The following is a 143,150-nucleotide window of genomic DNA, read 5'->3' as shown; positions in this document are numbered from 1 at the left end:
AGTTGGGACGAGGTGGTGCCGTATGTTATTTTTACGTACAATACGGACATGAAAGAAACAACGCCCATCACGCCATTTCGACTTGTGTAGGGAAGCGCAGTTCAGAGCATGGTTCACTCCTTGCTCCCGTGTCCAGAAGATGAACAGCTTGCCTCAGACGCCCAGCAATATGTCATCCGCGCTGCGCAAGCCTACCAGCTCTTTCACCTGCACATCGAACGGCAGCAGAGCTCTGACGCGCGCCGCTTCAACCTCCGCCACCGTAACAATCACTATTAACATGGTGACCAAGTCTTTGTGTGTGCACCAGACCGCCGCCAAGGTTTGTTAGAAAAGCTCCTTTCGCGCTAATTTGGTCCTTATCAAGTGCTACGCTGTGTCATTGACGTCACCTATGATGTCCTCCCAGACGCCGCTGCCCAAACGAAAAGTCGACAGCCCCACTCCGACAAGGCGCGCATTATGCGGCATAAGCCATACTATGAACTTTAACGTACTGCCGCCGCTGGAACGTTATCTTCTTTTCCCGCTCTTGTTTTTCGTAGTGTTCTTTCCCGCTTTTTGTTTTTCTGAAGAGGAGAGTAAGGCCACTTAGCATTGGCAGGTGGCGCTTTTATGAACGAGATAGGATGAAGCAGAGTGTGTCGCGCTTGCGCGCGTGTGCCGTTCCAACGCTCGGGGCTAGACCCCTGGCTTGCAGTTGTGTACTTTCGTGTCCAGCCACCTGGTCACAGAGTACGCGAGAATGTCTATCTTTAAACGCAGCAAACTATAAAGACTTAAATATTGCTTGAGGTGAAACGTTAGTTAAAGGTTCCTGAAACGACATAGTTTTGTTTTTGCATCTTTAGTGACCTAAGGAAATGCAAAAGCTTCCATATTGTCCTAATAATTAGGTCACATAAAAGAACAATGCAATTGCAGTTTTCTAAACATACAGCCGTAATTGCATTTCGTTTGGCGTATAATTAAAATTTTTTGTGAGTTCAATTTGCACCCTCTAACTTAAACTTCTATAAGTAACTGCATCACGAAAAACTTTCTCGTTAAATATACTTTCACACAAGACTTTCTCACAATTGCCAACGCGCCCAATCTTATTAAAAAAATGTACTGTGGTCGATTTTTAATCATTGGACGTCTCGCATGGAATAGCCTTGCGCAATTTAACTTCCCGTAAAAAAACGTTATGGAATGCTATGAACGCAGTCGTTTCCAGGTGGAACCGGCGAGGTAGCCTTAGGATAGCCCCTATTACTAGCCAAAACGAAAGAAGGCAATATATACCAAGCACAACATGACAACGTGCTCTGCCGTGTTATGTGCCACGATTCCTGCGCTCACATTTGCGGCTGCATGAAGCGCAACCAGATGCGTGCTTCCTGCTGCCACAATATTTTAGCTTTACTGCTCACGCGAAATAACTTTTGTGGCCGTTGACAGCGCGTTGACCGCAGCCGCTGGCGCGTATCTCTATCTGGGCAGGAAGGGAAATCAGTAGCACCTAAACTGCCATAGGGATTTATAGATCGTTTTACTGAGAGCAGGCAGGAGAGGAGGAAAATACTCTCTAACCAGATTCCTTGCACCGGCACATTGCTGCCACTACCCAGTGGGCTGTGCATTCGCACGCTTCTATGCATAGCAGAGCGGCCTTGCACCTCAATATATTGTCGATTGCGAGACTTAAATACCATTATTAGCGCCCCGTTTAGTGGTAATGATATCGCTACAGAAATGCGTGATCGTGGACTGCACTAACAAAGAAATAGCAAGATGATTGCCGAGAACGTATACAGGAAGCATGCGTCGACAGTCCGAGTTCGGCTGTGATATGTCTCTGCTTCGCCGCTTTCCAGGCTCATCATCATCAGCAGCCTGAACATACCCACTGCAGGGCGAAGGCCTCTCCCATATTTCTCCATTTAACCCGGTTCTGTGCTACCTGCATCCACTTGGCCCCTGCGAACTTCTTAATCTCATCCGCCCACCTAACTTTCTGCCGCCCCCTGCTACGCTTTCCTTCCTTTGGAATCCAGTTTGTTACCCTAAGCGACCATCGGTTATCCTCTCTTGGCACTACATGTCCTGCCCATGTCCATTTCTTCCTAATTGCTACTAGAATGTCGGTAACTTGGGTTATTTCTATGACCAACTCTGCACGCTTCCTATCTCTTAATGTTACCCCTACCATTTTTCGTTCCATAGCCCTCTGGGCTAAGTAGAACTTAAGTAGAACTCTCTTGGTTAGCCTCCACGTTTCAGCTTCATAGGTGAGTACAGGTAAGATGCAACTGTTGTATACTTTCCGCTTGAGTGATACCGGCAAGTTGCTAGTCATAATCAGCGAGTGCTTGCCAAATGCGCTCCATCCCAATCTTATTCTTCTTCTTATTTCCTTTTCATGCTCCGGATCTGAGGTTACTACCTGTCCTAAGTAGACATATTCTTCTACTACATAAACTACTTTGCTACCTAATGTAATCTGCTATTCCTTCCCGAGGCTGTTAAACATTACCTCAGTCTTCTGCATATTGATTTTCAAGCCTACCTCTGTACTTTTCCTGTCTAGGTCAGCAATCAATATTTGACTTCATCCCCCGAGTTGCTTAGCAAGGCAATGTTATCAGCAAATCGCAGATTACAGAGGTATTCTCCATCTACCCTTATTCCTAACTGCTCCCCTTCCAAGTCTCTGAATACTTCCTCTAAGCAAGCTGTGAATAGTACTGGCGAGATTGTGTCTCCTTGCCTAACACCTTTCTTTATTGGAATTTTGTTACTTTCTTTATGCAGAACTGTGGTTGCTCTGCAACCACTATATATATCTTCCAGCACTTTCACGTACGGCTCATCTACCCCCTGATTTCGCAATGCCTGCATCACCGCCGAGGTTTCAACTGAGTCAAATGCTTTTTCCTAATCAATGAATGCTATGTAGAAGGACTGGTTATATTCCGCGCATTTTTCTATCACCTGATTGATGGTATGGATATGATCGATAGTAGAGTACCGTTTCCGAAACCCTGCTTGATCCTTTGCTTGATTGAAGTCTAAGGTTGTCCTGATTCTATTAGCGATTACCTTAGTAAATACCTTATACATAACAGACAGTAAGCTGATTGGTCTGTAATTTTTAAGGTCCTTAGAGTCCCCTTTCTTGTGAATGAGGATAATGTTTGCATTCTTCCATGGTTCCGGTACCGTTGATGACACCAGGCACTGCGTATACAAGCTGGCCAGTTTTTCTAGCACGATATCTCCCCCGTCCTTCAGCAAGTCTGTAGTTATCTGATCCTATTCAGCTAATTACCCCCTTTTCATAGTTTCTAATGCTTTCTTGACCTCGTCCTTCGTAACTGGTGGAACGTCTGACTGTTTTTTCCTGCCGCCAATCTCATTACGGTCCTGGCTACTTTAGCTACTGCAGAGATCTGTATAGAACTCCTCGGCTACTTTGACTATCTTCTCCATATTCGTGATGACGTTGCCTGCTTGTCCCTCATCGCATACATCTGGTTTTTGCCTATGCCCAATTTCTTCTTTACCGCTTTAAGGCTTCTCCCGTTCTTTACAGCATGCTCAATTTTCTCCATGTTATACTTCCTTATATCGACCACCTTGCGCTTATTGATTATCTTTGATATCTCGGCCAATTCGATCTGGTCTGTTCTTTTGGAAGCTGTCATTCTCTGGCGTTTCTTAATCAAATATTTCGTCTCTTTAGACAGCTTACCGGTATCCTCTCTATCTATCCTACTGCCTACTTCTACCGCGCTATTATCTAATGTCGCTGTCCTCGGTTAGAGCTGAGTACCTATTCTGTAGCGAGATCCTGAGCTCTTCTACCCTCCCCCTCACCGCTAATTCGTTGATGGGTTTATTTCTTAGTAGTCTGCCGCATTCCCGCTTCAGGTTTAGTCAAATTCGGGACCTCACCATCCTGTGGTCACTGCACCGCACTTTCCCGATTACCTCTATATCTTGCATAATGGCGGGGGTTGAACACATTATGAAGTCGATTTCATTTTTAGTCTCCCCGTTAGGACTTTTCCATGTCCATTTCCGGTTCTTCCGTTTGTTGAAGAAGGTATTCATGACTCGTAAGTTATCACGCTCTGCAAACTCAGCTAGTAACTCGCTCCTGCTATTCCTAGAACCGATGCTGTAGTCACCTAATGCCTAGTCTCCTGCCTGCTTTTTCCCTACCTTCGCATTGAAGTCGCCCATTAGTACAGTATACTGCGTCTTTTCTTTTCGCATTGCCGATTCTACATCTTCGTAGAAGCTTTCAATGTCTGGTCATCATAACTACATGTAGGTGCATAGCCCTGTACAACCTTCAGTTTATACCGCTTATTAAGCCTAATTACGATGCCTGCCACCCTCTCATTGATGCTTTTGAATTCATCTATATTTGCTGCCATATACTTATTGACAAGGAAACCTACTCCTAGTTGTCGCCTCTCTGGTTAACCTCAATAACACAGTACATGCCCATCCTTCTGTACAGTATATGCCTCATTCGGCCTCCCAATCTCACTAAGCCCTATGACATCCCATTTCGCACCCTCTAGTTCCTCTAATGTCACTGCCAAACTAGCTTCACTAGCTAGGGTTCTAGCATTAAACTTTGCCAGGGTCAGTTTCCAATGGCGGTCTGTCCAGCGGAGCCAGGAATTGTGAGCACCCCCTGCTGCGTCACAGGTCTGACCGCCGCCGTGGTCAGTTGTTCCGCAGCCACTGGTGACTGAGGGCCGGGGTTTCGTGGAGCTTATCATGAGAGGTTGTGGCCAATTACTGCTCCAGGGTGGCCAACTCCTGTTCTGGTGAGGGAGTGCGTTGCCGGAGGTGTTAACCGGCATCAGGTCGCACCCCAAACCTGTTTTTACAATTCCATCGACACGCGGATTTTTTTTTTTTAATCCGGTAGAGAATGGCACGGCACCGGGACTTGAACCCCGGTCCTCTTGCATGCGAGGCGGATGTTCTACCGCTACCGCTGCGTTCCAGTCTATGCTGATTTAATTTGCCTATGTTCATTTTATGTAAGCCAGATAGACTTCGTACCAATGACGGACACACGAATATGACGTCCATTTCACTTCCTTCGCCGTAGTAACCACGCGCGCCGGGCAAGCCGTGCCACCCGCAAGCCCTCCGCGACAGCGATATACGCGGTGGATCACTTCCGCCTACGCAAGAAGAGTGTGCTAAAATCTGTTCTTCACTTAAACAATAAGCCGACAGCAAAAAAAAAAAAAACAATATATATATATATATATATATATCTCATGCGAATGTCTTACCCACACTATGTTATTGATAATTGCAATACAAATAAGTTACGCAACACATTGCCGCTGGTGCGGCGTGCGGCTCATCGTCTGCACGCTGGCTCCGCTGCTAATGCGTCACCGAAATTTACATTATTCTTTTACTGATCAAATGAGATCGGTAGTAAGGCAGTTTCATGAGAGACCATTTACTCTAGCGCTGAGCAATTACAAATTGCGCCGTCGGATGTGCCTTCGATGCAAACAGTTTAGTCCTAGCGACGACTGCGCAGTAGCGCTCGACGAGTGTGCCGTAATCCGCCACGCCCGCGGGCGGCGCCGCTCTCGTAAGCGCTGCTGTATATGTGCTGCGAATTTGTCGTCTTTGTTCAGGGTGCAGCTGAGTGCGCACGTTTTTCGACGTTTTGCTCAAAAATACGTCGTGCAAACGATGCTGCTACGACGTACGCGAGGGGGGTATACGATGTTGCGCCGCTGGACGAACACCAATGCTGCATAAAAACGTCGACGGATGGTACTTTAGACACTACTTCTTTAATGTGCTTGTCTTGAAGCGCGGCTTAACTTGAAAGTATACATTTTTGAAGCAGAACAGCATGATCGTATATCGAAATGGGTCGTACTTCACGTTAAATCAATGCGGCGATAACTGGAGAGCGTCTTTCGTAGTATCTGCATTCCGCTTTCAGTAGCTGCCCGTACGATTCATTCGCTGTGTGTTTGTGTGTACAGTTACCATTGCAATGATAAAACATCATTGAAAATACATTTATTGTGAAAGATCCAACAGATATATCCTCACTGCAGAAGTGGAGCGCAGTCCTTCGCAGTCACCCCGACCGCTAGTGCTATTTCCAACAGCTGCCGCCATGCCAAAAGGATGGCATACGGTTTGCTGGCGCGCTCAAAGAAAGCACAAATAGCACCAAAGTGTCGGATAGCTTTCACGAGCACCGCGAAACAGCCCTTTTGCACTGCCGCACCGCAGCACGCACAGCACAGCCCAAGATGGCGTCAAGAAGAGCCGCTGTGGACTTTCCCAGTTAGGCTCATACGGGGCGCCACCATGAAACTAAAATGGCTGCGCCCAGGCATCGAAACTAAAAAGGTCTATATATTCTCAGTGCAGGGGGTCCGGAACCGCAGATCCGGACTATGAAAAGGAAATAACAAGAAGAATAAGATTGGGATGGAGCGTATTTGGCAAGCACTCGCAGAATATGTCTAGCAGCTTACCGGTATCGCTCAAGAGGGAAGTATACAACAGTTGCATCTTGCCTGTACTCAGCTACGGAGCTGAAACGTGGAGGCTAACCAAGAGGGTTCTACTTAAGTTGAGGACAATTCAGAGGGCTATGGAACAAAAAATGGTAGGGATGACATTAAGAGTTAGGAAGCTTGCAGAGTGAGTCAGAGAAAGAACTCAAGTTACCGACATTCTAGTAGAAATTAAGAAGACAAAATGGGCAAGGGCAAGACATGTAGTGCGAAGAGAGGATAGCCGATGGTCGCTTAGGGTAACAAACTGGATTCCAAGGGAAGGAAAGGGTAGCAGGGGTGGCAGAAAGTTAGGTGGGCGGATGAGGATAGGAAGTTCGCATGGGTCGAGTGGATGCAGCTAGCACAGAACCGGGTTAATTGGAGAAATATGGGAGAGGCCTTCGCCCTGCAGTGAGTATAATCAGGCTGATGATGATGCTGATGAGTGCAGGTGGATTGTACAGGTGGGCGGACGTTATGTACAGTGTTTGTCAAAAGTGTATAGCCCAAGAGGGTGTGCTTCTGAGGTTCTTCGTGCAGCTGGAAATGCATTTACAATGGTTCGAATCTCTTGAAGGTAAGAGGATTTTTTGAACTCTACCCTTTCCAATGCGAACTACCTTTACAGGTGTGAAATCAGCGCCGCTAGTGCTCAGAAGGAGATCCCCTGGGCTCAAAACTTTTCACAAAGACTGTACGTAACAAACTTCGCTGTTAAACAAACACAATTGACTATAAATATAAGTGCGAATTTCGGAAGATCTTGAGTGCATGATTATGAGCCGAAATTTAAAGCCGTCATATTCGACGTTCAGTTGAAATTTATTTTTCAATTTAAGTATGCTCGAAACATGAGAATGTCGTGAATACTCAGTATGAAGGTTAGTTGACTTTTCTGCTAAGATAATTGGCAAAACGCTGTCAATAATCAAAGTATCATCGCCCAAAATCCCCTTTCCTACATCATCTTCTTCATCAAATAATCAAATTTACTAGCATATGGGCCGTAAAAAACGCTAAGGACGCTATTTTGTAAATGTGCGCTGGGAGAACGCCAAATCAACACGATTTAAAAGGCGTATTTCTGACATTCAATAGTTCGCACGGTACTGCCATATAGGCATACCTTCGGGGTTGCCAGCCCTCACCTTTTTGGTAACTGTGCTAAGGCCGGTCTCGATGGAGAGGGCACTTCTCTTCTCTTACGGCCTCTCCAATAGGGTACGTTTTCACCGCCCGCTGCGCCTCGGTGGGGTCACCACCGCACCACTGCTGCTCCTCCACTACAGCCGTTTACGCGCAAGGGAAACGCGCGCTCGCTTTTAGCTTCGCCCCACGTCAGTTGCAACCGCCAGGTCCTGACATTTCGGCCCTTATGGTTTATACAAATGCCGTAATCAGCATCGAACATTTATCGTGTACGAAGAATAAAATACAGTCAACAATCCGCTCCCGCTAGCGCGCGTCTTCGTCAGTGCGGCCGTGCACGGTCGAATGAAGCTTCAGGTACACTTCAACATTTTTTGCCCCTAAGTTTTGTACAAAGATAAACTTACTAGGCTATGCAATGTGCTTTTGAATGTTTTAAGCAGGTGTAGCGCGACCTGACATGAGTGCATGGTGAACCGTTGGGTGGAGATTCTGTCAATCGCTACCATTTTCGTTTAGATCAAATGAGGCACCGGTCTCAGATTCAGAGTAAGGAACAAAATTTACTCATATCGTAAAAATTTCACTTGTCTAGTGGAGTGAGCTGTTCTAGCTTCGTTCAAAACATATCGGTCGGTTGAAAGACCGAAGATGTATACGTAGTCTCGCGACTACTTCTAATCAAGGAAATGGGCATAAACAGTAAAGTAGAATTCAAAGGAGCGGCAAACAATAAAAACATTGTCCTTAAAAGTTACACACTGCACTAAATATTCATCAATTCATCAAAATTCGATCTGCGTCTAAAAAATTCAGTCTCAAATCCTTCCTGCACGGCTTGTGCACACAAAAAGTTGACCTCTCGTTCTCCTCTGTCCTTTTCCTGGTATAATTGGTTTTGAAGAAGAATTCTGAGAAAATTTTCAAATATCAAAGAAGCGGACCTAATAACCTAGCTGTTATCAATTCTTTTCGGGCAACTCAGTGTTGAATTCTCAAATGCTGATTGAATCAGGACCTTAAGTACTTCGAGAACATTTGTGTGTAATAATAATAATAATAAAAAAATAATAATAATAATAATATTATTTTTAATAATAAGTCCACGACAGCTTTTTTTTTTAAAAAAAAAAAGCTTGTTCAATAGGGCAACAAGTTCTGATTTTGGATAATGCAGTCGATTAGGATATTGTCCTCGTTGAAAAGTGTACTACATGGGGCTGCTTCTTTCGCTAGTTTCAAGAAGAATAGCGCAAACGTCACACCCGAAGTTGAATAACTAAACGATATATCCCGCGACGTAAGGTAAACGGGAATATGTGACAGTAGGAAATGGGATGGTAGGAAATGTCATCATTTCCTTCTGTGCCTTGATTTTGCTCTCAGATGAAACGTCCATCTTGACAATGTAGTCAGTGCCGCTAGCTGTTACGGCCCTCGCATCTAGCATATGTCGTTCCGTTCCGCACATTAACCTTACTTTCCCGAAGAGAGCCAGAGGGGGTCGCTATATAGGGCTTGAAATGAGTCTTCTGTGAGAGGGTCCTTTTTAAAGCTTTAGAGGTTTCTTGCATTCTTTCGATATAGCAGGTGAACTCATTTCTAAGTCACTGCATCGAGTATCACCTTCATCATTTATTGGCCTCTTTTTACCACTTCGAGCACAAGTGGTGTCATGATTGTTAAACAATTTTGATTGTTTTCATAATAAGCCTAATATCATGTAAAAAGTTCATTAAAACAGCATTTATTTGCAAAATTGAAATAATGTTTATAATACCACACAATGGCTCATATATGAATTTTAATAACATTTAAAACTCAACCCTACAAGGTTTACTTTGACTGTTCTACTAATACTTTATATCCTGCAAGAATTTTGCAATTTATAATGAATTATTATGAAATTATTTTCATCTTCAGTGCTACATGGATAGTTTCGCATCCAGCGCTGAACGACGGTTTTGCTGTTGCAGACGAGTTGTATGTTAGCCTTGAAGAAGCTCCTATATGATCACTGCTTATTCAGTTTTTTTTTCTGTTTCTATTCTTGTACAGGATTGGGAAAAATTCGGATTAAAATGGACAAAAGTAGCTACCATGCCGCAATGTATGTCATGCTTGTCGAACGTTTGCTGAACGACAGTGTCTTTTATATCCATTCACGTGTGCAGTACGCTGACGACATGCCGCTGCAGCATCTACCTTTTGTGTTCTTTCATTTCGGGCCTGCACTCACCACGCAACTCGCGAGCGACAGCTCGAAACCAGGCAAAAGCCACCCGCCGCCGCTGAAACAGACGCGGAGCGAACAGTGAGCAGGTCGCGCCCCTTGCGGCGGCGGAGAGCGTAACTCAAGGTGAAAAGTTCCCATTGTTCCTACGCCGATTGAGAAGGCCGTAAGAAAGAGCGCGCTCTCCCTCAAGAACGGCCGTGGCTGTGCTTGCTGAACTGAAGTAATTAGCAAGTACTTTATTCTGGTCAAGAATTCTGTTGCGGACGTAATGTCTATTTTCAAGAAAGGCATCAGTGACACGAAGCTCATAGCATTTGCAAGAGAAAAATGTAAACGTATAAACCTTACCATATGAATGACGTCATGCAGCTGTTGTTCTACTGATGATACTTGCTGTACCCACTAGCTTAGACCAAAGGCTAAGAATAATCTATTAAGACCAGGTGGTAGACATCAGTTGCATATTGCTGGAAGCCACTTTGCGTAGCACAGGCATTTATTGTTTTCTTTGCGAGTAGGTAATTAAGGCGATTTGCTCGAAGTAAACTAATATTCAGTTTAGACAATAAATGGAGTTTACAACGTCGCAGAACATCTTCAGAAACCCTTTTCAATATTTGCCTAAAGGAGAACACTAGTGTACCCTTTTGTCTCTCTCGTCTCCAGAGGAGCTCCGCGATATGTAGATAAAAAACTGTTACTGGCCAATTCGCGCGCAGAAATAAGGCAGTGTGGAGTAAGAGTGCGGGCTAGTTAATGATCCATTATGTATGTATACCATCGGAAAACAGCAAGACAGCAAAGCCAAAAACTTCACTACGAGGGTCGTAGCCGAGCTTCGCGTGAGCTGATGCACAGAGTTGGCCAGTACACCCGCATTGAGCTCTCACTTCAACCAAAGCGTGCCACACCCCGGATCCTGAAACGCTCTTCATATCTCCGCTTGTCTACCGTGAGGATGATAGCGGGATGCAGCAAGTAACAGATACTACGATTGGCACGCAATTTCAAAGTACCAAAGTCTAAAATACTTAAGTCACTCAATTAGGGTGACATCAAGATTGTGATGTCCCCCATCTGCCGTCAGCAATGAGGACCAAGCGGGAACGAGTGCGCTCTAACGCCGCCGGGCGGCGCTTCTTGCCTTCCGCGTGTGAAAGATGCAGCGCCTTTCCTTTTCAGTACACGAATTATAGAACGCCGGTGAACTTAGACGCGCTCGACATGGAAGCGAAGGAGAGTTTAGGTGCTTGCGAATGACGCAGAAGACTGGAGAAATTAAATTTCTCTGATCCCGAGATAGTCACTGCTTTTCGCTACGTATATCCCGCATAGCAGAGATAAGTCATCTGTATTTTTTTTTGCGCTTGCATGCATATATAATGAAATAAGGCGGCTCTCAGTAATGATTTCAATGAAGGAAACAACTTGCAGCCATGAGGGATGGCCCCCTTGCAGATTAAGGGTAATATGCTATCGTTGGTTTTATTGCGTCGGCCCTTTGGTGCGTATGAAGGCGCGGGTTATAGCGCATGAGCAGCACTTTTCAATGGATATAAAGAATAAAAAGGCAAGAATATCAATGATTGAAGCATTATTTGCCAGTTGTAAATAAAAAAGTAAATAGAGATGCTTTCGATGGTGCGAAGAAACCGTCGCCAGACTATTGTTTACCGCTGCACTTAGCTGTCGAGTCAGTGCCGCAATCGTATTCTCTGGCAACCTGAATTTTTCAGGAAACAAATTGTACACGGGAGGGTTGTTTGTCTCAAATAAAGAAGTGTGGTTTTTGCAGGTACTTTTAAGCATAGCAATTACATTTATTTTTTAAAGGCAATCATCATCATCAACATCATCATCATCAGCCTGATTATACCCACTGCAGGGCGAAGGCCTCTCCTATATTTCGCTAGTTAACCCGGTTCTGTGCTAGCTGCATCCACTTGACAACTGTGAACTTCTTAACCTCATCCGCCCACCTAACTTTCTGCCGCCACCTGCTACGCTTTAATGCTCTTGGAATCCAGTTAGTTACCCTAAGCGACCATCGGCTATCCTCTCTTGGCCCTATATGTCCTGCCAATGCCCATTTCTTCTTAATTTCCACTAGAATGTCGATAAATTGAGTTATTTCTCGGACCCACTCTGCACGCTTCCTATCTCTTAATGTTACCCCTGCCAGTTTTCGTTCCATAGCTCTCTGGGGTGTCCTCAACTTAAGTAGAATTACCTAAGCCTAAGAAAGGCAATATTTAGCACCTTATTTCATTATTGTCATTAAACATTCCGAAAATCTTTTCTTAGGGGTTCAAGGGAACAGCAGGCATGTAACTGGCTTCTTTAGCCTGCCCCTGAAATCTTATATATAAGCATTTGATAAAATTAGCTGGAACTCCATTATTAGTGTTAAAATGGTACACCCCGTATTTCAATCGACTGCAGATATCATCCAATGGCTACAACGTTAACGTCTGTACTGATCACGCTACTCACCCTTATGATAATTGCTTAAGTGAGAGCCTTTGATCACCTTTATTAAGCTGGAAAAACAATACTCTGGATATGAACTAGAAGCAGATTTTTCTTTCTTATGTTTCCTAGGATGCCTGAGGAGGCAAAGCATAGCCATTAGTGAGGTCCTGTCCATTTAGGTCGTGACAACAGTCAAAAGATGGCTTGTCATAGCTAAGGAATGGAACGGCGGGTACAACGTGCAAGGAAAAGCGTCATCTTCAATTCATCCTAGAAGTTGAAAATCAGAATAGGTCGCTGTGACTCCTCACAAACTAATATGTTGTGAGAAAAGTAACATTTTTAACAGATTGCTTTTAGGCTTGTTTGGATTATTTAGGAAAATCTAATCAAACGTGCGTTTTGAATCTGCCTTTGCGGGTGTGCACTCTTTTTTTGAGATATATACGTATGGGTTGCTTTTCCCCTTCCCGAAGGCAATCGCCGTTATATATGGTTGATGCCACCAAAATGAAGTCCACTTGAAGCAAAGACGTGCATCTAAATATACTGCCGCAATAGCAACCTTCAAGCACAATCAAACTGCATACGTTGCATGAGTAAAGCGCGGGCTATGAAAGAGTATAGCGCTGAACAGGTCTGGGTAAACCACCGGGAAGCGAGTACTGCCGACATGGGCAGGCTGCAGTCGTGGTTGGGCCATGCGTGGTTAAGCCACGGTCCATGCAGGACCCGACTGCTGCAGTATGCTGGTTATTTCGGCTGTACTCGTCTTCCCGAGGTGGATTTCCAACGATCTGCCGTTCCATAGCCACTGTCAATCCCTGATCTCGAGTCTAGCTGACCGACCGAGCTCGGGCCGTTATGTTTTAGTTGGCAATACTGGCAAGGGTCCAGCGCGGGCCCAATAAAGCTTGCCGCTTGAGTAGGCACAACACAGAGACCTATAGAACGGAAAATGGTATGCCTACCTTTTAGAGATAGTAACGCAGAGCGTTGCCCACAATAATAACTCATATTATTCGCATTCTATTGGAAATCAAGAATAATAGTGAGACATGGGCAAGAGATGTAATGCGATGAATGGATAACTGATTGTCGCTAAGGGCAACAAACTGAATTCCAATAGAGGAAAAGCATAGAAGTTGCGGCTGAAAGTTTGGTAGTCGGATGAGGATAACAAGTCTGCATAGGCGAAGTGTATGCAGCTAGCACAAGATAGGGTTGATTCAATGACAGGATTTCGCCCAGCAGTGGGTGTAACCGGGCTCATGATGCTGATGCAACGTTAGGAACTAATCGGCAATGTGCGCCAAAAGATGGGGGCGAGCGAGCTGTCTATATCCAGCAGATAGACTATAAATCGGACAAACATAAAAAACTATAACTATGCGATCATAATTATTCACCGAATGGCGGTGCACAGGGACTCTGATTTTGTTAAGCGATAAGGCATCAAATATAGTGCGCCACAGCTGAACTATAGAACCCTGCAGTGGCTGTTTCTCCTGGCTGGAAAAGCGAGAGCGTAATTGCATCTGTGAAAACTTCATACTTTTTAAGGCTCAGTCATCGGCTCCTATATAAATTATTGGCTGAGCTGATTTATTGACTAAGCAACACAGGATGTTTGGGTTTGCAGGTAGTTCCACATTTGTACTTTTCTTTTTCGCGCTTGTGTGATCTTAGTCTAATTACTTGTTAGGGGAACCGAAAGACGGATAATTTCAGCCGCAGTAATGTTTGGTTGCTTATCGCCTACAGAAGCGTAACTTACCGTAGACATATCGCTGATATTTTTCGTAGTTATGGCGTATATCACACTCCTCAGGAGACCTCACAGTTGCCCTTAGGAGGAAACTTGGCCTCTGTAGCACCGCGGTTTCTCGATCTCAGTGCTTTCGATTAATGATCTGGTTGAAGCGTGGCCGAGCGGTGGAGGTAACATAGTGAAACAGAGCAGCAGAGGTTCACCGCATACCTCCTCGTGAGTGAGACAGAATAATGATAACAAAAATTCATGATACTATGCAAAACTTAGTGTGCCACTCAAATACGCTGGCGGAGCATACTTTACGTGGCACTAAGCTAATTTCTAACGCAGGCTCAGGTGAATAATGCTCTTTTAATGTACGAATAGTTCTCAGCGAGCATTCGAAAACGCCGCTGATAATGTGAGCTCACAAACCGAAAGTTGCGAAATCGCAGACGAATGAGAGGTAATAGCGAGGCGTAGGTAAGCGTTAGCAGAGGAGAAACCCAGGCAGGGCCACGAGTGCAGTCAGGAGGAGGGGCAAAGGTGAATAGGATAAACGGCAAGAGCAGCCGGTTTGAGGGGAAAAAAAGATAATCGTGCAGAGGCAGCAGGATTTATCTACAGTGCCGGCCTGCCAGTTAATCTACCGTTTTATTCATGAGAGCATGGGGCCTGGGCGAGAGGCCATGACTTTAATATTGGTGTATCGCCGAGTGATATCTTTTGCTTTGCCCTGTAACTACCTTTTATGCTTCTCTTTATATCGCTTCATCCATCTTTCCATGGTGATTCAGCTGATATGGTGGTCGACTACTCAACCGAAGGACGGGGTATCGTATCCCGGCCACGGCGGGAGCTCGATAGCGATGATAACACAAAAGCATGGCACACGTATACTGTGCGATTTCAGTGCACATCAGAGTACCTCAATTGACCGAAATTTCTAGAGTCCTCCACTACGGCTCCTCTTATGGCCTGAGATGCTTTGCTACAATAAACCCTACAGGTCAAACTATTTTCCCCTGTAAACAAAAAGCTGCAGGCTCGCTAGCATACGTGTTTACAGGAAAAGAATAAAGGTAAATTTCGATTACCTATATTAACGACATCACGGATGCCAGATGAAAAAAGAGGGGGTTTAACCACTTAAAGGTACAGAGTCAAATGTCGAGCCTTAACGTAAATCGTAGGAGCATCGGAATCATGACACGACTCACCTGGTTTAAATCACCCAAGAACAACAGGCAGTGGCAGGCTTGGCATACTTATCCGAAAGGATTGCCTAAGAAGCCTTGGTGGAAGCGGGAAGTGATAGTCTTGCTGGTGGCGTGTTTTCGAGCTTAGGCTGCTGGCTTTCAGCGTAACTGAACCTAGTTTACAGAGTGGGAGCTCGACTAAGCGTGCTTACTGAGTGTGTGAAGTAGATTATCTCCTTCAGGGCTGTCTACAAACGTTAACGACACTACCCCTAAGCCTAGACGACGCGAAATACAGATCGAAGGGGTGAGCCTGGAGGGAAAGGGCAAGCAGGGGACTCGAAGGCTGCGAGGCATTGTTTGGTTTGGTTTGGTTTGTGGAGTTTAACGTCCCAAAGCGACTCAGGCTATGAGAGACGCCGTAGTGGAGGACTCTGGAAAATTTCGACCACCTGGGGTCCTTTAACGTGCACTGACATCGCACAGTACACAGGGCGTCTTGCTTTTCGCCTTTGATCAAAAGCGGCCGCTGAGGCCGGTATTCGATCCCGCGTCCATGAGCACAGTAGTTTAGCGCCGTAACCACTGCACCACCCTGGCGGGGATGTGTGGCATTGTGTCAATGTTGTATATATGGAGGATGTATGTACTGGAGTTTCAAGAAGAAAAAGAAGCAAGTCAGCGAAGTAGAACTAGCAAAGCAGAAGCGGTCGCTTCGCTTCCACGCCGCACGTTTGAATGCACGGGCTCCTCATGTCGTACCCGAGGCCAAATTGTGGCTCAGGGATTTTTTTCGGTTAGCAATGGGCGGTTCAATACCTACCGGAGCTGTGGTATTATTTACCTCCTTTAATATGCGTTTTTATCATTTTATTCTACGGTGGCATAAAAATACACTACATACTTCTTGATAAATTATCTTTAGGGCTAGCTGCAAAAAACGGCCTCAAATTCTTGTTGCTCTTTTGAACTAAATTCGCAGTCTTGAGGAAATCGGAACAAATGAGCATCCCCTTCTTAGGCTTCTCGAAATCCAGCAGAGGAGGCACCGTTAATACTGCCGCTTTCGATGACACAATGTAAGACTTGCGCTAAGAGCAGTGGAAGAGCTTCGGCACTCTTATTTGTAAGCAGCTCTCATGCCAAGCTCGCTTGAAACAAAAAGATGGAGCCGTAAAAATAATAAACAACAAGGTTATGAGCCAACAGTCTGGAGAACAATCGCGGCATAAAGGCCTCCGCCATATACTATTTGAAATGAAGGCAAAACTTGTCAGACCAATTTATTTCTCAATAACTAGGAAATGCGGACGAAAGTTTTGTTGAGAGCTATGTCAGATATTTAATTATATTACGACTTGTTTTGCTCTCACGATAACTGAGCGGACATAGTTTTCTCTTTTGTTGGGCCCAGGAGGCAATGAGTTATTTATGGTTGATAAGCATTTATATCATCGCCATAATATTTTAAGAAGCAAATGTACAAAGGGCATCTTGAAATTATTTTTCAGGGAATCATGAATTCATGCCTTATGTTTAGCAAAAGCGAGTGAATTACATTCCAGGTATTTTTCAGAAAAAGGACACAATGTGTACTCCTCATGTGAACAACAATATATAAAGTAAACTACTATAAAGACATAATACTCGAAGCTAAATAAAGTATTATGCCCGTGAATATTTTTGAAGGCCGAACTCAACCAAATTATATTAGAAACGAATACAAAAACTACTTGAAGGGTGGTAATGTATTTTTGAGATCAATTGAAAAACTCGCGTGTGGTTAGAAATTCCAACTTCTGATGGCCACACGAGAAGCATATTGCTTATATGTACTTGAATTGAATTTTTTTGTTTCTTTTACAACCCAAGAATTTAGAGCGTTTTCCTTAAAAACAATATTCAATATTACATTAATTAAAATGTCCGAATAACGCTGCATAATCTGCACTGGAGCCTAAGCTTCAGTGCTGAAGTGTTTTTCTCGAGGTGTGTGAGCGGGATACCGCAAGCGACAGATGCTATGCCTTCCCTTTTCTGTAAATCAATTATAGAACGCCGGTGAACATTGATGCGTTTAACGGAATGCTGACTGTATTCGAGGAGGGTCACGCGATGTACCATGTTTGGGGCAGGTCTAAGGTACTCGTAGTTCTCCACTGCAGATTCTGCAGCGCTCTCCGAATTTTGCACATTGCTGTTTGTTGATTATATCTACTTCAGTTCAGTTCAGTTCAGGCGTTCAGTCGCGTCCGACTCTTCGTGACCCTATGGACCATGTCACGCCACGCTTTCCGGTCTCTCACTATCTTCTTAACATCACATAGCTTCATCTGCAATGCCTCGAGAATGCCATCTAACCATCGCGTTCGCTGCCTACCCCTTCTCCGGCGACCCTCAACCTTTCCCAACATCAAATCTTTCTCCAGCGACTCCTCTCTTCTCATCAGATGACCAAAGTAGCTGAGCTTTAACTTTAGAATTTGACCCTCCATTGAGCAGTCAGGGTTTATGGCCGACAATATCGACTGATTTGATCTTCTGGCAGTCCAAGGAACTCTTAAGAGTCTTCGCCAGCACCACAATTCAAACGCGTCAATTCTTCGGCGGTCAGCCTTTTTCACAGTCCAACTCTCGCATCCATACATCACAACTGGAAAGACCATAGCACGGGTTATACGGATCTTGGTTGGCAGACTAATGTCTCTGCTCTTTACTAGGCGGTCAAGGCTAACCATTGCTCTCTTTCCCAGAAGCAGGCGTCTCCTAATTTCATGGCTGCAGTCTCCTTCCGAGGTAATCTTGGCGCCCAAGAACAGAAAATCTGTCACAGCTTCCACTTCTTGTCCATTGATGTTCCAGGACTTGATAGGGCAAGACGCCAATGTCTTCGTCTTTTTAATGTTCAGTTTAAGCCCAAACTTCTCACTCTCTTCTTGTACACGCATCAGAAGTCTCTTGAGTTCCACTTCACTTTCTGCCATTAAAGTGGTATCATCCGCATATCTAAGGTTGTTGATACGTTTTCCAGCAATCTTCACTCCAGCTGAAGACTCGTCCAGACCGGCCTTCCTCATGATGCACTCTGCATATAGATTAAATAGGCAGGGCGACAGTATGCAGCCTTGCCTCACCCCTTTCTCAATCGGAAACCAATCAGTAAGACCATGCCCAGTTCTGACTGTGGCCTCTTGCCCTTCATAAAGGTTCCTGAGGAGACAGATGAGGTGAATTGGAACTCCCATCTCTTGGAGAGCTTGCCACAATCTGCTGTGATCTACGCAGTCAAACGCTTTCGCATAATCAATAAAGCAGAAGTAAATGGGTTTCTGGAACTCTCTTGCTTTTTCCATGATCCAGCGAAGGTTGGCAATTTGGTCTCTAGTTCCTCTGCCCTTGCGAAACCCAGCTTGCACGTCCGGAAGCTCCCGATCCACATACTGCTGCAGCCTACCTTGCAGGATTTTTAACATCACCTTGCTAGCATGCGAAATAAGCGCGATCGTGCGGTAATAGGAACAATCTTTGGCACTGCCTTTCTTTGGAATGGGGATGTAAACTGACCTCCTCCAATCCTGTGGCCACTGCAGGGTTGCCCAAATCTTTTGACATAATGTATGCAGTGTGTTAACAGCGTCGTGGTTGAGGTTTTGAAGCAACTCAGCTGGAATACCATCAATTCCGCTAGCTTTGTTCTTAGCAAGGCTGGCTAAGGCCCATTCAACTTCACTCTTCAGGATGCCCGGCTCGAGATCAGTAATCACAACCGTCCTATGTTGGGTTTGCACATCCGGGTCCTTCTTGTACAGTTCTTCTGTGTATTCCTGCCACCTCTTCTTTATCTCTGAGGCTTCAGTGAGGTCCTTGCCTAGTTTGTACTTTATCACGCCCAGCTTAGCACAGAAGCTTCCTTTGATATCTTTGATTGTCTTATACAGAGCTCTTGCGTTCCTTAATTGGCTGTTGTCCTCAACTGCTTGACACTGTATGTTCAGGAAGGCATTCTTATCTCTCCTTGCTATTTTCTGAAAATCCGCATTGAGAGCCTTGTATCTTTCTCTTTCCCCCATACCTTTTGCCATCCTCCTTTCCTCAGCTATTTGCAAAGCCTCTTCAGATAACCAATTTGCTTTTTTGCATTTCTTTTGCTTTGGAACTACCTTAGTAGCAACTTCTTGTATTATATCACGAACATCATTCCACATCTCTTCGGGCCCTTTGTCTTCTAGATCTAATTCTTGAAATCGATTCCTCGCTTCCACAGCATATTCTAATGGAATCTGATCCAGATCATACCTGAAAGGCCTTCTAGTTTTCTGCGTTTTCCTCAATCGAAGCTTAATTTTGGCAACAAGAAGCTGATGATCGGTGCCACAATCGGCCCCAGGCCTTGTTTTTACTGCTTGTATAGCGCTTCTCCATCTCTGCCGGCAAATAATATATACGAACTGATTCCTGTACAGACCGTCCGGTGAAATCCATGTGTACAGGCGCCTCTTGTGCTGTTGAAAATGAGTATTCGCTATGGTCAGGTTGTTTTCTTGACAGAACTCTACTAGCCTCTGCCCAGCTTCATTTGGCTCACCTAGACCGAACTTGCCTGTAATTCCGGATATTTCTTCACTCCCGACCTTAGCATTCCAGTCTCCTATGAGAAAAACGACGTCTGATGATGGGGTGCGGTCTAAAAGGCATTGTAGGTCCGCATAAAATCTCTCAACGTCAGCTTCGTCAGCAGCAGTGGTCGGTGCATAGACTTGGATAACTGTTATGTTTAAAGGGTGACCTTGGATCCGAAGTGAAAGCATTCGGTCGTTTTTGGGGTTGTACCCTAGCACTGCTTTGCTCATTCTTCTGTTTACTATGAGAGCGACCCCATTCCTTCTCTTGGATTCGTGCCCACAATAAAAGACATAATGGTCGCCGGAGTTAAATTCTCCCATTCCGGTCCATTTGAGCTCGCTGATACCCAAGATATCAATGTTCAATCTGTCCATTTCTCGCTTGACGATATCCAGTTTACCTTGCGCCATAGATCTCACATTCCATGTTGCTATGTGATATATCTCCTTGCAACATCGGACTTTCCGGTCGCTTCCCGACACATCCACAACTGAACGTCCTTTTGGCTTTAGCCCAGCTGCTTCATTCGTCCTGGAGCTACTAGGAATCGCCCTTTGTTCATCCCCAGTAACATGTGGGACGCCTTCCAACCTGGGGGGCTCATCTTCCGGCGCCATATCGATAATGGTATTGTGACTGGCCATAGGGTTTTCTTGGCAGGAAATACTGGAGTGGGTTGCCATTACCTTCTCCAGTGAATCATATTTTGTCAGAACTCTCTGCCGTGACCTGTCTATCTTGGGTGGCCCTACACAGCAGAGCTCACGACTTCATCGAGTTTCGCAAGCCCCTCCGCCACGACAAGGCAGTGATCCATGAAGGGGTGCATATCTACTTATGCACTTTCTAACCATTGCTGCCTTTTTTGCATTCAAATCACACCCCTTCAAGCTTGTTCACATTCAAAAATTGTATATTTCCCTACACCGAAAGGCGAGTAACACGTGACCAATTTGGAGATCGCCATTACCCCTCCCAGTAATTTCGACATCCGACTCGATTAATTGGTTTTAAATATTTACGTAATTAGCCAACATGCACCAAATAATTTTTTCAGAAAGTTTTTTAGCTCTTTTATAGCTCTTTCTTATAGCCCTATCGTTCGAACGTGATCGTGACGACAATTATGATGACACGAAACAGCCGACTTACCTACTTATTGCTTACGCAATAATAACTGTTATTTGTGTATACGTACCAGTCTCATGTTCCGCATGCTCTGTCTCTTCACCATTATCCCAATCATCTGCACAAAATTACACATTTCGAGCAAAGTTAATAGGGTCCCAAAGAAGGCGGAGTAACCTGAGATTTGAAAAAATATATATATTTTGGAGGACTGGTGATATAAAGGAAATAATAATTATTATATTGAAATATTGAAAGAATTTTCAACAGGCCCAAAAGATGCTTTGGTAAAGTGTGGTTATCTCACTGATGCCACTTATCAAAGAGGAAAAAAGCACTTCTATTCTGAACGCAAAAGGTTAACTTCTCTGAAAGAAAACGAAGAATGGAAAAATGATGTTCATAAAATGCCTCCAGTGCACGCTGTGAACGTGGTTGGACAGCAGACAGATCAAACGACACCCAGTTATCCTTTGTGACGTCACTTGAAAATTCATACTAGTTGTCCTACATTTTTTTTTCTAGCCACAATAGTATCGAATGAACTGAATGAATTGGTAGACCAGACTTCCCTTTATGTATGAAACTGTGGTGACATCACGTTGTGACTTGAATTCTTTTGGGTACTTTTGCAACCCTAATCTTTAGTACGCAACCCTAATCTTTACACGAAAACGCACGCAGAGAGAATTAAGGTGCTTCTGATTGTTCACAGGCGCGGTTATAATACATTAGGGGTTTGCACTTTCCGCCAGGCATTCGAATGACGTCAGTCCCTTGATAAGGCCTGGCGGCAGCGACACAAGCATTCCCTTAGAAAGTAAAGCTATACAGCCCGAATTGGATCTTTAAACTGACGTTAAGGCCTAATGAGCTTTACCTACGCCTTTTTATTCTAATTGGCCTAAAGCCTGGAGGTTCTAACCCAATTTTGACTTTTGAAGCTAGAGCTTTATAGGCCGCTAAGTAGCATTTCTGCTGTGGCGGTGGCCACGCCGTGACGGTGGCCGAGCCGTGGTCGCACCGCTCCTACATCATACCTGGCGAGCTACATTAGTGGTGTAGTAGTAATTACTGATGGCTAACTAGTCACCAACAAGCGCTAGTAATGGCTAACTAGTCACTAAACACTACCAACCAATGCACTAGTTTCTAACTAGTAGTAATTAGTCAGTAGTAATGACAATGACTAAATATGACGCCATCACATGGTGAATTCGTCTGCGGTGATGTCATGACCGGCTGTGCCGGTATCATGACGTCGCATTCGGTCATGACGGTATGACTGCTGATGATGTGACCGGCTGCTTCATCACTGCACATAGAAGCAAACTCAGTGAAGCAGATATCAGCGGCGTTCTAAATTGGTTTACAGGAAAAAAAATCGCAATGTCTGTCGTCATTCTCAGCGGACACCTTAAACAGTCGTAATGAAAAAGAGGAAGGTGGGAGTGAAAACAAGAGAGAAAGAGGTGACGGTAGTGTAGGGTTTCGGGCCCCCGCGCTACAGTCGCTTTCGCCTTATCGCACTTTAGTGCTCCAAATGCCCCTTATGACATACATAAAGCTGTTTCTCGTTGCTGAATATGAATTACTACACCAAAATCAGCCAGGGAAACGTACCTCTCACTGCGTATATCCTGGGATAGCTAAGCTAAGACACTACCAATGATTTTGCTCTTCTGAAATTCGCGCTGTTTGGACGTTTCCGTGACTATATTGAAGTCCACACTATTTTGACGCAACACTTGGTTCTTACCACTAAAGCACACCTTTCTTTATTTTAGTACCACCTCCGCACCTTTCTTATGATGAGGTTCAGTTCGCAATTGAGAAGTGGGACCCATACATGCGCCTTTCCTTACCTTAATAAAATTACAAGAAACGCAGTGCTAGCCGTTGCCGTCTACTGAGAATGCGTGTAGGCGACAAGATAGATCCTCCATTGCTGCGCCCCGCCATGGTGGTGCTGTGGTAAGGATGCCGGACTACTGTGCCTGAGTAGGCGGGTTCGAACCCGACCACCGGCGCCTCCATCGAAGTGAAACGCAGATGCTTCCTCGTGCTGTATGATGTCAGCGCACGTTAAAAATCCCCGAGAGGTCGAAATTACTATTTACCTCCCCACTACTATCACCTCTTTTTCGCTCTTTGCTTTCGGTCCCAACTTTCTCCCTTGGAACGCAGATAAGGTGTCCACAGAAATAAGTGTGGCAGATACTGCACTTTTCCCTTCCTGTGAACCTTTTATTGTATTATTCTTGAGGTCTTTTTCCCTCGATAAATCTTTAGACTCGAACCTACGTATTCTTTCAATGGGCTAGCAAGGCTACATCGGTATGAGATTTGAGAACAGTGCGTGTGGTCCTCTCGCAGGTTCAGGAAGAGGGAAAAAAGGCGGAAGTTAAACCGTGGCTAGAAAATACCTAAACTTCCGAAAGCTCTGCTAAGAATTGTTCTGCAACTCCGCATGGTAGAACAGTGTTGAAAAAGCTGGGCCCGCTTGCACAAAACAATCTTAAGACTGTCTTAGCTAAGTCGAGACTTAACTGGAGTCTAAAGAATAGGCCACTAGCATGGCCGCTTAAGACTGGAGTCAAGACTGGGCTTCACTCCTGACTTGAATAAGTCGCTTGTATGATTACGACTCTAGTGCTGTCTTGGTTAAGACGCAAGGACGCCAGGTGTCTAAATAGAGAAATTAGGGAAATACAAGGATGCGCTGGCACTGTCTCTGCTATAAGATGTGCACATTCCGTCAATTTTGCGTTGTGTAAAACCCGTGCCATTGCTTTTTGCGGCTTAAGATTGTGTTACGAGGAAAAATGCCCCAAGTGGTTGCTGAGGTCGTTCTGGGAAGCCACTCTGGTGAACCTGAACCCGAAGCGTTCGACGTTCAGAACACGAGCCGTCTTAAATAAGCTTGGTCTTTCGAAAGACACCATTTAAGTCTGGACTTAGCTCGGACTTTATCGTGCAAGCCGGCCCTGGTTACTGAACCGGAGTTTCTGGGGTCGATCCCATGTGGCGGGTACCTGTTTTTTCTTGGAAAGCAAAGCAGCGCACTTCAAAACATAGACACAGAAAGGGAACAACAACACATTTTGCTTTCCAAGATGAGTTACAAACTAGCCAGTTCCTTCACCCCGTTTTTTAAGGTCCGTTTTTTACGTTCAGTGAAGCATTGCTCAGTGACCTCTTTCTATTATTTTTCTTCCACCACTGTTCTGTTGATTCTATTTTTGTTTAGTAGGACACAAGTAATATTCACCTTAGAGACTGTAAAATATATGGTCCAGAGATTAAAATGCCTATCTCGCTATGTACCAAAACACTTTAACTGTATTGCGACGCATTCCCGTTGAAACGGGGTTACACAAAAAAAAGCATTTTCGTGTCTGCAGCAAATGTTTTATGCTGTCGTGTTTAAACAGAAAATGAGAGCATTGCTTCATTAATTACAAAGATGCTATGCAATTCCGTGATATCTTAAGGGAAATTGACGAAGAGATTTCATTTACGCCACATTTGATAAGATATCTGCATGCGCCGTCATTGTTGATAACTCTTTAAGCATTATTTTAATAGGAATATACAACCTTTGAAAAATGCGCATTATGAACTGAAATTCCGGGACAACTGTGTATTCAAATCGTCCCCTCATTTATATAATAATTCAGGTGAGGGAGCTTTTTTCCTAGACAGAGTTCAAAGCAGAATGCTACTTCCCCTCTGTGCCATGCTCTGCACGACTTAGTTTTTAGAGCATTGTTACTTCTTTTCTCGCGTTTTGAATTGTGTTGATATGATATTGTTTTCCTCAAAGTTTGTACAGAATTTCTGTTTATAGGACATTGTTTCATTCTAATTATAGCGACGTTTAAAAAGGCGGTCTGATTTCTATGCTTTGATGCCCGGGCCAGAGAATGTGATCTGTTTGCTGTGGCGCGGGTTAGAAAAACAGTAACACTAATATTTAAGTATATATAGGCCACACCTGCGCACCTAAATGAGCGAAACGCGGTGCTGACATGCTCTATCCACAATGTTTATCCGCGGCACTCACTCATCAGGCTAGGAATGGTATCGCATACACCCACTCGTTAAGTTTAATATCACACAATTTGCTTTGGTCCACTTCGTCGTCGCAGGCCGCTTTTCGGCGACTATTAGTTTTGTACGTGCTTTGTATGATATAAGTTCCCTACTTTCCTTCCTGTCATCTTTTTTCGCGACTTGTCCGGTGTTGCCCACTTATAGCAGCTAAGCTGCGGACATTTCCGGTTTAATGCAATAATCACATGTCATTTAAATGCTTTTAAGACAGAAAGTGTAGTGGCGTCAGACTTTGTCTCATAAAATCTACCGATCAGCAAAATGAGTTGAGGTTTATTAAACCTACGTAACAAAGTCAATCATGGCTGCTTGCTCTGCGTTTGTTTACAGCACTACCTGGCTGTGTGCATGCATGTCTCAACACTTTCTTTCATTAAGTTGGAATGTAACCAGAATTAACACAATATATTACTGCTGTAGCTTGCAATGCTCATTGATGGAGATCGCAGACAACGAATTATCTCGGTGAAAATGTAGTTTTAGTGGCTGCTCAGCCTGAGCGCCAGCTGAAAGCTGCAACGGCCATGTAGGAAATGGCGGCTAAGCGCATCTAACATTTTAGCTTGACCGAATTGTAAACAGAAAATATAAATAGCTAATCGGAATATTTGAAAAGCATTTGCACTGACCTCAAAAGAGTTCTTTGCTTTCCCTGCTTTTTCATATGTACGCATCTGTCATAGCAGGAGACAATGTGTTAACCGTGGACTCGTAAAGAATACGTTCCTTTTCACCCCCGTCCCAGATACGTGGTAGAGCACTCCGCTATAGAGGCAGTAGTTACTCAGTTTTAAATGTGTGAAGAAAATCTTTTCGACAGATATTATCTACCTACGATATTAATGCTTTTTTAGTACGCATGCAGATTTTTGAAGCAGCGGTGCTTTCGATCGCAAAATACAATGAAACTGGTTCACTCCAGATATACATCCAGTGATACTCATTTTTGTGAAAACAATGCAGCGACAAATACGTTTGCCCTACGGTCAGGAATCATGGTTCAGATCGCGGTCCCGCGTAATTTTTCATCGGAACAAAAAATGCGCACGCAGACCGCGATGAATATACAGGATTGGGCTGCAACCTGATCCCGGAGGACATATCCGGAAGCGCATACAAGTGCAGCAAATGGCCACAACCTTCAATGAATAATCAAGCAAACCCCCTCGTATTAATCTCGAGTGGCAGTGGCCCTACTGACCACAGCGGCGGCCAGACTTGTACCGCAGCGGATGGTGCTAAGAATGCGGATGTGGAGAGGTCGCCATTAAAACCTCAGCCTCCCAATGCCTAATGCTAGAACTAAGGCTAAATATACTTGTATAGCAGTGCGTTTCGAGGAACTAGTGGGCATGAAATGGGATATTATAGGGATTATTCAGATCATTAGGCCTAAGTAGGAATCATCAACATCATCAAACTAAACTATGCTCACTGCAGGGCGAAGGCCTCTTTTATATTCCTCTAATAGGCCCGGTCGCGCTCTAGCTGCATCAAATTGACTCCTCCAAACCTCATAACCTCATCTGCCAACCTGATTTCTTCCACCCCTTGCTCCTTTCCTTCTTTTGGTGCCAAATTTGTTACTATTTTGGACAATCTATTATCCATCACTCGCGTTACGTGCCTTGTCCCTGCCCATTTCTTCTTAATATCGACTAAAATCTCATTAACTCAAGGTTTTTTCTTACCCACTATGCAGGCTTCCTATCTAGTAATGTTACAGCAAACTTTTTCTTTCATGCCTATCTGCGTTGTCATAAACTTAAATAGAACCCTTTGCGTTATCTTTCACATTTCAGCCCCATAGGTAAGTACAGGTAACATGCAACTGTTTAATTTGCTCACGAGACACACCGTTAAGCTGCTATTAATATTCTGTGGGTACGTGACAATTACCCAAATGCGCTCCATTCAATCTTATTCTAGTTGTTTTCCTTTCATGATTCATATCTAATTTTACCACTTGTCCAATGTAGACCTATTCACTAAATAGTTCGGGTCCTGTATTACCTATTTTAAAGTTTTGTTCTTTCCCGAGGCTTTTCAGTACTAGCTTAGTTTTCTGCATATAAATGTTTATGCCTCCCTGTCTGCTTTTATTCTGTAGGTCATGAATCATTCTTTGTAATCCAACTCCTCACGTACTTAGCCGAGCATTACCATCAAAGAATCGCAGGTAACTGAGAAATTCGCCATCAGCCCCTATCTTTTACTGCTCCAATTTAAAGTCTCTAAATACTTCCTCCGAGCAAGCTGTGAATAGTACTGGAGAGATCGTGTATCCTTCTCTAATACCCTATCCTTAACACCGCATACGAACCCCGCCCACCCTGTCTGTTGGGATGGAGGTTTTCATACTTCCGCGTCTGTTTATCCAAACTTTCATTTGCTAATATAATTTGCCGGTGTCGTCCATACCTATCCTAACACCTACTTCTACCGCGCACTCAGTAATTACATATGTGCATGTATTGCTTATCGCTCCTAAAGTAAAGTCGTTTTCCTCTGTTAAAGCTGAGAATTCTGGAATGAATTCCTAACTTCTACCTTGCCTTTTATCGCTAATTCTTTGGTGGACTTTTGCCTGAATATTCAGTTTTGATATCTCTTCAAATTCTAGACTAATTGGCGCCTCGCTATCCTGCGGTAACTACATTGCGCCTTTAGGCAAGCGCTAAATGCTGTGCAACGCCAGGTTAATACAAAGTAAGAAGTCAATTGCATATGATTTCATTGCTAATTGAGATTGAGTAGCCCTGAAAATGCCAACTTCTAACTCTGAGGGCAACACGTTGGCCGGCCTGAATCGGGCAGGCCTCTGAGAACCCGCCTATAGGTACTATTCGTGTATTCGTGGGGTTAACTGACATAAATAATAAAAGTTCATCACGAAAAGCCCAAGTAGCACACATTACTTGGCCCACCTGGGTCCCGTATAGGCAAGTTGGGCTTGGGCAACCACAATAACACCCATGAGGGCCCCCTTTAGGGATCAAGCGGGCAAGCCCAAATTGGGCTTGCCCCTGCTTTTTCCATCTGGGCATCATATAGGCGCGGAAAGGGCTAACTGGTTACATATTCCACATCTGGCCCTCAAGGGTCCCGCTTGGGAAATTTTAGGACCGATGCAAATAAAATTTTGGCTCTGTGTAGGAAAAGCCTGGGCTAATCTAATTGGGGCTGCCCACTCAAAAGCCGAATAGGTCCCGCATGGGCCGCGGCGGGGCTAAATACGGGTATGCCCGCACATTGCCTACATGGGACCCTTGAGGGTTACTTGAGGGAAGGTCAGACGAAAATATGGAATTCATGCAGAAAATTTCTGGGCTGCCCCAAATAGGGCTGCCCACCAAAAACCTAGATAATTTTCGCATGGCCGTTAGCGGGGCAGGCAAGTACTCTTTTCCGCTTCTGCCCGCATCGGTCTCTTGCGGGGCAATTTAGGGCAGATGCGATGCAAATGTGGGCCTAAAGCAAATATATGACGGGCTAGTCCGATTGGGGCTGCCCACGCAAAAACCGAATAGGTCCCACATGGTTTGCGGCTGGGCTGAGAAGAGAGCACACCACCACGCTGCCCACACGGGTATTTCTTGGGGTACTTGCGGGAAAATGCAACACATATTCCTAGTCCAAGCGGTAAAAATAAGGTCAGCCCAATTGGGGCGGCCCATGAAAGGTCGCAGTGGGCCCCAAATTGACCGTAGGCGGGCATACCGCCCTGAAACGTCTCCACCCTATCTTTAAGGCACCATTTTATTTATGTAAATCATGTTATACCGGCCACTAATTGCCTCTTCTGGGGGTTTCACATAACTGTCCTAAGCATATCTATGCAATGAATAAAGACTATCTATGTTTACTCTACAAACTACGTTAATTATGCAGTATCGACAGAAAATATGCAACAGTAACTGTTCCGCTTTACGAGTATGTACTGAACGACCTCCAAATGATTCCTACGGCATTACTATTCTGCACGCAGCACCGAAATAAATATTCAGACCAACATGTTGGGTGATGTGGGCCAGCCCATATTATTGTAGTGTTGGGAATAAATTTATCTCATGTTACTGAGTGTAGCATGCAAGCAAAAAATAAGTGCTTAATGTTTCACACTTGATTATTGGAATTTGGGCAGCCCTGAAAATGCCCGATTCAACCCATGAGGGCAGCACGTGGGGTAACTGGCTTTCGCAGATCCCGCGCCTGTACAATTCAGGTATTGGAGGGATTAATCGACCTAAAAATTAAAACCTTGACCAATGGATGTCACTGCCTGCACAAACGGGGGACCCATTAATGGTTCTGGTGTCCTGCCAACATTTGTCTACCTGGGCTGAATGCGGGCAGCCCTATTTGGGCTGAATGCAGGCAGCCCCATTTGGGATGCCCACGCGGATACAGTTTGGGACCGATCGCGGCGAAATTGGGCAGCCCACGCGGGGCCCTTCTGGGTACGTGTTGCAAATCCCGCATGGGGCCCGTATGGGCTGCCCTCACGGATCCAACGCGGGCCCCCACATCATAGCCCACTTTGTGCTACTTGGGAGGGCTCATAAGTGATTTTATTAAGCTCCTCACTATGGCTAACCAGGTCGAATAGGGGCAGGCCTGTTTGGTCTGCACACAAAGGTACGAACTGGGACCGATCTGGACTTATTTGCGGATCCTATGAAGAGTCCTTTTGGACAAGAGTTAAAAATTCAGCCTGGACGTCGCAAGGGTTGCCCACATGGGTCCCGTATTGTCGGCTACCATAGATCTAGTATGAATCTCCACTTCATGTTATTCGGGGAGGTTTATAATAGGGGGCCCTAATTGTCCCTGTGGTACGATGAATTCGCCAACATAAATGAGTCATCATCATCATCATCCGCCTGACTATACCCACCTCAGGGCGGAGGCCTCTTCCATTTTTCTCCAATTAATACGGTTCTGTGCTAGCTGCATCCACTAGACCCCTGAGAACTTCTTAACCTCAACCACCCACCTAACTTTTTACCGCCCCCTGCTACGCTTTCTTCCCTTAGAAGGAAATCTACACCTACACCTACAGGAACACCTACATAAATGAGTAGATGTTTAGAAATCTCAGAATAACGGCTTGAGGGGCTAGTTGGTGCTGCTTCATATTCAGATATGTGGCGCAAAAAACACAAGAAGAGGAGGCGTGGTGAAGAGGAAGTGTTTTCAAATTCTAATTACGGTTGGTAGTGTGCGCGTGTGTTGTGTATCTTCTCTTGTGTTTGTGTTTTTTGTGCCACGTATCTGAATATGGAGGTGTTTAGAATCTTACTTCTGTGTAATAAGCGGTATAAACCGATGGTTGTATGGGCCAACGCGCCTACATCTAGTAATGATGATGAGGCAGCTGAAAGCTTGTACGAAGATGTAGATTCGACACTGGTTAAAGTAGAAAGAGAGCACAGTGTATTGATCTCTTTTACATACTATAGCTTGTACATTTGCGCCATTAAAATAGTTTGTGTCAGCGATGCAAATAGCACTTTCTTGGATCCAGGGGAATTATAATGGTTTTATTATATGTAATAGGAATGAAATAGGATCTAGTATTGAGCATTTTCGCACACCAGTGCATATAATGGCGTTGCAAGAAGGGACGCCGTTGATAATCTTGCACTGCACTCTGGCTGGAGAGTAGCATTTACTAAGACTGAGGGGAGAGTCTCGTATGCTATAGAATTTTGATTTGCGTAGTGAGATTTTGAATACAGCCCAAGCATAAAAATTTAGCTTTTTCTGCGGTTGATTATTTTTTTTATGAGACATAAAGGCTGCTTGTCATAAACAGCCAGCACGTGTCAGATGCGCTCTATCGCAATCTTATTTTACTTTTTTTTCTTTTCATGTCCGCGGTAAGCGGTTACCTGTCCTTAGAAGACATATTCACTAAAGGTTTCAGGGCGTAGCTATCTATTGGAAACTACTGTTCATTCCAAGGATATTGAACACTACATTAGTCTTCGGCGCAAGGAATCTAGCGTTTGCTTCTCCGAAGATGTGCCCCCTCGAACGCACTCGCCCGAAGACACCGTCAAGAATTTGCTAAGTCAGAAAACGCTGCCTACAATTTCCGGCACCATGGTCTCAAAGCTTGCAACAAAACCTATACGTTTGATCATAAAAGCAAGAATGTGATGCAACAGAAGCAAGATATAACTGCATAAGCTATGTATGAAATTTCGGCAACATATCTTTCCATTGTTACTAGCATCAGTTGCCTCCTGCCGAAGAGGGACGCACTAAACGTCCTTATATAACACATACGACGCAGACGTAAAGTATTCTCAGAAATCTGGTGGAACGTTGTATTAAACACCTTACAATGAATCCTGCTTTCCTGATTACATTTTGAGCTACGACCAGGTAGACTGGTGAGGTAGGCAGTCATTACAGTCGTCTGTGCATTCGTGTACTAATCAACTACCCACTAGCAATTATTTAAATCATATATAATGCCGTGCCTTCACATGCAATCCTTGGCGGTTGCCGCCGCTTCCTGTACACAGCTAATACTTCTGTTGGCGAGCTTCACGGTGCTCTGCATGCTGTAACGTCTGAGTTTCCAACGCACCCATTCTCTTCTTGTTCGGAGACATCAATTTCCGTCAGTTACCTGGTCTGATATCGCAGCTGCAGCTTCAAAGCAAGCCATCGAAAGTGATTTCTTTTACACGTGTCTAACATGTAAATGACAACAACTGATAAATTCGCCAACTAAACGCAGAACATAAGTTTTTAACATAATGTATCTGAAATTTATAGTCGCACACCAGAACTTTGTGCACAGGCCTGATCACACCACCATGATCTTGTACTCGCGTTTCTGAATTCATGCGATGCCTTTGATCTCTTTCTCAATGTCAGTTGTTATTTATGTATAGGCTTTTCGCTTTGTGTCTATATATACATATATATGTTTTTCTATGTAACCCATCGTTCCTTGTAAGTTTCATGGCTTTAATACTGTGAAACTGTATTTACCAAGTGCCATATAGGTTGCGCATTGCTTTATCTTTTACAATTTTATATCGCTTTGCAATTTCTATGTACATTGCACTTATGCGTGTATCTAACGAAGACCCAACTATATCTGTAAATAAATAAATATTAATAGAAATAGGTGAAGTAATCCCCTTCATTAATCACTGCCTTGTCGCGGCGGAGGGGCTTGCGAAACTCCATGAAGTCGTGAGCTCTGCTGTGTAGGGCCACCCAAGGTAGACAGGTCACGGCAGAGAGTTCCGACAAAATGTGATTCACTGGAGAAGGTAATGGCAACCCACTCCAGTATTTCCTGCCAAGAAAACCCTATGGTCAGTCACAATACCAATAATGATATGGTGCCGGAGGATGAGCCGCCCAGGTTGGAAGGCGTCCCACATGTTACTGGGGATGAACAAAGGCGATTCCTAGTAGCTCCAGGACGAATGAAGCTGCTGGGCTAAAGCCAAAAGGACGCTCAGTTGTGGATGTGTGGGGAAGCGACCGGAAAGTCCGATGTTGCAAGGAGATGTATCACATAGCAACATGGAATGTAAGGTCTATGACGCAAGGTAAACTGGATTGCGTCAAGCGAGAAATGGACAGATTGAACATTGATATCTTGGGTACCAGCGAGCTCAAGTGGACCGGAATGGGAGAATTTAACTCCGGCGACCATTATGTCTTTTATTGTGGGCACGAATCCAAGAGAAGGAATGGGGTCGCGCTCATAGTAAACAGAAGAATGAGCAAAGCAGTGCTAGGGTACAACCCCGAAAAAGACCGAATGATTTCAGTTCGGATCCAAGGTCACCGTTTCAACATAACAGTTATCCAAGTCTATGCACCGACCACTACTGCTGACGAAGCTGACATTGAGACATTTTATGCGGACCTACAATGCATTTTAGACCGCACCCCATCATCAGACGTCGTTTTTCTCATAGGAGACTGGAATGCCAAGGTCGGGAGTGAAGAAATATTCGGAATTAGAGGCAAGTTCGGTCTTGGCGAGCCAAATGAAGCTGGGCAGAGGCTAGTAGAGTTTTGTCAAGAAAACAACCTGACCATAGCGAATACTCATTTTCAACAGCACAAGAGGCGCCTGTACACATGGACTTCACCGGACGGTCTGGACAGGAATCAGATCGATTATATTCTTTGCAGGCAGAGATAAAGAAGCGCTATACAAGCAGTAAAAACAAGGCCTGGGGCCGATTGTGGCACCGATCATCAACTTCTTGTTGCCTAAATGAAGCTTCGATTGAGGAAAACGCAGAAAACTAGAAGGCCTTTCAGCTATGATCTGGATCAAATTCTATTAGAATATGCTGTGGACGTCAGGAATCGATTTCAAGAATTAGATCTAGAAGACAGAGAGCCCGAAGAGATGTGGACTGATGTTCGTGATATAATACAAGAAGTTGCTACTAAGGTAGTTCAAAAGCAAAAGAAATGCACGAAAGCAAACTGGTTACCTGAAGAGGCTTTGCAAATAGCTGAGGAAAGGAGGATGGCAAAAGTTATGGGGGAAAGAGAAAGATACAAGGTTCTCAATGCGGATTTTCAGAAAATAGCAAGAAGAGATAAGAATGGCTTCCTGAACATACAGTGCCAAGCAGTTGAGGGCAACTGCCAATTAAGGAACACAAGAGCTCTGTATAAGACAATCAAAGATATCAAAGGAAGCTTTTGTGCTAAGCTGGGCGTGATAAAGGACAAACGAGGCAAGGACCTCACTGAAGCCTCAGAGATAAAGAAGAGGTGGCAGGAATACACAGAAGAACTGTACAAGAAGGACCCGAATGTGCAAACCCAACGTAAGACGGTTGTGATTACTAATCTCGAGCCGGGCATCCTGAAGAGTGAAGTTAAATGGGCCTTAGCCAGCCTTGCTAAGAACAAAGCTAGCGGTATTGATGGCATTCCAGCTGAGTTGCTTCAGAACCTCAACCATGATGCTGTTAACATTCTGCATACATTGTCAGAAGATTTGGCCAACCCTGCAGTGGCCACAGGATTGGAGGAGGTCAGTTTACATCCCCATTTCAAGGAAAGGCAGTGCCAAAGATTGATCCAACTACCGCATGATCGCGCTTATTTCGCATGCTAGCAAGGCGATGTTGAAAATCCTCCAAGGTAGGCTGCAGCAGTATGTCGATCGGGAGCTTCCGGACGTGCAAGCTGGGTTTCGCAAGGGCAGAGGAATTAGAGACCAAATTGCCAACCTTCGCTGGATCATGGAAAAAGCAAGACAGTTCCAGAAACCCATCTACTTCTACTTTATTGATTATGCGAAAGCGTTTGACTGCGTAGATCACCGCAGATTGCGGAAAGCTCTCGAAGAGATGGGAGTTCCAATTCACCTCATCTGTCTCCTCAGGAATCTGTATGAAGGACAAGAGGCCACAGTCGGAACTGGGCATGGTCTTACTGATTGGTTTCCGATTGAGAAAGGAGTGAGGCAAGGCTGCATACTGTCGCCCAGCCTATTTAACCTATATACAGAGTGAGTCATGAGGAATGCCGGTCTGGACGAGTCTTCAGCTTGTTATGACCGTGCATAGCCCGCACTTGCGCGCTCTATTGTTCGCCTGTGGGCATGGATATGTGCTGTGGATATGCGCTGTTTGTGCAAGGGCGCTAATTGAGCCTGTTTCCATGAATCCTTTTGTGTGAGCCTGTGTTGCTTTGTTGAGACCCTGCAAATGCCAAATTGGCCCTGACAAGGGAACGTCTAGAAAAATACAAAGAAATGTCGCCCTGTGGGAAATAGCCGGAAGTGCTTTCGTTCAATTGTTCACCCTTCCCGTCGAGAAGCGCTATGGTCAAGTGAGGAATGCCTATTGTTCAAAGGAGACGACGTCCGCTGACGAGCAGGACAAGAAAGGAGCATGACGCATACGGCCATTAGAGGATTTCCCGGGAATGCAGGAAAGATTTGCAATTGTCAGAAAGGGACAATGCTGGGAGCAGTATGTGGCGCTCACGTGCACTTGGGTTTCTGAGAAGAAAATCCACTTACCGGAACCAGCATATCCGATCTTTGCTGAAGAATAGAAATGTACCTCCTCGCCGTTCCCAAGCTCTTCCCGCCAACAAGTGACCACGCCCAACGAAACAATGCCGGACCAGTCAGTGCATCAGGCCATCAGTGCAGTGATGTGTTCGATTGGATGCCGATATCTGAGGGGCGTGCCCTGGAACTAGTTGGTCAACATCTTCAGAGAGGGGCTGGACATAGGGGGTTTTAAGGGCATTGCAGAGCACGAAATGACGCTCTGAGCCCTGGGTAAACGGCTCATCCAGACGCTTCTCGATATGAACTCTTAACGCTTGCCATTGTGCTGATATACCCTTCTATTTCATGTAAATAAGTGTTCTCAAAGTGCCATTAAACCTGCTTGTATATATTTTACCAACTTCGAAGATTCAATCCTTCATCAACCCCGAGTCTCTGCACGCTACCAAGTGAAGGCCGGGTCGACTTAGTCCCAGCGTCACGACAAGCTGGAGTGAAGATTGCTGGAAAACGTACCAACAACCTTAGATATGCGAATGATACCACTTTATTGGCAGAAATTGAAGTGTAACTCAAGAGACTTCTGATGCGCGTACAAGAAGAGAGTGAGAAGTTTGGGCTTAAACTGAACATTAAAAAGACAAAGATCGTGGCGTCTTGCCCTATTAAGTCCTGGAGCATCAATGGACAAGAAGTCGAAGCTGTGACAGATTTTCTCTTCTTGGGCTCCAAGATTACCTGGGAAGGTGACTGCAGCCATGGAATTAGGAGACGCCTGCTTCTGGGAAAGAGAGCAATGGTTAGCCTTGACCGCCTAGTAGAGAGCAGAGAAATTATTCTGCCAACCAAGATCCGTATAACTCGTGCTCTGGTCTTTCAGGTTGTGATGTATGGATGCAAGAGTTGGACTGTGAAAAAGGCTGACCGCCGAAGAATTGACGCGTTTGAATTGTAGTGCTGGCGAAGACTCTTGAGAGTTCCTTGGACTGCCAGAAGATCAAATCTGTCGATATTGTCGACCATAAACCCTGACTGCACATTGGAGGGTCAAATTCTAAAGTTAAAGCTCAGCTACTTTGGTCATCTGATGAGAAGAGAGGAGTCGCTGGAGAGAGATTTGATGTTGGGAAAGGTTGAGGGTCGCCGGAAAAGGGGTAGGCAGCGAAGGCGATGGTTAGATGGCATCCTCGAGGCAATGCAGATGAAGTTATGTGATGTTAGGAAGATAGTGAGAGACCGGAAGGCGTGGCGTGACATGGTCCATAGGGTCACGAAGAGTCGGACACGACTGAACTATGGAACTAGGTGAAGTAATATTGCATCCATATAATATCTCTTCCCATAGGCACCTTGATGCTGCTGGCTACCACAGAGTAATCGACGCAACATTGAGGTGCATGATATCTTCGTATGATAAAGGTGACTGCATATGTTTGAACACTGGCTTTAGAGAATTCTGTGATATATGCTTTCTGAGTTTAAAGAATGCATATTTGAAGTAAACTGGTCAACATTTAATAAGTTAAATACAATGCATAAAATATAGCCATAAGAAGGCACTTCGCCACCGCACATTAACACTACTATTTGCACCAAATCTTAACTTATAAAAACAAAAAAAAAAACAATATTTCAAAACAGCATAAGCCACTAACACCTCGCGTGCGTGGAAAAAGTATCCCGCTTGCTAACAGTAAAGTCCAAACGCTTGTTCTCTTCATCGACACCGCTATTATAAATCCGCAACAACTCTAAATGTTCTGGAAAGTCATTAACCCAAAACATTCAAAACACTAGTGCTCTTAAATACCAAGTCAGGCATTTCTATATTCGATTGATATATTTATGAGACACTCAATCCTAATTTTAATGAGGCCTTCACTCGAGAGATTGATACAAACTTCCCCCACTTCCACATTTTAACTCGTCCTAACATGGCGGGCATCACGTTTACACCTCGTGCAATAACGAAAATGATTGGTTTTTTGAAGTTCGCATCCCCTGCAGGCACTGAAGGTATCAATTAAAAAGTCCCGAGAAACACCAAACATACGACTAGTATAATCCTAGCACACATTTCTCAGCGGTACGGGAATCTTGCAAAGTTCCTCACGACTGGAAATTGTGCAATAGCGCTCCAGTTCGTAAAAAAAGGGTAAACTAACCCTTTTCGCCCTATGTCTCGCACAAGCCCGTTTTTATGAAATATGGACACGTTATTTGCTGTCATGTCAACAACGTCTTAGCCTCAATCAAACGTTTTCATCGTAATCAGCACAGTCTTCAGAAAGGCCTTTCATATGTCCCACAGTTCGCATTCTTTCTAAAAGACATTAGTTCAGACACAGACCTAAATACTCCCATTGACTTACTCATAGAATTTGAAACAGCTTTTTGTAAGTTTCCCAAGAAGTGACTATTAGTACGACGTTTAACCGTAAACTTAAACACGCCTTTGTTTCAGTGGATCAGATTTTCTTACTAACCACTTCGAGTTTGTTCTTGCTAACAATTACTCTTTCAGCCCAGCCCCTTTTGTCCCCGTTGTAACCTAAAGTACCGTGCTTCGCCATTTTCTTGTCGCATATATTTCAATGACATACCGAGCTGCATTTATTTCAATGTCCGTATTTTTGACGATTATTGCGTTATTTGTCATCTCATACTTACCCCTGTTTAACATTTAGATCTTCAGACCGAGCTGGCAAAAGTTGAGGAAAGGTGTCAAAATTTGTTGACTGTGAAGTTAAAAAATGGCACTAATAACCTTTTCACAGACGCCAACAATATTATTTACACAATTACTTACTAAACGCAGTTCATTGAAACATTTAGGTATTGCATTCTGCAGTAATCGTGTACAGTTTTCTCACAATACATTCGTTACTAATGACGTTAACCACACCCTGGTGTTACTTCGGCGTAGCCTAGCTCAGGCTCTTGTTCCGTACGACACCTTGCTTATATATATGCTGTGGGACCCACATCTTTTTGGGATCCGCATCTTCAAACTTTAATATCTCCGATTTAAGTAACCCGAAACTGTGCAGCTAGATTTACCTTCTCTCCCTACGCTCGTGATAATAGCGTCACTATACCTAAATATTAAAGCCCATCTCCGCAAGCTTACAAGTGCTCCTTACAATATCTAGACTCTGCTTATATGATAGACTTTATCATCAGTTATAACCTAGAAAAGCAGAAATCGCGCTGAATTACAGGAAATTAAGTTGCATCAGCCGCACCTGGGCCGTTTATCTGCCACAGGCCCGCACAACGGACGTAAACTCTTCTCAAGGCGAAAGCTTATGGATGCGTTGGCTAGACGTGAGCGCTGGGTGCCTAACAAGAAAATATCCGCCGTATGAGGGCCGATTAGATACAGAAAATAAAGAAGGAAAAAGATGATATATTAATAATACAGTAAATAGAATTCGAGGACATTTTGGCGACTAAATTGATGAAAGGCGAAAGCCTGAGTGCTGCATTATGCTACGTGACTGTTGCGCATGTAGCGATGAATGCTGCTACAAGTAAAGCGAGCGACTACTCTTCCACATTCTGCGATTGCATTTATTCATTTAATTCTGAGTGGCAGCGACGAGATCGCGCTCCTTGTTAGTCACAGTTATTCTACGTTTACTGCTGTGTGGTTGACTTTACCAGGACCAATGCACTTTGAGTAGTTAATTACTATTTCAACAACTGTCACTAATTAGTAATAATTACTTCTTTAATTAACAATTAGTTAGTGATTAGTATCACACACACACACACACACACACACACACACACATATATATATATATATATATATATATATATATAAGCAGATCAATTAAGGGGAAATGAGGGTACTCGTTATAATACATGAATGAAAGGATCCAACAGTCGGCGAGGCCAAGGAAAGCGTTGGGGATGGTACTTTATGTCCTTTTTTTCCTTTTTTTAATGTTTACTTGTATAATCACAGAAATTAGTAATGTAATCTGTTAGGGGAAAGATAATTAAACACAAAGTAGAAGAAAAAACAACGTGCCGATGGTGGGAACCGAACCCACGAGCTCCGAATAAGGCGTCCGGTGCTCTTCCAACTGAGCTACATTGGCCGCTGTCCCCCCTGCTACTTGCTTGGGTATTTATGTTGTCTGTATACGAACCTTGAAAGTGTTCACCAGCGCAACCCTCAGCCATAGCGGCGGACGTGGGACGTCCTTTGTTACCGCCAGCGTCACGTAGAACGTGATCAAGAGCGAGGGCGAAAGCTGTGCTAGAACCCTCTTACGCTACCTATGGCTTCAAGACTGCCAGAACCGAGACCCCCTTAAGCTACAAGCAGATCAATTAAGGGGAAATGAGGGTGCATGTTATAATACATGAAGAAAAGGAGCCAACAGCCGGCGAGGCCAAGGAAAGCGTTGGGGATGATACTTTATGTCCTTTTCTTTAATGTTTACTTGGATAATCACAGAAATTGGCAATGTAATCTGTTAGGGGGAAGATAATTAAACACAAAGTAGAAGAAAAACAACGTGCCGATGGTGGGAACCGAACCCACGAAGGTCGTGGATATATATATATATATATATATATATATATATATATATATATATATATATATACCCCGCTGGGGTGGCGCAGTGGTTACGGCCCCTGACAACTGTTCCCAAGGACGCGAGATCGAATCCCGGCCTCGGCAGGCAGCAGCTTTCCGCTGGAGGCGAAAAGCAAGGCGCCCGTGTGCTGTGCGATGTCAGTGCACGTTACAGAACTCCGGGTGGTCAAAAGTTCCGGAGTCCTCCACTACGGCTTCTCTCATAGCCTGAATTGCTTTGGGATGTTAAACCCCACAAACCAACCCAAACGATATATATATATATATATATATATATATATATATATATATATATATATATATATATATATATATATATATATATATATATATATGTTCATATACCGACAACATTAATACCCAAGAAAGTAGCAGGGAGGACAGCGGCCGATGTAGCTCAGTACAACCCTTGTACAGAACCTTATACAGTGGAGGTCCGGGCAGAGATGTCTTGAAGAGAGTAAAGAAAATGCAGGTGTCGCCAGGAGCTAAGACATTTTTCTTTAAATTACACACCGGAACATTATCAGTAAAGAAGTTTTTGGAGGAAAGGGATTTTTTTTTTACCGTGGGGGGCGCACTGTTTAATCTGCAAGCAGCCGGAAACAATAGACCATGTTTTTTTGCATTGTTGGGAATGGGTTTATTTCTGGGATGTTTTGCAACGTACGATAAAGAAAGAATTTCCACTAGACTCCCACGGCATCCGGTATTTAAGCATTGATAATGAAGATGGCGTTCCGTATGATTTAATCATGCTCATGGGCCTCCACTCTATATGGCGCTCCAGAATGGCGGGCTATCACTGCGACAGGGATGCTCGACCCGCTAGAATATACTTTCGAGAAAGTGTGAATTGGTTTATTGCCATACAGAAAGTGGCTGCTGAACCTCCCGAATGGCTCTCAAGGGTAGAGCCTTTGCTGTCGTTGCGGGAGTTTTAATGTACTGAGACGAAGCCAGCCTGACATTGGCTGATGATGACCTTCCAATATGTACTTTGTTTTGTGTTATTCGTGTTGTGTTCTTGTGAAATGGTATGAACCAAAGCCAGGAAATAAAATAAAAAAAAAAGGCCGATGTAGCTCAGTTGGAAGAGCACCGGACGCGATATTCGGAGGTCGTGGGTTCGAATCCCACCATCGGCACATTGTTTTTTCTTCTACTTTGTGTTTAATTATTCTTCCCCTAAACAGATTACATTACTAATTTCTGTGATTATCTAAGAAAACAATAAAAAAAGACATAAAAAGTACCATCCCCAACGCTTTCCTTGGCCTCGCCGACTGTTGGCTTCTTTCCTTCATATATATATATATATATATATATATATATATATATATATATATATATATATATATATATATATATATATATATAGTCATTATCAAGTGATATTGAATTAGTAAGTAATTTTTTAGCCATTATTAATTAGTGATCATTGATTGGAATATGACCCTATAAGGCACGTGTTCGCGCATACTCTGGTGGGGCTCTGTGATTGATCGAGACCTTCATGACATCATCCCGTGTCGATCAATCAGAGCCGCCGCAAAAGCGTGACACTTTTGCTGACGACAATGCTGAGCAATAAAGGCTTTCGCCTAATAGAGGTTGTTAGAGGTTGTAATGACAATTAACGACTATAAAGACTTGTAATAGACCATATGTATAATGGCCAATTGTAACCACTACAATTGATTCAAATCAAAAATATGATTACTAATGAGTACTAATGACTAAAATGACTACTAATGACGGGCAATCACCAACATTTCTAACTTGTAGCAACTACATCTGATTAGAAATCACTTTTTATTGTTCAATAATAAGCAGCAATAACTAAAATGAGTAATCATGATTACAAATGTACAAATAACAATAATGTACACCTAATCATTTTACCAACTACAATTGATTAAAAATGACTAAAATTTGTAGGAACGGTCAGTAATGACCTGTGATAACTACTAATTACATTTAATGGCCAATCTATATAATGACGACTTGTATTGACTACACCTGATTAGAAATGACTACAAATGCTTATTAACAAGTATAGTAATGATTAAATCACAAGTAACGACTTGTAAGGACTACAAATGACAAATGTATCTAAGGATATCTCGTAATGTCTACAATTGTTTACAAATGAGTAAAAATGCTTCTTAATTAGTACTAATGACTAACATGTCTACTAATAACTTGTATTGCAGCACATGGTCGATATGTCTCTCTCGTAACTGCAATTCATTACAAACAACTAAAGATGCTTAATAATGAATAGTAGAGACTAAATTGAGAGGCCAAGAGGCAGAAGAAAAGAAATAAAGAAATAAGGCGGAAGAGGGTGAGGCGAATGATAACAGGACGAAGAGTAGGCTTTTGCTGTTCATCTCGTAAGAGATATCTTACGAGACCGTGTAATTTTTGTAAGGACATTCATCGACTGGAATGATATTGCCGTCGAAATCGTAGTTCATTCTAACCTATGCCATTACAAAACCATCATATAACAATAGAACAACATAGAAAAAAGAAGCATTTACATCTGCTCTGAATGCCCACAAAATTTCCATTTCTTTCCATGCAAATCATGCAAATAATGAAGTAAGTGACTGTGAACTTACTTGAAGGCATATAAGCTTCGCAGAAGCACTTATGCGGCGCATGGTTAGCACAAAATGCGCCGACAAGACCACGTCGCTGGCACTCTTCAAAGCATTGGCTTTTGTCGCTGGGACAACCATATTTCTCTGCAAAGGAGCTGCACCTCAGTAAAACAATTTTTGAGAATTCCCTAACGGTTGAATTCCGAAAACCAAAATGAAAAGCGTAAGGAAGTAGCAGACACATAAAAAGAAATGTGTGTTTAGTATTTTAGCCAAAAATTGTTTTCATGAATTGGTGTTACAGGCGCTCATCCTAATTTTACAGGTTATTCGAAACAGAACAACGCTTCTGTATTTCAGTCAGAGTGAAAAAAATAAATAATTCTTAGTTTGCTATGTCTGCATAAATGGAAAATATCTAAGCGGTGAATGTAGCTGCGTAGCTGTGCAGTACGGCTTCTTGACCAGCAAGAAATAAAATTGCCTTTAGCGAAATATTTGAAATATATTTTGGATTAATATAATTTTGTTTAGAAGAAGAAAATGCGCAGTAGTAACCACAATATTTGCTGGACGCCTGACAGTGCTGTCGTAAATGAAAGGTTGAATTGAAAGCAGAAAGAGAAAGAGGCGCCGTATTGAGGGCCGTAAATAGTTTCGACGACCTGAGAATCTTTAACTTGCACTGACATTGCAGAATACACGGACGACTTTACATTTTTACGTATTCTTTTTTTAAGGCGAAAGCGCTAAATCTCTTTTTACAAGTCGCATCTTTACGCATAAAATCGCGGAGTGTGAGATCTCCACTAGGAAGCTGGTGATAGTGAACTGTTTTATAAAAAGCAGAACATTTAGCTGGCGTTTATGGTTTGCTGACGTGCTTTTCTGCGTAGAAATAGGAATTCGGAAAGTATGAACTTAGAGAGTTATCCAAAATAAAAGTAAACCATAACTAGTTGGCGATGGAATGCGGTCATTATTTGCATACATACTAAAACGCAACACCCGAAAAAAGGAACACTAACGGCATGCCATCCGTTTTTTAGGTTCATGCCATGCGCAGGAAGTCCGATTAAACGGAAACGAAACCTTGTCATCCGAGAAGCCACTCCATCTGGTCTTCCGCGGAGTTCTGACGCAGCTCTCAATCCACGATTCTAACGGTGTATAAGTAAAAACGTATGGCAATCTGCCTTTTGCGGGAGGATGTAGCGCCGTCATTCGGGAGCGGGCGAGAAACACATTCGACCGCAGTGTAGCAGACGACGCGAAAGCGCACCATACGAAATGGCCACGCCAACGCAGGTAGAAGGCGAAAGCTTCCCCCTTTTATGTCCTCGGGGCGGAAAGTAGTAACAGTGATGACACTATATCATGTTCACGCTGTATGGGGGAATGTTTCAGGGTTTCACAATCCACTCATAACGCACGTATATGCTGTCTTCCATTGTAGGAGCGTGTAGCGCGGGCCGGGTTCGACGAGACAGACTGAGACGCTCTCAGCGTGCAGGTACGCCTTCGGCGCAAAAAAAAAGTGAAATAAAGGTGTTTATAATCAGTCGACAGACAGGAGAGCGCGGAGGCAGGCAGAGCGACAGAGGAATCTGAAAGGGCAAAGCAGCCAGGGGTTTGTTCGTGCTGCAGAGCTATGTGGAATCGTCTCCTGTGACTTACGAGCGGCCTATATGCGCGGGATGTCTCGAGATACCGAGCACAATGCGGTCACCGCGGCGCCGGCATGGTGCAATTGGCGTCACTTCCTCCTCGCGTCATCTAAATGCTTCCAGCTATAGGTTTTCATACGTCGCACATTTAAGAAGCTTGGCAGAGAGTCACTTATACACACCCCTTGAAAAGGGCATTGTTCCGGCCGGAATGCACACCTGTAGGAAATGCGCGGCTTTTTTCTGGCAATGAATGATTCATCGCCTGTAGCCGGTTTCTGCCCTCAGAACACATGTGGTCGCATTGGTGAAAAGGTTCTCGGTGCACAGAGAATGGCCATTCTGTTGTGAAAGGATCCACAGCCTTTCTGCCTTTGCCGCGATTTCTCCGGAATCAACAACTTGACGACACGTGCGCATCTCCTACATATAGGATGCGCATCTCGGTCAGGAACCAACGCTGTTATACGTCCAGAGCGATCCACTTTGCAAGTGAACGAGCATGAATCCTGCAGGAGATTTGCTCCAGGTGTTTTTCTTGCCGTTGCAAACAGTTGGATGAAGACGACAACTATCAAGCTTCCTAACTAAGTGCATCTGATTCCGTACACCGAAGGAACAAAGTCCGAATGTTTTGGCGAGCATGAAGGCGAGCCTGTAAGGTAAAAAAGTATACTGTGCGTCGTGCAAGAGTGTCAAGTGCGTCATATGCTCCGAGCGGCAAAAACACAGATACTACAGGTATGTATGCATCTAAGGGAAATATGCATAATGAAAAGTGCCTACTGGAGTTCGCACCCAGCTTGTACCGCACCAGTGATAGCTGCGATGTGCATTTTTCTTCGGTGCGTGTTTCCTTTAGTTGCGCTGGGGCCTGATGGCGATGTATTTTGTCCTTTCTTTTCTTAATGTGCGAAAGGGATATCATAGGCGGCTGTGTGCGCTAGGCTGCAATATTTAGCATGTTGTATCGTGACTGCCATCTAACAAGAAAAACAATACTGCGTTTGTTGTAATGCACCGCTGTTCGTGAGCCTCAACTCATGACCAGCTCAACCACTCTGCTCGAGAACGGCGGTGCATCGCAACAAATGCCCAATTATTTTTTCCTTTTTAGTCAAGCGGCAGCCGGGATAAAACATGCTAAATACTACAGTCTAGCCCACATAGCCACCTGTGATATCTGCGCTACCCGGCCTTTTGGCGCATAAAGAAAACAAAAGACAAAATAAATCGCCATCAGGCCCCGTCGTACATAAACCAAACATTCGCCGACAAAATGCTTATTGCGGCTATCACTGGTAGGTTACAGGCTTGGTGAAAACTCCGGTAGATACTTTTCATCATGCACATTTCGTTTAGATGCATACATACCTATAAAGAAGTGTTTTTCGCACAGTTTAGAGTACGCAGTCGTTTGCTAAGGTCGGCCATTCGCATCTTGACGCTTGGTAGCCCTAATTCAAGCTTCACGTCATTGTTGGTCGCGGCTCGCTGAAGTAAACCTGGAAAACCACGTGTTGCATTCCGGCACGCCTAGAGAGTGGCAACCGTACGCGGCAGATGTGGTTAACATCGCTTTGCCAAGCCTGTGACGGTCACCGTGCCGCCCGGTGCCACCAGCCCCCGTGCACTGGCAGCGCCGAGAAACGCCGTCGACGCCGTCCAATGTGTTTCCATCGGTCGCCGCTACGGCTTCGCGCATGCGCAGAAAACTCTAGCAAAAGGCGGATTGAGATCGATAAAGGCCGAAGTGACGTTGTGTTCCGTAAGCATACGACAGTGGAATATACAATTCTTTGCATATTTGTTCTCTCAGTTTCGCTTTCGAAGCGGTAACCGAAGAAGTAAGTTTTGATTTCGGCAGGAAATGCACTCAGCAGATGTCGGCGCAAGCACCTGGCTGATCTCCGAGCCAGGCCGACAATGCCGACGGTGCAAGCAGCAAGCCTCATAGGCCTAACATCTCGAATTGCGCCGCTGAATGGACCCCAGTCGGCTGCACGGCTTGACTGCCTTTTCTGCTGAAACAGTTATTGAGCGGCACTTTCCTATTTTCATCCAACTATTTCGGCGTGAGATTGGAAGTGGACAGACGCCTGCGCGAGTGACGCTAAGGATCATGCTGCACCGAGTGAAGCGGACGCTGCGGAGGGGCAAGCCTAATGCTCTCCCTGCGGCCAATGCTGAAATGTATACGTGAGCGGCGGCACCTTCGCGTCAGCCTCGAACGGTTTCTAGGTGCTGAAGAGACGCCTGCACGAGTTGTTCACTTGAGTGGACGTTGTGAACGGTGTATTGGCTCTTGATTCGCTCTCACTCGACGTCGTTGGGCGCGCACCGGTATAAGTTCATGTAATTGCTTTGCCGCGCTCCTAACTTGCGGAATATTTCGGTCTTGATGTGGCAGCGCTGAAGCATATGCTTGAAACCTAGTCTCTGGTCCTTCTGAGCGGAAAATGTCGTAAGTGGTTTTGCATTTGTCTGGCTATGCGGAAAGTTTAATTTCATTTTTTTTTTTCATTTTGCTTCTTAATCGCGCGAGCCGGCTGTCAAGAGCGCTTGAGGGTGCTACAGAACAAAAGGGCGCCTTAGAGATAATATACTGTTTTAAGGACTCGTTGCTTTTGTTATTTGCATCATTATACGCCTGCGTGTGAACGAGGCATCGTTAGTGCTGTCAGAGTAGCACCGGCGTTAAATTTTGCCGAGACCAGCTCGCGCATTGTGTGCTAATTTCTCATATCTCATATGTCGGCACTGATGTTTGTTGTTGCCAGTGGGGATTGCCTAATTGAATAAAAATGCCGAAAACTAACGTAGGAGTAATTATCATTTTTGTTTCCGTGCATACATGTAACATCAGCAGCCATTCCCAACCTTCTTGTATTATCGCCTAACGGGGTGCATGCAATGCTAGAACGTATTGTTTCGAACTGATCGCTTTTTGTTTAAGCTGTAGTCTCCGGGGAAATATGTTTCTTTTGTGTGCGTTACCTGAACTGTATTTCTGCCTCTCCAAATGCTTCTGAAGCCTGTTCTTGTGGCTTTCAAGCAAAAACTGCATTGCACATAGGTGGTCAAAATTAGTTTCTATTCACCATTGTTTCAATTTGAATGTGTCCTGGGGAAAATTACTTTTCTGAATTGCACATGAATGGAAATTATCAATGACTTGGTTTTCTGTCAAACACAATTCCATTACTAAGGCCCTGCCCCTTCTGTTACACTCGTCTATTTTACGTGTTGACTCCTTGTGTTCGGGAATTAGGCGCTGATATTTTTTTTTCTGAAACGCAAATCCACAGTCCCGAGCATAACATTGGGGAACGCCTTACCGAACGAAAATTAGAGAGCACGTCATACATTTGTTACCTCATGCGGCTTTTACATTTGTGCGTGAAACTAAAGAACAGTCGTATTTTGTGCGCGGAATGCATGAAAAAAGTTTTGAATGCCGAAGCATAGTGCCTAAAATTTTCGCTACAACTTTTAATGATTGTGTGTGCGTTCAATATGTTTTTGTTTAACTTTCTGTACTCTCATGATTTTATTCTTGCGCTATAAATGCTGTTTGTAATAGAAGGCAAATGCGTTTTTATGGGCCCAGAAACCTCAGGCTGAGCCCGGTCCTGTACTTGTTCTGTGTGGTAGTTTTTTTTCTTACATTTCTCGTAACCCACGTTTAAATAAAAGCGCTTTTTATGCTGTGTCAAATGTTACTTCGCCTTTTTCTTGTATAGTTTGTGTACTTTTTCATAGCCTGACAGTAAGCACTGTAGAGCGGAATCGAAGGTTAATATGTGATGTTTAGATGGCAGCCATTGTCACTGCTCTTAGGTTCGACTGAGTTTCATAATTACAAAGCTTAAACTGCGGCAACGGGCCTCATTTTGTTATCATTAAATGGGGTGATAGGGTGGGTATGGCTGCGACATTGTCGGTATGTATGGCATCACAATGTAGCAAAGCCAGCATTCAGAAGGGTGTATAGGCAGCGATCCGGGCGCTTTTTTTTGACGCCATTGTGTTTAAGGAGCTGTTTTGTCTACTCCTTAATCATGTTGGCAGAGTTTTCAAGTTGACTGCACCGTGTAGGTTCTACTAAGCATACAGTATTATCAAATAGAGCAGTTCCGCCTATAATTTACGAACAGGGTAAGAACACCAAATATAAAGTGCATCATATCGCGCTGCATATACCACTTTGACGACATCGGTGGGGCGAGAGCCTGGCGCCGCGTACATACATGAAGCGGTCATCCACGTCTTATCCCTTAATCGACAGAAACGAGCCTTTACACTCATGGCGATGGGAGCTGTGAAATTGCGGAATAGAATCGCACGTAATATCATTGGTAAAGGCCGCGGTAAAAACGTCTCAAATTAGGGAGTTTTTTTTCACAGGGAACATCTGCTCCCTACACCAACCGCAAGTGCTCCGCATATTTGGGAAAAAAATCTACCCCATTTCACCTCCCGCTCCATGCCTTAACAGCTGACTTCTTGGAGAGTAAAATGTGCCCCAAATGAACTCCCGCCACCCGCAAGTGGTCCGTTCTTATTGGGATAAAGTTTTACTCTAATCCAGCGTTCAAAATAGCTTGGAAAACTGGGCGAGTTGGATTGGATTCATCTTAAATCAGCGCGAAACAGAGACAAAAGAACAGGAGACGACACAAGCGCTTGTGCCGTCTCCTGTTCTTTTTGTCCTGTGTTTCGCGCTGCTTTAAAATGATTCTAAATCGTACCTCGTTTAGGGAGAACGTTAGAGGACAAGCCATTTACTCCGGCTTTGGTGGATTCATATTTAGTGCTGCTGGATTCGTGTTTAGTGCTTACTGAGGGGCATCGTTAGAGGACGGGTTGAGGCTGGGAGGGGGCGCTGCGAGCGCGCGACGAGAGTAGACGCGTGTGTTTCGGCTCCGCCAATTTGCGGCTGGGGCCGCGTCCCAAATCATCCTACCCCGGCAAAACTGGCATCGATCGATCCGAAAAATCAAGCGGAACAACTGGATACAAAAGTCGTCCAGGTAGGCCGATTTTCTTCATATCTACGGCCATTTTTCGACCGACCACGTTGGCGCCGTCGTTAAGCCTAACGGCGTCGCCGACGCCTGGCCTGGCGGAATCGGCCCTCCGAGGAAAAAATGGCGACTTCCGCGGATCAAATACGCGGTTACGACCCTGAGGCAATGTTGTGGACCTCGGTACCCGCCACCGGAGATACAAATCCGACGGTTATCTCGAAAATTCGGAGTCAAGCTTTACTTCAAGCGCTGCACGCCGCTCCTAACACAAAGCCCAGATAGCGGCGTTCGGCGCCGCCCCGGCCCCCATTTCGTCGGTCGGAAACATGAACGCTCCCGTGACGCGCGCCACGGGAAGCAAGGACAAGGCGCTCTCGAAGTGGAAGCCGCGTCCAATGCCCAAACCGGCTCCCGAAGACTACGTTATAGTCATAAAGCCCAGAGAAAGTGTTTCTCTTCACGAGGCGTTCACGGAAACTGGCTACGGCAGTGCCATTTCGGCGTACCTCGGGCTGAAACGGGCCAGCGCCGTCTCCGTTCTACCCTCACGAGAACAAAACATCATCATTGTGCATACCCCGGACATCGAGGCGGCCGACCTGCTCATCGGGGACTTCGCAGTAAACACCGAGAAGGGGTCGATCCCTCTTCGGGGTTACCTGAGACAAGACGGCGGCAACATATGCCACGGCGTGATCGTGGTCCGTAACTCGGACACCACAGAAACTCTCCAAGACCGAGTGTGCTGGCGCGCCGGCACCATCCTGGAAATCCGGAAGTTCGGAACATCCAACGAAGCACGCATCGCTTTCGCGGGTAAAGAGAAGCCCCATTACGTGCACTATGACAACATGGTCGTCTCTGTGCGAAACTATTACAACACTATTCATGCGTGCGGCCAGTATGGGGCCGTCGGGCATCGCGCGGATGCATGTCCAAACTTGCAGTCTGACCCCTTTGGACTCTGCGGATTCCAAGCTCCGCTAGTGGAGGGGGTGGGGGCTCCTCACAACTGTGTTCCGTGGTGTTCTGTGTGCGGTGGCTCCCATGTCACCAACTCTCGCGACTGTGCGGCAAAAGTCCGCACACCCAAGATAAAAAAGAAAAAAATGGCGCCCAAGAAGAAACGCCGCCATGTTGGGCCTCCCGACGATCAGCCTCGCCAGGAAATCACCAACATCCAGAACCCACCTACAGGAGGTGCTGAAAAACGCCCATCGAAGGTGTCGCCACCACACGGCGGACTGGCGAAACAAACGACGGAAACGCTCGGTGATACCAGGGCCTGGGTCAACGCAGTCAAAAACGGACACCAGGTGAGCGGTTCGGGTGGGGCTGCTTCTCTCTCTCCCCTTTCCACTCCCTTGCCAAGGGCGCGTAGCGCCGAGCAAGATCAAATAGCAGCACTCAGGGCCCAAAACGAGATGCTGCTTAAGAAAATTAACGAATTGTAATCCAAAATTAACCAGTCTTCTCCGCCCTCACCTCCCGCGGCTGAGGTAATGGAGAGTGAGCTCGTGGTGCCAAAGGCGGTAACAAGCTTGGAGGCAGCATTCGAGGCCCGATTCGGGGCCACGGAGGCAAGATTCATTGCCATAGAAAATCAAATTTCAATGATGGTCAACGCCATCTCCAAATTGCAAGACAATCCCCGCGATGATTGCCAAACAAATTGCGCATTCCTTACGATCCTCGCGCAGGCCCGGCGGCCCTTACCCGGCCGTCCTAACAAAACTTCTAGACGCACCCCTGAGGTAGACGATGACGACAACTGCTCACTCTCCGGTATGGAGGATGCCCCCTTCCCGCGAGTGTTGGCTCCGGAGCAGTGTCAATACAACCCCTCCTCAGCCTAAACGACCATGGCGAGCAGCTCTAAGATCAGGCGCCCCCCAAGAACCAATTCGGCCACCCCCGTCCAAATTGTCCAATGGAACTGTCGGGGCTTCCGTTCCCGCGCAAAAAGGGCGGATCTCCGACTTTTCCTTTCAACCTTCGACTCTCTTCCCGCAGTGGTTGCCCTCCAGGAGCCAGGGAGTGGCGTCACCCTCAGAAATTACATCACCTTTCAGCAGGACCCCTCTTCCTGCGTCTGCGTGCATAAAAATTATGAGGCTACTCTAGTTGATTTAGAACTTGACACTGAATATTCCTACGTGATGGTGACACTTCTTCCGCTCAAAACACAAGATGCGCCACTCCACGTACTCAACATCTACTGCTCCCCCAGACTCAAAAATGTAACGTTCGCAGCACTCTTTAGCTGCGCTCTAAAGGCTGCGGGCAGGGACTCCTTGGTGATTGTGGGTGATTTCAACGCCCACAGTACACTCTGGGGATACACGCTTGAAGAGAAGCGGGGACGCAAGCTAGCGGAACTCGCGTCTACGCTGATCCTGACTCTTCACACTGACCCTGCATATCCAACGCGGATGGGTAATTCAGTGACCCGGGATACATGCCCGGATCTCACCTTTACCAGAAACATTGTACACGCAGAATGGATCAACACCGAGGAAACCCTCGGTAGTGACCACTGCCTTATCAATACCACTGTAAGAACTAAACCATTGGCAAGACCCCACGCACAAGCTCGGCTACCCGACTGGAATAAGTTTCGGCAAAGCTACATCAATTCGGCCTCTATCCACGAACAAGGATACCACGCGTGGGCACAAGGATTGGTTACACATCTTCGTTCGGTGGAAACACAAATTCAGCTCTCGGAGGCCACTCCAGAGGTGGACAACCACCTTCTGCAGCTTTGGGAAGCGCGGCACAGCTTCGTCCGCAGATGGCGCCGCCAAAAACATAACAGAAAGCTCAAAATTCGTATCGCCGAGCTCACTCAGCGAGCGGCAGAGTACGAGGCCCAACTCGCCGACTCAAACTGAGTAGACCGCTGCAACACGGCGGCCCGACAAATGTCGAGCCGGAGCACGTGGCGCCTTTTCCGTGCCCTAATTGACCCGACTCAAACCCGCGCCGAGACACAAAAACATCTCCAACGAGCTATTCATAGCTTCGATGGAAATACATCAAAATTTGCATGCAAACTGCGCGACCAGTATCTATGCACTAAGCAGGACCACGGAGGACCCGCGTACTCGTATGCAGGTTCAGAGAACGCGGATCTGGATCAACCGTTCCAGTTGCATGATCTGAAGGCGGCCCTGGCTAAAATGAAACGAGGAACGGCACCGGGCCGGGACAAGATAACTGTGAAACTGCTTGCCAATCTTCCCGACCCCGCCTACGAAACCCTCCTCGCTTTCATCAACTCGATCTGGCTTGGTGAGGCACCTCTACCAATTGAATGGAAGACCACCCTGGTAACTTTCACTCCGAAAGCCGGCAAAGCCGTAAACACAGACAACCTCCGCCCCATCTCCCTCACGTCTTGGGCGGGAAAGCTGATGGAGACCATGGTGCGGGATAGGCTGTCTGGGTTTCTGGAAAATAAAAATACATTCGCAGACACCATGTTCGGTTTCCGCCCGCAAAGGTCCGCTCAGGATGTTCTGCTTCAACTCGACCGAGAAATTCTCAACCCTGTCGAATATCCCTTCAACGATAAGGCAGTACTCGCCCTTGACTTGAAGGGAGCTTTCGACAATGTCACACACGAAATCATACTGCAACATCTCTTCCAGACGAACTGTGGACATAACACATTGCAGTACATCAAGCAATTTCTCTCAGATCGGCCATCTTTCATCCGAATACAAGACGAAGAACACGGCCCATATAAACTGGGAACGAGAGGCACCCCACAGGGCGCGGTCCTCACGCCATTACTTTTCAATCTGGCCATGATGAAACTCCCGGCTCAGTTGGCGATGGTCGAAGGCGTCCAGCACGCGCTGTAAGCCGACGACATAACCATCTGGGCCAAACACGGATCGGTTGGAGACATTGAGGCCAACCTGCAGCAAGCGGCGCAGATCGTAGACGCTTACGCCCGCCGCTGCGGCCTTCAGTGCTCACCGTCCAAATCCGAATTTGTGCACATTCGCCCGTCGCCTAAGTGCACCACAAAAATGGAACTATCCCTGGCCAGCGGTCCAATACCCGAACACGATGAGATTAGAGTACTTGGTCTCCTTATCCACAAACATAGACGGGCTGATACAACACTAGCAAAACTGCGCAAGGTGGGGGACCAGGTGGGCCGGGGGGGTGCGCCGGGTTTCTAACAAACGCGGGGGGTTACGGTGCACAGACGCTTTGCTGCTGGCGCATGCATTCGGTTCCAGTCGAGTACTCTACTCGACTCCTTAACTCCACCTGCGCAGATTTGATGAGAACGCTCTCGAAGTGATTCTCAGAAAGATGTACAAACCTGCCCTCGATCTCCCGATCAACACATCCAACCAGCGTCTTATGGGTCTGGGGATGATAAACACATTCGCGGAGCTCCGACAGGCGCACTTGACTAATCAATACACAAGACGTTCAAAAACGCCGTCGGGACGCCGCCTATTAGCCCAACTAGACATCCACCACCCAACATTTACGGAAGAGCGCGTACGCATTCCTGAAATCTGGAGATACGCCCTGCACGTACGCCCTCTTCCGGCCAACATGACACGTGACTACCACAGTGGCAGGCGCCTTGCGCGGGCGGAGGCACTGGCCCGTCACTATGGGAACAAACACGGAATTTTCTACGTGGACGCCTCCGGCCCTCACCATGGGGGGTGGTACACAGCCGCAGTAGTCCATCAAAAAATCACGGTGAATGGCCTAACGTTCCGAGCTCAAGACATAACACATGCGGAAGAAGTTGCCATCGCGTTAGCCGCCGCAGACAAGGACTCACGAGTCATCATCACCGACTCGAGAGGGGCCTGCAGAAATATTAAACAGGGGTACATTCCTCTCTTTGCGCACCGCATCCTTCAAAACAGTGACTACCTCGGAGCCCCCGCGTCTCGAACGATTGTATGGGCTCCAGTTCACATGGGCCTCGAAGGCAATGAAACGGCCGACGCCGCCGCCCGCGCGCTCACTCTCCGGGAAACGCCTTCAGACCCTTATGATACGGATCTCGAACCCAATCCGGCTCTCACTTTTCGAGAAATTATTGAATTATTTCAATTCGGCCATGCAATTTATCCTAAGCCTTGTAAGGGTCTTACAAAGGTGGAGGAACGCACACTCCTCCGCCTTTACACCAAAACGCTGCTGTGGCCGGCAGTTTTAAAACACTTTGATCCTGGCTGTACAGGAAAGTGCCCGCACTGTGCGGAAAAGTCTTCGGACATCTTCCATATGGGGTGGGCATGTCAGTCAACCCCGAACCTCACCCTCAAACCCAACCCCACCCGGGAGGACTGGGAGGAAGTCCTGCTCGGCTGCTCCGATCTGGCAAGCCAGAAGGCCCTGGTTCACCGAGCCCGAGCCGCAGCGGTCGCCAATGGGCTCCTGTAACGAGGAGCCCAACTAGTGTTTGCGTGAGGTTGCTCCGGCTACCTCAAGCTTCCTCCGAATAAAGGTTTTACACACACACACACACACAGGCTGGGAGCCGTGCCCCACGTCTGCTTATCTTGATTGGACTTCCGCACTAAGCTGGTTGCTGATGTTGGCGGCCACGTCTTCTAAGAGGAGCCAATCAGTCCAGCACGGAATTCATTAGGCGAAATTGTTTTGTGCCTTTCAACTGTCGCAAATCTTCGTTTATGTTGAGGCGCCCATGTGCTGTGCGTTGTCACTGTACGTTAAAGATCTCCGGGTAGTCCAGATTACTTCGTAACCCTCCACTACAGCACCTCTTTGTCTCTTCGCACTTTCACTCCGACCTTCCTCCTCCTATTTCCACACCGTTCAGGTGTCCACAGAGAATATGTGAGAAATTGCGCCTTTTATTTCCTGTAAACAAATTTACATTTACATTTTGGCTGCGAGTTTGAGATGTACATCGTAAATTGAGGTACATATACATGTTATCCATTTTGCTGACGGCTGCATTCCACACCTCTATGTGTTCAACAAATCAAGCCCTAGTTGGATGCGGGATAGCGCAGGAAAAAGCTGCTGCGTAAACACCTAAAGTGATCAAAGTGCCGCGTGTCGTAATCGCGAAAGTCGGGTCGTGTCGTAATGGTTACTGCAACTGTAGGAGAGGCGATACGGAAGTATACAGGCCTGTCATCTTGCTCTACAAATCGGCTAATTGTGTTCCCTCGTGTGGACAGAGGGCAATTCAAACAGAAGTTATTGAAAGACAAAGAAAAAGGACTCGTGCCGCAGCAGCCAGCGTCCGCCTCAGAGGAGAGGCCGCGGTGAGTGCCCAACAGGTGCCAAACCTCCGGTAGCAGAGACCTCCGCCGCAAAGGGCGATGTTCTGAAGTTTCTTAGCCTCGTATATGGAAAGGATAAGCGACGCACCTCAGCGGTCGGAAGAAGCTGTGTATAGAACGCCTGCAGCCGCCCGAATAGAGCACAATATGGTTCTAATTTTACGTAGACATTCTAGAAGTGCAGAACTGCTGGAGAGAGACACGGCTGCGGCGCGATTAAGAGTAGCCGCCTTCAGAGATGAAGGTAAAGAAGGGGACACGGATGAGGCAGCACAGTATTATTGCAATATTCAAGATGAATATTGAACAGAATGTTCAAGAGCATGGCAGCAGAAAGCGCATCACAAACTTTTGCAGCAGATAAGCAGAACATACAAGTAGGCCTTCTCTTTCATATTTTTGGAAATTTCTAAGCATCCGAAGTAATTTCTTAGGCTTAATAAAAACCACGACAAAGTTCAAAGACTTTTTTGTCGTTAAATCTTAGTTCCAAGATTATGAGCAAGGCCAATGTTTTTTCCTGAAGGCTCGATTGTATGGAATTGACTGAACACATCCAGAGCTATAGGCTCTTTACATATAGCTGGCCATCTTCGCGGATTTAATTTTTCTACTTCTCGCTTTGTAAACAACTGTTCTATTTCTGATTGAGCTTAGCCTGCAGGGATAATGGCTGCTAGCGCGCAGTTTTTACATTGTTACGCTTAATGCGGTGGAAAAAAACTAAAATCCCTGCAGGGAACGCATAAATTTTCAATTATAACTTTGTCATTGATTATATCCGGCAGAAAGTGTTGATGAATTAAACAATCAAAGATGGATTTTCGAGTGATGACGCCTGCAGTGTTTCCGAGCCGAAAACCACAACACCCAATTTTCGAGGCTGCTTGCAGTAATTTAGAATTAGTTTTTTGAGAACCTAGGCAAACAAGAGACCTAATTTCGTCAAGGAGAACTATTGTTTGTATGCCGACGAAGACTGCGGGTTTCGACATGCAGTCAACATGGCGTATGGACACGTTGAGCTTATTTATTTCTAGTAATCTACACTTGCTGAATTGAGTCGGAAACACGCTGACAGCCTCCAGCTGTTCTGGGGGAAAGATATGGAATAAAGCATGCGTGAAAAAAAGATCTGGAATAGAACATGGGCTCCTCCTAATGCGCCTAACCCTGCCTGTCTTTCCTGGTTTTCTTCCTGGGCTGGTGGCAGCGATCAGTCGATCGATAACTGCCTCCTAAAGCGAGTACATAATTACATCTATTTCCCACACAGAATCAGCGGCCTTGTGATAGAGCCATTAGCAATGCTTGGTACCGCCCGGTACACACCGGCTTTCAACTATTACGAAATTTTTCCGGCTTGGCGATTCGAGCCACCATATTTACAAGCAGCATAGCAGCAGCAGCTTCTCATGGAAGATACCGAAGGACGGCATAAGGAATAGACAAAAACAGAAAGCAGTAAATACCTTTCAATGTGAAAAAATGCCCTCGTACCGAACGCGGAGCTTTATAAGGCGTGCGAAAATGGCATTTGGTCTCTGTAAAATTATTTGCAACTGGACTATAAAATCTCCCGAATTTTAAGTACAAATATAGTAATTTTACCCTTTCATTCGCACAGTTCCTACGAATATGAGAAATTCGCCTTCTGCCCATAACTACACTTTCAGAAGATGATCAATTTAATTCCGGAACTGGCGGAAGAACTGCTTTATAAGGCAGTTCAGTATTGACTTATCCGTACGGGCCATTCTCTAGATATGGGTACAAGTGATCATTTCGCGTTTGCAAAAGTGGCACACACTTGACATCCAACGCATTGCTTTTGCTGTATTATAGTATGCTATTACGACACAAATTCTTAGTGCGTTAGCTGTACAGGTCACGATTAACGATTTCCGGTATGTGCCTATGGTCCTCGTTCTAATAAAAAAGCAGGGGAAACTATTCCAGGAGCGTGGTAGAATCTACGCAGCAGAAATGAGAAAGCAGGGACATTGCTGTTCCACATGGTGCATTACGCTTGCTCTCATTATTATCATCAAATAAATGCGCCCTCATTGTCATTGCTACTGTGTCACTGTCATTATAACTAACATCAGCATCATTGTCATCGCTACTATCATCCTCATGGTAGGCAAGACGTGATGATGTTCATTTAAATATCCCCGCCGTGGCGCAGTTGGTTAAAGCGCTCGGCTGGGAACCCTAGGATTAGAGGTTACATTCCCGGTGAAGACAGGATTTTTATTTTTCGGATAACGTCATCAGGACGATTGACAAGACACGCATCAGCGCACAGATCCAGTGCACAGATCCCACACAACCCTCGCGCACAATTCTCGCGCACGGGACTTCGCTCCATGAGCCTAGAAAGGCTTTCGTCTTAACACCAGCAAAAATGGTCTTAAAAATGGAGCTGAAGTCACGTATCTCTCAAGAGGAGCAAGAACCAATAAATTTATGCACAGCGCAAACAGAAAGATGGAGGTGAATCATGTTACTCTGCATTAGGGGAGAAAATTCAATTTCTTGTGTTCTGAAGACCACATGAAATAACAGAGGGTGGGTTAAAATGATGGTATAAATAAAACAAATTAGGGTTGGTAGTTACAGTACCGCGTTTGCATGGCCTCAGCCCGCCGGGGTGGCGCAGTGGTTACGCTCGACTACTGTTCCCAAGGACGCGGGATCGAATCCCGGCCTCGGCGGCAGCTTTTCGATGGAGGCGAAAAGCAAGGCGCCTGTGTGCTGGGCGATGTCAGTGCACGTTAAAGAACCCCAGGTGGTCGAAATTTCCGGAGTCCTCCACTACGGCATCTCTCATAGCCTCAGTTGCTTTGGGACGTTAAACCCCACCAACCAACCAACCAACCTGCACCTTTCAGGCTGCAACTATTGTCGCGCGTCCGAACGCAAAACAACCGAAGGTACTGTGGCGGGTGAATGCTGCAAAAGCGGCAGGAGTAAGATAATTATATGTAGTGGAGAAAACGGTAATGGCAAGGAAGTCAGGAGTTCTGAATACTACATAAAAGAAGTTCAACAAATGATGTTTGTATAGCTGTTTGAAAAGGAATTACAAGACTGCATTTCATACTGCTATTATGAGCGGAAGTGGCAAAAAGCAGTTTGCAAACCGTTTCGACTAATCGCACTGTCAATATCCTCCCTACTCTCATTCTCACCAGTGCCGCTAATGTCTTTCTTATCAAACAAATGCAGCGTGATTTTCACGTTTGTATAATCTTGAGGCTAGGCACTGATAATGGGAATGGGTTTTCACGTGCCCGCCATGGCGTGCAGAGCCCATATATCTTTCCTCCTTGCCGCCCCCCGGCGCCGGTCCTCCGGTGCCCACCGCCGCCTCGCTTGCCTGGTTTCGGGAATCTTAGTCCGTCTTCGCTTGGCAAGATGCACGTTATACACAAACACACAAAAGCCGACCATTCGTTCTGTCGGCGCTTGGGACAACACACAGCGCGTACGACACCCCCATCACCACTGTGATGCATGACTTCTAGGAATGCAGCACACTTCAACACAGGCCGTGCGGCACTCAAACAGGGTAGATGTCTCGTGACTCCATATATAGCGCACCATGGTACCCCAAACAAGGCGGACACACAAAACAAAAATAACAGAAAAAGACAACAGAGGGGCGTTCGTTCTCCTTTTCGCCTCCTACCCTCCACAACGGAACTGTCGTCACCAACCTTCTCTCTAGTGCTGACCGTTACAGTTCCAGCTGCGTCTAAGTTCTCATTTCTGTTGTCACCCTCCCCGCTTAGTGCGGTTACCTCTACTGACGCTAACGTTGCATTTTCTAACCGCTGCGGATATGTATCATCTTCAAAGATCTCATCAAGCCTGGGTGCAGCGTGCCCGCCACAACAGAGATACTTGCAGTGTCAAGCATGTCTGCGTCCGTGTCTTTCATATCGTCCTTTTTTAAAGCGCTGTGGCCAACCAGTCAGGCCCGCTTCCATGCATTTCTCAACGTATAATCATCCATTTGAGCGCAGCGAAAAGCCTCACGTCCAAAAGAATTGTGCGGCTCACTGGCCGTAGTAATGGCCGCGGTCGCCGGTTCGACTCTGCAGAATTCATCATTACTGCTGCCCGCTAGAGTAGTCTGATGAACTCTCACTGTGGTTTTTCTCAGCAACTGTGCGTGCGTGTCCGGACTGATAAGTGCATCTATCCATGGGGCTAACCACTCTGTGAAAGCGCAGAGGACTCCTGCGCCAGCTATGGCTGCACTGACGTCTTTACGGGTATCCAAAAGCTTCAAAGGCGCATGTATCAATTCTGCCATCACCTGCTCTCTAAACGCTCCGCGGAACTTTATGATTGAACCGGCACGCGATTCATGGCCTCCCAAAATTGACCTTCTGATGACACTGACCTTTGCTCCTGAATCAAAGTGCCCTATGAATTTGGCCTTTTCGCAAGTCGCCTATGCTCGGCTGGTGACAATCTGAGCCCTTTCAGAACAGCCTCCTTGAGCGCTGTGTATTCTCTGCGCTTCTCCGCCGAGAGCCGAATGAGCACTCTCCTAGCCTTTTCGTTCAGTCTGGGGAACAACAAGCTTGCTCTCTATTCGTTTGGATGCTTCAAGCGTCCAGGACTGCCTCGATATCATCAAGTCAGGCCAGGGCAAGCGCTTATTCCGCTGGCATTCCAAAAGCACTCTCTTTAGCATGTTTGTGCATTTTAGTCTCGTGTCGTCCTCCGCACTCAGAAGACACACCAACACGGTACCGGCACTGCCGTTGTTGAGCCGTCTAGCGTGCTCTAATTCCCTTTCTGGCCTGCCCATTTCTCTCTCCGCAATTTTGAGTTTCATCTGCAACTATGATATCTGGTCAGTGACGGCAAGTGCTCACCCTTCCCTCACGCTCCCAGCCCCTCTCGCCGTCAGCTCCATCTGTATGTCCCCTTCCTCGCTCAAGGTCTCTATTTCGCCATCGCGACTCCACAAATTATACATCATGGCTGCAATAGTGCCCTCGAAATAGGAGCCAACTAGACTCCCATCTCCCCAGATTTGCGCTGCAGAGGAAGACTGCCAATTCGTCGATGCTCCAGGTGTACGCTCAGCTGTGGGTCCATATCGTCCGTCTAGTTCCCGGTCGGTTGCGATTAATGTCAGAGGTCCTGTCGGCTGAGCCAAACAAGCAGGTCCCTTGGTGCGCCCGCTCTCTGGCATTTTCCAACGAAGCGCAACCAGGCCTGGCATTTGCAGATTATTATGAATTTATTTGACAATTGCACACATTTTTAACACTCAGAGCGCGGCCTCTATAAACGATACTCAGTTCAGTCTCTCGTCGTCTTTAGCTCGTCTCCCCCGTACAGCGTGCCCCTCCGACCCATCTTTCCCTTCCAGAGTCCTCCTCGCCTGTTACATCGCTTCTTTGCGTAGTTCCAAGGTTGCAACCCCTCGGAGATTTGAACAGTTTCCAGAAGCCGGCAACCGTTGCAGGCAACCGCTCTCAGCCGCGGACAGCTGCCAGTTCGGATGATACGGGCAGTGCGCCTTGAGGGAGCCCATATATTTTCCTCCTTGCCGCCCTCCCGGCCCCGGTCCTCCGCTCCCCGCCGCCACATCGCTGGTCTGATTTCGGGAATCGTTAGTCCGTCAACGGTTGACTGCATGCATGGCATACACAAACAAACAAAAGCCGACATCTCTGCCGGTGCTTGGGGCAACACACAGTGCGTACGACAGTGCAGGTTAGGCACTTTTAATGTCGATATGGCGTACTGAAGTTCGCTAATCTGGATGACATTACATTTTCATAGCCACGTTCTCTTCTTCTTTTGGTAAGCGATTTTGTCTTTGAAATATTCTGTGTGAAAACCAGACAAAACAAGGAAATCCCGGCGTGGAGATGCAGTTAGAGCGTTCTGCTGGGATTGGAGGGATAGTACTTCGACTCCCGATAGAGACCGATGTTTTTCGGCAACGTTTCCGGTGAACGGAAGCGAACGTTACTATGAGGCTGGAAATTCTACTCCACTTCAAGGAGGTGTTGGGGTGAAAAGTTTCTTACCGCATTCAAGTCTCTTTTTTTTTTGGAAAGCAAGGTGTCTCAATTATTGCATAAAAGCTTCGTGCACAATATGAATAAAGTTACAACTGTTCACCCTTATGGTACTGTATATTACATATGTCCCGATGTTTTCAATATTTACTCTTTTGCTGATATAAAGCTAGGCAACTGCAGGGCTTTGTTTTTGCGAAATAACGGACAGTGCCTTAATTTTGAGTATACATGGACGTTGTAAATATTTGTTTCATACGCTGTGCTCAAGTTCTCACTTTGTCAAAAGATACCATATGTGCTGTTTCACTCTCGCATTTACTAAGAATCATGATTTGCGTTATTAGAACTGCATGTTGGGAATCTAGGTACGTTTCCTTAACACTCACGTGGAACATCATGCCGCAAACAAATTTCGGTCCAGTATCTAGCTTCTAATATTTCACGCTTCGCATTACGCTCCAATTTAATAATTATTTCCCCTGCTTCTTCGTTCCTGCTTGAATAAATATACATGGACGGCTACCACATACGCACCAGCTATCGAAAAAGTGTACCTGTACTTCCATCGGTGAACCCGAAAGAAAATAATTTTGGCCTTTTTATGGTGGATGAATTCCTCTTGTATGAATTTCCGGGGAAGATCCTGCGCTCATAAGTAATGACTACATGTCTCTGCAGCAGGGCTTGACTAGCACATGTGTTGTGATACAAAGCGCATCTCTTTTTGAGACAAGCTTAAACATTCCGTAGGCGGGACAAACGCTTTCTATAGTCCCTTCATGCCTTTAAGGTTTTAGTGTATTGTTCCATCTTGTATATAATGTCCAAGGGTTTGTAGTATGGTTTAGTATTGAGAAAAGCTCAACGCACACTACTAGAGCAGCGGGCCGATTGCAGAACCGCTATTGCACGCGGTGTAGTTGCTATGTTTACAGCCGTCTGACAGACAAATAACATAAAAATTGTTTTGGAAGAAATTAATTCTTTATATTAGCAATGCCAATTTTGTTTCCTCGGCATACGTGATCACCTTTCATATTATTTGTTTGGTTGATACACAGTAAAAGTTTAATCAGAATAAATTCAAAAGATAGTGGGGTTTAAACATAAAGTGTATTTAGAACAATATACTATGGGCACGAGCCGAGCCAAAGCGCCAATAATGTCCTTAATTGAAGATATTGGCTGAAGCGATTAAAAGGTGTGAGGTGTGACAATCCTTACCCTTCAGTTCTTGAATGAGTTGCCCACTGGATAGTACTCTTCCGTAAGGCCATGACACTTTGTGTTTACCTGCAACAATGGGAACATTAGCTGTTCGTCGGCCCAAAGAAGTTCTTCTGTCCAAAGTAGATAAACTGCACCGTAATGGAACATGCTAAATGAATTTTCAGGCGATACTCTTGGATTAGTCACTATGAAGCATTAGATAAGACATTAGATTAATTTGCTCAAGCATGCTGCCCTGTATCAGTGGATCATTCCTGAAATGTTTTTCATGCATTTTAATGGAGATCAGAGATGTCTGCGTAATATGAAACTCTTGTGCAAGGTGAGCCTGACAGCTCAAACTTGTGCGCTTTTTGAGTGAAGAGCAATTCTTAAACCTGAAAACCGGTTTTTTTATACGTTACTGAAAATAAGCTTGTACACTGTCGGCTATAGAAAAGTTCTTGCTTACAATCCTAAATAAGGTGGAACAATATAATATGCTTCTTTCTATACAGCAGAAACATGCGTCGAGTCTGCCCTGCTATATGTTTCTTTTTGTTATCTCTTATTTGTGAGTGTATTTACTTTTCAACTTGTATATTTAGGCATATGACTTTGAGAGTTTGTGATTTGTATAATGCTTTTCTTTGTGACTGATACATATACATGAAAAACAAAAAAAAATCGCCTAGTTTTTTCTTGGCTGTTGGCGTCTTTTTCAGACACACGTACACACACACACACACACACACACACACACACACACACACACACACACACACACACACACACACACACACACACACACACACACACACACACACACACACACACACACACACACACACACACACACACACACACACACACACACACACACACACACGCACGCACGCACGCACACACACACACACACACACATGTATATATATATATATATATATATATATATATATATATATATATATATATATATATATATATATATATATATATATATATATATACAGATCAATTAAGGGGAAAGAGGGTGCGCGTTATAATACATGAAGGAAAGAAGCCAACAGTCGGCGAGGCCAAGGAAAGCGTAGGGGATGTTACTTTATGTCCTTTTTTTTAATGTAAGTAAACATTAAAAAAAAGGACATAAAGTAACATCCCCTACGCTTTCCTTGGCCTCGCCGACTGTTGGCTTCTTGCCTTCATATATATATTTATATATATATATATATATATATATATATTGGAGTGTGGTAATCTTCATCATTATAGCCACTGACATGCATCGCGTGCTGGCGCTCTCAACAACGCAGAAGTTCGTCGTTGTCTTTGTGATTCGGTACGCCTGACGCTCCGCTGCACATTCATCCTGAGAAGCTGAATCAATCTATCTGCGTTGACTGACTAAACACACCCTTACAATTGGAGGAGGTGCTGGGTGCGTTCCCGTACACCCTGGAAGTAAGAAGCCGCACATTGCCATCTGCTTACACCATGCCGGACGATACTTCCTCGACATCGGCGCCCCTCCCAACCACTGTCCTGTGTTCTGGAGCTTTAAGGCAGCGCGACCCATGCCTCTTCAGTGGCACGGCCGAACAAGACGTCGACGATTGGTCATCGGCATACGAGCGTGTCAGTAGTTACAACTGATGGGACGACACTATCAAACTAAGTAACGTAATATTTTACCTTACTGACGTGGCGAACATCTGGTTTCGCAACCATGAGGCAGATCTGCCATCTCGGTGCGCATTTAGGAAGAATTTCAAGGAAGTGTTAGGCCACCCTGCAGTTCGCAAGCTCCGAGCAGAGCAACGCTTGCGCGAGCGCACTCAGCAGGCCGAAAAATCGTTCACCAGTTATATAGAAGACATCACTGACCTGTGCATGTCCCTATTCCAAGAGTACGGCAAAGTCCTACGAACCCTTGGCGTACCGCAGACAATCGGCCAATCTGCTACTCTTGCGGGCTGCCGGGCCATGTCGCACGCTTTTGCCGCCAACGCCTTCCACCTTCTCGACCTGGCCTCTGGAACTACACCTACAATATGGAGCAGCCCTCACCGAGAACTCCACCCGGTTCCGACTTTGTATGTCGTGACAATCAAACGTATACCACTCGCCGATCATCTTCCCGTCGTCGCCGTTCCCCGTCCCCGCTTTTCCGACGTTCTACCGGCGCTGTTGAGGGAAACTAAGAGTCGCAGTTCCCGGGGCAAGAATTGCGCTTGGTTCTAACTCCTCAAGTCCTCCGCATTCTCCCGCTAACGTAATACAAATGTTTGTCGACGGCGTCGCAGTGCTCGCTCTTGTCGACACGGGCGCTGCCGTATCCGTCATCAGTGAAGCTCCTTGCCATCGTCTTGGTAAGGTGACAACCGCGCTTTCTGACTTTTCACTTCGCACCGCCTCATCACAGCGTATTCATCCTTTAGCGGCGTGTACGGCCCGTGTTCTCATCGAAGACGTCTTATACACTATCGAATTTATTGTACTGTCTCACTGCTCACACGACATATTCCTGGGCTACGATTTTCTTACCATTCATCGTGCCGTTATTGACTGCGCCTGGGTGAAAGTTTCCTTTTTACCTCTTTGTGGTACCGTCTTGTGTGACGTCCCTACCCGGTCTGCAAAACACCTTGTCGCCAATGACACAGACATTCCTCTATTTTCTGCTGCCCTCGTTCCTCTCTCCTGTGAAAGCATTACTACTTCGACTGTCTTCTTTGCACCTTCCGACGCCGCTTCACGCTATCCCTGCCTCCTGCTTCCATTTTCTGTTCTCAAGTTCGAAGATGGCCTTAGTGCAATGTACGTCTCAAATCCATTTTCGTGCCAGTCCGTCCTGCTACGCGGCGAGTGTCTCGGTCGTACTGAAGAACTTGATCCCGCGCTGGTAAATACTCTTCCTGCCGCGCCAACTTCATTAGGCGTTGAGGTTCTCAGCTCTTGCGATATAGCAACCGCATCGACACCACCCGATGTTCTTCACCAAGCTATTGACGCAGATCTTCCACCCGCACAACGCCATCAACTCGCTGCTCGTCTACAGAACTTCACTTCTGCCTTCGACCTTCCTCACTCTGCTCTGGGTCGCACGTCTGTCGTTACGCACACAATCGACAGTGGTACAAACGCACCTTTACGACAGCGTCCTTATCGCGTGTCGGCCCTTGAGCGTGAAGTCATTGCTTATAACGTGGACGACATGCTTTGCTGAGGCGTCATACAGCCACCTAACAGTCCATGGGCTTCTCCGGTTGTTTTGGTCAGCAAGAAAGTTGGTTCCATCCAGTTTTGCGTCGATTACCGTAGGCTAAACAAAAGCACGCGAAAAGATGTCCATCCTCTGCGTCGAATCGACGATGCCTTGGACTCTTTACAGGAAGCCGAGTATTTCTTCTCTTTGGGTTTGCGCTCTGGCTACTGGCAGGTACCGATGGCTGATGATGAGCACTCGAAAACTGCCTTTATAACACCGGACGGCTTATAAGAGTTCAACGTTATGTCCTTTGTCCTTTGCAATTCTCCAGCTACTTTCGAGCGCCTGATGAACACCTCTTCGTAGACTCAAGTGACAGACCTGGCTTTGCTATCTGGATGACATCGTAGTTTTTGTATCGACTTTTCTTCTCACCTTTTCCGCCTAAAGCATGCCCTCACGTTTCTCGCCGACGCTGGGCTTCAGTTGAATTTGAAAAATGCCACTTTGCCGCTCGAAAACTCACAATTTTAGCCATGTAGTCTCTAAGGACGGCATTCTTCCCGACCCCTCCAAACTTCGCGTAGTTGCAGAGTTTTCTAAGCCAACCTCCCTGATGCAGCTCCGGAGCTTTATCGGCCTCTGCTCCTACTTTCCACTTTTCCTCTTCAAATTTGTCTCTATCATCGCTCCTCTGACCCAAATCCTTGCCGGCAGCTTCAACCTTTCCGCCTAGACTCCAGCCTGCGATAAAGCATTTGACTCTTTACGCCGCCCTTTGGTTTTGCCTCCCATTCCGCGCCGCTTTGATCCGACTGGGCCTACAGAGATCTACACTGATGCTAGCGGTATTGGGCTTGGTGCCATCCTTACCCTACGTAAGCCTGGTTACAGCGAGTATGTTGTGGCATACGCCAGCCGAACATTGGCGAAAGCAGAATCTAATTATTCATTCACAGAAAGGGAATGTTTGGCCATTATTTGGGCTATCGGAAAATATCGTACCTGTGTGTATGGCCGACTGTTTTAAGTTGTGACCGATCACCACGCTTTGTGCTGGCTTGCTTCTCTGAAAGACCCACCCGGTCACCTTGCTCGCGTGGCTCTCCGTCGCCAGGAGTATGACAGTCGTGTCATTTATCGATCAGGTCTGAAGCATACTGACGCGGATGCTCTTTCCCGCTCGCCATTGCCTAGTGATACCTCGTCTGACCACGTCTGTGCTTACTTTTTGTCGACTGTTGCTACTATCGACATGGCTACCGAGCAGCGGAATGACCCCTGGATCAATGCACTTTTGGATTTTTATCTCAAGTCCTACTCCCCGTCATTCATCCAAAGCGCTCGTCCGGCAAGCCCACCACTTCTCCATTCATGACGGTCTTCTCTATCGCCGCAATTATTTGCTTGATGGAAGGAAGTGGCTTCTAGTCATCCCACGTCATCTCTGTGCCGACATTTGTGCTATCTACCATGGTGACCCACAATGTGCTCACGGTGGCGTATTGAAAACCTACACGCGCCGACGTCTGCGATTTTACTGACGTGGAATGTACCGCTTTGTACGACATTTCGTGTGCGCTTGCGAATCTTGTCAACACTAAAAACTCCTCAGAAGTCCCCTGTTCCGTTGCACCCATTACCCTGTCCTGCTCCTCCGTTTGACAGCGTTGGCATAGATCTCTATGGCCCTCTTCCTACTACTCCCGCTTAAAACCAGTGGAGTATAGTGGCAGTAGACCATTTTCTCGCTACACTGAAACATCACCGTTACCTTCTGTCACCGCAAGAGATGTTGCTTTGTGTCTTCTCAACCACTTGACTCTTCACCACGGGACTCCGAAGGAACTGCTCAGTGAGCGCAGAGGCGTTTTCTTCTCCGACGCTCTCGAGGCCCTACTGAAAACATACCGCATCACTCATCGCACCTCTACTTCTTACCACTCTTAGACGAATATCCTTACAGAACGCTTCAACCGTACTCTGAGTGACATGCTCGCCATGTACGTCAACGACGCTCATTCCAACTGGGACCGGGTTCTTCCCTTCGTAACCTACGCGTACAACACTGCGATTCAGACCACCACTGGATTCTCTCCCTTCTTTCTTCTTTACGGGCGCGAGCAAACCTGCACAATGGACGCGCTTTTTTCCTACCGCCCTGATGTTTCTGAATAGACGCTACTCTCGGACGCCGCCTAGTGGGCAGAAGAATGTTGTCAGCTCGCTCGTTCGCTTACAAAGGAAAACCAGTGGCAACAAAAATACCATCGTGGCACTGGCGAGGCTCCTTCATATGCACCCAACTCCCTGGTGTGGCTCTGGGTTCCTGCCAAAACCGCCGCCCTTTCAAAGAAGCTTCTTGCTTGGTATCACGGTCCATACCAAGTCCTTCAAAAACATTGCCTGTCAACTATGTGGTCGAGCGCGTTACGCCCTCTGCGGACTTACGTCGCCGTGGACGCGAAATAGTTCATATGGACCGAATCAAGCCCTACTACGATCCGTCTGTCCTTTCGGCTCCATGAGTCGCCAGGATGGCTCATTCTCAACCTGGGGAGAAACTGTAGTGTGGTAATCTTCATTGTTATAGCCACTGACATGCGTCGCGTGCTGGCTCTCTCAAGAACTACGAAGTTGGTCGTTGTCTTTTGATTCGGTAAGACTGACGGTACGCTGCAAATCCATCTTCAGCAGCATACACACATATATATTGTTACGAGGCACACTCCATCGTAGCCGCAACAGTTCACCATCAATATCCCACTTGCAGGACAACCAGAGCCTAGCTTCAGCGTCTGCGTTCTTCAGTAGTCCTGCATTTCGTCATCGTCTCCGTGATTGCGTACCGTAGCTATAACCCTACGCGGAAAAAGCATACTCCGGTGCGTCGACTATAAATGTGAGCGCAAAATATAATGTTTTAGACGGGCGACATGCGCGACGTCTGAATGACGGTTTGTAGGAGACTTGGGGTGCACAGGCATACGCCTATAAAGTCGGTAAGTTGACGCAAGACACGGTAAGGGCCCACGTAGCGGGAAGAGTTTCTCGCACATGCCTACACGTCGGTCTGGGAGCCAGAGGAGGACGAGGGAGCCAGGCGGGTAGTGGACGTCAGGATGCTGGAGATTGTAACGGTGTTTATGAGAACGCTGAGAGCACCAAACTGGTCTCGAGCAATATGACGGGTGGCATCAGCGCGGGCGATGCAATCAGAAGCGTAATTGCTGGATGAATCACCAAGAGGCAGTAAGGTGTCGAAGGGAAGTAGAGGGTCGCGGCCGAAGATTTGATAAAAGAGAGAGTATCCGGCGGTATCATGCCGTGAAGAGTTATCGGCGAATGTTATGAAGGGTAAAGAGACGTCCCAGTCATGGTGATGGCCAGAAACATACATTGACATCATGTCGGTCAGTGTGCGATTAAAGCGCTCAGTAAGGCCATTCGTTTGTGGATCATAGGCCGCTGTGAAGATGTGGCACGTAGCGTACGAGTGGAGAAGATCATGAACAATTTGAGAAAGCAGGCAGCAACCGCGATCGGTGAGCAGTTTACGAGGAGCACCACGAAGCCAAATCGCGTCATGCAAAAGAGCGTCTGCAACGCCAGAGGCACAGCTGGTAAAATAGGTTTGGTGATGGCAAACTGGGTGGAGTAATCGGTCGCAACGGCAATACATTTGTTCCCTGAAGTTCACGTGGGAAATGGCCCAAGCAGGTAGAGACCAACTTGAGAAAAGGGCTCACTCGGAAGTGCGAGTGGTTGGAGGGGCCCACTAGGGTGAGGGGTTGGTGTCTTCCTGCCCTGGCACAGCCCACAGGCGGCGACGTAACGACGAACATAGCGGTTAAGTTCAGGCCAGTATAATCGCCGTCGAACATTGTCGTATGTGCATGACACTCCCAGGTGTCCTTCTGTAGGAGGATCATGAAGGTGCGCAAGAACAGCAGAACGCAGATGTGTTGTGACCACGAACAAAATGTCTGCACCATCTGGGCGCATATTGAATCTGTATAATGTGCCGGTAAGTAGCACAAACTTACTGATGGACGGATCGCAGCTGTTGTTGCGCAGGTGATCAATAATGGCGCGCAGGGAAGGAACACGGCTCTGTTCGACGCCGATGTGGAGAACGTCAAAGATGGAGAAAACGCAGTCATCAGCAGTGTTGTCACGAAGTTCAGGGGTGTGAACGGGGTGGCGGGACAAGTATTCCGCGCCTTGATGTAGGCGGCCTGAATTGTACCTACAGTAAACATGTATTTTTGCGTTCGCAAGGCCCAGCGATCTAAGTGGCCGGTAGGGTCCTTACGTGAGGACAGCCAACACAATGCATGATAGTCCGTCACAACGCTGAAGGGTCGTCCAAACAAATAAGGGCGGAATTCGGTCAATGCCGGAAAACGTGCGAGGCATTCGCGCTCCGTAATGGAATAATTGCGCTCGGACTGAGATAGGAGGCCGCTGATATAGGCAATCACACGAGAGTGGCCGTGCTTGTACTGGGCAAGGATGGCGCCAATACCTTGTCGTCTAGCATCGTTGCGCAGTTCTGTAAGTGCAGACGGGTCGAAGTGCGCTGGGACAAGAGTGGTGAGGGCGAAAATGGGCGTTGTAGAGGCCTGAGCCTGCTCAGGGCTCCACAAAAAATGCATGTTTCTCTGCAGAAGGGAGGCAAGGGGACGTGCTAGGTCAGCAAAGTTCCCAATGAAGAGACCGAAGAGCAGAGCCGGAGAAAACTTCGCACATCCCTTGTATCACATGGTGTAGGGAACTCGCGGACTTCACAAACTTTAGCAGGGTCGGACTACACATCATTTGCGTCAACCAAATGCCCCAGGATTTTGATCTGGCGGCGGCCGAAGCTGCATTTTTGTTTGCATTGAGTTAAAGACCGGCGCGGCGGAAGATGGCCAGTATCGTAGAAACCCGTTGAAGGTGACTTATGAACTTGGGAGAAAAAACGAAAACGTTATGTGAGTAGCATAAGCAAGTTGTCGACTTGAAACCAAGGAGAAATGCGTCCACCATTCAGTTCTAAGGCCGCAGGAGCGTTACAGAGGCCAAATAGCATGACCTTGAATTGGTGTAATCCGTCAGGGGTGAAAAATGCGATATGCTCTCGATCCCGTTCGTCAGCAGCTATTTGCTAGTAGCCGGAACGTCGATCGAAGAAAAGTAGCTGGCACCATGCAAGCAGTCGAGGGCGTCTTCGATTCTCGGCAGCAGATAAACGTCTTTTCAGTTATCTGATTGAGAGGGCTGTAGTCGACACAGAATATCCAAGTTTAATATTTCTTTTTGACTAAAACGACAGGGGACGCTCAGGGACTGCAGGAAGGCTCTATAATATTGTTTATCAGCGTCTTGTCAGCGTACTTCTGTATCACGTGACTCTCAGCAAGGGAGACTCGATAAGGCCTTCGGTGAATGGGGCTGGCATCACCAGTACTGATGCGATGGGTAACGACAGATGTCTGGCCCTAAAGTCGGTCAGCAAAATGAATTGTGCCCCGGTACGAAAACAAAAGGTCGGAGAGAGCACTGGCTTGCTCAGGTGTCAAATCGTTTGCTATCATGGGAGTAAAAAGGTTGAATGAGAAGCTGATACCGGGGGGCTCAGACAGAGGGACAGGCTTGTGGGCAGAAAGTTCGCAGTCAGCCAACGAAAACAAGCCAGCGAGTTGCAATGCCATAGGGCAAAAATTGGATGGACCGGCTGAAGTTAAGGACGGGAAGATAGGTTGTGTTATCAGTGACGGTCACGACAGTATGAGGAGGATGAAGGTATGGTGAAGACCAACATCGGTGATTGGACAAGTGACGTATGAACCATCAGGAACAGCAGAAAACGGGGCCAAGTGACCATACATGGCAGCTTCGGGCTGTAGGCGTACAAACTTGATGGAGCGGAAGTGCGGCTTGATATCTGTGTTGTCGGAGTAGAAAGGCAGGTCTAAGCGAAGGAGGCCATTTGAACAACTAAAAAGAAAAAGCTGAGGATCACATTGTGAGGGCAGCGGTCGATTACAGTGAAGAGTCCAGGGGCAGTTCGACCACAAATTCTCACACGTGCAGTGCACAGGCCCACGTCGGGGGCGACGCCTCCATCGGCGATATGAACGGATGAAGTAGAGGCGGGTGTGACACATTTTTTGAGTCGGCGGCAAAACGAAGAGCTGAGAATGGAAATTTGGGAACTAATGTCAGTGAGGGCGGTAACAGGGACATCATCTACACAGATATCTAGCCGATTGCAGTGAAGAGCGAGGGTCTGCAGAGGATTTTCGGGCCGGGCTTAGATCTCTATGTCAAAATTACCAATTATTCATTTATTCTTGAATACAATAAACATCCGTTTAAGATAAGAAAACTGCGCTTCAATGAAATCGGAATTTGTTTTCTTCAAAGTTAAATTCGCCTCAATACCTTGCAGTTAATATGACTCAGTATAGAGCATATAGAGTACACAATTAAAAATTTGAGAAGTTGCTCTTTGTACAAAACTATTGTTATAGTTAAATAAGTAACTATAATTTTACGTTATATTCAAAACATTCGCACTTGCGCCTCATTGGAGAAGGCAAATTTCCGAATACCAAAAAACTCAAATAAACTGGAGAGCAGCCAGCAGGGGTCGTCTTCTGCTATTGCTGCGGATTTGTTAGCGCTTAATATCATTCACTGTGTATCGCGAAGAAAACAATTGTTTCAGCATTTTTTCTGAAATGCAATACTTAATAGCGGGCTACATCAAGAGACATAACTTTGCTAAAATCTTCGCGCTACTAACTATCCGCGCTGAACAATACCTGATATGATAATCTAAACAACGGCTTTAATATACACGGCTGCTTCACAACAACTATTAAGGTTAGAGGCACTTGTCGTGGACGCATAAGTAGTATAATGTTAATGTTGTTGTTTGCATTTACTACAACATGACTGCCTTTGTGAATGGTAAAGTGCTGTGCAGGATCCTAAAAAGGCTTGATTTGTTGGAAAGCAGTACAAAAAAGCTGCTCGCGGTTTCCGTTTATAAGCGTCCCTGTGCATTTTGAACACTAAGTAAAGTAAAGCTATTCAGCTTATACATTTATAGAAGGGTAAGCAAAATTTATACACTAGCTGTCTCTGTAGTCATTTTGATAACTTTAAGTTCGATATGCAACTTTACATTATGGAAGCAACCCAGCTTGTGAACTGAACCGAATAGGTTAGTGCACATCTTTTCTTGCAATAGTTAATGACACTTTTGGCCTTGCCAACATAGGGTATGAAGTATCTTCTCAACTCTCCCACAGAACATGCAGCGGACACTTCGATGGAATTGACCGGAGGGGAGAGAATGAAAATGACGCGCACGCGTTATCTCCTATGCACATCCGCCTCCCTCGTACGTTCCCTGCTCTTCACGGCCGACCATGGGTTCAGAAAAGTTGAGAACACACAGCAAACATCACATACTAATCAGGACTGGGAATTCTTTGGAGCCACAGCTGCCAAGATATCCGCAATCTGTTTTTAAAGTGAAAGCTTTACTGATATAATTGGAGCCAGCAAACAAGTCTCCGAGAAACCATCATGAAACAACCGCTCCATCGAGCCGCCATACTGCCGAGCCTCCGCCATGCGTCGAACCATGTGACTCGCTATGTCATAGGGCACGTGACACGCCACGGCTGTGCGGATGGAGACAATGCAAAGTGCCGAGCCGGCGGTTTCTAGCTAGTATTTACCCATGGATAGCCAGCAGTCCGTTGAGACAGTCGATCAGCTGCGCTGGGTCGAGTTTGGCGCTCCAAAAAAGTTGTTGGCCATGCAGGTATATGGAAAACGATACTGGAACACAAGCGCACCACACTTGCTGCTGAGGCATCCAAAAACGGGAGCAGAGGCTGGTCACCATACAGCAAAAGATGCGGAGAGGAGGCGGAGAATAGCTGCAGATGTAGCCATACATAACACTCGGAGAATTCCAAAAAGACAATGACTTCCACTAAAGGATGAAGAATTTTGATACGGACTTGTATCACCCGTTCATAAAAAAATGTTAATAACGATGCGCCACTATTGGTGCGAAGACTCCCAGACACCCTTGAAGTATGTGGGGATAGGTGTCCCGGTCTCAAAGGAGCTGCCCTCGACTTGCGTTGCAAGCTCAGCCGGCAGTCAGCTATCTGTAGTGACAGAAAGGGATGGCCGTTTGGTGCCCGGTTTTGGCCAGGTGAAGTCAGAGTGCGGGTCTGATTTAGAATTAACAACCAAAACAAACTTAATACAAAGCAAAAGATGATAAAGAGGAATTCACACCCAATCCATAGACAAGAGGTTAACAGAAAGGCAATGAAAAGCACGCAGCTAAAGAGGCTTTCAATAAACGCAGAGGCTTTACAGCCCTGAATAATTCGCAAGATAGTCAACAAAAACCAAACAGTTCACTGTGAACTATGGCAGACCGACGTAGGAAGAGTCACGATTTGGCCGCTATGTGACAAGCGCCGCTTCCTCGCAGATCAGCGGGCTTCCGGAACAGCGGGTTGACACCGGGAGCCAAGCAGTAGCATTGCAACACTTGCTCTAACTCTGGCTGGCTTATCAAACGATACGAGCGCACTAATAGGCGTCTTGCGCAGCCCAGGGGGCGCCACAAAAACTGTGCTAAAAAGCGCCCCCTAGGCGTCTGCTGGGTAGTACAAATCGCCGGTGCCGGCATTCGAATACATATAGTCAGTATATAACAACCGCATTAATTTGTATTATGTATAAATTACAACGAATTTAAGGCGCTTAAAACTCTTTTAGGGCGGTCGCAACATGAAAAGGCAATAAATAATCCAACTTCAGGCCTCTTAGGACTTGCAGCAATCGGGGGCAAAGTCTCGGCGCGCTGCCAGTCAATATAGCCAGGCGAGTGTCGCGCGAATTCATGGAGCTCTACGAAAGTTTCACACGCAACTGAGCAGAAGCAAGTGAATACACGAACCCCCAACACTAAAAGGCTGCCTAAACAACCCCTCTGTAGCACAAACAGTCCTTCCGATGGGCACCTCGAGCCGTACGTGCATGGGCCACCGGGGTTTTCGTTCAGTGCATGCATGTGAGCTAGTAAATTGATCCTAAGCTGATGTTTGCTTCTTAGGCACCATTAAGCTAATAAGTTACGCTCGTCATGTTTGGAAATACAAAGTCCACGTACTGGAAAGTCGCACGGAAAGCTGAAGCTGGAACTGTGGCAACGTTCGAATTACATCGTGGAAGTCCCTTAGGTATTCGTCGTTAGGTGCAGATATCAATGAAGGCACGCTTACCTCGTTCCACTGCTGCAAAACTGTAATTTGCCTTTAACTTACTTGCATGCGTTTGTGATAGGTATGACAAATAACCCTACATGTACAAACAGCGGGTGCAACGAGACGATAGGCCACATTCTTTGTGAGTGCCCCATATACAATGAAGAAAGACAATGTCTATGCATGCGCTGCAGCGTCTAGATTGACGCCCGCTGACTGAGATTAAAACTCTAGGTCCCTAGCCACGGCGATCACCTGCCGTGAAGGCCCCCCACGCACAGCTCCGCTTTATAAAAAACAGAAGTCTGATAGAAAAGCTATGATTTTGCTGTTATGTTACCTGATATGACTGCGACATGATGTGATATGACATGTGTGTCATGTGACTGTACTGACTTCACCGATCGCTCTCTTACAACTTTTATATCCACTCATCTCTTTCCCCCAGTGCAGGATAGCAAACCGGTTTCTTTTACCAGTTAACCTCTGCTTTTCCTCCTCGTCTTCCTACTAATTGCAAATCTCGATCCAAAGCTTCTGTCTTTTGGCGCTGTGGGGACTTTGCATATTAGAAGCGCACTGTGAGATCAAAAACGCGCGTTGGATGACTAAAATGCAATTGTCGGCGGCTTGGTAATTATGAATATGTGCCAAATGACATCTATTGCTCTTTTCTCTTGAAAGGGAATGGCTGATTTCATTCAGATAGCAGATGTTTTAAACAAACTCTCCTTTGTCATCGTCCTCACCTTTCGTCGCTTGACGTACGGACGTGCAGTTATTACTTACGCAGCTGCCGAAAACAGTAGCATAACGGACGGTTTCTTTCGCGATCACAAATAAACACGCGTACATAGCTGGCTGTACTCTGTATATTTCAGCTCTAAGCCGGCGGAGCGGCGAGCTTGAGATCGGCGTTTGTCTTGAGCCAGTACATGCATGCGCCTGACCGCCCGTACCAATAGCACCGTAGCACCGTTTCGGACGCCTTGAAAGGCGTATAATTAAACAATGAAATTGTAACTTCTCTGTGGCATCCTGCAACGTAAGCGGAAATAGCGGTGGTGACGATGTTTTGGGGATGGATGGTACGCGGCGAGATCAATACCGCATGCTTTGAACATTTCGCTGGAAGGCAGCAGCAGCGCTTTCTTTTTTTTTTGTAATGTGAGTCTACTGTAACTTCACAATAAAGTATATGATACATGACGACACTTTCCGCGCTCAGGAAGGGACAGAAAGAAGCACGAAGAGAGGTAGAAAGCCTGCGAGATACGCGCTGCAGCATAGGCAGAGCGGCCGTCGTACTACCCAGTCAGGCTTTTCTTGGCTGCCACGAGGCGGCACCACCCTATAAGGCCGGCACGTGCATACACGTAGCGTTCGCTTTTTTAGCGTCCTCTCATCCTACCGCACAGCCGCACGTCGTCACTGATTACGCGATGTCGAATGTCTCGAGACAACCCTCATCTTCTGGTCAGGTGAGTCATCGCACCGCCGAGTGAGGAAGAGGCGAGGGTGATGCCGATGCGCGCAACACTACGGTTTCTCCTCGCGCGGAGAAGGAGACATTTCTTCCACAATCTCGAACGCTCTATGCGACGCCGCGCGCGCGCTTCTTTCACGCTGCGCTGACTCAATAGTTATGTGTGCCGATTTCGTGACAACGTGGCATCGAATACACACGTCCAGATTACCCAAAAGGGAGCCTCAATAAACTTCTACGCGCAACTATCTGACATCTAATTACTGCGTGACGAGCAATGAAAGGATAGTAGATTACCTTTCCAAGCATAAAACAGCGTTTATACTCAACTACAAAACGACAAAAGAAATAGCGCGCTAAACAAGTGATCCACTGCTAACACGACGCATAGGACAAATCAAAACCATGATCAAACAAAGTTTTCTCTTTGCACAACCTGGTATACGGGAGCTAGATCAGAAGAAATATATTTGCTATTTGTGTGAAAGATTTTGAGATCCCCGTACCCAGTATTGTCCTCATACACAGTTTGGTGCGTTGTTCTGATGGAGCTAGGCTTGTGTTTTTGCCCCCGCTGCTGAGACGCCAGATGTACAGGCACCCAGTATTCCGGCGCTTATTGTTACCTTCGGAAGTTCCAATGAGGAGCTTAGCTGATACAAAATAGCGTGCTACCGCATTCAAATGTCATATTGAGATGTCCCTGACTTTACGTACGTGAAAAGCTGACATTTCTGAAAAAATATTCTAGCATTAGGCTACTAATTAGAGGACTGCTCCCTATCAAATGCCACGATAACTACTGCTATACTACGGAGGTTTTGCAATTAAATATGTACCATTCTTTACTCTCCCACAAGTTGGACACACCTTTTGCCCTCAAACGCCAAACCTCCCAGTTACTCCAGTTTCTGGATAATATGAAGGGTACACGGATGTGTGCTTGGTCAGTTCGCTCACAAAAGCGTAGTAAGCACTTAAGAGCAAGCAAAAAACAATACTGTCGAAGTTCGTCGGTTTAATCTTGAAGTTTGTCGCAGCCTGCAAAAAGGGATGCTGCCTGTTCTCAGGGCCTCCCAGAGACGAGTTGAATCCTAATAAGGAGCCATAGGTATAAGCTCTAAGGTCAAGTGCATTTGCTCGGTTCGATAATCACCCGGAGGATGCAGTTCGTGCGTTGAACACAATTTCACAGACTACGATTAACTACGGTTACTGACACTTATCTGTAGTGATGCACTTCAGAGACAGTCTTCACGCAATTGTTCTTTGCCACTAAAGCCCATTTCATCATTTTGACTTATTGCCGTGTATCCTGGAGTAGAATTGAAAATCCTGTATTTTATTCAAGTGTCTTCCAGAACCGGAAATTGCCATTTTGAGTTATTGCTGACTAATACCTTCACCCTCTACTTTAGCGTGGAATGGTCATAATGGAACATGCTAGGAAGACAGAGGTCAGCGTAGATTCCATCCGCGGTGATACAAGGAAGCCAAATAAAAGAAAATTCCTCACGCGGACGCATAGCCACCATGCTGCAATATAGGGTTTTTTATTATTAGAAGACGCTGTGAAGCAATGTTTAGTGGCCGCAGAACACCTGAACACTAGCGCAGAGTGTGCATAATAAAGTTCTCGTAACACCACTGACTGCGCTTGTTCTACAACGAGCTGCTGTGGCTGCAGTTAGAGGCGTCTCCGCAGCCATCCAGTGCTTATTTGCTGCAGCGTGATGTCTTCGATTTCATCGAAAGAATTCAAGCTTCCAGTAGAAAGAGGCGTTTAATTTTGCTCGGGTTTTTGTCTCAAAAGTAACAACGGGTCCTGGACAACATCAAGGCATATAGGCACTTGTCTCTTCCGAAAGACGCCAAGATGGTTCTCAAGTTCAGCCGACGTTCACCACGGAAAGACGTAAATTGTTCGCTGAACTTTTACAGATCTTAAGGAAACACTCAGAAGGTTCAGAGTTTGGAATTGATAGGTGTTTTCGAATGTGCTGACTCTTCTGCGCATACACAGGTTTTCAGCTAGAGCCCTTTTATTAAAAACACCGTTTGTTACTTGAAATAAAGTGCTTTAAGCATTATAATGAGCCTGGACTAAACGGTAATAATAGAGACCTGTTCAGAAGTAATTTGCACAAATTAAAAAAAAATCAAGGACCCTTTATCGCAGCGAGTTAGGGCTAGAGTAAAGGCGTTTTTCAGGAGCCAAGATTCGATGGGCAGCTCGGCGCTGTACACAGAGTCAAAAAACTATCCACGGAAAAATACTTTATGATGCAGTCACATAAGGTGAAGAGTTCGTTGAGGAAGTTGAGGCTGGGGATTCCTCTTGAAAGAATGCAGTAGCTAGACTTTGAGGGAAAATGTACGGTTTCCGAGATAAAGGTTCCTTCCAGAGGACAGAAGGCGGATGAAACAATTTAATTTATTATTAGCAATGCTAATAAATGCCTGTCGGCTCTTTTGGTCGATAATAAAAACTTGTAATATTCCTTTGCCTCAGAATCTTGCTATAATCGATAATGATTGTAGTGACAGTCGTCGTGTCGGCGCTATCCAGAATTGTAGTTCTCATGGTTTTACTATGCGACGTTTGTACCTTATTACTGTACAACACACCGATCCCAAGGTGATCCCACTTCGTTCGCTTTTCTCACCGGTTTCTAGTCTTGGCTGCTGAGGATTGTGAAGAGAGAGGGAAAATTGCAATGGCTTTTCTCGGCTCTGCCAGGATAAACATAGCAAGAGGTACGTTTCCATTGCGCAGTCTGTTGCGGTTTCCCTTGCTCAGTATGTTGCGGTCATGTATGTTTAGCAATGCGAGATATTGGGATACATATCTTTTATTCATTTTGCTTGACGAAGATGAAGACTTCCCTATGATCTATGAAGTAGCAAGCAGGGGTCTCATTTTTGTGTGTACATTATTTCAATTTGGTTAAGTCTCCAAAGCTAAAGTCTCATACATTGAATTGGTCACCGATGTCTAGTTCATTTGGTGCCACAGTCTCGCACACACGTGTCCAAACGGATTGTTCACAAAGCCTGCTTCAAATGTCCGGGTCGCAGATGCACTTTAGAAACTGTAATAGAGCGATCAGTCACACGATGCTGCATTCACATCCTCTTTTGTTGGATCCCATTGAATGAACTCTTCCATAGGCCCCATCTCGGCTGCTATGCGCCGTCTATTACGCTCGGCATTCCGGCATAGCCGTTTGGCAAGCTCTTTCTCTCTTCATATTCTGCTCGACATAACGAAGAAGGGCGTGTACCGTAAATGTAATGTAAAAGGATGGCATGCAAAGGCCGCTAAGGATAATATATTCGATTTTAAAGAAAACCTCAATAATGGCGGCAGAGGGTAAGGTGCGCGGATAGGAGATGTTTGCCGAGGTCATGTGGAGGCATTTGGCACAGATCTGGGTTATTTGCAGAAATGTAAAAGAGGCCTTTACCGTGTTTCGGGCGCACCTGGCCTGTTCGTGATGACGATGGGGATACGCTGTTCACATTCGGAAGTAGAAGCGGTTCTCAGGCAGCCAGCACAAACGTGGCAACCTCACGTAGCTTCGGTTCTGCAGCGTGGGCTAGAGTGTTCAGTTTTAGCGTTCGCTCGTCGTGCGCGGTGTACATGATGACTGAGGGGCATTGTCCTAGCGGAAACAGGTGTTACGTCCAGCATTACCCGGGCGCTTCAGCTAAATATTCTGAGGTGCTTCTCCGAGAGAGGCCGAGTGAACTCGGTGGTGGTGGTAACACAGCACTTTCAGAGCCTCCGGCACGTCACGTGAGATGTCAATCCCCATTCTTCCAGGAACTGAAGTAACCAAAGTTACCCTCCAGATGTCTTAACTGGTGTACTTCTAATCTCTTTAAATGGGCTGGCTTCGCATTTTCAGCGGTCGTTTTCTTTTATGTGGTTATTTATTATATATCCAAGCGGTATGGAATATGTTAGCTAGCCCTGGTATCTGCTATCTGATATATAGAGCTCCTGAACTGGGGCGGCGGAAATAAAGAGATAGCGAGGAAGCGGTATAGGAAATCAGAGAGTTGAGCGCAGGAATAAAGGACAGGGTAAGTCTGCTAGCAGGCGCAGAGAAATCTTGTCTGCACCCGCATTAAGCTTAGATACTCTACCGGAGCTTCCAGGAGCACGTGTTAGAAGTAAAACGTTTTAGCTCTATTTCTCTACCTATACTAACTATGAATTTCGTGTATATTCACTTTTGTATATATATATATATATATATATATATATATATATATAGATCAATTAAGGGGAAATAGGTAGCGTAAGAGGGTTCTAGCACAGCGTTCGCCCTCGCTCTTGATCACGTTCTACGTGACGCTGGCGGTAACAAAGGACGTTCTACGTCCGCCGCTATGGCTGAGGGTGGCGCTGGTGAACAACTCTCAAGGTTCGTATACAGACAACACAAATACCCAAGCAAGTAGCAGGGGGGACAGCGGCCGATGTAGCTCAGTTGGAAGAGCACCGGACGCGATATTCGGAGGTCGTGGGTTCGGTTCCCACCATCGGCACGTTGTTTTTTCTTCTACTTTGCGTTTAATTACCTTTCCCCTAAACAGATTCGTTACTAATTTCTGTGATTATCTAAGCAAACATTAAAAAAAAAAGACATAAAAGGACCATCCCCAACGCTTTCCTTGGCCTCGCCGACTGTTGGCTTCTTTCCTTCACATATATATATATATATATATATATATATATATATATATATATATATATATATATATATATATATATATATATATATATATATATATATATTTGGGCACAAGTACTGTGCCGAAAACTTAAGTGAAGTAAGCCGGCGGACTAGCTTTGTTGCCGCCGCGCTCCACTGCGATAGCACATGTACAGAGCTTGAGAGCCCGTTAAACGACCTGATGACTTGTGCCAAACACGTTATGTCCATGTTAACAGCAACACGGAAGTAGCAGTGAAGGTTTTTAAAACCTTGAGCTGTATCACACTTTCTGGACACCATGAATAACTCAAGGATCGATGATAAGCGCGGTGTCCGCGCTATAATAGGTTGCATTTAATGCATTCTTGCGTTAGAAAATGAAGTTGAAATTGTCGCTGAATGATGTAGTGTGCACTTACCTTATGCAACAATAAAATTTATTCAGTATGAATCAAATATTCTAGTGTTAGCAGTTTCTGTGCGGAAATTTTGCGCGCTTCAGAAAACAAATGTGAAACAAAAGTCAACACCGCTAGAAATAAATCAACCTTCATAACGCAAGGCTCAACTTGATGCTCATTACAGACAATAAAATCTGTTCGAAAGACATGTTGGGGTAAACTATATGCGTTAGCGAATACAGTAATTTTGATAAACAATACATTAAAGTGGATGCATGTGACTAAATAAAAAATACGGATACGTACGCCTTGTTTGCCCAGTGGTTTCGCTCTGAGTTTTATCTGTGAATAAAATATCATGAAATTATTGCAGTCATTATTAGACCAAAATTTTCAATTGTAGAGTCAAATTTCAAAATTTTTCAACATTTTCATTCTATTCTTTATTTATAACAAAAAACGTACTAACAGTATAATATATTTTGATAATATTTAGAAGCATTGTAATATTAGCGTCAGCATGTCAGCGCATCAGAAAACCGCAGGAAAGAGGGGCACAAGTGAAAATAACCATTAGCGCCCGTCATAATTATTTATCACACGTTACTGAAAAGAAAGTTACGCTATTGATGTTAGCAGTTTGATTCATCTTCGTTCCTTTCTCTAAAAAATCAATTTCATCCTAGATCTTTGTCCGACGAAACCAATAATATTTTAGTTCTATCTGTAAGCAATTATATATTAAAAATGCATGCTTTGAAATGATTTACGTCGCGTAATCGTGGCAGCATATAATTTTAGCCACCGTTTTTAATTCGCGAAAGTACACAGAATGCAACTATAAACGCACACTTTACATATCTATTCAAAGAGACAGTGGTTTTTACCAGCACATTTCAGAAACAAAATATATTAAACTTCGCGAACTAAAAATGTTTCTTAGATGTTCAGTTATAGTCGCACAAAGTTTGTGGGGACAATTTGTATGACTGCTTTAAGGAGTTATAATTAGGAAAATCTAGGACATCTTTATTTTTCTGCTAAACTGCCATTACCCTAACTAGCTTTCACATTGATTCATTATGGTGGACGTCAAGTGCAGCGCGCCGATGGCCAGCACCGATTTAAGCATACAAATATGCGACCAGTTTACAGTCAAATGGGCATTAAAAAAAATTGTTTGAAAAGTTGAAGAAACTGAAATTTCATTCTGTAAACATACTGCAGATGCTAATTTATGTTTTTAAAGGCTTCAAGACTGCAAAGAAATAGCACACAAATCAAGGACCAATTCTATTACAAGTACGTACCCTTCTCACCGTAGCAGTAGCAGTCATTATTTATATATCGATCGCAATTTGAGTACGAATACCCGAGGGTGCCGCAAACGCTCTCGCATGTATCAATGTTAGATGGGCACCCATTAGAACCTGCAATAACATAAAGCTATAAATGGGATTCATTCGGTACAATTGATCAAATGAAGTTCCGTAATAACATATACTTATATATAGTATAATTGATATAATAGCTAAACAGTACATCGGTTTTCTATGGGATATATCTAAACAACTGTCCCCTGTGATCATTCTTCATGTAAACAGTTTCACTTTTGGCGACCATAGTAGATACTTTAGTTTTATCCTTCCCACAACTTTATTAGAAAATGGCATCGGATGTATTTCTGTCTCATCGTATAAGTGGTATCACCTTTTTAAAGCCTGTTGCATAGGTAAATCAGTGCTCAAATTTGGAGAGGCAGAAAAGACGTGGTTTATATGATGCGCTATGTGAACACACATAACCGACATTCATCTTGAAGCGGGCACATTCATAGTGCTGAAGGTAGCGGGGCAAGCGTGCTCGACTATTTAGCCACATAAATACATCAAATGCAAATACATTCGTTTAACGGGACAACTTATGTGAGACAAGGATTGTGTATGTTCAAATAACCGCCTATTTGCAATTTTCACAGATATGAAATATTGGCAAAATATTGACTGCTGTAGCTGTAATTGTGAACGGTCGATTGCACTTCTGTGTTGAACTACTTCTCTATTCTAACTACAATGAGGCGCACAGATAGCGTACCGCTATTTATCGTCTACGAAGATACTTGCCTGATGTAGTACCAATTATTTTTACATTAGCGTCGGCAGCCGCATTTCCAGCTCGAAACAAGCACCTCCTTCAAGTTACAATTGTGAGGGATTTGGTTGGAGGTCAGCTAAATTTATTTACTTTATTCTTAAAAGCATCCCGTAATTGTTGTAGATTGTTTGTCATTTGTGATGATAGGCTTTTCAGCGCTCAGTATTAGCTTAAAGCAATTGAAAAGCAAGATTATATGAGCCGCTATCTTTTCACAGAATTATCTCTGATTTAAGGGTAAAACAACAAAAATGCCCGTTTAAGGCGCCTCGTGGTTCAACCAGAACCACGAGGCATGCTTTATAGTTGCATGCTTAGTGCATGCTTTATGGTGGATGAAACGCATTTCTCTTTATTCAAATCAAATCTCACAAGAACACTTTCCGTAAGTGAAATTGAAAGAGGTGGTCTTCTTACTCAATCTGTGCGGGAGACTTCAGCTCGAACTGACGAACGTTTACTAGCACATTTATTTCTTATATTGCGTTACACCTTTCATTGCATGGCACTATCCTGATACCACGCCGTAAAAATATGGTAATATCTGGTCAAGGGATCTGGAGAAAAATATAGAAATGAAAGCTGTCCAATGATGTTGGGGCAAAGTATAGTTGGGCAGTATTGTGGGTCGTACACTGGAGCAAAATAATGCATTACTAATCTGCGGTGTATATTTTCTTGTAGTTATCGTATTAAAGAATTTTGAGGTGTGGCCAATCACAATTTATAAGACATTGCATGAGCGTCAATGTATCGCTGCAGTTGCATCAAACGAAAATATTGCGAAACACTGAAGATGGAACAAGCATGCGTCTTGCTGTTCTCTTCAATCAAAAATTTCTGTAACATGTTATCTCTGAGCACTGAACAAAAGTAGAATGGGGAAGCCTCAGCTGGCATGTCGACGCAACATATCGACAAGTGGACTTGCCTTCGCTTGGGCCCCTCTTTAATGAAAATGAAATTTCTGTAGCATGTTATCTCTGTGCACTGAACAAGAGTAGAAGGGGGAAGCCTCATTTTGCATGTCGAGGCAACGTTTCGATAAGTGGGCTTGCCTTCGTCTGGGCCCTCTTTAATGAAAATGAAATTTCTGTAACATGTTATCTCTTAGCACTGAACATGAGTAGAAGGGGGAAGCCTAAGTTGCCATGTCGATGCAACGTTTCGACAAGTGGACTTGCCTTTGTCTGGGCCCAAACGAAGACAAGTCACCTTGTAGAAACGTTGGCTCCACCTGCGAACTGAGGCTTCACCCCTCTGTCCTTCTGTGCTCTTCGTACCGTGTAAGCCATCTTGCTCTCGTTCTACCATGTTATCTCTCAGTGTGAAAGCGCTGTGTGTAGTAGCTGCAAGATATGGCTCTGATTTAGTTATATGACAATGCTGGGGAACCATGGCATACTCTAAGGGTCTTTGCTGCAGAGTTAGGTGTGTTCATTTTTAAGTAATTACTACTTTAATTAAAGTCTTCTTCAGCCTGAGGTATTCCACTACACTTCAGAATAGCACTACTCCTACTCAGAAAGTTTGGCTACCTCACTCGCACTTTGCCACTTGATTCCCATCTGAGTTAGCTCAATTATAAAGCCCGGAGAGCGGCGAGAACCCCGAAACAAGAAGATGTTTCTTCAGCGACAGTTACAGCGAGAGCCGTGCAGTGTTCATTGTCGCCGTATGGCTGCGCGTCGGTGGCAGATAATGCATCACTGAATGATACTTAGAATATGTGGTGAATATTGAGAGTCTTTACCAATTGTTTTTAATGTAATACCTGGAAGCGATTTTTATGCATGGAAGACTATTCTTCGAAAACATGTACTTTTTATATTTCCTTCCATTTTTAAGCATATTTTACAACAGTTATTCCCCATTTCTAGGGTCTTCACTACCTAAAGGCGCGAATATAATCCGACGCAACGCACACGCGTGCGCAGGCTCGCACACGCTGCGTTTCGTTGGTAAAAACACTCAGTCTAGATTTCCATGAGCTCTAGCGCCCAACGTAACCGGCGACGGCCAGCGCGCCCCGGCGGGCTTGGTGTGCAAATTACTCCTGTTCCATTCGAGGGTCGGCGCCGCCGACCGCGTCGAACCACAACGCATCGCGCAGAAAAAGATGGCGGACGGCCGCATAAACAACGTGAGTGGCACAAGCGGCACCGAAACGTTGAACTCGCTTCGGACAGCTTCGTGGAGAGGTTTATCGCAGCCATTAAACAACATCCTAGTGTGTACGGCACGAAGTGACTCGACTTCAGAGACGAACAGTGCAAAGAGAAAGCGTGTGAACAGATAAGGCGGAACTGCAGCCTATTGACAGGTGAGTGGTTCGCTGCTGCTGTGTTGGTTTCATTTGTATGCTTGACAGCCGAAGCGAGTTCCTCACTTGCTGCACGCATCGTAACTTTTGATCTTATTTTTTGCCTCTCGTTTCCAACCGAAGTTGAAGAATGCTATAAGTTGTAGAAGGAGCTCCAAGATAACTTTACCCGCGAACGGTTGAGACTGCGAAAGAGATGCAGTCTGCACGCGGGTCGGCTATCTTTCTGCGCATGCTCCGAAGAGAGCCGCTGACGGCTCTCTTCGGAGCCGTCAGCGGCGCTGAAAGTATAAAGCAGATGCATTTCGGCTTGTCTAGCGAAGCCGGCCTAGCGTGACTGACCGCGAACGACGCTTGCGGACGGGCAGAACACGTCGGGCTATATAAGCGCCCTAACAGCCGGCGGTTTGCAAAGGTAGCTTCACCGGATCATAAAAGCCTACCGGAAGACATTATCATCACCAGCATAGATTATAGGCATGCTCTATCGCTAGCAGCACTTTCCGCTGTCTTTGGATTTCCGGCGGGGCAGTGCAGGTTTGAGCGACATTATTAAAATGTTAAATGCCGCATGACAACTCATTTTCAGCTGGTCTGCATGCATAACAACGCTCTGTGCAGAAAGAAATATTTTCAACTATTGGTGGCAGTTCACAGACAATATACACAAGACAGTACACAAGAAACGTACTGCTATTTCAACTGTGGATACGGAGGAACCAGGGAGCAGAGGTAAAATGCCAGAGGTTTACTCTGCTACGGCGTGCTTGATTGTGAACAGAATGTAGTTTAACCTATTTATGGTGACATCTTAAAGCCGCCGGGCTATGGGAGTTATTTAACCGTACCTAAATCTCTGCTGCCAGTGCTTTCGCTCGTAATAACGATAATCAACAGCACAAACAAAAATGACCGAGCAAGTGCCTTGGTCAAAGTTGGTTACCATATGAGGGCTTTCCCGCTAAAAATTGTAGACAGAAATAGGACACCGCCTGTTTTTCTATTTTTGTAATTTGTTGTCTCTTTGGTAACATTTATACTTCTAGGAATTCGGTTTGTCTTTTTGTTATATTGATACTACGGTGTTATTTGCAAGACCTTGGCAGGGTGGATGCAGATAGAAATAAAAAACGAAGTATAAAAATGCAACGGAGTATAACAGAAGACGCATGAGGTACAATCTGCGTGCAGACGCAAACTTTAGCTTAAATGCGACGCAACGCAAAAAATAGCAACAACAAAAAAGAGTAATATAAGGGCAATCGCTACAAAAAGGTGAATGGGATTCAAATAATTGTAGTCAATCTTGCGTTATAATGTCGTTATATAAGTTTTCCCATTCCTTGATATTTCTAGAAAGGAATGGAAAAAAGTAATTCTTTCAGGTAATAATGATGTTATTGTCGGCGCGTGGCGCTGTCGTGTAGCACAACCAGCTAAAAAAGGGAGGATCTGCGAAGAGTCAATATTATATAAAGAAAAATTTTAATTGGCATATTTTGTTCTTTGTGTGACAGGCGGCAACACACTTCGCGTAAAGAGCTCATCGATCGAAGAACGGCATTAGGCGTTTTAAATAAATCTCACTCTTTTTTGGACTTTCTAGTTGATGATATTTCATTTAGGAAAAGGATCCCATATGGCTATCGCATATTCTGATGTTGTTTGAAGGATCGCATTGTAGGCAAGAAAGAGAATAACGTTGTCAATATTGTGGTTGTACAATAAAGGATTCTCTTATAACGATATATTCTCATGAAGACTGTTTCATAGAAGCTAATTTCGATTTTCCATTCTTTAGGCCATATTGCTACTTTTTGAAAGTCACTATTCAACCTAGCTTGCTAGTGAAGAGAAGAAATTGGTTCGAAAGCACACAATCGTCAGCGTACAGACTGATACCAACCAAAATATGACGAACAATATCAGTTATATAAAGTAAGAACAAAACAGGTCCAAGATTTGATCCCGGGGGGACACAATAATCAGCGGGCATCTTAATTGAACAGGCTAAATTTATCGCTACAAATTGATAGTGGTTAGTCACATAATCTATCATGCACGCGAGTGGCTTGTGATTTTGCAAAATGTAATCAAGTTTGTAGAGCAATTTGTTATTGGAGACGTTATTGAGGGCCTTACGAAAATCCAAGCAAAGATTGAGAAGGGTTCAACGCTGCTGAATCGAATGTGGAGCGAAAGCGTTAACTGCGGGTAATCGAGGGTTCTTCTCCCTCTTCGTCTTCTTCTTTGTCATGTTCTTTTTCTTCTTCGTCTTCTTCATCTTCTTCTTCGTCATTGTCTTCTTCTCCGCCTTCTTCTCCTTCCTCTTCTTTTTCTTCTTCTCGTTGCTACGCCTCTTCAAGACGTAGCTGCGGCCACCCGAGGCCTTAAAAACATACCGCAGTGTAGCTTTCGCTACAATGACGTCAGTTTGTTTACCTTCGTTTATAGCTGCTGCGAAGTCATGGAAGATTTTGACAAGCTTTGTACTGGTTGAAACGCCCCGCCTATAATCATGCTGCATGCTAGTTAGTAGGTTATGCTTCTCAATAAAAATAGCTATATGTTTATGAACGATATGCTATAAGATTTTAGAAGCCGCATAGATTAGTGAAATTAGACAGTAATTCGTAATGAGTGTTTTATCACAAAGTCTATGCAATGGCTTCATTCTAACATCCGGCTTGTCATTAGGTAGCAGAGCTTCATTTAGGGACATAGTGTACAGATCATGCAGATACTTGGCACACCATTCAGCATTACGCTTGAAGAAAACATTTCACATATTGTCAGGCCCCAGATATTTTATTGCGAAAGTTATACTACTCTAGGTTTCGAGCCCTCAGCGTAGCACGGCCGGTAGCCACGTATTACCCGCGTGACGTGGTGATGTCACACCCCATGTGACACTGGGGTGAGAGCTGGGTTACCAATTCAAGGGGTCGGCGTAGCGCGGTCGCAGCCGCGGCGCAGCGGGTGACGTCAAACCCCACGTGATACATGACGTATAGTCACGTGCCTACGGCTTGGTTAAAGCGGGGCTTTATTAAGGACTGGTAGGAGCTGCCAAGTTGGGTCTCTCGTTTCACATGGGACTGGTATGTCAGAATGAGCCTGCTAGGACTCCGGCATTCACGTTGCCCCCATAGGCCACAAAGGCACGTTCGTACGGCTTGGTTAAAGCGGGGCTTTATATGTTGGCTGAGGTAGAAGAAAAAGAGAAGAAGAACGCTCGGTCACCCGCCGGTAATGCTATAGCTCAATATCTGGTTCAGCAGCTTTGAACCCTCGTAATTTTTATTTCGAGGATTAAAGCCAGGTTGAAGATACCATGATCACTTATCACCCCACCTGGAATGGGAGGCACGGACACTTGAAAAGACGTAAGGCGCCCGTCTTTTGTGAAAACGTCTATGAAATTGTTATTAAACGCAGTGCATAACCCTTCATCATCCTGCAAGCCGTCACCATCAACTGCACATCCGTCGGATGATCTTGATTGACTTTGGGTTCACCAGCCTCCAAAATTTGTCCGGTGACGTTTTAATAAGGGTTGGCAGTGTTGTATTATAGTAGTTTTCGTTTTCATGGTCAATCTTGTGCCTCAATTCATTCGCTATGTGCTCGATCGGTATTTTTATATTAGATCAAATTGTGGTTCTTAATCTCGTCTGTATGCATTTCAATTTTCGCTGCAAGTATAGCGTTTCAGGTTTCAGGTTTGTATTTTACGAAATGTATTACACAAATCAGTGTTATTTATATGGTAGAGAAGGAGGTCCCAAAGCGAAGCTGTCAGGAGGACCTCTTATAAGAAAATACTTAAAACAAATTCACAAATATGGCAGAAATTGAACATTAAAGTATGTTAAAATCCACGAACAACAAGAACAACAATACATAAAAAAAGAAAAACATAAGTGTCTTCATAATTACTTCGTTAATAAAAATGTTTTGATGTTAATAGTGAAGAGCCTATACGACCGAACCGTTTTAACATATGAGGGTAGTGAATTCCACAGAGTTATAGCTGAAAACGAAAGGGTTTGTTTGCCATAATTAGTGTTTACTCTGGGAAGTAGCAAATTGTCTTTTTCGGAAAATCTAAAGAGATTACTGTTCATGAGGGAAGATGACGGAGGCTCAGTAATGACAATGTCACCATTGCGAGCGCTGTATATAAGTGTGGCTAATTTTACGTGGAGCAGACTTAGTAAAGGGAGGATATAAAGATTTCGATATATAGGGGCAGCTGAGGCAGTGGACGGGGAAAAGGTAAGTATCCAAATTGCAGAGTTTTGTAAATGACGAATGCTTGACATATGAGTGAGATATGTAGTTCCCCAGGATGATATGCAGTAGGTTAAATGACTCTGAACAAATGCGAAATAAAGCGTCCGAAGAATATGGGGCTGAAAGTAATGACGTGTTCGAAGAAGCACCCTAATTCCAAAGGCAACTTTTTTGCATAATAATTCAATGTGCATGTTAAATTTTAAATGTTCGTCTAGTAGGATGCCAAGAAATGTAGTACATTTAGAAAGTGGAAATATGTGGTTATCCAAATAAAGTGTAGCAATAATAATCGGTTGTTTAATATGCGAATGAAAGACCATAAAATGTGTTTTTTGGGGATTAATTTTAAGCTGATTATCTTGACACCAATGAACTAGAATTGAAAGTTCAGCATTCAATGTTGTGGTCAGGTCATTTATGTTTCGGTCGCTAGTATATAATGTAGTGTCATCGGCGTATAGAATGCAGTTAGATTTGGTGAAATAACTAGGCAGATAATTAATATATATTAAGAAAAACAGTAGTCCTTAAATTGAACCCTGTGGCACACCTTGGTTAATAGATATTAGCTGAGATAAGAGGTAGGCAAATTTTACTATTTCAACTCTGTCAGTAAGATAACCGCGTATGAATGTTAATGCTGGGCCGCAGATTCTCAGAGACCCGAGTTAGGAAAAAGTATGGTGTGGTTAATTGTATCAGAAGCTTTAGTAAAGTCTATAAAAAACTGCTCCCGCCCAAAGTCCTTGGTCTATTGATTTTTGATAGTCAGTTAGTTCTAATAGCGCAAGCTGTGTTGAATAAATGGGACGAAATCTAAACTGGTGGGGAGTTAAGAGATTAAACTTTGTGAAATACTTTATTATACGATTAACCAGAAGTTTCTCTATGAGCTTGCTAAAAAAGGGCAAAATAGTTATTGGCCGATAGTTGGACATATTATTGCGGTCTCCTTTCTTAAAAACCGGTACTACTCTGCCCCTTTTAACGCTACAGGAAAAACGCCTGTTTTAAACATTTTATTATTAAGGTTAGCGAGCACAAAAGAGAGCTGTCGCGCCCCAAGTTTAATCTTAGATGGATCGATCTTATCTAAGCCTGATCCAGTATTATTTAAGGAAGAGATGTGGTTACGATTTCTTCGGATCACGGGGGGTACAAATAAAATGAATATGGGCAGCGCAAAGTATTACAGGAAACTGAAGCTTGCATTGGGCGGGCATTTGAAAACAACATATTAAACGCGTTGGCTATGTCCAATGGATCAGTTGGTGCCTTATTACCGTCATGGAATTCGTTTGTAGTTTGGCTATGTCCAATGGATCAGTTGGTGTCTTATTACCGTCATGAAATTCGTTTGTAGTTGGTTGCTGGCGGTCTGTGTGCAGGAAAGATTACCCATGGGATTCGATTGGTAGCTTTTTTAGCTAATATTGGGACCAAACGCTCTAAGCATTCGTGAAGTAGGCGTTTGAAGATAAGCCATAGGCTATGCACTGTACAAAGGGTGTTCCTGAAAGAATCATAATTAAAACTGAGGGCACCAAAAACGAACTCGTCGTCTGCTTTCGAAAAATTAGGAAACGCCTTGACTTCATTTGGCCGCTTCAAAGTTATGCCCTGTAAAGTCAAGACTACTGCTTTGTGATCTTAAATACCAGAGATGAAGCTGCAAAGAACTTTGTCCCTAATACTACCACTTACAAAAAGCAGATCAAGGATTCACTCGCAGCCGTTTTGAATTCTGGTTCCTTCATTGACAACTTGTAAAAGGTTTGGATTCATTTGGTTTGTGGGGTTTAACGTCCGAAAACGACTCGGGCTATGAGAGACGCTGTAGTAAAGATTTCCGAAGTTCCGATCACCTGGGGTTCTTTAACGTGCACGTACATCGCACAGCACACGGGCGCATTACTTTTCGCTCCCATCAAAAAGCGTCCGCCGAAGCCGGGATTCAATCCCGCATGCTCGGAAACAGTAATCGAGCGCCGTAACCGCTGCTCCACCTCAACGACGTACTTATGAAAGGTCATAAGCACAATGTCTAACATTTCATTCTCGACTCTCTTAATAGTGGATATTCAAAAGCTGTTGCAGCCCAGACTGGGAAGGTTAAGATCCCCTGCTAGAATCACTCTATCCACAGACCTTATGTGATGATGCATGTATTCATTCAGTTGACATATTGCAATGACAGATGAATTTGGAGGCCTATAACAGTTCCCGGAAACTTCATTTACGCGAGTTTTGTAAAATATACTTTCCACACCAGTTACGTTAGGCATTGCTAAAATGTGTAATGATGATTTAAAATGAACTGCTACCTCCTCCCCTTCGGTCGCGATGTTATATTTTGTAGTGTCTTGGCACGAACTGGCTGTTAAAAAATTAGCTAGGGTTTATTTTTGTTAAACCCGCTAGGTTAAGTAAGCAAAGCCGACGTAGCTTCTCTTTGTGCTCTTTCTTCTTATTTTTCTTCCTGTTCTTCGTCTGCGGCGCAGCGTGGCTACCGACCGGGTTTACCCGACGGCTTGAACAGGGGCCCCATCTGCGGTCGCTCTAAAGGTCATACGTGGCTACCGGCCGGGTTTACGCGATGGGCTGAAACCTAGCGTACTATTGCTTACGCAATAAAACGTCTTCCCTCTGCTATGTTTCTTAAGTAGAACGAGTTCAGGATCGTGATGGGCGAACGCTTCGAAACACTTCTATTCACAATGCTATGGCAGTCAACATCGAGGAGCGTTATGTCACGACTACGTAACTACACTGGTCACGCTTTCTTGTCTGAAATAATCAAATGCTCACCCGTCACCTCCTCTAATCCGTATAACGGGCCTTTTATGTTTAGCTTATCAAAGAACAAATTAACCTTCATACCATCAGCTCGTTCTTCGCCTGAGCTCAGCCAAATTTCTTTCTTGTTTCGCTCATGTCTTTCATATTGAAAAATATCTGCCTTTGAGTTTCCGACATGCTTAATTATTGATACTTTGTCACGGTAGGCGAGCAGTTTGGCAATGGCAGGACTATCTCTTGCGTCATTCTTACCAATTTGTTGACCTCGTTCCATTTTGTTAACAGTAGTTCCGAGCTTTGCTCGCAATACCTCATTGTGCACCACATTTGCGAGATCATCACAGGTTTCAGTGGTTTCTTTCTTTAGCCGAATATATTTAAATTGTTTCATGAGCTTTTCTTCTCACGTTAATCGACCTTATATTTTAGAAGTGACACGTTGCCTTCACGTTTTATTACTCTCGATTTCTATTCCTTCCCTTCTGCCTTCAGGTCTCTTAACACATTCTTTCGTGCTTTTTATCCACTGATTCGCTCAGACACACTTGCAATGTCGGCTTTCATTCTCTCTGGTTTTGTCAAACCATCATTGATAAAAAGAGGAATGTTGTTCGGTCCTAGGAAAACTTGTAGCGACATTGAAAGCTCGGTCGGGCCAGGATTGGTCTCAACGTCACCGCATACCAAAAGGATCTTTTGAAATAAAGAAGCACGTGAAAAAAAACGGGCCAATATCCAATATGCACGGGAGCAACACCAAAAAAACGGTAACCACTAGGATAACTTCACGTAGGCAAGTAGACAATAACTTCCACATCACAGCGAAAATGTAATCGTCAGCATATTGCCTGATGTGCCATTGCCACGCCCCCTGGATGTGGTCACTGCATCGAAACCCTTTATATCGTCTCGTTGGTCCACGTAATGAGATGTCCCCAAGGGTGGCTCAAGCGCAGCTTCTGTCTCAGTTGCAGCGTAGATTTCCACAAAAACGCATTGGTTATCAAGTGTCGGTCTATCGAAACTGATAGAGTCAATTTAGTTCGTACGCAGCGTTCTCATGTAGTTCAGTTAACCGGCCTGATATTAGAAATCCGCTGGCAGAACACAGCCCAAGGGTGGCACATCGTTGCCACTATGTTTACGACATTGGTCATGCCATTCTATAAGATGATTACAAAGATCCAGGTATGCCATTGTTTGCTGACATTGATACTGTTTGGAAACCAGTGGTAAACATTGTCCATCTATGCTTGTGGCTCGCTAACATTTCGCATATGTTGGGATGAGCTCGGCAGCATCGTTCATGAGATCGATCGGTCTTCCAACACTTCATATACGTTCGTGTGCGTTGGCAAATATTGGTCGCTCGTTTATATTTGAATCGTATGCGTTGGTAAATATTGGTCGCTCGTTTATATTGGAATGCGAACATTTGATATATATTCATGTACGTTTGCAAATATTGTTCGTTCATCTAGGTATGACTGCCAACATCTGATATACGTTTATATGTGCTGGCAAATATTGTTCGCTCATTGAGATCACGCTGCCAACATGAGGTACATCCTGTCATATATTGATCAACATTACTCGCTTATTTAACTAGACTGCTAGCGATAGTTTGTCAACGTTTTTCCCTTAGACTGTCAACACCTCACGTATTTTGCAATGCACTTGTTGACAACACTGTTTCATTGGTTAAGATAAGGTTTTTCAGAATCAGACTTTCCTCTACAATTTTCGGTGTTCCATATTAGTCTTAACATTTTTAGGTAAACAATAAGCAACACATTGAACTTGGTCGTGTGTGTAGGTTATGCAACGAGGCGTATACAAATTACAGATATAATTCTTGTCCTCCTTAACTGAAAGCAGTTCATGAACATTCAGGCAACATTCAGTCAACATTAGCTACCAGGCATTGTTATATTATAAAACTAGATGCAGTCGCGTGCTGCATTTGATGGCATTCTCAGTGTGCGTGCGGTGTTCGAGACATACGTCCCGAATTTGCCGTTATAATCATGTGAATACGCACGCAAGATAGATACAACCCATGAAAAACATACTTGACGCGCTTAGCTTTTGATCCGAACGTTTTTTCCACTTCGGCACCCAAAATCGGAAGGTAAAGACCTGCGCAGTATGCCAGTGGCATAAGAATTGTCGTGAAACACCTCGTCACAGCTGAAACCGCTTAGGCGGCCATCGTGACACTTACACGTGAATACGAGAACCGAAATTGGATATTTAGAGCTGAATCTCTGGTAACACACACGCTCTAGAAAAGTTCTACAAATTGCAGCTGTCTAGAAATGTGACCGTCTCCAAGTTTGCAAACTAATAATGTGAGGGCTAAATATTTTATTATGTGTCATATATAAAAGGTGATTAACAACAGTAATTACTTTTTTTTGTCCGCCTATCCGCATCGCGTACCCGCGAAGCAGCTTTGATTGTTTGACATTATTTATTGTTAAATATCTGCAAACTGTGTAGATGAGTCACGCCAAACTGTTTTACTGATTGATTTGTATATTTTTCCATACCGACAAACCACAGCAGCCTCCATTTGACGACGCAGTTTACAATAGTAGCGCTGGACTATACACAGAAAAAATGACACAATAGACAGTTTAAAACAGAAGGAAAGATGACAATGGGAAAATGACATTATAACGATTAGGACAAGCATCGCGGCACACCGTGTGAAATGGTGACAACAAATCAGAGAGAAAATATCACTATCTCCGTGCTTTGATTTATGTAGAAAGAGAACACGAAGGCGTGATTAGAGTGGCCAGTTGTTATCGAACGAGCTCACATGTAACGAGAGTGTGATGGAATTTACCGGTGGCATTTCAGGTGCATTTATATGCATGGATGGATGCATGGATGGATGGATCGATGGATGAATGGATGGACGGACGGACGGACGGACGGGTGGATGGACGGACGGACAGATGGATGGATGGATGGATGGATGGATGGATGGATGGATGGATGGATGGATGGATGGATGGATGGATGGATGGATGGATGGATGGATGGACGGACGGACGGACAGACGGACGGACGGATGAATGGATGGATGGATGGATAGATGGGTGGAATATAGGAACGTTTCTGTTGAAACGGGATGGTAGCAGTTGCTATGATGCTCATTTAAGTTCCCCTATTTTAGATTGGTTAACTATACCATCATTATACTTATTATATTTTTCTTTCTACATTACGAACAATAAGTCACTTCTCTCGTTTTTAGCTACCAACCTTCCAATCGTTTTTTGCTAGCTTCCACAGCAGGTTCATTCACCCGGCCACTGGTATCTCTAAACCCCACAGCTTCAGGAAGAGTGATTGCGCCTGCATCGGCTTCCGGACGGATACCTTTACATTCGAGTATAATATGGTTAATTGTTTCAGTGGATTTACCACGTACTGCACAAGCGTCACCTTCCTTGTTAAATTTATTTTTGTAGCTGCTTGGTTTAAGACATTCTGATCTAGCTTCAAAAAGTCGGCCACTGCCTCTTGAGTTATTAAAGAAAGCTTCCTTCCTGATCTACCGTATTCGGTTTAGATATAGGTCCACACTCTGTTTCTTTTCAATCGAATCTATCCAATTTTTGCCTTCTCTGTTTTTCACCTGTTTCCTAACGCTCTTTATTTCTTTGTCCTTGTGACCAGCATGCTTACTGGTTAGTTTCCTAGTTCTTTTCCTCCATTGTGAGTCAACGCTTTTTAGATATAGGTATCTAAATACTTTAGCCGCCCATCTGTTACTGTCCAATTTCCTCGGTCGTTCCTCACATAATATTACTCTCAGCTTCCCGTACTTCAAAAGATGTCCAGCCCATATCTCCCTGTACCCGCCGCATTTGTGGTTTTGTCGTGGGCAGCAAGTGCTAATCGTCAGACGGCTTTCTGATTTATTTCTAATGTCGAGTGTACCTCTGATTTTAGGCACCAAACTGCATTTATGAAAGTAAGGCCGGGCACCATAATTCCTTTTCCAAGTACCCCTCAAAACCTCATACCTGCTGTATCCCCGCAATGCCCTATGATTCATTATCCCGGCATTTCTTCGCCCTTTTCTCTTAAGTGATTGCTGACGCTCTTTAATGTATGCCAATCCTTCGTTTACCTATACCCCGATATATTTATATTCTGCCACTCTGCGTATTCCATGGCCTTGAATTTAATACCCTGATTAGTTGAGCCGTTGAAATTTATCAGACCCGACTTACGTGCGCCAAAACTGAAGCCTAGAGCGTCCCCTTCGTCTCCGCAATACTTAACCACAGTTTGCAATTCTTCCTGACTTTGTGCTAGCAGCACCACTTAGTCTCCATAATTAAGCCGGGGAGGCGCTGCTCTACCAGCGTTCCGTCTAATCTATATGACAGGTTAAAACCTAGGTTACTTTCTTTTATCTTCCGTTCTATATTTATCATATATCATATCATATTTATCATAAAAGAAAGCGACACCCCGGTTTTCCCTAGGCACATTTCGCTGTGTGCTATCCCGCTTTTATTTTTTTCTCCAGCTTGCAAGAAATAGAGATTACAAATATTGCTAACTCTTTTCATATACCTGGGCTTGACACCTTACCAAAACACAGCAAGTGTTTATGATGATAGGTATCTAATGTTTTATATGCTCACTGCTTCACAGATACCTACTCACGAGAATTGTCAGAGAATTTTATTCTCGTTACTCGTTAGCAGATAGGTGTAGTCGAATGAAAAGACAAAGTACACTAAACCAAGCTCTAGCACATTCCTTTATATTTATGCCTCACAAGTTCACGGAAGTTATATCTGAGCACAAATTTTTCTAAGCTAACAGATTGCACTCCACAGCGATGACGTAACAGCCTCCCAAAGTCTCCAATTATTTTGTTAAATATATATCTTATTTGCAACCATGGTGGCACCAAGGAGCTGGCCCGGTTCCGAGCGCGTAGTGTTGGTCATCTCCAGCGGAAGCTACACCAAACGCACCTGACCCATGCACTTTAAAGGGACATGAAAAATCATGTCGTGAATTCTTAGAAACGACTGGATATAAACAAAGCACTCGCCGCCAACGCGCGATGGAAACATCCTTTTTTCTCTGCCCCTCCCCCCTATTCAATCTCAAGCTGTTCAATGCTGAAGCAATAAAGACACCTGACAGCAGTACAAGCTGCACGAAACTCCCCTCAAGGAACGCGGTTGCCTATACGTTGTCTCGAAAGATATAGCACTGCGAAAGGCAGAGGAGGCCTTGCAATTGTGCTCCTAAGTGCCTCTCGTCCCTGCGCACTATAAAAGATTTTTGCTTCTACTGTCACTCCCGCCAGTTTGGGGGGCGAGAGGCGCGTAGGAGCACAATTGCCTATTGAAGTGCGCGTGATTCTGAGTGAACCCGGGTAGGTCTGCCTTTCGCAGAGTGCTGCTGCAGATATCTTGTGAGACGAAGTATCAGTTCAGTTCAGGCGTTCAGTCGTGTCCGACACTTCCTGACGCTATGAACCATGTCACGCCGCGCTTTCCGGTCTCTCACTATCTTCCTAATATCACATAACTTCATCTGCAGTGCCTCGAGGATGCCATCTAACCATCGCGCTCGCTGCCTACCCCTTCTGCGGCGACCCTCAACCTTTCCCAACATCAAATCTTTCTCCAGCGACTCCTCTCTTCTCATCAGATGACCAAAGTAGCTGAGCTTTAACTTTAGAATTTGACCCTCCAATGAGCAGTCAGGGCTTATGGTCGACAATATCGACTGATTTGATCTTCTGGCAGTCCAAGGAACTCTCAAGAGTCTTCGCCAGCACCACAATTCAAACGCGTCAATTCTTCGGCGGTGAGCCTTTTTCACAGTCCAACTCTCGCATCCATACATCACAACTGGAAAGACCATAGCACGAGTTATACGGATCTTGGTTGGCAGACTAATGTCTCTGCTCTTTACTAGGCGGTCAAGGCTAACCATTGCTCTCTTTCCCAGAAGCAGGCGTCTCCTAATTTCATGGCTGCAGTCTCCTTCCGAGGTAATCTTCGAGCCCAAGAAAAGAAAATCTGTCACAGCTTCCACTTCTTGTCCCTTGATACTCCAGGACTTGATAGGGCAAGACGCCGTGATCTTTGTCTTTTTAATGTTCAGTTTAAGCCCAAACTTCTCACTCTCTCCTTGTACGCGCATCAGAAGTCTCTTGAGTTCCACTTCACTTTCTGCCATTAAAGTGGTATCATCCGCATATCTAAGGTTGTTGATACGTTTTCCAGCAATCTTCACTCCAGCTGAAGACTCGTCCAGACCGGCCTTCCTTATGATGCACTCTGCATATAGGGTAAATAGGCAGGGCGACAGTATGCAGCCTTGCCTCGCTCCTTTCTCAATCGGAAACCAATCAGTAAGACCATGCCCAGTTCTGACTGTGGCCTCTTGCCCTTCATACAGGTTCCTGAGGAGACAGATGAGGTGAATTGGAACTCCCATCTCTTGGAGAGCTTGCCACAATCTGCTGTGATCTACGCAGTCAAACGCTTTCGCATAATCAATAAACCAGGAGTAGATGGGTTTCTGGAACTCTCTTGCTTTTTCCATGATCCAGCGAAGGTTGGCAATTTGGTCTCTAGTTCCTCTGCCCTTGCGAAACCCAGCTTGCACGTCCGGAAGCTCCCGATCCACATACTGCTGCAGCCTGCCTTGGAGGATTTTCAACATCACCGTGCTAGCTTGCGAAATAAGCGCGATCGTGCGGTAGTTGGAACAATCTTTGGCACTGCCTTTCTTTGAAATGGGGATGTAAACTGACCTCCTCCAATCCTGTGGCCACTGCAGGTTTGTCCAAATTTTCTGACATAATGTATGCAGAATGTTAACAGCGTCATGGTTGAGGTTTTGAAGTAACTCAGCTGGAATGCCATCAATTCCGCTAGCTTTGTTCTTAGCAAGGCTGGCTAAGGCCCATTCAACTTCACTCTTCAGGATGCCTGGCTCGAGATCAGTGATCAAAGCCGTCTTATGTTGGGTTTGCATATTCGGGTCCTTCACCTTTGCATTTTAGGCTCCATGAGCGCTGCCATATTGTTCACTGGACATTCGGGTGAAACAACGAAACCGGTTTTCCACTGTCCAAAGAGGTGGAATTTCGGCGACTCCCTCGCCCGATGCAAAGGTTTTACACCCTTACTACACTCTTTGCTACTGTCCCCCCTCTCATCCTCCACGAACGATCCCCACACTGGGTGCTCCCTCTTTGTCCCGCGCCAGCACCCGTGCACGCCGCGGCCGAGTGCTACCCAAAACTTTCCTCTCTGAACCCAACCAAATTTTTACATTCCATCAATGCGCTTATCAGCACTAGCTGCCAAATGAGTGAGTATATTTCTTCGATATATTTTAAAAGTTATATCTTAAAGGTATGCGAGCTGCAGAATGCAAAAAAAAAAACAATGTTATCCCTGCTTGGTCTTCAAGGCTACCCAAAGCACTTATTTCAACAACTTAAACTCTCATTTCTAATGTGCTTTTCATCAAGCTGTTTGCCTGACTGTAACAGGTTTTTATTTTTATTTAGATCCTGGGCCTATCTTTTTTGTTTGCATGTACGCATAGATTTGTTTGCATGTACGCATTAAGCTGAAATAGCTAAAATTTTCCCATGGAAGAGCTTCATATAGATTTTATTCTACTAAATTTCCGTGCTCCACCTCTTGTACACCATGCCTGAGGGACCGCATACAAAACGCAAGCGATTTTAAATTAACATGAAGCATTTTATTTTTTTACGCCCTTGCATAGAGGTCATCGCCAACGATTGCCGGCAGAGTTGCTTTTCGCTCAGCCTCAGCCTACTTATGTTCGGAGTATTTCCCAAAATTAGAGCTGCATTCGCTGTACACATTAGTAATTTTTTGTATTATATTTGTGTTATTGACAGAGGCAGTTAGCTTCAGAAATGTGCACATGTTATTGAGTGAACATTATGAATAAAATTCTCTAGTGTGGCGAGGATTTCCCAGCCTCAAGACAGTTCAGTACGACTTTTGTTTCACGTCTGTTTTGCAAAAGAAAATTACTGTTACTATTATAATCAGACTCGGAGCGTACAAATATACGGTGATGTGTTACTGCTTCGCACACTTGATCAATCAGTATTTGATGTACGCATAGAATGCTGTTAGCTGCCACATTTTTTATGACCAGAAATATTTAGACTGATCCGTTTCTGCATGAAGGTTCTTTTCTTTTTTATTGTAATGCTCATCTGGTCTTAAATTCTGCTTTCGGGGTCGATACCATTTCCAGTTACACTGTCCATCCTTAAGGCGTATCATCAGCATCGATGTCGTAATGAAGCATGGAGAAGATGGAAAACACGCACACAGGCACTTGGAAGATCTGTGGAGCGGCAGCAGGTCATGCGTTATATAGGCTAATGTATACTTCACTTGTGTTTATAAGAGTCCTGCGTTTTTTTATTGGCCAGGAGTTTGTACCTTCCATTACCCCTTTTTCTCTTTAACGCATAACAGGTGTCCAATGCTTCTTAGCACCCGAGATGTCTCAGTGTATCTCTTTTCTATGAAACTACGCTATAATTATTCCTTCCTGGACTTCTCCACGTGCTTTTTGGCCGTAAATTTTGTTGCTGCACATGAACTTTGCCATGCGCCTTAAAGAAATTACGTCATCATGTACTGCATTTTGTTCCCGCTAATCGTTTGCAGATGCGTGACGTTCGATATGGCTCGGTCGCGAGCCGGAAAGCGCTCCGCTTTTTGCATGAGCGGAAATAAAGCAGGAATGTAACCTGCTATATGTTTACAAAATCGCACGAGCTTGACTTTCATATGCAATATAAGAACCATTTTTTTTTGCATGAAAAGAGCTTTCCTTGATGCTTACTAGCTTCCTATATATCGATCATTGTTTCCAAGCAGTGCTGGAATATAGCACCAAAACGCAAAAAAAAACTCCCGGGTAGCGTGACTATAAACTTATAAACTTCGCTGTAAAACAAAATGATTAAGCATATATTACCCGTCCTGCAAAGTTGTGACAGGTGTTGTTGAGATCGCCCTGACAGAGCTGTGACGCACGATAACTGCGAGCGGGCTATTGTTTCGTTGGGCGTGGTCACTTGTTCGCGGGTAGAGCTTAAGAACGGCGAGGAGGTACATTTCTATTCTTCAGCAAAGATCCGATATGGTGGTTCCAGCAAGTGGATTTCCTTCTCAGAAACCCAAGTGCACGTGCGCGCCACATACTGCTCCCAGCATTGTCTCTTGCGCTAGCAGTATATTTCTTTTGATATCCCCTATTTTCGCAGATGCTATAATATTACAAGGTTGACATCGACATCACTGGAATACAGGTGATCATCATCAGAAGGATTCCCATAGCAATCGACAATGGGACAGGCTGAAGGAGACACCTGGTTGAGTTTTCTCAGGCGGCATCTAGAACTGCCCACCATTTAGCCCCTTGCCCTGCACTTGGACAATGCTGGCGCCGTCTTTCGGAAGCTCCCTACTCACCAGCCACCTAAACACCGATGCTGCTTCCACTACATCACCGTTGGGCCTTCCACGAGCCTGGCTCCGGTGCAGAACTTCCGCACCGATCTTACTCAACAAGCCTCTAGGCCACATGCGCACTCTTTTATTACTAAATAAAGAGATCTCATTCACAAGACATGTTTTTGGCTTTGCTTCAATGCCTTTTTTCAATGAGTTTCACAAACAGCTTTATGCATGTGAATGACTGCAACGCAGTGGATTGGCAAAAAAACATAAAACCCATATATATAAATTCCGATACTACATTCATGCATGCCAGTAGGTATTTTTTGGCTTACAAACATAGCAGTGCCAATGAATTTGATACGATGAAAATATTTAGAAGCTAGAAAGAACATCCGATTGCAAATGCTACGAAAGCCGACAACTACTGTTAGGTTGCCAATATAGAGGAGCCAGTCAATAGCAATATATATAAATATATATATATATATTTATATATATATATATATATATATATATATATATATATATATATATATATATATATATATATATATATATATATATATATATCGGTTTCAAACTGGAAGACCAGCATCCTAGGCATGCCGGCTTTTTCAAAGAATAAATATAGGTCCTACATCTGTTTTTAGCCCGGTTATATATATTATGCCCAGGTTGAATTTGTGTCGAACGCCAATAAAGGTACGACATTTGTGGCAATGTTGAGCTGGTGTTGGATCGATGCTGTTGTGCTACTTGGGTTGTTGTTGCAAAGTCAAGCAGTGCAATTTTGCAAACCATTTTTTTGAGCTTCCTGACTAGTTCGAGTCACGTTACTTCAAAGAATGACGTTTGAACATGATTTTAAATCTGAGCGAACGAAGCTTCCTCTATTTTCATAAGGGATGGAAACAAGTAGGCATGCTGTTTTCGTATGCAAATCTCTCTTTTGCATTCGAAACAAAACGCACAATCATAGCTTTCTGCAATTTTCTTTACACTAACATATCCTTCTTGTCTACTTGCTTCACTTGCACTGTTATTGAGAACGGAAACAAAAGGTAATTGATATAAAGCAAAACCTAAAACAACTTTGTAGCTACTTGCCGTGTAGAAAAGTTTAACGCACAGTTTAGAGCAGCGGGCAGAATGTTGAAATATTTTTTTAGAAGAGTTTGCCACAAGGCATAAGTTGAGAAAGGATGAATTGGAGGCAGGAGATAGAAAGTTAAAAGAAGGAGTGAAGTCCAGTTGCGCTTATGTATTCGAGAAGGTTGGCAGTGTAGCGATTGTCCATTGTCCATTTCTCATAATCACTATCGCGATTCCACCGCAGGCCCACCTTCATGATTCTCCGTTGCCTAATGTGAGTCGTTGATGGACACGTCCACAACAAATGACGCACATCGCAGACGTCAAGTGGAGTGTCACAGTGAGGGCACCTGTCAGTCACTGGTAGATCGTTTTCCCGCCATCGATGTCGAACAGATGGGGTCAGAGCCGTCCCTGCCCGGATCTGGCGCACTGTCACCTCCTCCTGCCGAGTAAGACTATGGGGGAGAGGGTGCAAACACGGAGGAATGAGAGCTCGTGTTCGCTGGCGCAGAACTTGCGAATCGGAAACGTGGGACAGGAACGGATCTGGGGGAAGAGGGGAAGGTGGGGGATCGTCTGATGTGTTTATTTGCGTCATAGCATCCGCTTGAATAATATGTGGATCGCGAGCATGGCTGCGAATTCAGTGTATGCGCACAGGACATGGGTACTTTGAACAGAGCAAGTGTATAGACTTTTATTTGGAATGTGCGTCGAACGGCCTTAAGCTGTTTAAGGGCAGTGAGAGAGTCTGTGTAAAGATGAACTGCATTGAATGTAGGAACTGGTGGAAGGGAATGTATGGCATTGTAAATTGCTTGAAGTTCCAGTGCCAGAGGGGTGCACGTATCTGCGGTATATGTCACATGAGTGTTGAGATGCGGATGAGAGGGACTATACACAGAAGTAACTCCTGGCTCTAGAGTATGTGATGCATCGGTATATAATATGCACCCTTCAGGCAGATGTGCGGATGATACCGACGGGGAAGCAGTGGTGCGATTCTCCGTGAGCTGGCAGTACGACCATGGAGGTAGTGTCTTTAAATGATGTAGTTGTAAAGACTGTTTGCAAACCCTGTTTGCCATCCGCTGATCAACGAGTTCAGTGAGCGTATTTAGCTGGGCGTACTCCTGAAGTACTGGTATGGGTGTTAGGCGGGGAAGATATATTATTGCACGCATAGCCTCACGATTGATGGCCTCAAGGGAGTCCCACTGTCTTTAGGTGAGATGTTGAAACTGTGCCTGGTAGATTATACGCGGCTGGAGGACAGAGCGAACAAGCTGGCGGGCCGTGTGAGCACGCGCGCCGCCAGAGCGCATAGCTATGCGACGAATGAGACCTAGAGAAGCGTGAGCGGTCTTACGGATGGCTGTCAGCCACGGGGTATCAGTCCCAGAGGAATGAAGAAGAAGACCAAGAATGCGAACGGTTTGTACCTGCGGAATTGGGGTATTATCTATCATAAAATTTATAGTGGGAGCTTTCCGTAAGCCAGCTTTATTTCCAATGCGAATGAAACATGATCTTGTATGCGAAAGAGTTATGCCCAAAGGAGGCAGGCGAAATGTCAATACATCCAGCGCATGCTGGAGGGCCGCCTGATGGACAGACGTATCTGGGTGACAGCCCCATAAGCTTATATAATCAGCATACGCAAGCACGCGTATAGAAGGGATGGCCTCTAGGGCTCGAACAAGTGGAATGAAGGCCACACTAAATAATGTACGGGCGAGAACGGAGCCCTGGGGCATCCTCTGTTTGAGGGGAAGTGACCAAAGGGCTTTCCATGGACACGCACACTGAATGTTCTATTTGTTAGAAAGGCGTGAATGGCGAGGAGAAACCTGTGAGGAAGACCAAGAGCTTCTAGGGAGGCAAGAATGGCTGAATGAAGGATGTTATCATATGCCTTTGTTATATCTGTAGCGATCACAGTTCTAACAAGATGACTGTGCGGAGAGGGGTGAAGCACGTCAGTAGCCAAAGTAGCAAGACCGTCCTCCGTTTCTTTTTGCGGGCGGAAGCCGATTTGGGATTCTGGATAACAATCACGGGACTCCAACCACCACGATAAGCGAGTGGCGAGAATGTTTTCGTAAAGCTTGCAGATTGTTCGCGTCAGGGAAATTGGACGAAGGGCCGAGAGAGATACTGGAGGATGACCTGACTTCGGTATTGGAACAACAATAGAATGCTTCCAATCGTTCGGCATGACACTAGAATGCCACACGTCATTGAGTGCATTAAGCATGGCCTGCAAAGCAGTCCCTTCCAAGTTGCGGAATAAGGAATTAGGTATGCCGTCGCGCCCGAGGCAGAGTTAGATTTGAGGCGTTCAATGGAGGGCAGCAGCTCTGCCATGGCTAGGTCAGAAGTAATCGCATCGGGGGGTTCGGTAACCGGAAGGCAAGGTGGAGAAGTTGAGGTGGAATCATAGTGGGGAAAAACCTGTCTCCCGCCTGTTTTGCAAATGTGTTCTCATCTACATTCATCGCAAGGCGAATGCTCTCTATGTAATCAAAAACTTGAGAAGAGCGCTCCATGGCGTGAAACACTCTCCAAAGTTGTCGATTACTCTGCTTGGAGGACAGGCGCCCACACCATGAAGCCCAACGTTGCCTTCCTAGACGCTTTTTATATCGCCTCGCACGAGCGGTAGCCCGGTGAAGAGCGGGGATAGCCGATGGGTCATCGAGGTTACGAGCAGCATAATGATCTGCCTTGCGACGCAGAGCCCGAAGATTCAGGAGGTGGATGTCCGGGTTTGGCTCGTCTTCATTTACAGTGGTGGTAATCGTGTGGGACGCAAGAACAGCAGAGAGATTAGACAATTCTGATGATGGGGTGAAATCAGATAAGCGATTGTCTGCGCGTACACAGTCCGATGATGTTATTCGTACGTTACGCCGTATTTTACGTATCCGTGAATATTGTAATTTTTTGCTTTGTAAAGCAGATGTCATTCTAAACAGCTTTTGGGGCATTTCATGTGGTGATGTCGCGGGACAAGGCAGTTTAAATGTTTAAATATTTGTATGGACAGATCTTGTAGACCAATGCCGGAAACAAATTGTAGCAAATGAAGGTAACAAATATTGTACATTCAACAGCGCTTCATTGGTTCAATAAATTTGCCCATCAAAATGAACGTTTTACTCGTACTTTCCTCCTGCAACAATGTGCATATTGTGATTTTTTGCTTTGTTAGCAGATGTCATTCTCAACAGCTTTTGGGGCATTTCAAGTGGGGATGTCGCGGGAAAAGGCAGTTAACTGTAAAGCATTGTTTTCTGTTGAAAAAGCAAAGGGGCCACAAATAATAAAATGTGGCCTCAGTTCAGTTCAGGCGTTCAGTCGTGTCCGACTCTTCGTGACCCTATGGACCATGTCACGCCACGCTTTCCGGTCTCTCACTATCTTCTTAACATCACATAGCTTCAGCTGCAATGCCTCGAGAATGCCATCTAACCATCGCGTTTGCTGCCTACCCCTTCTCCGGCGACCCTCAACCTTTCCCAACATCAAATCTTTCTCCAGCGACTCCTCTCTTCTCATCAGATGACCAAAGTAGCTGAGCTTTAACTTTAGAATTTGACCCTCCAATGAGCAGTCAGGGTTTATGGTCGACAATATCGACTTATTTGATCTTCTGGCAGTCCAAGGAACTCTTAAGAGTCTTCGCCAGCACCACAATTCAAACGCGTCAATTCTTCGGCGGTCAGCCTTTTTCACAGTCCAACTCTCGCATCCATACATCACAACAAGAAAGACCATAGCACGGGTTATACGGATTTTGGTTGGCAGACTAATGTCTCTGCTCTTTACTAGGCGGTCAAGGCTAACCATTGCTCCCTTTCCCAGAAGCAGGCGTCTCCTAATTTCATGGCTGCAGTCTCCTTCCGAGGTAATCTTGGCGCCCAAGAACAGAAAATCTGTCACAGCTTCCACTTCTTGTCCATTGATGCTCCAGGACTTGATAGGGCAAGACGCCATGATCTTCGTCTTTTTAATGTTCAGTTTAAGCCCAAACTTCTCACTCTCTTCTTGTACGCGCATCCGAAGTCTCTTGAGATCCAATTCACTTTCTGCCATTAAAGTGGTATCATCCGCATATCTAAGGTTGTTGATGCGTTTTCCAGCGATCTTCACTCCAGCTGAAGACTCGTCCAGACCGGCCTTCCTCATGATGCACTCTGCATATAGGGTAAATAGGCAGGGCGACAGTATGCAGCCTTGCCTCACCCCTTTCTCAATCGGAAACCAATCAGTAAGACCATGCCCAGTTCTGACTGTGGCCTCTTGCCCTTCATAAAGGTTCCTGAGGAGACAGATGAGGTGAATTGGAACTCCCATCTCTTGGAGAGCTTGCCACAATCTGCTGTGATCTACGCAGTCAAACGCTTTCGCATAATCAATAAACCAGAAGTAAATGGGTTTCTGGAACTCTCTTGCTTTTTCCATGATCCAGCGAAGGTTGGCAATTTGGTCTCTAGTTCCTCTGCCCTTGCGAAACCCAGCTTGCACGTCCGGAAGCTCCCGATCCACATACTGCTGCAGCCTACCTTGCAGGATTTTTAACATCACCTTGCTAGCATGCGAAATAAGTGCGATCGTGCGGTAGTTGGAACAATCTTTGGCACTGCCTTTCTTTGGAATGGGGATGTAAACTGACCTCCTCCAATCCTGTGGCCACTGCAGGGTTGTCCAAGTCTTTTGACATAATGTATGCAGTGTGTTAACAGCGTCGTGGTTGAGGTTTTGAAGCAACTCAGCTGGAATACCATCAATTCCGCTAGCTTTGTTCTTAGCAAGGCTGGCTAAGGCCCATTCAACTTCACTCTTCAGGATGCCCGGCTCGAGATCAGTAATCACAACCGTCCTATGTTGGGTTTGCACATCCGAGTCCTTCTTGTACAGTTCTTCTGTGTATTCCTGCCACCTCTTCTTTATCTCTGAGGCTTCAGTGAGGTCCTTGCCTCGTTTGTCCTTTATCACGCCCAGCTTAGCACAGAAGCTTCCTTTGATATCTTTGATTGTCTTAAAATGTGGCCTAGTAGGCCACATTTTATTATTTGTGGCCCCTTTTGTGGCACTTACTCACAAAATCATGACTTAGTGCCGGGTTCTAACTAAATAGACAGTCTAACAGAGTAATCACAAACAATATGGACTGGCCAGCATTGTGTATTTGACTTTACAATTCTTCGACTGTGAATGTAGTCTCAGTCCTCTCTCGTATACCGATTGTCAGCAGCACTTATAGACTGAACTTACTGATAACTGAACAATCATCAACGTTTTTTGCGACGCTCGTAAGAAGTTATAAGTAACATTCAGAGAGCGCAATTAGATTGTAGATTTTTCTGCAGCCGTTGCAGAGGTGTGTGAATTAGCCGAGCTACAGACATCCTTGTGAGTGCTTGGCTATGTGTTTGCAATTTTATCAAGGAATGATACGTTCCTCAAAGGTATAAACAGATTAGAAGCGTTGAACTAGAAGTCAGGAGTAACCGCCTAGTGTTTATAGGTAGTAGTCTGTCGATGTTAACAGGTAAACACTCATCTCAGATGAGTGTTACAACGAGAAATACCTCAAACATATTTGCTCTAAAATACGTCCTTTAATTCTCAGAAACGCGATAATTGTATCAATCTGAATGAGGCGCGTACAGCTATGAACCTGAAAGAACACCTCTATTGTACGTTACAGTAACCGATAATATTTATCTTTATTACATCAATTTGCTGACCGTATACATATGACCTCAGGAAAGCGTGCTTGACAGTTTAAAGATGCATGATGCGTTGAAAATGGAAGTCACTATATTGGCATTGTATGAATGAGGCCCTCATTAGATTCTGCGCCTAATAATAGTATAAAGCAAATGTTATGCTGATTATATACATATATTTTGTTACGATGAAATAGCAAAGGGGTGTTTATATACAGTGATATAGCAGTGTGATAAGGTGAAGCCTACTAGCCCCCAGGCACCAACGCTTTCGCCTCTTCTTCTCCCAGACCATCACAATCCTTCATCGCCGTCAGTGGCGTGACATTTCCCCCTTACTCAGCCTAAGCCCTCTGGACGTGTTCGTGAGCCGTGCGAGGCTGACACGGTTTCAAGCGGGCAACATGACATAGTTCGGTTTTGGCAGACCGACGACCCGATGCTGTCAGGCGGGCTATTGCATAAGTTAAGTCACTGATGCGCTTGACAGCCACATATGGTCCGTCATAGTGGGCCAAGAGTTTTTGATGTAGGCCCCGACGCCAAATTGGACGCCACAGCCAGACTAAATCACCTACAGAGTACGTGACCCGCCGGTGACTGGCATCGTATCGCATTTTAGAACGTTCTTGTGAAGCACCAGACCGTAATCGGTTGATTCTTCGTGCTTCTTCGGAGAGACAGAGGGTCTCAGCCCGGAAGGGGTCTTCACGGCTTGTGAAGGGCAGGATAGTATCCAGGGGGTAGCGTGGCGGTCTGGCATAGAGCAGGAAAAATGGACTGTACCCAGTCGTCTCATGCGTGATAAAGGGTAGTATGGTGTCCCAGTTCTTATGCCCTGCATCCACATACATGGCTAGCAAATAGATAGGCTTTCTGTTCACGCGCTCAGTCAAGCCATTTGTCTATGGATGCTATGGCGTCGAGTGCCGGAAAGTTACGGAGCATAAACGCATGAGCTCTTCAACAACATCAGTGGTGAATTGTCGGCCCCGATCAGTGATGACAACTCGTGGCGGCCCGTGTCGTAAGACGACTGAGTGCAGCAACAAAAGCGACACCTGATGAGCAGTAGCAGACGTAAGAGCGGCGGTTTCACAGTAACGTGTGAGATAGTCTACGCATATTACAATCCAGCGATTTCCATCACAGACTTCGGAAACGGACCTACAAGATCAATGCCTACTTGATCAAATGGAGCTAACGTGGTCTTCACGGGGCGCAGCAAACCAGATGGAATTGCAGTTGGACATTTATGGCGTTGACATTGCTTGCAACTGGCAACATATCGTTCAATCCTCCAGCGAATTCTGGGCAGCAAAATCTTTCTTGAGCACGGTGGAGAATTCGAACCGATCCCAAATGCCCAGAAGCTGGATCATCATGCATCACACGCAATACGTCCGTGCACAGCGCCTTGGGAACTACAAGTAGGTATCGCTGGCCAACAAGCCAATAAATCTTTTTCCATAGGAGGCCATCACGCACACAAAAACGGCGTGTAGGTACGCTGGCTTGGGCGGCGGCAAAGAGAGGCTGCAGACTGCTATCATTTTGCTGTTTCGTTTTGAAAACATTCGTGTCGGGGAACGCTGGCTCGACGGTCGATATATAGTTGTCGAAATCATCACTGTGAGGTCCAGTCATTGCCATTGGCATCCTAGAAAGACAATCTGCGTCGGCATGACGCCTCCCGCTTTTGTACAGCACGGCAAAGTCATATTCCTGTAAGCGGAGGGCCCAGCGCGCGAGGCGACTACATGGATCTCGAAGGTTCCGCAGCCATCAGAGTGAATGATGGTCAGTTACGATAGTACACGACCGTCCGTACAAATATGAACGGAAACGCTGCACAGCGAAAACTACAGCTAGGCATTCCTGTTCGGTGACTGTGTAGTTTTGCTCCGGCTTGCTCAGGGTACGACTTGCGCACGCGAAAACATGCGGTCGTTCATCGTACCGTTGGACAAGGACTGCCCCGAGACCGATTCCACTATCGTCCGTGTGAGATCTGTCGCTGCAGCAGGACCAAAGTGACGTAGGATGGGTTTCGATATTAAAAGAAACTTCAGTTGATGAAATGGCACGTCGCAGTCTGGTGTCCAGTCAAAAGAGGATTTTTTGTTGAGAAGGCACGTCAATGGGTAAGCAACGTCAGCAAAACGATGTATAAAGCGCCTAAATTCCAACACAACCCTAGAAAACTGTGCAACTCCTTCACTGTCTGCGGCGGTTTAAAAGACTGAACAGCGGCAGTCTTCTGGGGATCCGGCATTGCACCATCACCATTGACAAGGTGTCCTAGCACCAGCGCTTGGCACTCTCCAAAGCGGCACTTTTTGGAGTTCAGAATTAGGGCGGCGTTGCGCAGACAATTCGTACTAGACGATCATTGTGTTCTTGGAAGGACTTCCCAAATATAACGACATCGTCCAGATGGCAAAGACAAATGTCCCATTTTAAGCCGCGCAAAACTGTGTCCATAAAGCGTTAAAATGTGACAGGCGCATTGCACAGCCTGAATGGCATAACATTAAACTCATAAAGGTCATCTGGTGTTACGAAGGCTGTTTTTTTTTTCTTATCCGCAGGGTCCACTGGAATTTTCCAATAGCCAGATCTGAGATCAAGAAAAGAAAAATAGGAAACACCACAGAGGCAGTCGAGGGCATCGTTTATGCGAGGAAGAGGATAGACGTCCTTTCTCGTAACAAAATTTACACGCCGGTGATCGACGCAGAGTTGCTACGAACCGTCTTTCTTGCGTACAAGAATAACAGGGGCAGCTCCGGGGCTAGATGACTCCTGTATCACCTTCTTCCGAAGAGTGTCCTCCACTTGCTAATGAATGACTTTGCGCTCAGATGGGGACACGAGATATGGCTTTTGACGAATGGAACGAGCCGAACCAGTGTCGATAGTATGATGGGTCCGATGTACAGGGCGAGAAGAGCGGTCCATTTCTTTGAGAAAAGTCAAACATGGGCGAAAAGGGTAGAATAATATCTACAAGAGTACGGCGTTTAGGTGAGCTGAGATCGGCGCTGATCATGGGGAAGATCAAAGTTTCATCAGCAGGCAGGGTTACGGTGGCACTGGTAGCATCTGCGACCAAAGCAACGATGTGGGGCACATCGGGTCCACAGGAGGCAAGCTTCAATCCCGTTAGTAAAACTGCGGGCTTGGGCGATGGATTGATTGTCCATAATGAGGCACTACCGTGATGCACGGAGATCATACAGTGAGGGATAATTACATTTTTCGTCAGGCATGCTGAGTGAAAAGGGTGCACCACGGCCTAAAATGAAACCTGTTCAAGAAGTGGATCGGACACGGGGACGAACATGGCAGACAAAGGTGAAACTACTGTGTCTTCAGTAATACTAAAAACTGTTTCTTAATTGCGGCCACTTTCAAAAAGAGTCGGCAGATGCGAGCCGTTAAAATGAACCTCTTGACTTCGGCAGTCCACGATAGCATCACAAAACTTCAAGAAGTCTACTCCTAAAATGATGTCATGCGTAGAGTGGGGTAAGACTACGAATTCGGCTTGAAACATTGCACCACCCACAGACACTTGCGCACTACACACACCCAGTGGCCGCAACGCCTCTCCACTCACACCACAAAACGTTGAAGCACGATCATATACAAACATCACTTTGCGTCCCAACAAGCGCCGAAACTGATTACTCATCACAGACACAGTCGCACCCGTATCCACCAAAGCGAATGTACACACACCATCAATGAAAACACGAATTTTGTTTTTGAGCATTATAGTTCATGGAATGTTGGCACACAGCAGATTTCCAGCGGCCTCACCCCCATTGGTCGCGCAGGTTAGCTTTCCTGCTGAGGATGCTGAGGCGACATGGAGCGCTGTCGCGGTGAAGGAGAACGACACGCACGGAAGACGGGTGGTGGAGTAACACTTTTATCAGATGCAGGGGAGTGGTCGCGGAGATTCTGGTTGTGGATGTTGCGGTAATACCCATGCTGAGTATTTTATTGTTGAAAAGCGGGACTGTATAGCCGATTGTTGGGTACTGCTGGAAGTGCCGGACGGTTATAGCGAAGTGGGAACCTATATATACTGCGGCAGTACCTGGCGGTGTGACCTTCGACGCCGCCGCGGTAGCATATCGACGGGGAAGGTAGAAAATGCTGTTATGGATACGAGCAGGAAACAGCTGGGCGCGTCGTAGGTCTGGCTGAATGCTCATACTGCTCAGGAATCCTGGTAGATCGCATGAAAGATCTATGTGTACCTGAGGCAACGTCATAATTTGGGGCGTCAGGCATCGACGCATTCCGGTTGGCGAAATGCATAGGAGGATAGTCAATAGAAGTTGCAACTTCAGGAGCTTGTTGGAAAGTCTGCACTGTAATCGCTGGTGGTGGGGAAGCCGGCCGTCTAGGTACCCTCTGGACAGAGACCTCAGCAGATTCGTGCAGGGGAAGTGGGTTGAGCCGCAGGAGTTCTATCCGCACGATATGCCGGATAGTCGACGGAAGATCTAGTTGGGCGGGCTCATCAAGGCTGGCCACGGTAGGCACGTTGGTCAGCCGCCCAAAGTTTGGCGCAATACGACGCGTTTGGGGTGCTTGAAAAGCGCGGATGGTTTTAATAACATCGAAGACGGTTTCAAGGGTGTCTTTGGCGATTAAAAAGTTGTACACGTCAGCCGTGATGCCCTTCAAAATGTGGCCGACTCTGTCTTCTTCGGGCATGCTGGAATTCACCCATTTGCACAATCTGAGGATCTCTTCTGTATAAGTGGTACAAGTTTCATCCGGCAATTGAGCTCATTGAGCAAGTGTCTGCTCAGCTCGCATTTTGCTCGGTACAGAGTCACCAAAACGTTGTTTGATCTCGGTATGAAACCGTTCCCAAGTTGTCATATTGTCCTCGTTATTCTCGAACCAGGTCATAGTCGTGTGAGTTAGAAAGAAGACGACATTTGTGAGAATGGTGATAGGGTCCCACCGGTTGTACCGACTAACTCTTTCATAATGAAGTAGCCACTTCTCAACGTCCTCAACTTCTTCTCCTACAAACGGTCGTGGTTCCCGGTAAGGCTGGTAGGGAATAGAGCTGGAGGGGGCAGGCGTGTCACCAGGCTGGCTTGCAGCGTCGCGGCTGGCACGGTTAGACTCGGTGTGGTCCATGATGGTTGGAAGCGGTGGCAGTCCAGCAAGGCGGCGACTAAGTCGAAACTCCAGTTGGTCTTGCTTCGCCGTACTCAGGGATCGAACGGAGCACCTTCCACCAAGTTGTTACGATGAAATAGCAAAGGGGTGTTTATATACAGTTATATGGCAGTGGGATAAGGTGCAGCTATACTAGCCCCCAGGCACCAACGCTTTCTCCTCTCCTTCTCCCAGACCATCACAATCCTTCATCGTCGTCAGTGGCGTGACAATATATAGTCAGCATATATATATATATATATATATATATATATATATATATATATATATATATATATATATATTTTATTTATACAATACTGCAGGCCATAAAAAGGCCCTGGCAGGAACGGGGCACAATCGAGCATCGTTATACACACCTATGTACAGTACATTTTTCTGTGGAAAGAAGAGAGCAGAAGGAAAGAACAAGAACACATTTTGATATATTACAAAAAATAGACGTTATTGCTTCAAAAATTGTTGTATTGCGGAGAGGACATTTGGACCTTAAAACACATGCGAAGGCAAACCATTCCACTCGGTTCCAAGTCCTTGGGAAAAATGAATATTTGAATTGGTTTGTGCGAGCAAATACAGGAGTTAGTTTATGAGGATGATGACGCCTCGTAACTCTGGACGTTGAGGGTTGAAAATACAACGAAGGATTCATATGGAGCGTGCGATAATAGATGTTGAAGAGCAATTTTATTCTTGCTAGCCTTCTCCGAGATGCTAATGATTCGATTTCATTTATTCTTATCAACTGTGATGGTGAATCATGTCTGCGGAAGCGGTTTATTTATTTTATTTATTTTATTTATTTATTTATTTGTACATACTATCAGTCCATCTGGACTAAGATAGGAGTGGGTCTGACATCAAAATTCATAAACGCAGGCCAGTACGATAAAACAGCAAGTACAGTCAATAAAACACGGTTCATAAAATACAGTCAATGTAATGTACAAATTATGTGCACTCCTGCGTTAAATATTTGCATATAAGGGTAGCAAATTGCTCTCGGGATTGAGCGTTCACAACGTGGTTAGGAAGGCTGTTCCAGTCGGATGATGTGGCAGGAAAAAAAGAGTATTTAAAACAGTCCTTAAAAAATTTTTCTACTTGGACGTGTTTATTATGCTTATTACGAGTGACGCGCGTCTTTGCTTCGTTTATGTATCGTTCTTTCTTAACCAGGACTAAACCATTTATTACACAATAAAACAAAGTTAGTCTTTTTTCTTTTCGTCTGTGGGAAAGAAGAGACACATCGGCTTGAGCATAAAGAGGGGTCACTGAATCCAATCGTCGATACCGGGAGAAAATGAACCGTAGCGCCCGTCTCTGTATCTGCTCAAGCTTAGAGACAGATTTTTTGTGATATGGGTCCCATATTTCGCATGCGTAATCAAGTAAAGGCCGTACAAGCATCTTGTACGCTGTCAGTTTTGTGTCCGTAGAAGCCTGTTTTAGGACGCGTCTAATGTAGCCTAATCGCTTGTTTCCCTTCGCGACAATGTTGTCAATATGTTTTGCCCAGCTAAGATTTGAGGTGATGGTCACGCCGAGGTACTTGCATTCATTTACTCTGGAAAGCGGGCTACCTTGCAAGCTATACACATAGTTCAGGGGCTCAAGCTTGTGAGTAATTGTCATGCAAACTGTCTTGTGTGGGTTTAGTGACATCTGCCATTCCGTGCACCAATTATCAATTTGGAGCAGATAATCATTAAGCTGAATTTGGTCATTAACGGATCTGATTTCATGGTAGATAATACAATCGTCTGCGAATAGCCTCGCTTTTACTGGTGAATTATATATGAAGCGTACTGCTGATCTTTGTACTTGCTCAACTTATTAATATCCCGCTTTGTATAAGGATCCCAGACTTCGCAGGCATATTCTAGCTTGGAACGGACTAAACAATTGTATGCTAGACGCTTTACATCGGAGGTGCAGTGCTTGAGCCTATGTCTCAGTTGGCCTAGTTTGCGACGGGCAGATGAGCAGATGTTCTGAATATGGGGGGACCAGTTCAAGTGATTGTTAATTGTAACTCCTAAATATTTGAAGCTGTCGGTTTCAGTTATAAGGGTGTCCTTCATAGTGTATCGGTAAGAATGGTACGATTTTTTGTTCGTGATGCGCATGAACACGGTTTTATTGACGTTAAATTTCATATCCCACTTTTCACACCAGTCAGAAACAGCATTAATACTTTTATTTAAAACCACTTGATCACTTGTATTATTAATAGCCCTGAAGAGCAGGCAGTCGTCCGCAAATAAACGAATATTCACACTTTCATGGATAGAGGCAGTCAAGTCATTCACATCAATTAAAAAAAGAAGAGGACCTATCACGCTTCCTTGCGGAACACCGGAGGTTACGGAAAGGCAGTCTGAATAATGGCCTTCAAAATCGACAAACTGCTGGCGCATGTCTAGATATGATGAAATCCAATTAAGCACAGTTTGAGGTATACCCAGCTCGTCAAGTTTATATAATAGACCGGAATGCGTAACCATGTCGAATGCTTTACTAAAATCGAGAAATATTACATCAATTTGGCCAGCATTATCGAGTACTGAAGAAAAGGAATGTATTGTGGAAACCAGCTGAGTAGTTGTCGACAACCCTTTGCGAAAACCATGCTGAAATGGGGAGAGAACGTTGTTCTTATCTAGGAAGTCAGATATGTAGTTCGAAATAATATGTTCCATAAGTTTGCATGCAGTGCTGGTGAGAGTTATCGGGCGGTAGTTGGTTAACTGATCGCGGTTGCCTTTCTTGAAAACAGGCACAACACGGGCAAGCCTCCAGTCAGATGGAACATCGCCAGTAGAAAGTGATGAACGAAATATAATAACAAGAAAGTGTGCTAGTGATTCAGCGTAACATCGCAAGAATACGTTTGGGATGCCATCAGGGCCACAAGACGATTTTGGCTTCAAGCTGAGAAGCATTGCAAAAATTCCTTCATATGTTATGAATTTCGGGCTAACGCTGGTCGTGTTATTGTAAGAACTAGGGTGGGGACGGGGATTCGAAAAAACTCACTGAAAGAAATGATTGAACTCCTTGGCTATTTGTGACCTGTCGCGAACAACGTTTTCGCCGACCTTGACACGATCGACGGTTCTGCGTCCTTCATGATTAAGGTGGCGCCAAAATTTGGCAGGGTTACTTTTGATGAATTCAGCTAATGTATTGGAATAAAAATATTGTTTGCTGACACGAAGTTTTTCTGCCAATGCACGCCTTAGGTTTTGAAGTACACAATTACTAGTCTTGCGTTTTCTAAGCCGTTTGACTTTGCGAATTAAATGAATTATTTCGCGGGTAATCCACGGAGTTTTTCGGCGAACAGTTTTAGTTTTACTTGGGATGAAGTTATCTATGCAAAAATGGCAATGGGACTTAAATTTGTTCCATAGGTCATTCACATCGCCCTCAGAAAAGTTATCTAGGGCCATTTCGAGGTAATCAAGAACAGATTCATCGTTAGCCCTGGTAAAATCCCTAACGGTCTTCCTGCACCGAACTGGTGGGCAATTAGCTATACGCATGTTGCATGTAAACAGTACTAACTTGTGATCGCAGATGCCATCTGCTACTTCAACACTAACATCACTAAGTGATCGACTGTGGAAAATCAGATCTAATACTGAGGATGATGTGCCCTGTACTCTCGTTGGAATATTAACAGCTTGTGTGAGATCACTAGTCAACATAATGTCCGAGACAACGCTTTCATGAGGTGAGTTCGATGAAAGGTTGGGCCAAGGGAATTCAGGTAAGTTAAGATCTCCGGCAATTATTATACACTTTCTGCTGTACATCACAAGAAGGTCATGCATTTTAGTTAGAAAATCAATGCTGGCGGAAGGAGGGCGGTACGTCGCAAACAATATACACGATATAAACAATATAACAGATCATTGAAAGGGAAATGAGGGGTTCGGCATTAAAGCATTTAAAGGAGCGAACAGTCTACGAGTACAAAGCAAACGTTGGTTTTGTTTTATGTTTATACTGTTGACATTTACAGGAATTTGTGTTATGGTGATTATGGGAATAAAGATCATTGAATGCAAATCGGAAGGAAAAACAACGCGCCGATGGTGGGAGTCGAACCCACGACCTCCGAAAATCGCGTCCAGTTCTGTTCCAACTGAGCTGCATCGGCGGCTGTCCCCCTTCCGCTTGCTTGGGTATATATGTTCACTAACCGGTTTAAACATGTGAGCGTGCACCAGTGCCATCCTCTTCCCTAGCGGTGGATGTGAAACATCCTGTTATACTGCGAGCGTCAAGTAGCACGTGATCATTAGGGAGGGCGGCAGCTGGGCTACAGCCCTCGTACACTGCATTTTTGACCTCCAGACTGCTAGAACCGAGACCCTCGCAAGCTATTAAGCAAACCATTGAAAGGGAAATGAGGGGCCCGTTATTCTTGCATTTAAAAGAGTGAACAGTCTACGAGTGCAAAGCAATATATATATATATATATATATATATATATATATATATATATATATATATATATATATATATATATGAGCCAGCGCCCCAGCGCCATACCTGATTATGGTCCCAGTATGACGCTGGACACTGGGCGCACTAGGACGCGGCATGGCATACTGGAACGCTCCGCGCTGGCGGCACTGTTCGCCGGGAAAAAAAGGCGTGGGATAAAAATTAAAAAGTAAAAAGTAACGAAACAAGTTAGGTACATAAAAAAACCTAAAAAAAGTAAAAAAAAAATTGTGCACCAAGCGTGCTTCGAACTAAGTCCCTCGGTACATACCAGTCACTAGCTCAGCACGGTAACCACTCGGCCACGCCGATTTTGTTTTCTCTTTATTGCCTGTTTTGAGTTCACATCAGTTCAAAAAAGATCCACAATAATGGTAAAACTCGCAACAACCAGACTTCGGCTGTCACGAAAGGTGTAAAATTTTTTGAGGACAGCCAGTTCATCGAGCACACTGATCCAGTCAGGTGGATCAGAAAGCACGCGATACGTTTCTCTAAGGAGCAGCACACTCTCGATAAAGTTCTCGCGTACAGAACGCGTGTTGACATCTGCATGTTGCACTTGCATCCTTGTTTTCCACAGGCTGTGGAGACCCAAGACCATGACTAAATCCAAAGGAATACCCTCACTCTCGACTGGAAGGAACCGTATGCCATACGGATCTAACGGAGAACTGGTTTTTCTATAAACATTTTTGCATTTTATGTCATGACTCACATTTATAAGGTTGGGACTTCATGTTTCGCAGTCTACAGGCCATCGCTACTGCTCTAAAAGTTGCAACTTCGTGATCATTTTAGCTTGCTGTCTGCTCTCACGACTTGCAACTTATGTTCTGGGTGCCTATGCGCGCTATTTTGTGCCCTGGAATCATTTTAACATGTTGAGTTTGACATCGCTGGCAAATTTGCCAACGCCGGCTCTTGGGTGGTGCTTTGCTACCGTGGGCGTAATATTCGCTGAACACGGAGCTTTAGTAGAAGCCTTCAAGGAAAAACGTGCGACCAAACTTCAATACCGGCAAGCGCCGCAGCGATGACCCTAATTGCGTGTAACTAAACCTTATTTGTATGTAAACATTGCGGGAAGCGTTGCGATGACCGAGGACTCGGCTGCTTAATACGCAGAGTAAGAAGGAGCGCAAAAGCTTGAGAAACACGCCAAATATTATGTATTACAAGCGCTGTATGTTGTTGCTTTTTCTATCATGGACCCATCGCTCGGTAAACTACTCTCTTCCTCGTTTTAGTTTTTCTTTCTGCTGTTGATACTGGGCCGTGGTGCAGGCTACGCTCGCCTGCGATTGAGCCCGCATTGAGCATTTTGGCAGTAATCATTGTGTTAGAGTGCCCATACGATCAGCTGTGAAGTTGGTTATGCATGGTAGCCCACATTATTCAATTCCAGCTTTAGTAGTGCGTTAATCGTCAGTCTGTGATGAGATCGAGGCGCGGCGATCATTGTCGCTCTCGAAACGCTCGAAACGACCTATCGAAACATGAAACTCTAGAAAAAGATATTGCCTTTATTTTCTTACAAATGCGCAACGACTTCGCAGCAAAAAGCGCTTGCTTGAACCATATTCTTCATATGCCCCCCCCCCCCCCCCCCCCCGGTGGTCGATTGAAAGAACGCTGTTGCCCTGTTGGCCCCTGAGGAATGCTACTCCGGCTGACGCCGCAGGCCGCACCGGCTATACTGGGGCTCTGGGACCAGTTTGGCCCCAGCGCACATAAAGCGCTTCTCCCAGTGCACCGCGGATGCCAGCGACACACCCAGCGTCAAAAGGCTAATCCCAGCGTTTTTCTTCCATCGCACCAGTGCAGCCAGTGTCTTCCCGTTACTGCTCCAGTGAATATCGCAGACCTCCAGCGTGCCCAGCAGATCCAGTGCCAAAACCAGCGCGAAAATCTTACTGGTTTCGCACTGGAGACGCTGGTTTTTGCAATAGGGTATAAATATATATATATATATATATATATATATATATATATATATATACATGTGTGCGTAGTGTCTCGGAAAAACATCCTAACAGTTGTCAGTACTGCTTTGCAATAAGCTTTTATAGATTGGCACGCTGTCATCGTACATACTAAAGCAAAGTTTCCATTTTGAAGGAAACATTTCTCACTGTCACGTGCTTTTCCACGTTACCAAATTGGACATGCAAAACATTTTCTAAAACTGGTTTTACCCTCCCTTACTTGAGAGGGCTTGTTAAAGAAGCTGACAGGATTAGTGGCCATTTGTAGAATGTGAGATAAATGTTCCATAAAGTTTGCTACTCTGTACTTTGCTGCCTTTTGTTTCAGTTACCAATTTGGGTGGTTTGCTGGTGTTGGGAATGGGCGAGGCGCTCTTTTAGTGGCATCAATTTGTACTTGCATATTTTGAATAAGATATGAGTTTAAAAAATTACAGAGGTGTTGCTGACAAAGGAAGATACAAAAGACACAAGCAGCTTTCTTTTCTATACACACATTCTTTGTTTCGCTTCTTTATTGCATTGGCGGTTTCCTCGAGCTTAAAAAATAAAAGTGATTATTCTTATATATCAACTTGTTCTGTAAAGATGGACAGCTGTGTGCTGAATAAATGTTAGCTGTTGTGGTGGATGACGCGCTACAGGATTTAACAGGCAGTATTTTATATGGTAAGTCACAGACATTCATTCATCTTTACATGCATTGAATTAAAAATGGAATTCGCTTACCACCACTGTAGTAAAGCCGGTAGTTAGGAATTTTAGGCGTCGAGACATCCTTTTTTGTAGTAGTAGTTGGAGGAACAATGGGAAGAAATTCTGCGGTGGTGGCGTCCAAATCTTAAAAAGAATTGAATTGTTTCTCTTTTTAGCATTAGAGGCATAATTTTTTTAATAACATTTTACTTAATTAGGCCGCTTGTTCTGTACGCAATAAATATAGTAATACCCTTTGGAATACTGCCGTATCATTTCTGCGTTAATGAATTCGAATTCTAAATATTTCTTGAAAGAAATTTTTGCCGGCACGTTTTGGGAGTCAGTAACATCTTGCTGGGCGAAGGCGTAATATTCGTGGAAGTTTTGTCAATGTTACACATTTCTTCATTTTGAGGCCATAATGGCTGTCCTAAAATTGTTGATTTGCCTATGACGGTGTTATCTACCGCACAAATAATAAAAACAGTCTGGTGTAGAATGGTGGTGCTTTCAATAGCTGAGACAGGCGATGTGAGCTTGATCTTAGGTATATGGTGCTGTTCGGTTGAGGCAAAACGCAAATTCACCGTAAAATCTGCAATGTCACTATAAGTGAAGAACAATGGATGACTTGACATAGCAGACCCCCAGAATGCTACATTTCAAGTACAATGTCGTTTCCGAACTCGACTTTCTATATGCATTGTAATGAAGAAGCTTCATACAAAAGAATCGCACGCGGGCACCATGCTTTTCGCGTCCATCAAAAAACGACAGCTGAGGCCAAGATTCTATTGCGCATCGTTGGGCACATTAGTCGAGCACCGTAACCGTTGGGGCACCATGGCGGGGTACGCAATAAGCAGTCATATGCCCAGAGTTACACGGTGGCAAATCGTGCAACGTCAAATGAAGTAAGTCTGCTCAACTTCCCGAAGGATAAATAGTGAATTCGCTTTGGACCTTGAAGCTGCGAGACTTAAAGAGTGTGAATGACTACATGGCTGTGTGCAGTGAGCATTTCAAGAAGGATGTTTTCTGGAGTAATCTGATATTTTGTTCTGGAGTAATGCATTTTCCCTGAAGTATGCAACGAAAGAAAGTGTTCACAGGGCAACATGTGATTTCACGGGATGGAAGGTAATATATATATATTGTCACGGACAAGAGGCCTAGATGTGACTAAGACGTGAGTCACACGAGCCATCGCAAAACCACTGCTTATCACCCACAGACGAATGGCCTCACGGAGAGACTCAATAAAACGATCGCCGACATGATTGCAATGTACATAGACTCCCAGCACAAGACCTGGGACGAGATTCTCCCGTACGTCACGTATGCCTACAACACTGCCATCCAAGACACTACGCGTTTTACGCCATTTCGCCTGCTCTATGGACGCGACGTTCAGACGATGTTAGATGCCATGCTTCCGTGCTGCACGGATAACCCTCTCATCCCAGACGCTGAGCAGTTTGCTCAGCGCGCCGAGGAAGCACGTCAACTTGCCCGCATCCACATTCAGCAACAGCAGCGAAAGGATACGCGTCGCTATACCCTCCGTCATCAACACGTCACATACCAACCAGGAGAGCAAGTTTGGGTGTGGACACCGGTGCGCCGGCCCGGCTTGTCTGAAAAACTGATGTCGCGATACTTTGGACCTTGCAAGGTTCTGCGCCGTCTCACATAAGTGACATACGAAGTCCCTCCAGCGGGTACTGTGCAGACCTCGCGTCGACAACCACGCTCCGAGGTGGTGCACGTTGTCCGCATGAAACCGTATTTCACGCAGTAATGTGCGGTGTACTATGCACTCGTTTAGTTGTGTAGGGCACCGCCTCTGTTTTATATTCGTTTTCTGTACTGACTTGCATCGCTCATCGCTCGCGCCCAGTCTGTGCTTTCGTTTTTTTAGGAGGGGGAGTAATGCCACCTGGTGTCCCAGATGTTTTTAGGTGACACCTGGAAGAAAAGGACGCCGAAGTGTTTTCGCGTGCTGTGCGCGGAACTTTGCCTGCTGGTTGAGCTTCGTCCCGTCGTCTTAGTCGCATCTAGGTCTCTTGTCCGTGACAATATATATATATATGTACATATATATATATATATATATATATATATATATAAATATATATATATATATATATATATATATATATATATATATATATATATATATATATATATATATATATATATATATATATATATATATATATATATATATATAATCAGCAACATCAGCCTGACTACACCCACCGCAGAGCGAAGGCCTCTCCATTACTCTTCAAACAACACGGTCCTGCGTTAGCTGCATCCATTTGACACCTGCGAACTTCTGGACCTTATCGATCATTCTAACTTTATGCCACCCCCTGCTATGTTTTCCCTCCGCTAGAATCCAATTTGTTACCCTAAACAACCATCGTTTCTCCCCCCCCCTACACACATCTTGCTCTGCCCATGCCCATTTCTTCATCCATAGAATGTTAGTAATCGAGTTATTCCTCTGACCCACTCTGCATGCGTTCTATCTCTTAAAATTACACCTACCATTATTCATTCCATAGGTATGTGCGTTGTCCTCAACTAAAGTACAGCTTGGCTCGTTCGCCTCCGTAGTTCAGCCCCATAGGTGAGTACAGGTAAGATGCAACCGTTGTATACTTTCATTAGCGATATCGGTGTGCTTCTAGTCATAATCTGCGAACACTTGCCAAATGCGCTCCATCCCCATCTTACTCTCCTAATTATTTCCTTTTCATAGTCCTAATGTGCGGTTACTACCTATCCTAGGTAGAGATTTGCCTACGTCTTCCAAGGCTTCACTCCCTATTGTGAACTGCGGTTCCTTCCCGAAATTATTGATCATGATCTCAGTCTTCTGCATAATGATTTCAGAGCCTACCTTTCTGCTAGTCCTGTCTAGGTAATTAATCAATCTTTGCTGTTCATCCCCCGAGTTACTTAGCAAGGCAATGTCATCAGCGAATCGCAGATTACTGAGGTAATCCCCATCTACCTCTAACCATAAATTGCTCCCGTTAGAAGTATCTGAATACTTCCTCTAAGCAAGCTGTGAATAGTATTGGGGAGATCGTGTCTTTTTGTCTAACACATGTCTTCATGGGAATTTTGTTACTGTCTTTATGCAGAACTATGGGTGCTGTACAGCCATTATAGATATCTTTCAGTACTCTCACATATGGTTTGCAAATGCTCTGATTTCTCAATGCCTGAGATGGTACCAGGCAATATTCAAACAAGTCTCTAGGAAAGCCTTTTATAAATCTAGAGGAATTCGCACCAACTTCACTCAGGTCAGAAGAGTAATAAAACAAGGTTATTAATATTATTGCTGCCGAAATATTTCCCAGGCTCTCTCATATTTCAAAAAATTATTTGTGCAACTATCTGTGCAAAGCAGAAACGCAATTATGTCTTCACGCTGCTTTCCATTAAAGCAATGAGCGGCACACCCCAAAACGCAGCCGTACAGTTAAAATGAAAGCTGAACTGCTTTTCGCCTCCGTACAACTCGATTTGTGGGGATGTCGATGCGGAGTCAGTCATTTCAAATCCACTGCTGCTTGGGGGAGTCCTCTAAACATTGAAAAATTCTCCATGGGGACAGAAACGTTTTCTATTCGTGGAAGAAATGGCTCAAAAGTTTAGTTTAAACATAACGCTTTGTGGGATCATTTGATGATGTATGCGAGAGAATTATTGCAGATATGTTTCACAAACTATATGCAGCACATAAATTTACTAGGTAGCAAGTGTGTTTCTCGTCGCACATTACTGGCTAAAGTACGGAAGTTATAGCCTACAAAAATATGTCGAAGCGACGCAGTCAATTTTCGAGAAACATACACAAGCTATAAAGAAAAAAATGCCCTCGAAGTCTTAGAAGCAGAGCATAGACCCATACTTCCAAATATAATTTACCATACTCCTTATACCCCCCCCCCCCTCCCCGCTCATACTGACGCGGTTAGACACCCGCTCATTTAAAATTATTTCTCTCCGTGTCCTCTTCTCCTCTCTGTACTTTTGATAGTATTATGTGTATTGGGACAATGTCGTGTCCATTAACAGTGGTTTACCAGACGAATTATTGTCGTTCTATTTTGCAACATTTCACCTCCTGTTCGCATAACACGCTAATTATTTATCCGCCACTGCATGCCCTTTTCTCGAGTATAGCTGGTAACATTATTAGACGGCCACCACTTATCCCTTCCCTGTGCTAGCGCACTTTCCCGAAGCTACAGATCGCTTTGAATGTACCCGCTCTTATCATCACCCTATGTCCGTTTCCGTCAAAGAACGGTAATGTAACCTTCGCTTTAATCAACACTGCACTTACCTCCAGGTCCTTCCTTGGCGGGCTTTTTAGGTTTCTTTTTCTTTGCTTTTCCTGAGGAACAAGTTGCTTATACACAATTAGAAAATATAGGAGAAACAGTGCTCTAACCGAACCGATAAATTAGTGATTACGAACATTGTTTGAAACACGAGTGCCAGGGACAGGCAGCAACCCCTAATCCGTTTCTTTGCCGAGCATCCACTATGTGCCCTCGCCTAAGGATGGCGAGGACGCTGAACTTCCTAACAGCAAATATAGCGCGTTCCATAAGGAAGCAGTGCACTGCAGGCCCAGGAATGTTACGGTTCAGCTATTGTTAAATTATTTTCTTTGCTCGAGGGAAGAAGTTTGGTTATCGTAAAAGGGACAGATTAAGTGATGCCAATCGGTACTACTTGGGTAACTTCATTTTATAGCCTTTTTTAGGCGAACGCCTTTCTATAATGATGAGCTGCGGAAATGTCTGCAGACATATTTGTAGGAAGTGTTCCCACGAGTTTAATATCTGATAAAATAACACTTCTTCACTGGCAAATGAACCACTATCACATGAAGCCCCAAACAAGAACGAAAACCGCTAGGCCACGCTGGCTTTTTTGAGTATGGCGCATATGGCAAGCGTTTCCGTGCACAAAAGAGCTATATAAATTAATTAAAAAGTAATGAGCCTGTATCTGAAGAAGCCCAATTGAAATATACGTACAACACCACACAAATAAAACGCGCGTTATCACTACTTCACTAATATGATGGTAAAAAACAACCCATCATTAATCGGAGACAGCCCGGTTGATAGTTATCATCTTCGTTTATCTCAGCTGGTGCATCATCTCCCCCAAATGAGTACTGAGGGAAACGAGACGCTCAGTTCATGGAGAAAAATCATGCCAAAGAATTCATTCTTTGCTAGCAATAAAATCGGTTCATCACATAGTCGACATTTATTAAAAGTAACAATGTTTTTTTATGAAGCCGCACTTAAACGGGTGAAACCTTGGCATGAAATTCAAAGCAAAAGGTTTAATACAAGGCGCGCGCGATATCGGTATTTTACCTACTCTTCTCAACAAATCATGCCTGATACAGTAGAGAGTAGAGATGATAGAGATGAGGACAGTAGAGATAATATGATGATGTATGGAACGCCGGGATTGTCACCAACCGATTGTAATTCTCCTTGTCCTGCTTGAGGATATAGTTGGAGATAATGATGATACTAGGGATGACCACGTTGAATTTATTTACAGTAATGATAGCAGCGGTAGTGATGATGATTATGGTAGTAGGGATGACAATGACAATGGAAATAGTGAAACCAGTTCGTAGAGTTCTTTTCGCCATTTCCGCGTTTACAAAGTTATGCTCAGTCGTGCAATTTTAATAACTGAGGACACAACTGGGTGACAACATAGGATGTCCAAACCTCTTGATACCTGAGGACGCAAAAATGAAAGGAGTATCGAAACTTAAAATTTACGAGGGGGGGGGGGGGGTGGAGGGAGGGGGTTCCCACACAAGCAACCACTAGTTTCATCAAGATTCCAAGTTCTTGAAAGTTACCAAGAAAGCTTGTTTTCTTACTAATGACATGTTTTTACGTGCCGGAATAGTGCGTGCTTCAAAAGGGCAAAGTCTATTCATGGCTTGCTTACTGACGACCTATGGGGAGTCAGTCACGCGAGTCAGAAATTGGCCTCTCATGAGGCCAATTTCTGGCGGAGCATAGGCGTTGTCGGCACGTTCCCTCCTGCTAGTTCTTATTTCACAGTTCTACATTATTTATCCTACAACACAAATTGAGCGAGACACTCTTTTCTTGCGCCTATGGTATCTTGCACCTCTAATTTGCAACATAAGCTGCAATCTTCATGTCTTTAACGACTGCTGTCCCACTCCCCTTCAGAACCCGTTCCTCTTCCTTTTATGCTCCCCTGGTGTTGTGGTATTACTTCGTTATTGCCGTAAACTTCCTAAAGGTTTTAACCCTACTGTTTCTTCACAAAGCACCAGCTTGTGGTTCCTCATTATTTTGGTGGCCCTCGTAGCCTCCGCTTTCATTAGTAGTAATCCTCCAGGTTCGCGTGGCAGCCGCCTTCCAGTTGGGTATTCCTCTACTCTACTCGTACCCTCACTGCACTAAGCTGCCCGTTGCCCTTCTCATCCCTCGTCATCTCTTCTCGGATTGTTCTATTTGCCTACCGTTAGCCATGATAAATACCAGGCGGTTGGTGCGTCGCATATCAGCAAAAATAGGTTCCCTGAATCTCATTAAGTATGGTCATTAAGTATGGGATACAATGGTGATATGCGTTACTTCACGATTCCAGCGCTGCTGATTACTAGACTGCCCGCGGCCTTTCCGCATTACTATTGGCTGTTTACTTAGGGCCGCGCAGCCGTGCACCTGAGTTGCACAATACAAATTATGTGAAGGCGAACACTGGGCAGCCTTATAGCTGCGCACTAGTTACTTCGGCGCCATGAACAATAAATGAGGGAAAAGACAGCGCGAAAACAAGTGCACAAACAGGCTGTGAAGAACGTGTTCTAAAATATTTGAAATGATTAGCAGCGCCTATGTCAGCGTTTTCGAATTGCACGCGAATGACACTGGATATTTTCTCACTTCAATGTGACATCTGAAATATTTTCCTGAATTGATTCTACTGTGCTTCTGAAATTCAAATTATCGTTAGACAGCTTACCGCAATCTTCTGAGGGCACACACTCGCCATCGTCTCTTCGCAGGGTGTTCTTTACGCATGAGCATTGTAATGAGAAATACTTGCAAGAAATAAGCTGTACGCCTGGACACAATGGTTCGTGAATAAAGCCTGATTGAGGACAGAATCCAAGCCTCTTTTTATTGTAGCAACCTGCAGGAAGGAAGCGGCAGCATACATTCAAAGCCGGCACAAGTTCCTCCAAAGTAATGACGTTCGCATCCTTAGCTCTAAGAATCACGGACGCTTGGTCAACTCTTTTTGCTACTACTGGCGCAAACGTTTTCCAAATTCCTTAAATGACCCGGTGGAAGAATAAATGTAGCCTACCAACCATCTATGAAATTTACACGAAATTATGAATAACTTATATAATGAAAATAGCCAAATAAGGCACAAAAAGATGAAGTGTCTATGTGAAGTAAACGCAATTTTTTTTTTAAGACAATTTAATGCAGTTGTTGTATATGTTTACTAGACACTGAATTTGGCATTACTACACGCGTTTTTTCCCTAGAAACCATATGGCAAAACGAGGATTGATTAAAATACACGTTTGTTCGTTTCTTTCAGTATCAATATATTAATTTCCAAATAAGCTGAATGCATTTTGTGTAAACGAGTTCTTCAAGGTCTAAACTACATTAGCAAGAGTTACCAGTTTGAGGCTCTACGCACCGCTTTGTAGTAATTACTTCACATTTAAGCAATTAGTCCACGTTTACAACTGAGTACCTGGTCGAGAATGTACAAGACCTTCTCTGCCTAATAGAGGCGCATTGAGTCAAATCATCTTTTCAACACATTCGGCAGTCAGCAGAGGCTCCTGGTGGTCCTAAATGATTTTCAGTGCATGCTTATAAATACTGTTTTTGTTTTAATGCCTAATATTAACTTTTTCTCTACTTTAAGCGCGGTAAAATACATTCGTACTTTTAGCGTACTTTTTTTTTAACGACATCTATTGCCTCAGGGCATCAGTAAGATATGAGATGTAGAATGAGTTAATGAGCGCACTTTTTCTTCTTTCAGTATTCAAACGTAAAGTATATTCACTTGAAGCGAGTATAATTTCTTTTATTTTCAAAAGAGAATGGTAAATTGTGATACTAAAGGTCACGAAGGAGTCCCTAATTCAGAAAATACTTATTGAACTACAAAATAGAGAAATGGCTTACATTCGGAAAAAGACCATAATGCAAACCATGCAAGAAGCAGTGCAGTCAGAGAATTCATAACAGTGATTCTTGATAAGCAGCCCCTGCAAGATTGCAAGCACGCGTACAGTAGTCAAAGACGCGCAACTTCTGAATAACATATGCTCAAAACTATGTCATTTATTTCAAAGCTCTTTCATGACTGTAAGGGACCGACGGGCACAACAGATTAGCGCGTGCCCCTATGGAATGCTGTGGCGAACGCCTAACAATGGCACTGCACTAGTGACGACAGGCGGGTATTGACTGGACCGCTCTCTTCACTTATTTTCTTTTTTTTTTTTTGTACACGCTGTCTCGACCTCGCGGGGGCAGGTGAGACGCTCCTTCAACGCAAGCGCCCAATGGAAGGACGTGACCCTAGGAGTTTTGCCATTCCTTTTGTTTATGGCAGAGAGGGTTTAGTCCTCATAAAGTTGAAGGGGGCGATGGACGTCGGAACGAACCAATCAGGTTGATGTTGATTGTGGAAATTAGGGCTGCACCTAAGGGAGTTAAAACCGAGCCCGAGGGCACGGTCCGGCGTTCCGCACTTGGTTTCGATGCTCGGCATCGTCGGCTATGCCAAGGTGGGAATATTTCCTTTTTAGCCGGCTCCATCCTGTATATACTTTGCTGTAAATGTTGTAATATCTGCTGAGTGAATAAAATTCAGTTTTCTTCTCGTCAAATCCTGCCCTCAAGTCTCCGCTCATACCGTCTCCGAAGGGGCGTCTCTGGCTCAAGGAACTTCCGCTGCAACTCGTATTTACCGCCTCTGACGGTGCACCCCTGGTGCACAAGGTAAAAAGAACCACCGACGGAACTTCACTACCACTTAAGCGGCTTAGCGTATACCTCTCAGTTTAACCTGTCTTTCATACGGGCGATTATCTGTCGAAGTACCACAGTTTTATAAGGCGCAGAAAAAGCATATATTTTTAACCTAATTTTAAACTTCAAGTTCTGCAAAAACACCCGTATGGACAAGCTCATGGTTTATGAAATTGTCGTCACGTGCGTCGAGCAAAGGGCTAAAACTCCTAGTGCAGTTTTTGTCTCTAGGGCATCTGTAAAGTCAAGCATTCGGGTTATTCCAGGAAATGATCAGTTTCTTCGATAACTAAACAAACTATAATAACGACTAACGTTCATCCATCAACACTGATTATATTTACATCAGGAAAGAAAGATGAAAGACCGGCGCATGACGCACAAAAAGTATATCCTAATAGCTTGTTTCAAAGCTACCGGGAAAGTCCCTTTTCTATAGAAAATATGGCATCAGCGTTTACGGTGTGAGCTACCGTACAGTTAGGAAACACCACGGGTATGGTCCTAGAAGGTTGAACATGGTCGCTGCCGTTGCCCGGCGCTGATTCTTCCATGAATGGCTGCCGTAATGCGAACAAGTCTAATAGCCGACATGGCAGGAGCTGCCAACTTCGTTCTCTGCTTCCAGCGCAGAGGGTGAGATCAAAATCAGCCGTCCAGGCCTTTACACTCTTTGTCGGCCGCGCTGACCCTTGGCCGCATCTTTTTATATCTATGTTTGGTGACCTGGTAGGCATGACTGTGAGCCAGATATGCGTGAGATATTAGAGGAAGATATTAAACATTGTAATTACGCAGAGTAAAGTAATAGTACGCGAACAAGACTCGAATCTGTATGGGTAGTCGGGAAAGGGCTCTCAGTTATGCTTGCTTACCATAATCAAGGGGAGCTTAATTGGCATTATAATTATTCTCCATGTGCGTCAGATTAAAATAATAAAACCCTTTGTCTTGAGTTTAGTAGGTTTATATATGCTTTGAGAATAGGTCTAATGAAAGTAAGTAAAATGGTGTATAAACAGGCAGCTATTGTAAGCGGAAAATGTCACTTTTATGTCACTTTTACAAGAAAACGCGCGTACCATCCGCATAGGTATAGAATTAGTGATATTGTCACGCTACTGACGACAAGGAAGGATTGTACTGGTGTGGCAGAAGAGGAAGAAGTCTTGTTGTCTGGGAGTTAGTAGGCTTCACCTTGTTCCGCTGCATAGCACTGCAAATAAACACCTTTTTTCTTACTTAAACGTAACAACTTGGAGGAAGATGCTCCGTTGGATCCCTGCCTACGGCGCAGCAAGACCAACTGGAGTTTCGACGTGGTCGCCGCCTTGCTGGACTGCCACCGCTTCCAATCATCATGGACCGCACTAACTAACCGTGTAAGCCGCGAAGCTGTAAGCCAGGCTGGTGACAGGCTTGTGCCCTCCAGCTTTATTCCCTCCCAGCCTTACCGGGAACCACGGCCTATTGCAGGGGAAGAAGGTGAGGACGTTGGGAAGTGGCTACTTTGTTATCAAAGAGTTAGTCTGTACAACAGATGGGACCCTATCACCATGCTAACAAATGTCGTTTTCTTTCTACCACACACGGCGATGACCCGGTTTGAGAATAACGAGGACAATTTGACAACTTGGGAACGGTTTACCACCGAGATAAAACAGCGTTTTGGTTGCTCTGTACCGAGCAAAAAGCGGGCTGAGCAGACCCTTGCACAAAGAGCTCAATTGCCAGATGAAACATGTACCACTTAAATGGAAGGGATCCTCAGATTGTGCAAATGTGTGAATTCCAACATGCCCGAGGAAGAGAGAGTCGGCCACATTTTGAAAGACGTCGCGGCTGATGTGTACAACTTTTTAATCGCCAAATACACCCTTGAAACCGTATCCGATGATATTAAACACATCCGCGCTTTTCAAGCTCTCAAAATGCGTCGTCTTGTGCCGAAATTCGGGCGGCTGGCCAACGTGCCTACCGTGGCCAGCCTTGATGGCCATGTCCAACTAGATCTTCTGTCGACTATCCGGCAAATCGTGCGGGAAGAACTTCTGCGGCTAAACCCACTTCCCCTCGACGAATCTGCTGAGGTCTCTGTCCAGAGGGTATCTAGACGGCCGGTTTCACCACCACAAGCGATTGCAGGGCAGCCTTTCGCACAAGCTCCTGAAGTTGCAGCGTCTATTGACTATCCGCCTATGCATTTCGCCAACCGGAATGCGTCGATGCTTGACGCCCCAGGGTGTGACGTCCCCTCAAGTGCACCTCGATGTTCAATTCGATCTACCAGGATTCGGGTGCAGTATGAGCATTCAACTAGACCTACGACGCGCCCAGTCGTTCCTGGCTCTTATCCACAACAGCATTTTCTACCTTCCCCACAGATATGCTACCTCTGCGGCGTCGAAGGTCACATCGCCAGGTACTGCCGCAGTAGGTTCCCCCCTCGCTATACCGCCCGGCGTCTCCAACAGTACGCAATAATCGGCTTTACAGCCCCGTTTTTCAGCAATCAAATACTGAGCGTGGGTATTACCACAACATCCATAACGAGAATCACCGCGACCGTTCCCCTGCATCAACTAGAAGTGTTACTCCTCCACCCGCCTTCCGTACACATCGTTCTCCATCACCGCGGCGGCTCTCCATGTCGCCTCGGCAGGAAAACTAACCAGCGCGACCAATGGGGGTGAGGCCGCTGGAAATGTGCTATATGCCAACATCCCTCCAACTATATTGCTCAAAAACAAAAATCCGTGTGTTCATTGATGGTGTGTGTACATTAGCTTTGGTGGATACGGGTGCGACTGTGTCTATGGTGAGTAATCAGTTTATGCGCTTGTGCTTGTGATATGACCGTGCTCCAACGTTTTGCGGTGTGAGTGCAGAGGCGCTGCGACCACTGGGTGTGTGTAGTGCGCAATTGTCTGTGGGTGGTGCAAATTTTCAAGCCGAATTCGTCGTCTTACCCCCCCACTACGCATGGCAACATTTTAGGAATGGACTTGATGAAGGTTTGTGGCGCTACCGTGGATTTCTGAAGTCAAGAGGTTCATTTTGAAAGCTCGCATCTGCCGACTCTTTGAAAGTGGCCGTAATGAAGAAACAGTTTTTGGTATTACCGAAGAACAGTAGTTCCACCTTTTTCAGCCTTGTTCGTCGTCGTGTCCGCTCCACTTCTTTACCAGGTTTCATTTCAGGCCGTGGCGCACCCAGTTCACTCAGCATGCCTGAAGAAAAATGTTATTATTCCCAACTGTATCATCTCCGTCCATCACGGTAGTGCCTCGTTATGAGCAATCAATCAATCGTCCGAGCCCGCAGTTTTACCAACTGGATTGAAGCTAGCCTCCTGTGAACCCTGTGAACCGGACGTGACAGTGACGATTCAGACAGTTATATATCGACCCTCGAGCCAGCGGTCCCCGACACGAATGTTTTCAAAACGGAACAGCAAAGTGATAACAATCTGCAGCCCCTCTATGCCGCCGCCCAAGCCAGCTCCGCTACAAGCCGCTTTTTGTGCGTGATGGCCTCCTATGGAAAAAGAATTATTCGCCTGTCGGCCAGCGATACCTGCTCGTAGTTTCCAAGACGCTTTGCACTGACGTATTGCGTGTGATGCATGATGATCCAGCTTCTGGGCATTTGGGATCGGTTCGAATTCTCCACCGTGCTCAAGAAAGATTTTGCTGCCCAGAATTCGCTGGAGGATTGAACGATATGTTGCCAGTTGCAAGCAATGTCAACGCCATAAATGCCCAACTGCAATTCCATCTGGCTTGCTGCGCCCCGTGAAGACCACGACAGCTCCATTTGATCAAGTAGGCATTGACTTTGTAGGTCCGTTTCCGAAGTCTGCGATGGAAACCGCTGGATTGTAATATGCGTAGACTATCTCACACGTTACTGTGAAACCGCCGCTCTTTCATCTGCTACGGCGCATCAGGTGTCGCTTTTTTTGCTGCAATCAGTCATCTTACGACCTGGGCCGCCACGAATTGTCATAACAGATCAGGGCCGACAATCCACTGCTGATGTTGTTGAAGAGCTCATGCGCTTATGCACTGTAACTTCCCGACACTCGACACCATTGCATCCACAGGCAAATGGCTTGACTGAGCGCGTGAACAAAACGCTTATCAACTTGCTAGCTATGTATGTGGATGCAGGGCATAAGAACTGGGCACCATACAACCATCACGTATGCGTTTAATACCGCCACGCATGAGACAACTGGGTACAGTCCATTCTTCCTGCTGTATGCCAGACCGCCACGCCACTTCCTGGATACTATCCTGCCCTTCTCAAGCCATGCAGACCCCTGCCTGGCTGAGACCCTCTGTCTCGACGAAGAAGCTCGGAGAATCACCCAATTAAGGTCTGGCTCTTCACAAGAACGTTCTAAAGTACGATACGATGCCAATCACCGGCGGGTCAGGTACTCTATAGGCGATTTAGTCTGGCTGTGACGTCCGATTCGGCGCCGTCGTCTACATCAAAAACTGTTGGCCCACTATGACGGCCCAAATGTGGAAGTTAAATGCATCAGTGATTTAACTTATGCAATATAGCCAGCCTGACAGCATCTGGTCATCCGTCTGCCAAAACCGAACTATGTCATGTTGCTAGCTTAAAGCCGTGTCAGCCTCGCACGACTCATAAACACGCCCAGAGAGCGTAGGCTGAGTAGGGGGAAATTCCACGCTGCTGACGGCGATGAAGGATTGTACTGGTGTGGCAGAAGAAGAGGAAGAAGGTTTGGTGTCTGGGGGTTAGTAGGCTTCACCTTGTCCCGCTGCATAGGACTGTAAATTAACACCGCCTTCCTTATTTAAACGCCATAACATTACGTTAGGCGCTAGCAAGGAATTTAAATATCTGGGAGTCGTTTTGACATCTGATTAACGATGGAACAGGCACGTTAACTATATTGCAAATAGGACAACGTTAGTTTTGGGTTTTTTGAGGAGGAATTTCAGTGATCTTCCAAGTAACTTAGAAACCGAACTCAACTTCAGTTATGTTCAACCAATACTTGAGTATGCCTGTGTTTGTTGGGACCATCACACAGCTGAGCTTACAAGCAAACTAGAAAAAATCCAGAACAGGGCAGCCAGATTTGTTCTTGGAACATACAGCCGGGTACTTAGCAAGAGGAAAGTATACAACAGTTGCATCTTACCTGTACTCGCCTATGGGGCTGAAACGTGGAGGCTAACCAAGAGAGTTCTACTTAAGTTGAGGACAACCCAGAGGGCTATGGAACGAAAAATGGTAGGGGTAACATTAAGAGATAGGAAGCGTGCAGAGTGGGCCAGAGAAATAACTCAAGTTGCCGACATTCTAGTGGAGCAGAGTGGGCCAGAGAAATAACTCAAGTTGCCGACATTCTAGTGGAAATTAGGAAGAAGAAATGGGCAGTGCGAAAAGACGATAACCGATGGTCGCTTAGGGTAAGAAACTGGATGCCAAGAGAAGGAAAACGTAGCAGGGGGTGGCAGAAAGTTAGGTGGGCGGATGAGATTAAGAAGTTCGCAGGGGTCAAGTGGATGCAGCTAGCACATAACAGGGAGAAATATGGGAGAGGCCTTCGCCCTTCAGTGGGTATATTCAGGCTGATGATGATGATGACTTAGCATAACAGAAAGCAAACATTAACTGAAATGGCAAGATTTAAACAACCTTAAAAGAAATGCTTGACTAAAATTTTTTCATAACATTTATTACTATAAAACAGGTATCAAACGCGAAAAGTGTATCCAGGCCCCAAATTATATATCGAAGCGACTGGACTATGATTTGAATAGTCTGTCAGGGTAATAACTAAATATAATATAAAATAAAATAATATTTTTGATGAAGTCAAGACGAAATGGTCAGCGGCTGCAGGGCGTGTGCGAAGACCGGATAACCGATGTTCGAAGGGTTAACATTAGGGCACAAAGGGAAGGAATGCGTATCAGTGCGTGCCAGAAATTGGAGTAGGTGGATAATGCAGTAAACTATAGCGCGAAGAACACAAGGACAGAAAGGGTGACGCAGACAAGCGCTTACTCGCAACTAAGGTTTATTGCTGATTACACGCAATATATAAATGGCACACGGAAAAACACAAATCAAAACAGGTTCCCTCGGAAACTAGTCACGGGTAAAAAAACCAATACAGCAACATGTGTCACTCATCAAGGAAAAAACCCGGGAAGAAAACATTTGTCATTAATGCTGCATAGCGGAAGCTAAATATTCATGCTCACAATCTGCCAAATTTACAGACGGCTGGCTAATACCCAGATCGGGACTGATACGTATGTGGTAGGCCTCCACAATTCCGCCGACCAGCTGGTAAGGGTGTTTTAAAAGTTTACATGCGCTTTCAAATATAGAATAAGGTTAAGAAATGGGCAGAGGCAAAGGGATGCAGATAGCAGAGAACCGGGTTAGTGATCGAAATATACGAGAGGCGGTCGTACAGCAAAAATATTCAGTATCGCAATGTCCGGCGAAGACAATACACGTATGCCGCGGGTCCGGCTTCTTTCGTTTTCTTGTTCCCCAGCAAAAAAGGGGGTGAGTACGGAAAGCACAGAATGGGAAAAAAGAAAGAATCACAAAATAATGGGCCTCGAAACACTGGGCTAGCGGCGAGAACACACAAAGCACGATGATTGCAGGCGTCGCTCTCCCAGAATAGGGAGGAGAAATGAAAGAGGAGCAGGAGGAGCACAGTGTCATGGGTAACATGGTGCCGGTTTTGCGAACTACTGGCGTTTGGGCCTGCCCATGTTCCGATGGATCTGTTCTTAGCTCCAGGACTTTGACCGCCATACGGAGCAACTGAAACCAAATCTGCTACAAAAGGAATACACCCATCCATTGTTGGTGATGCTATTAGGAAAGCGCGAGGCTTCAGTTCAGTTCAGTCGTTCAGCCGTGTCCGACTCTTCGTGACCCAAAGGACCTTATCACGCCACACTTTCCGGTCTCTCACTGTCTATTTAACATCACATAACTTCATCTGCAGCGCCTCGAGGATGCCATCTAACCATCGCGTTCGCTGCCTACCCCTTCTCCGGCGGCACTCAACCTTTCCCAACATCAAATCTTTCTCCAGCGACTCCTCTCTTCTGATCAGATGTCAAAAGTAGCTGAGCTTTAGCTTTAGAATTTGACCCTCCAATGAGCAGTCATGGTTTATGGTCGACAATATCGACTGATTTGATCTTCAGACAGTCCAAGGAACTTTCAAGAGTCTCTGCCAGCACCAAAACTCAAACGCGTCATTCTTCGGCGGTCAGCCTTTTTCACAGTCCAACTCTCGCATCCATACATCACAACTGGAAAGACCATAGCACGAGTTATACGGATCTTGGTTGGCAGACTAATGTCTCTGCTCTTTACTAGGCGGTCATGGCTAACCGTGGCTCTCTTCCCCGGAAGCAGGCATCTCCTAATTTCATTGCTGCAGTCGCCTTCCGGGGTAATCTTGGAGCCCAAAAAGAGAAAATCTGTCACAGCTTTCACTTCTTGTTCATTGATGCTCAAGGACTTGATCGGGCAAGACGCCATGATCTTTGTCTTTGTTAATTTTTTTTCAATGTTCAGTTTAAGCCCAAATTTCTCACTTTCTTTTTGTACTCGCATCAGAAGTCTCTTGACTTCCACTTCACTTTCTACATTAAAGTGGTATCATCCGCATATTTAAGGTTGTTGATACATTTTCCAGCAATCTTCATTCCAGCTGAAGACTCGTCCAGACCGGCTTCCTCATGATGCACCCTGCATATAGGTTTAATAGGCAGGGTGACAGTACGCAGCCTTGTCTCACTCCTTTCTCAATCAGAAACCAATTGGTAAGACCATGCCCAGTTCTGACCGTGGCCTCTTGCCCTCAATACAGGTTCCTGAGGAGGCTTAGACAGAAATAAAATAATCAGGTTTCAAAAATTACAGAAGGACATGCCTATAAATTACGTTCTTACTCATTCCTCAATCATGTCATGGGTAATATTATCCTATTGAAACCTTTCAACACACTTCAGCAAAGCAGTCACTTGTCTTCGATTTTTAAACAGCCACCGAGAGCAGCCTATCGTGCTCTAGAAACTTAATGGCCATTTTAGTTAAATTTAGAACGACCGCCAATACTAACCCTAACCGCGGCTGTAAACCGCACGCAAAAGTACGTCGAAGTATGCAGCTATGTGCAGGTGACAAACATTGCAATAGGTAACTTCTCTGATTTCATCTTTAAAATAAAGAAACATTGAACTGTAACAGTGCCAAGGTGGTATAAATCCTAAGCTGCGGTAAGGGCGTCATGGGATATATCGGCAAGATCGAAACAGCTTTCAGGTTTCCTTTCAATTACCACAAGGCCCACGTCCACACCATTGGCAAATCTTCCTGTTTTTAAGTACCCTGTGCTTTCCACTACACACTTTCGAAAAACGTCGGGTCATCTTGCTTCAATCTGGCTTGCAATCAAGTCGACAAAGAGAACGAAGGAGAATCGCACTTCATATACATATTTAAGACGGTAGTCCATAGAATTAAGGAAACCTTTATCAACCTTTCCTCTCTCAAAAGCCGGTGTAACTAAACGACGAGATTATCATCTCAGTCTGCCCACACTTACAAATATTCTCCTTTTCTCGCAAACTCCACTGTTCGTTTTTCACTACTTTTAGCAACCCTCTCATTATTATTAAAGAATATTTCCATATTACAAGCTATACCTCATTGACCAGGAATCCTACGCCTCGTTATCGTCGCTCCTGTAAACCTCGACAATATAATTCATTTCCGTCATTCAGTACAGTATAAGACTTATTTCGCCTCCTAACTTCACTAAGCCCCTATCTCAGCCCATTTTATAACCCCTAAATCCTGTAAACTTACCGATAAGCTAGACACTCTGGCTAGGTTTCTAGCGTTAAATGTTGCCAGGGTCTATTTCCAATGGCCAACGTCTTCGAACGAAACTTAAAGTTCAGAGAATGCCACTGTCGACTAACTCACACAAGAATATGTATTACGTATCCCGTAAGCTTCCGCACCGTCCTGAGCCAGCCTATCGTATACGTGCCTGATACGAATTGTACAACGGAGAGAACAGCACTACTGTTTCTTCTTTATTCCTGTGGCTGGCATGCATGCCTTGAATGCCGTGATGGAGTGCTGGGTGCAACCAGTTGATTTCCTGGCAGGGTTTTCCCGGGTCGTCAAACGTTCTTCTAAATATCATGTAAGTACATATGCACAATGATATCAGTATGGTTCCAGTGAAGCAGAACTATTCAAGAAGTTGCAATAAGGTGACATCTCCTATATACATTATATATTGACTAATGGAAGGAACTTGTGATCTGTAAGCTATTTTATTAGGACAAAAAATTTTGAAAGTAATGTATTGTAAGGAAGAAGATGATACAGTGCCAACACAAACAAAGATGAAGACAGCTGGGTTCCTGGCCGATCAGCTGACGCGCTCTCGAAGCTTGGTCTTTCTTGTTCGGAAGAGATTGTGCTTCGCTCTACGACCGTCTTGTGTCACCGGGCGCCGTCTCCAGTCCTCCGAACAAACCCCAATAAGCCCCTCTTCATATGGTAGAACGTGCCGGGGTACGACTGTTACACTATCACCGTGGAGCTCCGCAGCCGTACGATACCTATGTCGACAAACGAGGTAGGCAAACAGCCAGTGGTAGACCCTTTGCAGTACATATCATGCTCCGGTGCCATACGGCAGAGAGACCCCGCAGGTTTCAGTGGGCCGGGAGACTAGGACGTTGAAGCTATGTTGGCCTCGTACGAGCGGGTGAGTCGTCATAACAAGTGGGATGACTGCATGAAGACCAACAATGTCATGTTCTATCTTAGTGACGTTGCTAACCTATTGTATCGAAATCATGAGGCCGACATACCAATTTCGGTAACTTCAAGGCAACGTTTATGAACGTTGTCGGTCGTCCCACAGTGCGGAAACTATGCGCTGAAGAAGCGTTTCGCGTACGAGCTCAGCATGAAGGTGAAACCTTTACAAGCTACGTTGAAGACATCGTGGATTTATGCAAGCGTGTCGACCCCTCTGTGGATGAGGCTGCCAAGATAAAGCACATAATAAAGGGCATTGATGTCGATGCATTTCACATGCTGTGGTCAAAAAGCTCCACCACGGTGGCCGCGGAACTCAACCTGTGTCAAAGTCTCGACGAGTTGCTCAAGCAGCACTTCTGCACTCGTCGCCCTCCCGCACGCACTGCGTCCTTATCTTGCCCGGCTGTGAGCAGGGACCTTTTGGCTCACATCAAAGCATTTGTTCCACCTTATGTGTTCAAAGAAGAATCCACCTTATGTGACCTCTCCAGGGCAGCCGCACAACTGGTCGGGCCGCCAGTACATTCCATTGCACCTCGCTGTCCCCTCGCCGTCGGTCCTTGTCGCCAATGCGGCATCTCAGCGTGACACAAGACTCGGAAAACTAGCAGCCACAGCTTCAGGGGCATGAACGGCGCACATTTCGCCTACCACAAGTCCTCGTCTGTCTCCGCCGAACATTCGCGAAGTTGTTTTACCGGCGTTCGTGCACTTGCACTCGTCGATACAGGGACCACTCTCCCCGTAATTAGCGAGAGTGTTTGCCGCTCGCTTTATAAAGTCACCACCCCTCCTCTGGACGCTCTCTTCGCATCGCCAGCGCCGATCCCGTTCGTCCGTCTGCTGCTTGCACAGTGCGTATCGTTATCGCGAACGTCTTAGTCTTATACATCGCCGAGTTTTTAGTGCTTGCGTCATGCTGACATGACTTAATTCTTGGCTGGGGTTTCTTTTCCTGCCACAATGCTGTTATTGACTGCGCCCGCGTCCACGTCACCTTCTCTGCACTCTGTAATTCGGTTCTTGACGATGCGCCGTCTTTCTATTGCGCCAAACTTGTCGCCGATGGCACCGAAATTCGGCCCAACTGTGCTATGATTGTTCCTGTGTGTGTGTCCCTTTCTTTAGACCCGACTGTTCTTTTTGCGCCTTTTCTCATGTTCGCTTCTTGCCGCCACCTTCTTCTTCCCTTTGCTATCATCGATATTAACCGCGGTGCCGCTGACATCATTGTTGCGAATGCCTCAACCGCTGATGTCCTGCTACATCGTGGCGAATGCCTTTCCCTTACTGAAGTTGCTGACCTCTCGCCGTTTGATGTTGATGGGTATTTAACACAGAGTGCCCACGTAGCCTCCCTAGCTCCGATAACTGCTTCTTGCGATATACCGAGTTGGGTCCTTTTTCAATCATCTGTGGCTAGTGATCTCGACCCGACTACCCGCGAGCGACTGTTTGCTTTCCTCAGCTAGTTTCGGGCTTCTTTGACGTTCAGACAATTTCCTTGGGCCATGCGACCGAGGTTGTTCACCACATCGATTCCGGAAGTCATGCCCCTCTTCGCCAGCGCCCTTACCGTTTTTCACCTAGGGAGCTCCGTGTCAATGCTGAAGAAGTCGACGACATGCTACAACGTGGTGTAATTCAGCCTTCGTCTAGTCCGTGGTCGTCTCCCGTGGTACGTGTGAAAGAGAAAGATGGCTCTATACGCTTTTGCGTTGACTACCACCGTCTTAACAAAATTATCCGTAAAGACATGTCCCCAGTACCCCGCATTGACGAAGCCATCGATCGTTTACGAGGAGCCGAGTTCTTTACGTCCCTGGACCTGCTATCTGGCTATTGGCAAGTCCCTGTGCCATAATCTGACCCACCCAGTACAGCCTTTGTTACCCCGGATGG

General features: G+C 45.2%; 1 protein-coding gene and 1 non-coding gene across 2 annotated transcripts; one reads left to right on the top strand and one right to left on the bottom strand.

The window, feature by feature from the left end:
• Window positions 1-40,956: 40,956 nt before the first annotated feature.
• TRNAS-CGA (transfer RNA serine (anticodon CGA)) lies at window positions 40,957-41,029 on the top strand. Its single transcript has one exon. It is a non-coding gene; the product is annotated as a tRNA-Ser (tRNA).
• Window positions 41,030-61,145: 20,116 nt separating this feature from the next.
• On the bottom strand, window positions 61,146-133,369 carry LOC146177304 (uncharacterized). Its single transcript, XM_084581517.1, has 10 exons — window positions 133,244-133,369; window positions 131,254-131,327; window positions 130,518-130,600; window positions 129,322-129,492; window positions 126,617-126,667; window positions 122,275-122,385; window positions 83,195-83,314; window positions 82,191-82,226; window positions 62,779-62,847; window positions 61,146-61,156 (listed from the first exon to the last, which is right to left on the bottom strand). Exons 1-10 carry the CDS (start codon window positions 133,367-133,369, stop codon window positions 61,146-61,148), a joined length of 852 nt encoding a protein of 283 aa, XP_084437643.1.
• Between the last annotated feature and the right edge of the window lie 9,781 nt (window positions 133,370-143,150).

This window comes from Amblyomma maculatum, chromosome 10 (assembly GCF_055883805.1).
Source record: "Amblyomma maculatum isolate TAMU_Amacu chromosome 10, ASM5588380v1, whole genome shotgun sequence".
NCBI lineage: Eukaryota > Metazoa > Arthropoda > Arachnida > Ixodida > Ixodidae > Amblyomma > Amblyomma maculatum.
Note: the sequence above shows the minus strand (reverse complement) of the source record. Positions and strands in the feature narration are given on the sequence as shown.

Excerpts from the sequence above, each read along its gene's own strand:
- LOC146177304 (XM_084581517.1), bottom strand. The coding sequence starts at position 133,369 with ATGGCCATCAAGGCTGGCCACGGTAGGCACGTTGGCCAGCCGCCCGAA. Across the intron at positions 126,668-129,321 it reads TGTGCCCTCAGAAGATTGCG|GAAAAGCAAAGAAAAAGAAA; the intron begins GTAAGCTGTCTA and ends CTTGTTCCTCAG. Across the intron at positions 82,227-83,194 it reads CTACTGCTACGGTGAGAAGG|ATAAAACTCAGAGCGAAACC; the intron begins GTACGTACTTGT and ends TTTTATTCACAG.